Genomic DNA, 144,179 nt, shown 5'->3' on the forward strand with positions numbered 1-144,179 from the left:
TTAAATCCCACAAATACTAAAACCTGCTTACCGTTTGGTATAATTAATTACTTAGTGTATATTTAATAAAAACCATATATATTATTACTGTAATAAGATTTGAAAAGTTTTAAAATAAATTTTAGGTAAAAATTTAAAAAAAGTTATTAAATATTAAAATAACAGTTACACTTTGAACACTGAATGCTCATTCCATTTATTTTCAGAGAGACGAAAATTTTTAATCTGTCCATTTAAAAAAGCTGAGAAAATTCTTAATTAAGAAATTAAATAAAAAACAACTAAGTATAAGGGAATAACTATCAACTACTACTTTTGGTTTTGTGATTATAAAATGTAACAGGTTGTTATATTATATTTTCCCACATATTTTAATCGAATATAATAAAATATATCAAATGCATCCCCTCAACAATTTATATAGCTGACGTTACCTTACAGTAGGTTTTTCAAATTGGCCTCATTTTGTTGGTTACGTCAAAGGAAGCCGAAAGGGCGAGAGGAGAGTCGGCCATGTTTCCTCGAGTGGCCTTATTAGGTCCAGCCTCTTGCCTTTGTTGAGTTACTGAGGTTCTGACGTGTCTTTGAGATAAGAATTGGGTCGACATTTCGTTAAAACATCAAAGTTTACTACGAAAATACATAAACGGAAATTTATATCACAAAAGCTATTGTTAAGCATTGCTTATTTAGAATAAGCATAATTTTTATTTTTGTTCAAAATAAAATAATTGGTACCCTTACGTCACGGCCATTTACTTTCAGGATTTCTTTTCATCTCTAGATTTAAAAATACTGATTTTTCACATGGTTGCACTCGCATCGAAATATTTCTATGCTTTTCTAAAAATAATACATACATACAAAACGAGTAGTATAATTATGTTACTAAATCTTTAATCTATGTATATTAATATTATAAAGTTAAAGTAGCTCTGTCTGTCTGTCTGTCGCCTTTCACGGGCAAACCTCCGAAAATATTATATAAATATTAATAAAATATTATATTAAATACACCTATAATATTTTTAAAAGTTTTTTTTTATTAATGACACACGAGAAATCATTGTATAAAATCAAATATTTTTATTGATCTATAAGATGTAATTAAGAAGTCTAATGACGATTATATCGAAAATTCCATTGCTTTCTTATATTTAATATTTAATTACCCATCTTAAATTATAGTATATTGTTCCGTAGAAATATTCTTCTGGCTTTGACAACATTGTGAAAAAAAAGTTTCAAATAAGAATTTAACTACACATCTTTTTATATCTTTTTATTAAGATTTTATTTATATTAAGATTGATTGCTATAAGTTATCAGGCGTGTTTTTAATCTGGGTCCTGATTTGTACCCCGTCGGCATGCGTTTTCTAAGAAGCCTTAAAAAGGATTACAACAAATAGATACCTATTTTGGTTTTAATTGGGCATAGTAATGTTATTTGATTATTTATATATTTTATTCTGTATGCACATAAAATATAGATGTATGAAAAATTATTTGTCATACAAATATATTTTATATAATTTATGGATGTTTTAATTATATTTTCAAGTTTTACTTAAAGTTTACGCGTTAATGACAAATATTCATGTGAATTCTTAAGAAGTTGCATTATTTTATAATTGAACCTCGTGCACCCGATATTAAACACATATTATATGTTAAAGCTTGTGGAGGCATGCATAAAGAAAATTAATTAGATCTGACGTCGTTTTCAGTGTACTTCGAATGACCTGGATACGGGTGGAGGCTGCATCGGGCAGGGGTGCGGCGAATCGATGTGTTGCCATGGCAACCGCGACGTCTGCCGAGGAGCCTGCGCTCTACTGTCCCTTTCTGTCTCGCCTCGATATCATATCATACGACGCTGAAAAGAAAACAGACTTAACGTCATCTACAAGCATTCGACAATCCACTCTCTACCTTAGAGAATTAAGATCATTTTACAACATTATATCTATTTGCATTCGTCTTTATGGGTGCAAATATAAATCTTACGCTGTAATGTAAGGAAGAAACTGTTTCTACAGTCGATAAAGACAAAAGGGCGACTGTTGATATTTGAAATCGAATCTTAAAATCATAATATTTAAGTTTAGATTTCCTTGATAGTGGTTGTATGTGTTAGCCTCACCTGTGCATGTGGTGTGGTCGGACGGTACTCGGTGGGTGGTTTACAAGATATTTGGGGTTTGTTCGGAGTCTGTTAACATCTGGCCCCTTAAATAGGAAGGGCAAAGTCTGCGCTTCAGGTCCCTGTAATTAATAATTTATTTTTGTTTCGGTATGTTTGCGGTCTAATTAGAAAGGGGTAAGATTCGGAGATTGAATTTATTATATGTTGGTATAGCTGAATGGAGATAATTTTGTGGTATAACTGTTTATATTCTGAAACGTAAAGGAATTGATTATATAATTTACATTAAACAGAGACAGGAAATTCAGAGAGCATGTTTTAAGAACTCTACAAAGTAATTTGTTTCATGTATTCGAATTGAATATTTTGTCCTACCATGCTTTCATTCTTTAAGGTCTTATTGGATTGGGTTAATTTGTTGTTTTTTTAAATAGTATAAGTACACAAATATTTCTTATTGGATAAATTTTGTGTTCAGAAATGTATGAATTTTATACTTGTGAAGCCGCAAGGGAAGTAATAGTAAATTTGAGTAAAGTAAAATTATTTATCTTAACTAGATATATTTGCAGATATATATCTCGTATCTTTTTTTAAAGATGGTTCGTGATCTATGGTTAGATATCCGTCTTCTGTTATATTTAGTATAAAATATATAATAATTATATTAAGTACCTTTGTAATAGGTAAATGCCTATCACGATAAGGTTTTCTAAGAAGATAAAGATCTCGATTAACTTTTACGATAAAAGCCCGAGTTTCTTCTTTTGTTTATGATTGAATAAAAAACATACTTCCTTTTAAGATATGATTATTCTCGTTTTATATAACGAAGGTGCTATATATCTAACTGCTATTTACAAAGGTGCAAACTTCAGACGTAATGAAATTGCAATTATAATTGAAAGCTTGCTTTCTTTACGAATGATTCGCATTCAATTATCGTTTCTTCATTTGTAAAGAGTTACTTAAGTTTTAGAAAATTAAATAAATACTTTTTAGTGCAGTGCGGTGAAATGCGCTTTAAGGCGTCTTCACAAAAACCTTTGCCCACCAATGGACAAAAATATTGTCTGTTTATCCGCATTGAATGAAATGAAATGAAATATTTAAGAAACAAACATTTAACGAAAAAGGCTTTTGAATATGCATACAACAAACATTAATCACTCATAAAAAAGACAAAGCGACTTCTGTTTTCATATCTACATCGGGGTTCATTAAAAAATGGCCAAGGCACCTTAATGACCGTCCGTGTCACGTGACACGGTAATATTTATGTAAATTGCAGAGAATATGATTAGTTGTGTCGCCTCCCCTGCTGATAATCATATTTACGGCTTCCACCCTCGGGGGGGAGTCGAGCTTCCTCGCCTTTCCTTACCACTTCTGAGAACAATTTGTACGTATAAATCTGATCGGTGACATTGTTTTGAATGGACATTATTCATTAGTTTTATTTATAATATATTTCTTTAACGTTAATTTATTTATTAATTGTAAAGTTTATCATTGAATGATGCTTCCAATATAGATTTCATTCAACGTTAATAGGACACTAGCTTATAGTCATATTCGTTACTTTTTTTTTGTTTAAAAATTCGAAATATCTGTAATACTAAGTTATTGCCAAGTATTGAGGTAGAATTAGTGCTATAATATGGTATTTAATGTAAATAAATACATATTCCTATCTAGCACCTTCCCTCAAGAGCTACCTGCATTGGTAGCATATTTAAGTATATATCAAGTAAAACATACCTCTGTTCATAAGTAGAAGATATGGACTCTATATATGTAGTTGAGTAATATATTTTTTCATTGTATTCATATAAGTATCAGGAGAAGCAAGCCTCGCCAGGTTCTAATAAGAAATAGTAGTAAGTAATTTTATTCTTAGTGGAAAATTGTATTTAATTCTTTCGTAATTTCACTTACACCTAAATTAGCGTTCAAAAGTATATCTAAAATTTAATTATGTTGTATCATTTCTATAAGCTTTTAGTTTAATACAAAGTTGTCTATATTACAAGACAGGATCCAAGGAAGCGTGTTTTTTATAAGATTAATGGACATTTAAGTACACATTAGTCAGAAAAAAGAAATAATTAAGGTAGTGTATTTTTATCTTAAACCCATTCGAGTGTGCGATAAGCTGTTTTATTAAATATACAATTTAATAATATTAAATATTCCTACTAATACGTATAATTATTAATAGGAATATACAGTACTCATTTCTTCAGTTCACAGAGTAACAGTAAGAATAAAGAAAACCGGTGGCTCTAAGCTGAACAAAACTTGTGGGCCAGAGAGAAATATTTTTATCTCGGAAAAATGCATAGAAGAGTATAGTAGAATATAATATGAAAGACTCAACATAAAAAGTAAAGTGATTTTATTATTTCTTTTTTCTAATACAACTATTATGCCTAACTGTATTTTTTGCAGGTGAACTTTTATCTATATCTAGTCAAACCATTTTTAATAGTCAGTCATGACACAGGCTTTTGGTAATTTTGGCTGAAATTACAGTCGATTATAGTCGTAGTGAGTTTTGTTCAAATGAGCTGGTTAAAAGTAATTTTTACTGTTTTTTACAGCTAGTCTTAAAAATACTTTTCAATGGAAACCTTCAGAAAAGATTCCTATGGGTGAACAGTGTCATGTCGGTCTGGTGGTTTTACTTATTGTTTGTATTGACTGTTATACCAAAAGTTTGTACATACAATGTTGATTAAGCGTGTAACTAAATAAAAAAAGGTATATTCTATTAATATTCTACGGAGTTACAAGTGATTTGACCGTCGTTCTATCGTTCATGGGAGATTGACTTAAAAAATGTACCCGTTAATTTGCATCCAAAAGCACAGATTAAAAGTTTTGACTGCAACATATACTATAAATACCTACATTTTTAGGTGGGTATTTATATTGTGATTTTATATTTAGAAACGGAGATGAATCAGTGGTTAGAATAGATGCGTGAATCTTAAATGAAGATTCCGAATGCAAGCTAAGGTAAACAGCGCAAAAATTTCACGTGCTTTATTTGTGTTTACAGTTCGTTTTGTGCTCGGCGGCGAAATAAAACACCATGATAACTCTGCAGGAGTCCGATGAAAATTTTTACATGTTTATCTTTCCCGCATTGGAGCAATCGTGAAATAAGCATCAAGCGTTCTCCAAATGAAAAATGCTACTTTTGTACTTTTATTAAAAAGTTAGAGAAAGTGAGATATTATTTTTGAACAATGGCATTGTTAGTAATTATTATTACACGTTTGGAATCTTCAATGTTTCAAGTAAACTAGGGCACAAGACCTCTACCCCTATACAAACATATCTACGCCCCTATCAACCAAAAACCTTCAAAGGTTTAACCTTCTTAGGAGTCGATCGCTTTCTCAACTCCACATCGCCAGTTTAGGTTATGAGTATACATTACTTTGTTACAATTATATTACAAAATAAAAAAAAAATTGCTTTTGATAGATATAAAGTAATTTTTATACGCACAATAAAGAGTATTTAAATTGGTTTTGCGTGGCACTTATTTATTGGTTTTGTCATTCATTATTGCTTTGTAAGATTTACATATTATTTTAAATATTTAATTTAAAATATATGTTTTTACTATTATTCCGTGGAAAATGTTTTAAGTGTTTTATCTACCTAAAGATAGAGAAAGTACGTGTTGGTAGTTGACAACGGCTATGTCTCGAAGCTCATTGGCTGTAATTATTTCAATAAAACGTGTCACGCAATGTAAAAGAAATGTTGGTGGCTACTGAAGGTAGTAGTAACGAGTTGCGAAGCGTGTGGGTGGTAGAGGCGGCCTGAAACGTTCAAGTCTTTACTGACAGTTGTCGAGCGGCCGCGGGTCGAGACAGCGCGGTCACTATCGCGTTTCCCGCGTGAAAATCGCTTTCCCCGCGATCGCCGTGCGGCGGAGCACGTGAACGCAGTGTCCCGTCGACCGCTCGCGTGACACGCCGCGCTCCTCGCGCCGCATACTCCTGCACCCATCCTGCAGGACTAGCTAGCGTTCGACCCCGACGCCCGCCCGACCTACACTGCGCCCGCTTCACCAAATCTCGCGCGCGCACTGAAAAGTTCCAAATTTGAAAACCGCGAAAACTTTTTAATAACTAATTGAGCCGGGTCATCGATTTCTAATTACGGCCAGTATCTTGTTTACCGAAGAGGTGGAGGCGATGCGGTCCAAAGCAGTTGCGAGACGATTACAGGCCCAAGGTGAGTTACTTAACAATTGTTTTTCAGTAAAAGGCAGCAACTACTTTACTATTTGGAAAAGTTAAAAATGGAACTGAACTTCAGTATACGGGAAAATGTTGTTTATGAGGATGCGCAGTAGGTATAAAAGATAAAGACAGTGTGATGCGCTCTGTGCGCTCTGCTATTGGTTGACGCCTCCCCCGCCTGACAAGATAGCAAGGGCCATCCTCCGTTTACCGTTGCGCTATAATATACCGCATGTATAAGCAAATAGAGTTTCTTTTGTGTTGACTTGCTGTTCGGAGGGACGCGCCCTCCATTGTCACTTGTCATTGGATGAGCACGGAGGAATTTCATTATTTATTTACATTATGTGCCATTCCGAAATGCTTTTGTTTTGTATATATGAGAGAGTTACATTATATTTTTTTATTTTCGGAATCAAATTATATATTTATTATAGAATTTTGTTTTGTTTATTTAAATGAATTATTGAGTTAAATTTTCAAAACAATATATTAGGAAAATTGATAAAATATTTTTTAGTCATTGAACACGCTTCTTTAAGTGTCTGTTAAAAGGTGTACATATTTATGTTTACTAAAAATTAAAATTATTATATCTCTAAGTTTAAGCATTTAGATAGTTTTAAATAGTAAGTATCTCCTCGCTTTTTATGACATGACAAAATAGAATAGGTAACTTTACCTGTTTAACATTGTCTTCGCTACCATTGTCTACGATTTAACCTCATTAAATATTAATTAGTGCGTCGACTTTTGACCGCATTTACTACTGCGGTGAGATCGTAACTCTATCGTACATGTAAAACTTTCCACGTTGATACTAAATGAAAATATTTCACTGATTATGTTGATATTCACAATATCTGACCGGTTTTATCGTTTGTCATTAAACTGGAACAAGAATAGCTGTTACGAAACGCGATAGCCGAGTATGTTTATGTATTATAAACGTGAAAGAATACTGTACGTAATCGGAGGAATATTTATTTGTCTTTTCAATACACGAAAACATACATTTATTAACAATCCCAGACGTTATTGTCTATGACGTCTAGTAGTTTTTTTTGTTTTGACAAAGGTCCTAAGTCCAGATTCCAAAATTGTCATATCATAAATAATAGGTATTTAATTAGTAAATTTAATTCGTTTGTTGTATTTGTCTATTCCTTTATTGTTTATTTCTAGTGATGTCATTAAGTGTCAGATCACGTTCGCACGACTTTCGTAAATGTCTTTGAATCCAATCTCATCTCCCAGTGTCGTGAAATTCAATTCGAGATTCCTTTGTGTAATTCGATCGACGCCTTTCTTGTTTTGTTATACCCAAAAAATTTTTAAAACATTTTTTTTTGTTTTGATTCTGTTAAGTGACTTAAGAAAAGGTCAAAATGCATAAACAAAGCTTTGATTTCAACTGAAGTTTGTACAAGTTTTCTGGAGAATATCGCTGTCTTCCATAAATAAGCTAAACAATATTCAATAAGCCTGAGGTTTATTCCTCCAGGAATAGCGGTCGTAAAGTTCCCAGACATACCTATGGACGGATCCTCGAATCATAATAACGCTGGAACTCAGCAGAATCCATAATCTTATTTTTGTACCGCACCACGAAGCGTGAATTTCGCAATTACGAGAGCAGAGACAGCTGTAAGCGAATAGGGCCTTAAAACCGATCACCTTAGATGCGACTATTCCGTGTGGAGACTTTCTCAAAATAAACATTTCTTGTCTGTACACGTGCGAATGTGGACTTTATCTCGGAGACGGAGAGTTACGTGGTAGGAGCGGCCAGGTGGCGCATGAAAGCGGACTCTTTGCAGTGGGAGGAGGGCAGGTTATGCGTCGCAGATGTCGCACGGCGACATCCATTGTGTTCCCTCCTATAATTTTATCGAAGCTGATTTACGATCGATTGTTCGGCCGGTGGACAGTCGGCGAGGCGTGGTGTGCGTGCGCGGGCGCATGTGTGCGTGGTGCGTGCTTCCACGGCCGTCGTAACTTACCTGCAGATGGCGCTCGGATACGACGAGCACTCACGCCACACAACGCCCTCGTAAATTAAGAAACGTCGTCTCAACTCGTTCTTTTCAGCTTTATATTATGCATTGAAGAAATTACCGGCTCATACCTCGGACTTCCTTTGTTGCGATTTGCAGCGAAAGCTCTCAATCAACAAATGTTTGTATAAGCGTAGCGCATAGCACCATGATAAAACGTTTTATATGAAGGTACTAGGTATTGTAGTGGGAAATTGTTTTCCGGTACAATTAAGATTGAGTTTCAGCATTCAATGGGCACTTGTGGGCTAACTATTTGTTCAATCGATAGCACGTGAAATAAGAAATTACAGGTGAAAGCATTATGTTCGCGCCGTTAACAATTTGACAGACGATTGTGAACAATAACATGGTATTTTCATTCCGTTGAGTAAAATTTTGTAAACATCGCTTTATTGCGTAATTCAAGCAAGTCCACTTGTTTTAGCTTTGATTCAAATCCTTATGTTGCGATGGACAGTAAAACATGACTTACGCGAGAAAACCTCTCACGTAATCAGTAATTTTATAAAGTTTACTTTCTCTTATTGAACTCTTATAGAATCAATTAATTAACAGTCGCTGGAAAATTTATTTTAATATTCAGAAACCTGTAGAGGAGTTACTGATATAACATTACATAATTGGTTTGAGTTTTACCTCTTAACAATCGCTAGTTTTACTAGTCGGAACTTTAATATAAGGTTCTAGTTTTATATGGAAGAAAATGTAGCCTTTCTTATCTATGCGTGTGTCACAGTAATGGAGAGTTCAGACCATGATCCCGCTTCTTTAGTTTTCGCAAAGTTTTTAGTGGCGTGGATTCAGAAGTGTATGGGAGAACTTGCCCCGCTGAGGATAGGTTTAAACGCGAAAAAACACCTATTGTTTTGCTTTTGATAGTGTAATTGCTAAAAAGTTTAATTTGAATAATAATAGCCACGGTTTGTCACGGAAGAACTCGAGTATTTTGGTTGAAGCATTGGGGCCCTTAGACTGAAAATACTCAAATTAAAATACTCTTTATTGTACAAACTTTAGTAATGTTCGAGAAAGATGTACTAGATGCGGCCCTATCGCTAAAACAGCGATATCTTCCAGGCAACCTTAAAGTAGAGAAAAGAAACAGAGATAGTCAAAGGTAAAATGCTCATTTATCTCTAAGGATTTCTTAATTGTTTTATTGATTTAATACATATATTAGAATACTCATTATAATGAATATGTTTTAAAATATATACAATGTTCTAAATTATTTATGGATATTAAAATGAAACTACAATTAAAAAACACTTAGTGTAAGATACAACAGGACATAATGAGCCATATTTATTTTAAATATATGGTTTTATATGCTAAGGATATACGCTGAGGAACTTTTGCAAACCGACGCGTAGTATTATTTTTTGTTCAATAGAAATGACTATTTTCAAATATTGCGATATTTACAAACATACAACACAATAATAAGCGGATAACTCATCATCAATAGAACAGACGATCATAAAACAGGTAACCTAATGAAACTAGATTTATTTATCATAACCATAAAAAAGCGATGTACATTATACAAGACACAAATAGATATCAAATATATATTATAATAATGACACACTGATAAAGTAAAACAATCACTATACACTATACATTCATGAAGAAAATTTCGGTGAACGAGAACTAAAATTAATACGAAGTCAAGAGAACGGGGACACTTCACCGGCTTCCACGTTGTGTTACATAACTCAGAAGAAATGGTTCAAGGGCGAAATATATATCCGCTGTATCTTTAGTGAATAATAATATTATAATAAATATGAGACAACATCACATACATTACCCTGATCTCAATGTAAGTAGCTAAAGCACTTGTGTTATGGAAAATCAGAAGTAACGACGGTATCACAAACACCCAGACCCAAGACAACGTAGAAAATTATTGATAATCTACATCGACTCGGCCGGGAATCGAACATGGGATCTCAGGGGGCGTACCCATGAAAACCGGTGTACTCACCACTCGACCACGAGGTCGTCTTATAAAGCATATCTCGATTTTCGGGGACCTTACCTATAGCTTGGCCGTTATCGGATTTGACGAGAATATTTTAGGTGCATCCCTAAATTTGATAAGTAGCAGTGCGTAGATTCTTGTGCTTCGAAAAACAAGTACTCCCGTTGCTCTTACATCTGAACTCGTTATGGCGGGTCTGGTTGAGTAGGATTTTCCACGTCATAATAATGAAGTTTACTTATTTTTATGTAAAATCTTATGCATTAAAATATATCCAGCACAGATGGCTGGTCTTCCAGGAGGAAAACCACCATAATATCGGTTTTGTGTGTACTGTAAAAACAATGTTAGTAATACCTTCTAATTATATTTTTTATTTGCTTTTCAAAAGATTTAATTTAATTATAAAAATATTTGATTAAATACATATTCTGGGTTTTCATAACAAAGAAATATGCATAGATGCAAAGACAAAGGCAATGTAATATTTTATAGCCGTTGATTGGCGTAACGAGGTGATCTCACTAAGATAACCTTATCTCTGACTCACACGCTGTTTCATACATTTCTAACATACATAACATTATATACACCTACTCTTTTATAGCCATCTGTAAATATATTTTCATGATATTAAATGAATGTATATATAAACTAAACTAATAAAATTTAAATCAAAATGGAAATCTTATTAAGCTTTTCATTATATATATATATAATAGAATATAATATAATATAAATATAATAGAATATTAGGATATGTGAATGATAAATGTCCCATCGCTGGGCAAAAGCGACTAGTGAAATTTAACGTATATTTTTTGTTAAGATTAATGTTGTTTACTCACCAGACTATTAAACTTACACATTTAAGCATAATATAATTGTTTATTCATTTTTTCTTAGTGTACACAATTAAACCACTGGTTCGGTTTATGCTGAGTCACATAAGAATATCTAGAATCTTATCTATCTTTTTAGTACTAAGACCGCCTTTCTACGTCTTCCCTAGCTTTATTTATATTTTAATTGATTGTTTCGGTTCATTGAGTACTCATGTAGATTGTTTAATATAAACGATAAACTATTGATTATATATATTATAGCATAATCAAATGATTTCCGTAATGGCATTGGAGGCCTTGACATTAAGTGAACTGCCGATATCCATTCTTTAAGTAAGGTCGTGACGGCCCCCGCAGCGTGATGGTCCATTCTACTCATTGGTAACGTTTATTTTGCTTTGGGCATGAAATTTTCTTCGGTAACTGCTGTTTAATTACATCAGTGTGAGTGAAGAAAAAATGTTATTTATCTAAGCGGTTCCATTGTTATGTTAATCTTTCCACTTAGGTACATAACATTAACATTATATAACAGTATATAACTTATATAATATTTTGTTTATTTTTCCATATGTGTACTTAACCATAATTATTTATTAAATTATAAACAAATGCTAATTGAAAAAAAATTTTTTTGGGCTTAAAATATATATCTATTTGTTTTCTCTGTGTAATAACTTACTAGGTATATATGTAGTAGTAGTAAGTACATCTAAGCGCTAAACTCATATATATTTATAGTATATCTTACGTAACTGGTGGCCAAGCCCATGGATTGCTGATAAATAATAACATGAGTAGGTAACTCAAAAATAAATTGTATATCGATAAGAATATGAATAAGTTTGATTTAATCTATTAGGTGAATTGATTACTACAGATGACGAGGAGGAAAGAGAAAAGAGCAGTTAGATATTTGTAAGACAAACAAAATTAAAATTTGAACTTGTTTACAATTCTTAACCCAAATTGTTTTGATTAAACTATAATCTACGATGACTGCGAATAAATCGTAGTCCTCGTCATCGTTCGCAAACCGTTCTTTAATGCTGGACAAACATGCGTAATTGCTTCCCGTTCTCTTCTGCATCCAGTTAGGAGTAACCTTCTTAAGTTAGTTGGTTTAGATGGCTGGAGAATTGAGTTTACTCCATCTGCTACCTATATTTCACTCCACGGAATCTGCTCCAACAGCCATGGGTACTTCTATATACGTGACCAGCCCCCTGTCATTTCCGTCAGTGAATTTTGTAAGCTTTGCCAGCAACTCATTCTATCTCATTTTTTTCAAAGTTTAATGTTTCTCGGATCGTAACCACGACCATAGACTTTGTGGACAACTCTCGCAGTCTTATAGTAGTTACAGTCCATAAAAATATACTAACAATAACTATAATAATCAAACGCTATCTTTACTTGCACATATAGTGCCAGCGTCTATGATGAACGTGACCGCTTACTATCAGGTGGCGCGTTTCCTCGGCTTCTGTCTTAAAATAACATGTGGTTTATTTAGAAGAAGGCAGTACAATCTATGATTTATTTAGGTACATCAAATAAAATTCTTATGATAGCCACTTCGTAGAGCTGTTAGCTAATGTACAATATTTTAGTCATATAACCAATGGAGTAATGAAAAGGACACGTGAAACAAGAAGTTTTAGAAGTTTCGTAGAGTATTACATAGATTTGATTGGGGTGATGAAAGGCCCATTGGTTAGAGTGCGTACATTTTACCGATAATTGCGGGTTCAAACCCAGGTAAGCAAAATTGAATTTTCGCGTGTTTAATTTGGGTTTATAATTCGTCTCGAACTCGGCAGTGAAACCTGCATGTCTAATTTCAACAAAATTCTGCCACATGTAAATCCACCAACCCGAATTGAAATAAATAATATAATTGAAGGGTAAGTTATCAAGTGTAACCACATCTTATCTTATCTACCATGATTGGTGGCACATAAGGCGGTGATGATCACTTACTATCAGGTGGTCAATTTGCCCGTACAAAAAAATGAATGAAAAAATTAAAACAAAATAATCAGAATATCTTATTCTATCTTGATTAGTGTCTAAAAATACAGCGATAACTCACTAGTATTTTGTACGAATACAATACGTACAAAGAGTGATATAATACTATGTATTAATTTGTGTAAAAAGTGACGAATACATATTCAACGCCCTTTTATTAACTGTGAATATGTTTTTGCAAGAAATATTTATATTTAAAGGGTGATACAAAAACCAAAAATTGACATTAATTTGATTCTTTGTATTGATATGGTATGGTGGTTTTTTTTAGATATCATTTGCTAGAATACAATACACGTACAAACTTACATGCGAGTGTATTTATGTTATGTCAAGCTAATATAAGGTTATAACTTGGTGTTTATGAAATTACTTAAGATTACGTTAAGTTGGTGACGTCATTATAGTTTTCAGAGAATCTTATCCTCTGTTCATCAAAAACCAAATATATTTAAAAACTTGTGACATCACGTGCTGGCCTTACTTTTCAGGCCGCATAACGACTCTACGTATAGCAAAAACCATTATTAAATTTACCTAATCACTATAAATCAGACACTTTGAGGTCAAAGGCTGCTCATTAGCCGCAGAAAAATATCAAAAATCATATCAGCGTTGTGTTTTATGCTAATTATTATAAATGAACACAGTAAGGGTTATTGTCCAGCGTGCGCGATCTGATGCTATCTAGTTTCCGAGCGTCGCGCCGCTGTTATTATGATAATAGCTTTAAGACACGAACTTTATTATTAAAGCCACTATTTTGTGATCAATCAGTTTTACCCCGCTATGTCATATTAATTCCTAAATCGATGTTTTATGCGTTCCTGTAGCGGTTTACAATGAAACCGTTTCACGCTATTCTACTAGGTAACCTAACTAACTAACGAATGCACTCTTTTTGTATCATGGTTCATCTTCGTAAATATTATTTTGTTGTGATTATGATTATATTATTTATAAATACATTATTAATTCTTATGTAGGATGTTTCAATCGTTGCATAAAATAATGCGAAACTTACATAATATATTTTAAAAGAACGTTATGAAAACAAAAGATTAATTGCAGATAAGCTTTAAGAAATAATCTTATCATTGAATTCTTTAAATTCTACTCGACTTTATTGTAATTAAGGTAATTAATAAATTGCATTGAAAAATATCCTTCTTTACCTAGCGATCGGACGGAAGGTGGCATCTTTGGCTTAAGTGGCATCACGGTAAATTACTCATAGGGTAATAGACATTAATGAATCCAAGCAATTAATCTTGGAGCCTATTTTAAATTCTAGTGCAACAGGACATATCTCGATTTACAACCCAGTCTTATCGGTGTATTGTGCGTTGTATATTCGAGGCAGTAACGATTGTACTAGATTTTCAAGAACAGCTAAAGTAAAAGTAGTATAAGTAACAGTCTGTACATTTCCCACTGCTGAGGAGGCCTTCCATTTAGGAGAGGGTTTGGAACATATTCCACCAAGCTGTACCAATGCGGGTTGGTGGAATGCAGATGTGGCAGAATTTCGATGAAATTCGACACATACAGGTTTCCCGACAGAATGTTTTCCTTTTTTTTCATCTCAGCTCGAAGACAGCTATTGTTGGTAAACAAGATAAACAAGATTATATGCATTTTTTACTGATCTGTAGAGGATTTGACCCAAATATAACGTTTATTTCAACACAAAGTGTTGAAATGTATATGTAATGTATATGTATATATGTATGTGTACTTAGTCTTATTGTCTACCTGTTGTAAGGGTAAGTGTTCTACTGTATCTACAGCCACAAAGGACATAACATCTTGGTTCTAAGGTTTATGTCGCACTGCTGATGTAAGTTGTAGTTATAATTTCTTATCGCAAAAATGTGTATATGTATTGGTGACCAATTACCAATACCCATGCACCAATAAGGTCCGTTTGTCCAACCGCTTGCAATGCTATAAAAAGGTTTCAAGTATATTATTTCACTTAGGTGAGTTGAGTGTTTATCCAACATCTAACAAATGTGTGGAGTATTAAATTTATTCTTTACTTGATATTTCTAACTTTAGTTACTAAACGATTTTTATACTGAATTTTAATACTGGTTGACTGAGATATAGTTTTAACTGACAGAAAGTTTACGTGATTTGATTAATAAGTAGTTATATTCATTGGTGTTAATTTTTCTGTCAAGGTTTTGATGGATGAAAAATTAAATTGGGTGCATTATCAACTTTTTTATATGGTTTATTTTTGTCTCATTATTTTATTGTTGTCATGGTCTTTACTTGCATGAAGTATAGCGAAGCGGACCTTCTTGTAACTCAGACTTATGTGGATACAGCTTTAGAGATATGTGAAATTATTCGAACATAGGTCCAAACTTAAGCATACATGGACACTGGACATCCTTTTAAAATGATAGGATAGATTTTTGGGGATGAAACGTTTAAAATTTGACTCAATTTTGACTATAAGCTTGGACAATTCAATTGTAATATAAAGTAAAAACTATAAAAAGTTTGGTATTCATCGTTTCCAATATAAGTATATGTATACGTAAGCAGCAAGAACTATCTGAGAGCTAATAAGATTTCCACCAAACACTATCAAGCAAAGATTAATCGCTTTTGAAGGTCGGATGGCTGGCGACGTCGATCCCTCACCAAGTCCGAACAAAGACACCGTCCCCCATCTATCACTGTGATAGCGTTATTGATAGCGTAACTATTGTTAGCCAGATGAAATATCCTTTCTATTAAACGATCTAAGATCGGAACGGCGTGATATTTCTTGCACTGAAGAGTCTTCAATCTTGTAGTTAGATTTAATAACATTTGAATAGTAATTTTTATAGTAGTTCAGAATGTGTGCGACATGCATATAATTTATGGTACAAATTAGAAATAATTTATGTTACTCTGATTTATATTAACACCTTCATTCATTTATTTTTGGTTAGTGCTGTACGCAATAATTCACAACAACAACAGCCTGTAAATTTCCCACTGTTAGGCTAAAGCCTCCTTTCCCTTTGATGAGAAGGTTTGGAATATATTACAATAATTCAATAAGACAAAAGATTTGATATTTTTCTACAGCGATGTTTCGAGTCATGCCTCATTAAGAAATATTTTTTTCGATTTTGGTTTCGGATTTTACGAAACCCACGGATTGAGAAGCTCTAATCTATTTTGCCACAATAGTAATTGTGTAAAAATCACGTTTATTCTTTTAGTTTATCTAGCTTGTACAGATTATAGATTTTATAAGTTACTATCAAGCAATTTACAAATTGAATTTGAGGAGTTGATTTTCTTCTGAGTTATCTCTCCATGTGCTCATTTAATTGTTAATAGTCAACGGCAATGGAATTTAATAACCTCAAAGATTACACCTGTTTCATATTACATTTTTAATTAATGTCCACTTTTACATATAAGATTCCACGCAGCTTAGCAGTTAATATTCAAATAATCATATACGTATATGTAGTTGAATCTTTTGTTACTGTTATGGTAATAAATAAAATAACGATTACTCTTTTTTATTTTTATTGTAGGCTCTTAATTTTTAAAGACTTTACAGACTAGTGTTCTTAAGATATTCTACTGAAGCCGAATGAAAATCAGGAGTTACTTTTTCTGAGACCAGAATTGTTATCTATCCTATGCTTATGATATGTTTGTTAATTCAAGTTTAAATTACTTAAGCTTAATATATTTTTTACTTTCAATCATGAAGTGAGTTAAATGAAATTTAAGTCTAAGAGTATTTATATTAATGAAGATTCCATGTGTAAAGACATCACATAGATAGAATTGTTATAACATTTTCAACTGCTATTTATCCCAATTGCATTTTAAACAAAGTATGTTGTATTTTTATCCAGGAAATAATAATTATTAAAATTTAGCAGTCATAATAAGTTCATTTTGACACCTAAAGACAAAACATAAATGTTTATGTAATGAGCACGAACGCTCTGAAGGAGGCACTTGGTAGGACTTCTTGAGAGGGTCTTATATTACAAGGCGATTTGATAAGGAATTATTTATTAAAGATAGATAAACTAGCTACCCGTTTTAGCTTCGCACGTGTAAAATAGATATTTTATTCCTTGCTGTTTTTTATTACTATAGTTATTCCTAGCTATGTATCAGTATATCCATGCATATTATTTTATTGTATGTATGTATGCGTCATAATTATATGCCAGTTTTTCAGTTCGGAGCTGATTTAATAGGACCTACGCACGGTACGTAGACCTTGAATAATAAATAAAGATATAAAATAATATAACAAACAAAAAATACTACGATTAATATTCACATGTCTGAAATGTAGGATTTTTTAAAATATTTTTGGTTATAAATTAATTCATAAAAAGCATAATAATTATTAGTATTAATTCTAAATTATTTAAAAATCGCTGGCTACCATATAAAACATTGAAAAGTCACAAATTTAGGTCAAGAACTTCCCAATGGTATTAAATTGAACAAAAGAAAGACAAATAAACTTATTATCCTAATAATATAGTTACGAAATTCTATAGGAGTTCATATTACATAAACAAACATTCAAATAAAACTGTCTATTAATTATATTTTCGTTGTTGGTTTAGAGTGCTCGCTTATTTCCATTTATTATTCGAAAACGACAATACGTAGATGATCTGTTTGTTTCATTTGTACAAAACATTAACACTACATAATATAATGTAACGCAAATATCAGACATTATATGATTCAGTACTCTTGTTAGTTTTTATTAACTTTTACATCAAAGTCACTCACAACCACTGCATCTCTCCTTATATTTGTTTAATACGCAATGTATTTTTCGATGAGTATGTATGTTCTTGAATATTTTTTTTAATAAAAATTAATGTTTATGAATATGCATAGGCTTTTGTGCAAATATATACATGTATTTCATCATTTTATTGGTAATATGTGTAAGAACTATGCTTAATCACAATTTAGGCGTCGAGATTTTTTTTTATTTTCTGTAAATGGATATATCGCACTGTTAAGGATTTTCCCCTTGTTATGAAGAAGGATTTAAGGTTATTTAAAGAACGGAAAAGCAGATATACATATATGTGACAGTTGTAGAGATGATCGAAAGGCGTGGAGATAATACTGGCTGAGTTACATAGATAGATGTATTTGACTATTACTACTACTACTATGACTGTATTTTAACTATCTATCTGTAATTGAAATAGTGTAACTACTGAGTTTCTACCCCTTGCCTTAGGCTACAAACTTATTTTTAGTACAAAAAGTACTGTCTATCTGTAATTCATATTAAAATTTCATGAGTTATCATTTTACTTATAATTAAGATTGATATAACACTAAGATTGTTATTGGATATGATTTCCAAAATACTTATATTGATGTATTTAATAAGCGCCTACTAACCTAATGTTAAAGTACTCAAAATCCTTGACGGTTTTGTGTCAACGGAGCGTGAGCGCGTTTACAAGATGCTAAATAATATTTTGTAAGTCGTACACGCCAGAAGTTATTTAACACCTAGATGCTTTCGTTTAAATATAAGCCTGCAATCAAAAAAAAAAATGAAAAGATATTTAAATAATTAGTGCATCTTTCTTATTCTAATAGCAATATATGAATAGGTATACTGTATTATATATAAGCAAATTTTCCATAGTGCGAGGCATGCAATTTAATTTATATACTTCCTGTATTAGAATAATTCCCGGATCGTAAGTTATGGCAGAGCATCGTAAAGAACTAATTGGTGATAAAGGTGCTAATTGGACGGCTATCGGCGCAGGCGCACTAATAAAACAGAAGTTCTGTATCGCCTCTCTTAACGATCTATATACGATAACCTTATTTGACTTTACCTATGTATGTTTGTATTATGAGAAAGCAAGCTAGATAACAAAAATGTCGATTTATTAAATCTGTGACGTCATAATGTCCTCGTTAATATAGAAAAAGTATGCTATAACTAGATTGATTTTGATATAGAACCTTCTTTCAGATATGGCATAACGCATTCGATTTTCGAATATTTTGACATAACTGGATATGGATTTATGTTGTATTGACATTTTGTGTACAGTATTATTAATGACATTTGAATGTACAGTACAGAAAAAGGTGTAAATAATTTTGGGACTAGACCTACTACGCGTGGAGTCACTTCATTAGATAATTGCACTTTTAAGATAAAGTTACAATATGAAAATCGATGCCTTTACTTAAACATACTCGCCCTGGAAAAAACCCGTGCCAAAAGTACGCAGTCAATCTACTTCCTACTAGTAAGAACAAAAATGATTTTTTTATTATACTAAACTTTTAATACATGAGCCATATTTCGAGTTCAAAAAAGTGTGTCATATATAACCTGTTAACATCTATTTGACGAGAAAGTTGGATTACATCACGATAGGTCAATGCGGGTAGATGCTTGTACATGCGGCAGATTACCCTCATATCAGATAAGTTACTACGTACGTATTTAGCCACTGTGCCTGTTTTGTTTTTTTATTAAGGTGTCTGCTATCTGTTTATAAATTGTGCCAGTTTTTATTTAAAAAAGCGCGGAACTAATGAAAAATATAATAAAAATGGTCTAAATAGGTATAAAACAGTCTTAGACTATAATAAAGCAGGTTAAATATTTTTGATAAGTAATATCGTTAAAAATGCTTATTAAGGCTTGTTGGGCGGACCTCGATTAGCCTTCGTGACTTTTGACTTATGGCTGACCGATCTTTGATGCGTGGCCATACTGACCATTCTTACGATATGGATCAACACTCGCGGTATGAACACCAAACGATAAATATGACTATTATAATCATGTTAGTGGCCTTTTTCATAAATACTTAGTTAAAAAATATTTATTATCCAACCTAAATGTGGTTACTGTAAAATTAATATGTTATTATATTATATTAGGCAACCGGCCATATTTTCTAAGTTTCTCGCTTTGTTAGTGAATATAAACCAGAATATTGCGTATACTTACAATTATCTATTCATTTTTTTTTCAGTTCAGTTTTTTATTTTTTTATAAATGGTAACATTTAAATCTGGAGAAGTGTCAACTTCTGATCTCAAGTTTTGCTAAGTCGATTACAAATGCTTTCTGTAATAAAATATTCGAATTTTAAATAACATCCTAATTTAAAGTTAACGTTGAATCATTCATTATCATTGATATTCGTGCAAGATATTATACTATCAGGTAGGAACTAAAATTACAGATAGTTAGCATGTACTTTGATTCATGATTTAGTACTACTAATTTATTTAGGTTAGTAAGTTTCTTGGGTGGTGGCTTTAATTTCATTTAGCCTCGTTATAAGCCTGATGATTGAATTACACATTTGATTCTAGATATGTAACAGGCCATAGACATTGGTAGTGTAAAAAATATTAATCATTCCTTCTGTCAACATTGCGCTAACCTAGTTTTGGACTTATGATCTCCTTTGTGCCTGAAGTTATACTAATTTACTCACTTTTTAAACCGGAACATATTAAGACTAAGTATTACTGTTTGGCGGTAGTAACTAAGATGGGATCTATCTAGGCAGGCTTACGAGCACTACGACAAATTAAAGATTAAGTTAAACATAAATAAATTTGAATATTGAAATACTCATGTTATTTATATGTATATACTATAGAGTTTCTATTCCCTTTTCTCCTCTGTATAATCTACATTCAAAACCGGTGTTAGCTTTATTGTAAAGCTCAAAAGTGTATGTTCTGACGTATTTCAATAACGTATACTTTTATTTGATTCGAATTAATGTCAGTCATGAGAACGAAGCCGATTCTTACTCGCATTAATGATGTTGGCAATTAAATCGTTTCAATTATTAATTATTCCACAGAAATGATTTATAAGCCGCGGATAAGACAAACGAAAGACGGCGTTTAGTATGCATTACTGCGGGTTACGTGTGTAAGGGTAGTTATGGGACTAAGAATTGCCGAGGTTTTAATAGCTGTAGCTAAACGCCAAGTATTTGCTGAGTGAGGTGAGCCGCAATTAAAATTCAATTTGCACAAATCAACCGCTTAAACAAAGGAAAACACTAATGACTGTTTTCTTTGTTTATCTTAATAAATATTCTTATTTAAATTATTCTTTTGATGGGATTCAATCTGTGTATACACGCATATAAACTTGTAATTAGGTAGAAAGTTATATTCACGAATTCTTCGTTAAGTAGTTTTACTTCTTATTTAATTAGACTAAGCTTCACTTATCTATTTTAATCAATTTGATTCTAGATCAAGAAAAAAGAAACGTTAGTGTAGTTTAATAACTCTCTCGCTAGTATTTAAGCTGGTTGATACGTTAACATTTTGTGTTTGCAAAACAACCCCTCATAAGTCACTTTAACATCCTATTCGAATTGAATATTTTGGCACCGCAGTTGTTACGAGACACTGGTTATTCACTGGTTACTTGGGCTTATCTGGTGACTCATTCGTGCCACTTACCAGCTTTCGTGACGGAATTCGTAGGATTTTCATGTAGACCACTCGAAGTGATTGTGTATTGAGCGAGTTACACGAACGGAAAAGCTTCTTTTGGTCATTGCGATCGATAAGCACTTCTTTTAGCGCATATGTAGAGACATTTCATAATTCATTTAACTTTAAGTGAAATAATCAAGATGAAATTAATATATTCTTGAAAACTGATACCTATGTAATGTATTATGTAAAGTGTTTTTTTAAGATTACTTTTTCGTCAAAATAACAAGTAACCGCGCAGTATAACATAGGTAAGTAGCTTTCCTGTGTCTCTATTATACTATTCAGTCCTACTTTATCATAATGCATGACCCTTTTCAAATCCCAAACATAACGCCTATCTTACTAGCCTAATACAAGAATGATTATAAGAAAAATACTCTTCAGGTGTAGAGAGCTTGTTACGACGCTGAGGTGATTTAAACAAAGAAAAGAACGGACATTACCATCTAAGGAATAGTGCAGAGGTCAAACGATTGCAGGTCGTTAAAAATAATCAACTCATATTAACATACTATAAGGATCAAGGACACGTACACAATTTAGCCATTAAATTTTATATTTGAGATATTATCAGCCTTAACGAAATCCGAACGTCAAACAATAATTTAATTTTTATGATATCTTATCTCGATCTAAGGCATATTTATCATCGAATCAAAGCCAGGCCGGCGTAAGGCGGTTAATTAGGCGGCGCTGGTCACGCGTGTCGCGGCTGCTATCTCACCGAACATATTTTCTTCATTAACTTGTCCGCCTCCTACGTTCTTTTTACGTCGTTGTAAAAAGCTTAAGGTCTTTTCATATTAGAATATTCGCGTGTGTGGTAGCGTAAATCAGTGGATTGTCACTGTGGTCGACTTATAATTTTATTGTCGGAGGAAGGCGACACGACAGAGTGTCACGCGAACGCCTCACACGACATCATGCGGATTCAACTTTTATTGTCCGACCTCTAATTACGAGTTATTTCTAACTAGATCTTGCCTAAGATTGGAGTCTAGACCGACTATTGAGTGGACCTTTCGTGAGAGATTAATTGTACTGTTATGTTGGGTGGATGATTGCGTTTTTGATGATTAGCTTTGGAGTACGTCTAGCTGTTTTATTCTGTAAGAAGTCACTTCGTATCTTATCCAAATTATTAAACTTACTGTAACATACTATTTTGATGTAGGTATGTAATGTCAATATCACACACACACACACAATGGCGGTGAGTTTCGATTTTGACTCTAAAGAATGGCTCTACTGATAAGCAAAGATCCATTGAAGCTATGTGATGACATAGATGAAAAACTGATTGTATATAATTGTTAATAAAATAATGAAATAAATATTTTGCTTACTAAAATTTCTACGTTAATGCCGTAATTACTTAGGCATGTTATAAACGAAAGAATAATATGTTTTCATTAATACGGTAATTTTTTTGCCATGAAAAAAAAAGTTATAAACTTGCCATGTTTTTAAGTCCCTGTAGCAATAGCTAAACTAAATCTATCTGCAATGTACTAATAAACCCCTAAAACCATTATCCCAGTGACCTGACATATTTACCAGTGGGTAAATTTACCATTGACTATAGTTCTCATGCTAAAGTCAATGTTAAAAATTTTAATATTACGTCATATTCCTTCTTATCTAAATAACTTTTCTTCCATGAAAAGACTGAAGTATATAAAAGTAGGTTGTCCACGCCCCGCGGCCATTATGCGACAGGATGTCGAGCGGTCTAGCTAATAGGTGTCATTACTGTGTCGTTCAGAAATTGCTTCACTATCGGACGAGTTATCACGATTTTATAGGCTTAGATTACATGCTGCCTTTTATATCGTCCGCTTAGTCTATATAGCGTCGGCCACGCCTACTTTTTACTTTCATACTTTTTTTAAATGACGCATGTACTCATTATTTATAATATTGTCTTTTAAGAAATATCAATTGACAAATTTTTCATATACCTATGTGTATGAAAAATTGTATATATATTGTTTGCATGTAACGAACTCGTTTTGTTTTATTAACTAATTTATTTTTCCATATAAAAATGCGAACGAGAAAATGTTTGTATAGAAAATGACTTCTCATTTATAACACTTGTTTTAAATTTAGCCATAGAGGCTAGAGGTAGGAACTGAGTTGATTTTCGCTATTTTATAAAAATATAGTTCAGTTGCAAATTGAACGTGACATCTGTCCCATAACATGATACAGGATAATGTTGACAGGATACAAATACTGGTACTGGAGACTGCATTTTATATGGTACCCGGCCCGTGTTAGTTAAAGATGCAGGGGGTGCGAAAAACACGGGTGCAGTGCGTTGGATTCTCTTTGCCGAAAATGGTCAAATCTTCGACCAAGGGCCTCAAGAAAGTTCTGTTAGAGACATCTGTAGAAAAAAAATGTTGGATCCCTTAAATACTTGTGTTTAAGACGGGCTATAATTGCTTATTTGGGCCACAGGTTTGTTGGATGCGATCTTTCCCTCACTGATGTATCATTTACTGTTCAGTTACGTCTGCGTCAACGTTTTATGCTCAAGCTTACTCCTACCATTTGACGACCTCTATGGTCGAGTGGTGCGTACACCGGTTTTCATGGGTACATCACTTTGAGGTCCCGGGTTCGATTCCCGGTCGAGTCGATGTAGATTACCATTAGTTTTCTATGTTGTCTTGGGTCTGGGTGTTTGTGGTACCGTCGTTACTTCTGATTTCCATAACACAAGTGCTTCAGCTACTTACATTGGGATCAGAGTAATGTATGTGATGTTGTCTCATATTTATTTATTTATTTATTATTTATTTACCATTTGATCCGTATATTCAATATTTTGATCTTTTTTTTTCCATTTTATATTATTTATCAATTATTTTATATGTATTTATTTAAATAATTTAATAACTGTACTTCTATTTAATAAATAATTCACGTTTGTGTCAATGTTATAATGCCGCGTTTTTATAAATTTAAAGATGCTTCTGACTGATTAAAGTTTAAAAGAGTTGAATTTATTATAAAAATGAGTTACTTAAAAATATTCATATTACCGATACGTATAATCAAGTACACCATCGTAGATACATAATAATAAAATGTTTCGTGGCAGTTAATTTATGCGGGACATTAATATTCTAAACGATAATGAGCGTTATGATAGCTGCCTTGATAGATACAGGAATATTCCAACCCTCACGGGTTATGGTAATATTAAAACTTAATACTATGTTTTGTATTTCACTAAAATATATATATCTCTATGTGCCAAAGATTCTGACCGCGATTCGGTTACTCAGAAGTAAATTGTATAGTTTAAAGTATACTGGTAACTCATTTTATTTGTTTAATATGTACACAGATTTTCAAATCTAACTAGTAATATTTCCAATTAGTAAATATTCTATTCTACTAATCTTTGCAAGCTACATTTCAATACTTAAAAACAGAAATAAAAAAAAATATTAGTATACATTTTAATGTTTTTCGGGCGCTACTGTTGATTTTTCCATTGTTATCACTCTATTTAAATCTTATTGCTGTCTTATTTCAAATGGACTATGTTCTATTAACTTCACTATACCAGTTATAAAACACACACGCAAACATGCTTAAGAATGTCGACAATTGAAAACTGACAATTGCATTGGAATAAACGCTATTATTGTGTAAATAAATTATTTAATTTCTTAGAGCTAGTATGACCATTGAATCTTCAAAATAGCCAAAAGTCTAATAAAGTGTATTGTGTTTAAAAGTGACGTAATTTAACAAGCGGTAGTTGGAACACACACACACATCTGTAATTTCAAACTATCGGCTAATAAAATGCTTTGATAAAAATAGTACTGTATTTGGGAATTAAATATATACTGATTTTGTTGAGATCACGTGTTACCGATAAAACAAAAACAAGTTTTAGTTATTTTATGACGTACTATAACCCATAGCAAGGGGTGACTTTGTGCAAGTAAAATTGTATTGTAAAATATATATATTTGTGATTTTGTGATAGCTATGTAATGTTAGCATTATTTGTATTTAATAAAATATCAATATTGTAACTGAGGCTGATCATTTATTACGATTGAATGTTAATCGCAAATCATACTCATATTGTTGTGCAAACTGTTGAAATACATTGATATAAATTCTCTAGAAACGATTATTTTTTTAAAGGCTAAATATTTTCAATTGACAGCATACGTTAATGTAAATATACGTACAAACTTTAATTTAAAAAAATGGTTTAACTATTTATATAATATTTTATAATACATCGCTGAATTGTAAGATATAAAAATAACAGATTTCGGATCTGTGACAGGATTGCATATCTCAAAAGAAAATCAAACTAACCCATAAAGGTAGAAAAGAAGATGAAAAACCCAAATATCCTACGGCACCCTATTTTTTTACAAAATTAAATTTAGCCTGTGTTACTCGTGAATAATGTAGATTCAAATAGTAAAAGATTTTTTTAAATCGTCCAGTTGTTTTTGAGCCTGTTCATTACAAACAAACAAACAAAGTATTTCTCATTATAATATGAGTAAGGACAACTAAATAGCATAGGATTCTTTAAGGGATTTCTTCCAGCATACCTGTGGAAAGGAACAATTATCAACATTATGCACGTTAACGTAAAAATTATTTTTTCTATCAGAATCTAAATTATGATAGAAAAAATAATTTTTACGTTAACGTGCATTGATGTGTAAAGATCTATCTCTTTGGAAAAGGATTGGATCTCTACCACGTTTCTCAAATGAGGGTTAGAGGATACACACTGCAAACTCTCATCTAAAATTACAATGTACGTACGTAATTAATATGTATTTATTATTATGACATCCATTTAAACCATATTTTGTGTTTGTATTATCTTGGGTTTTCCAATTCGATTTTTTATTGAGCAATTATAAATTACTCTTCCAGATTATTAATATAAACTTTATATCCATGTTTTGCCCATTAGTTCACTTTAGGGGTAGATGATGTATCAGATAGGGAGGTCAAGTGTCCCCCCGGGGGGTGAAATGTCCATAAAAGGGGGAAGTTCTGACCGCGCAGTCAGATCGAATATGTTGATAACAGCTAAGGAAAACAAGACAGCAATTTTATGTACAATTCTGAACTCCTTAATTTCCCGGCTGATAGTTATCACGCAACTTTTACGTATCGAGTTTTAATTATCACGCTGGGGGATTGCGGTTAAGTGATTCTTTATTTACTTTACGTAACTACCTTTGCCTGCTAAGTTAAAAACGAGTAAATCGTTCCATTTATAAAATAAGAACAGATATATTAATAGTCTGTTTGAACATTCCAAATTTAAAAAATCCAACTGTTCGATTCTAGTAAGAAATATTTCACGTTTCAATTGATATTGGAACATGACTCAACGTGTAGATAAGCTGTCATATTTCAGACCCTTACAAGTTACTATCAGAGCTGGCACGCTCATACACTTGCTCAATGGCAAAGAGGGTAGTTTTTATGAGTGGCACCAGATGGCGTGTGTCATTTAGTGCACCCACATCTCGATAACTTTCTTTGACCCTTGACTTTCTTGTTGGTCAAAAGGAAACGCGTTTGTATCATTGTACAGAACAAACTTAAGATTATATTTACAGATAAGTTTCACGTTTAATTGTTTTAAAGATATAAAAATAAAATAATATACAATATTACATACATATGCAAAGTTTCTATCTCTAAATTATTCAATTGAGGGTAAAATCTTATTCAATATTATAAAATTTGGATTTGTTACTTAATAATCTAATTGGACAGAGATTACAGTCATAGGAAACATATACCTAATACTAACTCTTTTTAACGTAAAAGAGCGCAGCTTACTGAATAAACAAGCATACCTTTATGAACTTATCAGTTATTCTACCGCCAAATAACAGTACTCAGTATTGTTGTATTCCGGTTTGAAGGGTGAGTGAGCCAGTGTAACTACAGGCACAAGGGACATAACATCTTAGTTCCCAAGGTTGGTGGCACATTGACGATGTAAGGAATAGTTAATATTTCTTACAGCTTCATTGTCTATGAGTGATGGTGACCACTTACCATCAGGTGGCCCATATGCTAGTCCGCCAACCTAAACCATAAAAAAAGGACTTATATATAAACAGATAAATACGTACACGCATATGTATGTTATATAACAAAGATATTCTATACGAATTGTACCAATATAGTTAATGGTATCAGGAAGGAATTTAAAATCAGTGATATATTTCGTAACTAACAAGGTAATTTTCATAGACGTGGCGTGGTATGCGGCGCGCCATCCGAACAATTTCGCCTAATGACACCCGTGCTTCCTTACTGCTCGGAACGCCACATTTGTTAGAGCTCCTGTAATTTAGACCGTTGTTCCTGATGCCTTTTTGTTTTATGTGTTATGTTAAACAGAACCTTAGCGAATGTTTTTTGTGATATTTTAATGAATCTCCCGTTAATTTAAATGTATTTTTCTATTTAAATCTAATTTTTCTGTTGAAAGATCTTATAAAAATGTAAATAATTTATGCAAAATTATATGTCCAAAAATATGTGAAAATAATCTTCTATTAGGTTTTTGAACTCTTATAAGATACTTTTACAAGAAACCTAACTAACAGTTTAATACGTTCTAAATGAATAAAAATCAACTCAAATATATTTTTATTTTTATATCTCTATAATATATCAATCATAAGGTTTTTCAATTTTGAAAGGAAACAAAAAATTTGAATCAAATTTGATACCTTAAGAAAATGTTTTCAAGTTTTTCAATTTTTCCGTCTTGAAATTGTGTAAACAATGGCTAAGGCGTTGTGCTAACGGCCGGCGGGGTTAATTAAACAATAAATAGCCGGCTAACGATTATTATATTCAAAAGCGGCAGCTTTGAATTCGCATCACTCTCCGGTAATGTGTCAACTCAAAGCGTGGGCGTCTATTCGCACGTTGCCGTGCGATATTTAAGTATGCGATAATTTTTGTGATATATTTTTTCACTTCCCGTCTTATCTTAAATGTTTTTAATCATTCTTGTTTGAAAAAAAAAAAACGAATTGGGTATCATTAGTAGAAATATTCTTATCAGAAAATAACGGATACGCAGGTTTTAGTACGTAATATCAGAGGTAGCCTTCTGATATAACTCAGTGTGTAACGATTACTCTAAACGCTGCTTAGTATTGATTCGACGTTTAAAATCTATGACTATAGTACTGACCATCTAATGTAAACGGTAAGTGTCTTTGAGACTAATTTTATTAATTCTAAAGATTTTATTATGTAAACGCGTCATAATATAACGAAATGCGATAGTCAACTTTGTAACAATGATTATATTTTAAGCTTATTGAAATTCTACGAGTACTTTGCCTTTTCGAAGTGTATCCAGATGACGTTGCTGTACGTGGGCTTTGAGAGTAGGTCCCCGTCATTACGGCCAGCTCGTTAACGCTCTCTAATTGCATCGGGTTAATATAGACTTTGTTAAATAAAATCTCTCATCTCGCCTCCCCGCGCCCCCTCCCTCCCCCGTGGAGTTTTTTCGTTATTTACCGCGCTGCAGATGCCCTTAATGACGCGTTCTGAAACTTACGATGACACTTGGCGTTGCCTCGCCTCAAGCCTGGCTGTTAATTGCGCAAGGAATTAAAGAATTTTCGTTCTTAATGGGACGGCCTGATGTACGGTGGGGGAAGCGAGGTTATGATTCAGAATAATACTGTGTACAATACACCGAGCTCGGCCGGAGTATTCTCTGAGGTGAGCGTGTTAAGTTTAATGTCGTTAGTGCTAGTTGTTTTGTTATATTTCAAGCTATGGAAATGTGACACTTCAACAACACATTTTATTTAAATACAAAATATAAGTTTCGAGTATTTTACGTAACATTTTAATTATAAAAATCGATAGAGATTTTCTTTTCTTCGGATTCTTCGTTGTGTTTGCGACACATCGATTTTGCCATAACACAATATACGCTTATGTTTTGATATAGCGATAACATTGTCAAGGAAGGAAGTAAGGGAAGGTCTACGTCACTATTAGCTAAGTTCGTACATTAAATTGAGCGTAAAATTTTCTTAGGACATTTGATTGAGCCAAAGTAACGGATAAGCGTTCAGAGGCGCCACGTGGCTGAGACATTACGCCCGGCAATTCGCGCATGATTAAAATTATACCACTTCATTATCGCTGAGGGAGTGATGGAGGATAGACTATGTAAAATAGACATGGCAGAGGATTATTTGAATTAAAAGTAGTAATTTCTTAAAATTACGTCAACTTTTTAAAGTTATTTAGTGCATATTTTATGTGTCTATGCAAAAAATAATTAGTGAGATAATTTCTGACATTTTGAGAATGTATTGTTGATGTATTACATAATTAATGTTATTTAAATGGAAGATGATTTGTTTAAATTATTATTTTGTACCGTTTGACCGTATGTTAATATGCCTCTATTTAAAATTTTTATCAAACGGACATTTTTTATCAAAGGAAATATTTTTTTTTTATCAAATACAATTAAGTTTTTATATAAAATTTGTCTAAATCTTATTAAGTCTATGACCGAGATGTTAACAAAGACGTTCGGCAAGACTGGTGTGAATCGGGACGGATGACGATCGGCGCCCTACTTAATTAATCCAAGGGCTCTAATTAATAACAATAATTCCAGTGTGAATTGTCGCCGAGATCCGCCAGATGTCGCTAGACGATAAACGCTCTTCATGGAAATGAACTTCTATTATTTCGAATGTAATTATTGAAGAGAAACTGGATCCTTGCTAACAATTAAATCTCGAGAACGTAGGAGGTCGTGAAATTGAAACTTAAAAACACATTTAGCCATTATGTCATAAATAAGTTTTAATATTTTTTACATCATATAAAATGAGAAGTTTACTTCTTTATGCGACGTGTATTAATTTGTTTCACTCTTATTGAAATTAATTAGAAGCGATTAAATGAATTAGCTTTTCATTTAAATATGGCAATAAAGAATAAAAATATACGATGATGGTTTGTGGTTAAGACGAACGCCAGTAGCCTCTTCGTTGAATTTTATTTGAAGAATCCTTTTGTTTTATATTAGACGATAATATTTTTTCTTGATACCTTAATCTGGTTGAAAATAATATATTATTAATAAGCAAAAGAAATCTTAAGATTATTGGGTATTTTTCTTATAACGTTTATTTTACATCTACGATTAACTTATCGATTGTTTAAAATAATGTTTGAATGTATTGTTGTTAGAGTTTAAATAGATGCAAGAACTTTTGTTTGTGCGAACGAAGCACCCTCGAAACTTGGTAACAAGCTAGCTAACGTAATTACAGTCTGTAGCTCCTAACACAAAGACATGGAAGCCCTTACATTGTTACGTAATAATTATTTCGACAAAAGCAACTTGTCTCAAGCAATCTCAAGCAAATAGAGCATGGATGCCTTACAAATTTAGAGGGCGACAGATCAAACGCGCTTTTGTTTTATCTGTAAGGTACTAAGATGGCTTCTCCGTTTGTTGCGGCGTTTGAAGAGTGACATTTGTATAAATTGGAAATTATTTCGTTATGTGACAAATTTGTCTGAGAAAAATGCTACACTTTAACATTAAACAATTTAAAAAAGTAATAAGTGTTTCATTTCTTATAGTTGTATGTGTCGGTTTTACGTTTAGCTAGTACTCAACTATTTCAATAATAACCTATGAGGGCCCTTTCTTTGATCTTCACTGAGTGTCATAAAGACCGAAGTTTACGAGCTAATGGACGGCTAAAACGAAAACACTTCAATGATGACTGATCGTGTGTCTCCGCCTTGATGGCCAAAAGCTACACTTTCATATATTTATTATACATCGGTTATAACCGATAGCCGATGACCGATACTACTGCAAGGTAGCGCAACACCTTCGTAAAAAAATATATTTTAGATGGAAATTAAATAATCATGAAACCTGGAGCTATTTTGAGTATGTATATAATTTCGTCTACGAGAAGTGGAACCTGAAAATAGGAAAACGGACATAATTATAGAAAAATATTTTAGAAAAACTATGTCGATTTAATAGGCGGAAAAACTAAGATGAGAAGTATATCCAAGAAAGAACTGCCTGTTAGAAAAGAAAGGTTTTAACATATGACATAAAAATAGAAGAAAATAGAAGATTACATTTTTTCAAACTAGAAATACTAGAAAGCACATCAAACCTAATATTTTTAGATTTTATCATTTTATGTTCGCAGATAAAACATTTTCTATTATTACATATTTTTTTGAAAAGATTACAATAAAAGTTAACACCTCCACCGCTAATAGGGTCATTACAGATAATAGCAAAATGCCATTTATTTCATATCTATATTTGCGCAACTGGAGGTCGAGCGGGGGACATGTGTAACTCAATAATTTTATTGTGCTGGGGATTTAGCTTTCAATTGTGTGAAATATTATCTGTGGGTGAGGTCTATCACATATGCTGCGGAACCCCACGCTTTGAAGCGACGTTAGTCACAGTGCTTGATAAACTAAATGTGAATTCATTTATTTTTCTTAAATTCATAACAATAATTCCTATAAAAACTTACACTATTTTTTTATAATTAATTAAGGGTAAATAAAAACAGACTTATTTATTATTACAATTCTTTATTGTTTTTTTTATTTTTAAAACAATAATTAAGTATAACAACGAATCTGATTGTTTAATATAATGATAACATGTTTATTATCTAAATTTTTAATTTAAGAAAATAAATATATTTATTATTTTTACAAAATGTTCTATATCAGACATTTCTATTCTATTCTGTGCGGACTACATTTAAATTCGGTAATGTTCCGCTAATTTAGTGCACGCAGGGGTGAGACAAACAAAGCCTCATAGCATGACGGGCGACGGCCAAACAAAAAATATGACATCTCTATAAAAGCGCGCGGCGTTCGCGGATAAATGTCCCTTAATGATTAATACTTTAAAAATATTTTGTGGGCAGCCCACTAATAATGTATGTATGATTCAAAGTTGTAACGCATTATTTTTAAATACAAATATATTTGTGAAAATAATCAGTGATATAACTAACTAGGTAGTTTACTAATAAATAGATAATATTTATATATTATTTAACGTTTTATTTTTTAATTAAGAGTCGAGATGGCCCAGTGTTTAGAACGCGCGCATCTTAACCGATGATTGCGGATTCAAACCCAGGCAAGCACCGCTGATTCATGTGCTTAATTTGTCTTTATAATTCAACTCGTGCTCGGCGGTGAAGGAAAACATCGTGAGAAAACCTGCATGTGACAAATTTCATAGAGATTTCGAGAGAGGCCTTTAGCCCAGCAGTGGGAAGTTACAGGCTGTTGTTTGTAACGTTTTTACCTTATTTTATATAAATATTCAAAATTCATGGTCGTATGTGTAGGTGTTCCCTCACAATGGTATCTTAAGATGGAAATTAAAACAATTGCTAAGCCGTACTTATAAATTGAGTTCAAAAGAATGTAACATATATAGATCCCTGTTTCACACATTTGATTCGATTTATTTAGATTGAATGATATTGCAAAATTAATTATTGTAAATGGATCTAGAACTTCTCAAATCCGGTACAATTACGCCGGGCATCATTACTTTGTCGGATCGTCGCTAAATCGACAATATCTGTACCGTCGCGTGGCAAGTAATCCCTTAAGCGTAACCCACTGCGTGAGAAGCGAATAAACCGCTGGGGTCCGAACTACTTACTCGATCGTGTATGAATCTTAGACTGACGATCCAGGGAATTTATTAAATTACATTACTTGAATGATTCCATACACTTTGAAAACACATTCAATATTATTCAAATATGTAAGGTATTGTCAGCTGATTTATTAGTCGGTAGAGTTATAGCAGTTGGTATGAGGTTATAATATATATTACTGGGACAATGTTTCTGGGAACTGAAAAACTTTCGAAAACAGAAAAGTGAGTGATTGAAAATTTAATAATATTAAAAATGAAATGTACACTACCTGTTACAAAAATATACATAATATAAACTTCATTCAATTTCAGAAATTACATTAAATTAATCTTAATTTTTTTTTATCTGTATCCGCTGTAGTACGTGCATGCGATATCATCGATATAGTCTTCCGTTATATAGGAAAATTAGATTAGATTAAATTAAGGTTTAAATGAAATTATAAGTTTAGTAAAACAACAAATTGTTAGAGATAATAACTTCGTATGTATTTGGTGGACGACCAGCCTTAAGATTGATAGTGAGGGAGGGCTGTCGTTGAAAGTTAATTCGTGTTTGTTGTCAGTGCAGTCGCTTTATTATGTCGGAGAAAATGCACTTTTCTTATGAACTTTCTTAGTTCAGAGGGAATGTGAAACTTTATATGTATTTATAGAAGTATATATTATACAAATACTACTTAAAGTATACATGTAATTGTAAGTGTTATAAAATCTTATAAATAAAAAAATAAAAAGTTTTGACGTTTCTTGAGTTAAATTCTCGCAAACTTCGATTTAAGATTATAATAATTTACTTTGTATTTTACTCCATAAACTAATTCCATTTGATGTTGTCTTAAATTTTCGCGATTACACATTGAAATAAAACTAGCTATAACGGATTTGAATCGCGTCTATTAATTATCTACCAGTGACCACGAACGCTGTAAAGTGCTCGAAACGTCGGGATGTTAAAAATAATGAATATACGCTAGTTTTATTTCAATTCCATTTGATATTAAAATTTCTTAAAACTTAATATGTAAAATAATTTGTACTAAATACTGAATTTCATAGTGAAGATGTGTATACATATCAAATTATGTAGTACAATTTTTGCTTATTCATAATATTGATTAAAAAATAGGAATAATTAACTTAATACAATTTAAAGCAATTTTGAAAAAAGAATATGAATTAATTTTGACAATTCGTAAAGACAAATAATTGATAATATTTTGAAATTAGCGGCGATTTATCCCTTCAGTTTACGAAGACGACCCTCTAGCTGTATTAACCCTTAAACATCCGGGGGCCGCGACACGCGGACTGTCACATTCACAATATAGTTTTATAGTTTATTATAATATTTTCGTTCCATTTTGCCCCCATTTCCCCTCGCTCTACACTTTACACTACGTGATTTTATACTTCAAATTTTTATAACGAATACTTTTGATTTAAATTAGTCACGAAGTCTATTGGGCGTGAAACTTTAAACAGTAATCATGCAGGTTATGTGCATATTCCATGAATATAATTAAATAAGTAGGAAGTATCATAAATTATAAATGAAAGTTTTTTTTTAATTACTTCACATCTTTTAGTTTTTTTTGTATATTAAAAATAAACGAGAACAAGGTGAGTACATTATAATGCATAAATAAGTAGCGTTTTCTGTCTGTCTGAAAGATATAGTTTTTCATATTGGTTTAAGTTTGTGTGGATACTTTTAAATATGTTAGAGTTTATCGTATATGTATTATTACATTTGAAACGAACTAGTCAACGTAAAACAAATATTTGTATTAAATGATTTATCAATCTTACTAATATTAATTTAATTTTTTTAATAATATGTTTAAATTCTATAATCAGAGACTCTCGTTTCGAAACAATATTGAAACCCCTCGTGTGGGCCAGGCTTGTTCTGTTATTGCCGCTTGATCCAAACGATGACAATAAATCATCTAATTTGGCGACGGATCGCGAATTCCGGGCGCAGCCATATCTGTGGGTGGATTTACAATGTTCGAATGACAGCTACACGTGGTTATTACAAGAATTACTCCAATATGACGATTTATATTTCAGAGTATATTAAAATCTTGCAGGGGTTACAAGCTAAGCTTCCTAAAATTATGTATTCTGTTGAAATATTGCTTTTGGAAGGAATGTATGAAATGTTATGAAAACGCCTTATATATAAGCTGTACTAATTTTAATTCTATGCTGATTATTTTTATTATTTACCGCTTTGAATGATATTATTATTATCACCTAAAATATAGAGCCGGTAATCTTATCAGGTTTCCTCGTCAAAATAAGCTTATAATAATGTCTGACATTTTATATGTTAATTTTCTGTTCCATCTAGTACTCAACGGTAAAAGAAAACTCCTAAATAAACCCTGTTTCTGTCGAACAATTTAAATTTGACTCTGAACTCTGTACCGCATATTTCAGATCTCACTTCTCATCCAGATAGTAAGAGGGTTGATAACCGCCGGCAGTAAATAGTGTATGTATGTAAGTGGATCGATGAGGCTGAGCGCTATGTACGGAAACAATGGGCCAAGGCGTCGACACAATGGACAATGCCCGTGCCTCCGATACGATAAATACACTCATCTAACCTGCGTCCGTGTGTGCTATATGCTTTCATATTGTGTAACAATTGTTATCGTTGACGATGTAAACTATGAGACTTCGTTCCATTGCGTCTGTAAATACGACATTCACTTGTAATTACTGCTGATATCACTTTAAAAATACCACTGCCTTTGAATAATACGACAGTACAGGTTACAGCAGGAGAAATAGCACATAAAAATTAAAACGGATAAATCGTAAGCTGTATCAAGCTAATTTAGTTCACAGATGTTAAGTTGACCAAACGAAATTGTTATGGAAGGCGTGGTTCTAGTAGATAAGTAGATTTGTGACAGTATGGTAACGACGCACATAAATTGTGAGCACAAACACCGTTACAGCGGCTTAGCTTCCGTACAAACAAGGGACTGTCGAATGACACCAGCGCGCGTTTGAGGGTTAAAATCATTTATTAGCAATACGCTGTTAATATTAAATAAACTACGCGTTGTGTTACTCGTTTTTGAATGTAGCGTGTTTTGGCGACATTTTGTGGAACAATTAAGTTTCTAGGCTAAATTAAATCGGAACAAAGATTTTCCTTATCACATTATAAGTTCTGTGACCTGGTATGGAGGTACGCGGATTGACCTCATAAAACCGAGGTTACCCTAAAGAACATCAGCATAGAATTGCAATGTCGGCGCGTGCGCAAGGCGGGTGTGCTATCACAATGCAGCGGAAGACGTCGCACACCGCCCTCGGCAGATGGTACCCTCTTCGACCATCTTGAAACTGGTTTCTAATAAACGCAATTTTTTGACCTCAGCTTTAATGTTTTTTTTAAATATTATGAATACGTTTTTATAGACCTCACATTGATAAAGGACTTAAAAAATAAGCCTGATATACTCTGATATATATGTTCGTGAGGAATGTATTTTTATGAATTATGATAAAAACGTACGTTATATTTTTTGAATTATCAATCAATGAAAAACATTTTATGATTGATAGGAGGTATTGAGAAATTCTAGAGATAAGTATCGTGATTACGTTTGATTGATAGGTTTGGTATTTAAGGCAAATAAATAATTATCATACAATTACAAAAATGTTAAAAACATAGTATGAATAAAAATGGTGCATTCTCACTATTTGTGTTATACTCGAACTTTTCAATATGGTTCAATATTTTATCATATAATTGGCTGTTCAATAATATAAAAATAGAGCCATCATTTATTTTTAAAATTAAAAGTCTATTTCCCCTACTATATAATTTCCATAAAGTTTCCGGTTATCATAGAATAGACCGCGTCACGGCACGCGTCTGTTCGCCTCCACACACACTAACATGACATATATGTACTTTACGAACACACTAGCAGATAAGAACACGCGCCAAATTGAGTGCCGTAATGAATGAGCCCTAAAATAAACCGCCATACAAAGCGAACATCTTGTATTACAGAGTTTTGTATGGAGAGGAAGTAGGAAGGCAGCTGGCTGTGACTTCTTTTTCTTCGATTTGGTAATGATGGTTTGTAGTGCATTGCGCCTTTGTTCCGGTGTCCTGTCGCGTGCCTCGACCTATTATTGAGACTGTAAGTAGGTGGCAAGGTGTTCGGGTGTAACTGTACCGTTGCTAGTCAAGATGTTTTGATAGACTAGAACCTGGGGTGGCTGATACCCCATCTAGTACAAGATGCTATCAACTAACAAATTATAGCACTGCAAAAATAAATTATTATTATAAAAAATAATTCCTTATTTTAGTGTATTAGATAGTGAAGTTCATTTAAAATTTTTGAGCACTAGCAACACGGTTTCACTAGTGTGGCATTCAGTTAGAACTAAATAAAAATCATCGTTCCATTTTCAAATTTGTTGTTAATTACAAATTGCCTTTTTTTATTGATTCAATGAGCGTTTTGTTTTATCTAGCCCTAAATTCCAATACCACATCGAGGTAACCTTCAGTTATGAAAAGAAATCCTGTCACTTTTTGGTCCTCCAAACTGCATCAGAGCAGCGTGGTGAAATGAATTCCTAACTGTTAGACATTTACAATTACTTGTTTTTAGATAAAAATTATCGAGTAATACATCCGTTTTATTCGTCTGAAACGAAACGTTTGATGTTTGAAATGTGAACGATTATGTTGGAAGTACTTGGAGATTTAGAAGGTATTAGGAAAACATAAAATACTAGATAAGGACTGTTACGTAATATGACGTATTAGCGTTGAGTACAAGCGGCGAGATTGGCGCGCCGATTGCCTAATTGTTTATATATCTTTATTAAAACAATATCTAAATGTAAAACTTAATATAAAGATAAAATTTTATAATTACTTTTGTAATCAATTTTTGAAACCGAGACCAGTAAATATGGTAATCCTTTTATATATTGCCGATTGTAAGTAATACATCATGATAACGGTGGTCCCCTGAGCGATTTTGGGCACGTAGACGTTTATTTGAAAGACATTTAATGGTAATCGGAAACCACTGATTGGACAGACGATGAGCCAACGGCTTTAAGTATTGGTAACTTAACAACCGGGCAGATTTATTTATGGTCAAAACACTTTATAGCTTTTCCTAAACCAAATGAATCCCAGTTCAGTTCTGGTACCTCATGATTTGCAACTGTAAAAGTTAGCCAATAGACCAACGTGGCTTGGAACCATGCTAAAATGTAATTACGGGTATATCGTAAGCTCTGCATAATAAACACTTAACTAGGCACTTAGGCCACCCGTTGTCTTAGGGGATGCGTGCACGCAAATAGTAATTAGATCAATTTTCAACGCATTACGAACCCTTCTAGTGCTTGTCGGTACCAGCGCTTCAGACAATCGCTCGGCCAATTATTTGTTTTTAAGTTTGCGTAACTTGTAAGGGTGCAGATAATTATTTTTAAGAAGCAAAATAGAGGATAATGTGTTACTTTTAAAACAGACCTATTTCCCTTATACAATTTTTATTTGTTTTTATTATGAAGAAAAGATGCATAATATGATCATTTTTTTGCAGGAAAACAAGACGACGGCGAACCTCCGGCCAGCAAAGATGACAACGGCGGTAATACATACATTTTATTACATTAAGTTTGACAATTAGCAGCAGGTTAGTATTCACACCCCACTGGTAATTGAATTATGTTGCTCTTCGAATAAGTTATAATATAATAATATAATACTCATTTACTTTGAACAATGACTTGAATTTCTCATCTTAATTTCATTCGAAATTCTAATATAAGATATTAAAGAACGTCATCCACCTAAGGTTTCTGGAAGGGTTTTCCGACCGACGTAGGTATCTTTAGGCAGGTAATTCTTTTATTTTTCGTCTCTTTTGGTGTAGAGTTAATGTTTATTTTAATGATCCATTGCTATATACAGGTAAACATGCTGAAGTTTTTTTACTTATTGTATTTTTCTGTCGTCATAAAACATGTTTATGATAACGTGGTTTATTTCGCGACTCCTAGTATACAAACATTTTCATTTAAACTTAAATAAGTATACTCAGTCTAGTACAATGTCAGTATCACGTCGTCTTATATAATATTTTAAACGATACGTTCTTAAATTTACATTAAATACGTGTGAAAATAATTGAGCTAAGTTTAGGAATGTTTGATTTATCAATTTATAATCGACAATTTAAATAAAAATGTAGGTATCATTTAGGTACATCGGCAAGATAATTGACAATTATAAGAAAATATTATTAATGTGGTCATTAATTGGTGTCTTAAGATAATTCAACGTAATTACTTACGATTAAATATTATTTTAAAAACTGTAACGTCAGTATTAATTTCAGGTTTAACCCAAGTAAATTGTTGATTAAGTTTAGATTTATTACGATGATCGATTTCTTATCTAAATTGATGGAAGATTTAATTATCATTAAATTTATCCTATATCCAAGTACCTTCCTAATCAGTTGAATCGTCATCTTAAAAGATAATTTGTTATATAACATGAGAAGCGACGTGCTCCGAATTGCGTCCGTGCAAAATTATTATTATCTATACGTATTTTATAATCATTATCATTAATGGTTTTCATTTTTATAATATTTCGCACTGGCGATTCGCTTGAGCTTCGAACGTGTGCAATTTATTAATAAAGAAAATGAGAAGTATTCTTACTAAGAAAGCGATGCGAATATTAGCGATGATTAATAATATTATTGTGAAACAAAGATCAAAATGCGTCAAATTTATTGTTACAGCTGCAGAAATCACATCAGTTTTTTTTCGTTGTACATAATTTGGTAATGGTGTTATCTTCTTAAGTATCAATTTTAATGTATAGTATACTCAAGCCAATACATATAGCATTCATACATCTCATTTATGATATGATATATCAACCAAAAAATAATTAAATGTTTTAAATTTTGTTTATTGATAAATTAAACCGTGCATAACTGGGTCGGATCGCTAGTGTGATATTGAATTTAAAAACATATTTTTATTATTGATAACGATTTAAATACGTATAACAATTGTAACAGATTTCATTCAACACGAACGCACTATCTCAAGATTTTATCTTTATATACCTGCTTAATAATAATACATTCGAGATAATTCTAATATGCCTACATTAAAAAAAAAATAAGTAGCATTCTGCATAAGTCCCACTGCTGGCCTAATGTTCGGAGCTTATACAACCACGCTGGTCGTACATATATACTACTCTTGGTCCGTTATAAATTAACTTTACAATGTATTTTGTCTTGACCCTGATTGTATAAAATTTCACGTGTAATCGTGTTATCGCATTTTCTATAGAACATCTTTATCTACAAATCGAATAGTTTATTTATAAAAATTGATACAGTTATCGAAGATTATTGTTCTTGTCATATCTCCTTGATAGGAGGATGATTTTTTTTTGTCATTACAAAGCATTCAAATGGAAATAGCCGTGCGAATCGGTTTTCAATTCTGTGAAGGTGGTGTTGACTTGTTTTGGCTACCGGACTTGATTTATGATTTCCAAGTTTTGAAAATAGGGGGTTGTGGGGTAAGTTCAATAAATTATTTTTTTTTAAATAAAATTTCTATCATTTTAATCAAGGTAACTTTAATGTAGAAATGCAATTGTTTGGCTAATGAATGTATCTGAATATTTCAAGGTCTATTTTGTTTTTTATAAAATTTCTATACATAGGTACAAAATGTGTATAATTACTACGATAAGTAGGTCGTATTTTTATTGCATTATATCTGATATATGTATACATCGTATTACTATGAACCTCTAACTTTTTACTGGCAGAGTATAGCCTACACATCTTGCGCGAAATATCTGAAGTTGAGGCGTTTCTCAATCTATGGGATACCCACTGGTTAATACTTTGGCTAATTCGTATAAACCGGATTTAGGTTATTAAGATTTGGAATATGTTATCGTAACTATCGTCTACATGGCAGATAAGTGACGTAGTGATGCTATAATTATTTATTATTGAACTCTACGTAGCGATAATATTTATCTTGTCATAGGTCCGTATCAGTTAAGCAGTCTTATCATAAATTATTACAGGATTTTTACTTATGGTATTTTAATTTATCCGAGGTATTAATCGCAATACATGCACTATTTAATTATAAAGATTGTAAATTTTTTAAACGGCTTATAGGATTTAATACTTTTTGTAAATATTTCTGTGTTCTTTAATCAACGTACATAAATGACGAATAGCAGGTAATAAGAGAATGAAATATAGTATTGATATCTGAATCGGATTTCAGTCGATAGTAAAGCGGGTCGAGAATCGATTCTCTTCCCGGTCGTTACGTTTGTCATTAATGGTGTCGTAAAGCGTGGTCGCGGGTCGGCGGTGTCGGAATGCGCCGCGCGGCACGCCCGGAGCCGATAAACTGTCTAAGGGTGATGGTAAACCCAACGTCCTTAGCGTTGAAGGAATCGTGTGAATTCTCTGAATATGTTAAGCTAAATACGTGGCAAGAAAAACACTTAATTCGGAAAGAGCCTCAAAAGTTCCTGTGCTAGGTTACTTTAGTGACTGCGTACATAAGTACTTGATTTTATCTGTTTTGTGTAAGTCGATAGTTAATAAATATATCCATAATATAATCGATATTGAATAATTGATTTGATAAATATTATAAGATATTGAAATGATACACCATATATTTAAAAAGTAGACTATTTTTCTTAAGTAAGTTCGCTCAGTGTGTTGACGCCCTATTTTTATTAACGCTCACAAGCGCCTCTTGTCTTTATTTTTCGTTTTACCTTAACATTCTAAACTTCTCGAGACGCCCTTCGTCACGGTACCTAATTAAGTTAGCCACAATCAGTTTTGTTAGTCTACCTGCAGTTTCCAATGCTACATCAGTTTTCGGAAGGCTATTATTAAATTCAAATAACGACTTGTATAAATACAAATATATATGCGTGTATATTTATATAAGTTTTTGCATCTACGTATGGTAATGTAAAAATAAAATCCACTTTATATTAGTACATAGGGGTGGCGCGTGCAACAGTTTTGCATGAGGACTACCACCAATTAGAAGCAATACCAAAACCATCGGCTCAAGTACCATCATTATCTCGGCTCTACTACGCGAAGGTAGCTCTTCAGCCCCTGTCATTGGACATAGAATCCAATGAAATATTCACGGGTTTTTGGAGACAAGTGGAGTGAGCAATCCTCAAGTATGGGGTTGGGACATAGTTAAAGCGTTTAGGTTGAGAGTCGTCGAGGGCGCAGCCTTTTGTAGATTTTTATATCGTTTTGGCGGGTATTCGTGGGCGAGCTATTTTATCAATTCGTGGGGGAACAGGATTCGTTTTGACAACTCTCGGAGGCGGAAAATTGGCGGTTGTAGTATCATGTACGAGTGCGAGATCCGTTTACCTTGTATACTCAAGAAATATAATTAAAACAAATTAAACAATTATATTGAAAATAATAATAAAAAATTTATTCAAATTTTAAATGATTTACCCAATGTGGTCAGTTTTGATTAGCATAGTTTTGATAAATAAACAAATTCACCTTATAACACTTGTAATATTCTTTTTACAATATATATTGTGATATCAATGATTTAAAGCTATAAATATCGTGACGGACCCCGTTTGTACCGAGTCTGTACATACCGTCGCCATAACAACTACATAAAAGCACTGAAGCATGCGTCCTCTGATTGGATGGATATTTCTGATTTAATAGGATTCGCATATTTAGATATTCTCGATATGCATTTGATGTAGCAATGGAAGCAATAGTGTAGCTGCACGTCCAGTCTGACGAATCGCATTCATTTTTATAATATTCAACCGTGAAATTTTGCAATTGACGCTGTTTATTCCTACGTGTGTATGTGAGATAAGGTAGCAGATAAAGTGTTATAGGCTATTTTAATTTTAACGATGTTGGAAAACTTTTATTAGCATTTTAAATCTATTTCAAATTATGTTTCGTTCGAAACTGCCGCGGATATTAATGTTAATAATCGAATAGTTTTCAATTATTACTATGTATATAGCGTGCTTGTTTTCATGCATCGTATATTATAAAGCCACTCAACAATGAATGATTATGAAATATTAATGAGTGCACAATAAAATAAAATCGCTTCACTTTAAATGATTTCATCTGCACAAGAGTCTTCCCATGTCGAGACAATGGTGAGCTCTCACACTAAACTGTGACCTTTGTTTTGATCTTTTGTTCTTTTTGTTTTAAACCCCCCTCGGTCGTTTCAGAGTGCGAGCCACGTAGAATGATAATATTCTGTTTTCTATAATGTACTATTATTAGAATAACGACGTTTTGTTTGAACCAATGGAAATAAAACAAACGCATTGCATTCGGTTTCGTTCAGTTTAGCGAACAATACATATTGCTAGAAACTTTATGTTTCATACTAAACAGAACACAAGAAGAAAAATATCATAAAAAATATACACTTTAAATCAATCATTCGATAAAAATAATTTTATTGAGACTTCTAAAAATAAAATTCAAAATATACCTATTCCATTCAAACAAAGTGCTACATTATTTTTGTCGTTACACATGAAAGTATAACTATTCTCTTTGTACATTCGAAAACATATTTAATTGTTTGATTTGAGATTATTGTTAGGAATCATATATTGGTTTTTATGAAATGTCGTCATCGAGTCGTCTAATAAGTTGTAATGTTTTTCTAATGCTATGTATAATGCATTACAAGGTTAAAAATTTACTTCGTCCTATTTGGTACTTCTCTGTGCTACTCGTTTGTGTACCACCCACCTATCATAATATGTTCTACCGCGGAACAGCATTACTTTGTATTGATGTGTTCCGTTTTGAAGGATGAATGGAGTCAACGTAACTACGGGTACAAGGCATCTTAGTTTTCAACGTTGACATTACATCTTAGTTTCCAACGTTGGCCACCAACATTGGAAACTAAGATGGTGATGTGATGAATTGTGACAATGTCTTACAGCGGTAATGTTTAAGAGCGATGGTGAACATTTACTACCAGGTGGCTTATTTATCTTTTATGAAATAATAACAACAATACACTATGTTAATAAAAAATACAGATGTGATTTGTTCATATATATCTGTCTAATAATCTATGTAAATAACATAAGCTAGGAAGATGGGAAAAAGGTTTGTGCACTTATACCTACTACCGCCCGTGGTAAGTTATTTTTCGGTGTAATTAAAAATAGTTTTGAATTACTTGTTCTTCTGTTTCTATTTCGACCAAATTGACACTCAATTATACACCTAAACAAGTATGACTTCTATCTATCATATTCTACGTTTGCTTAAACCTTAATTTTTTAATATTACGTACATTACGAGTATACGATTCTTTACATGTACGTGTAAGCGTCTGCGGGTAATCGCATTAATATATTTTATCTGAGGAAATTGTGATATAATATATGATTGACTAGTATATACGAAACAATTTAGTAATTCTGAATATTAATTATTCTTTGTCAGATTGTCGTAAGTCGTAATTAAATTATTATAAATGGGTAAAACCTATTTGTTATAAGCAATTAATCAAGATTGACCCTGATATGATATTTTATCATAAAATTTAGTGATTATTATACCAATTGAATATACTAGATAATATTAAGATTGTATTTTATTTCAGAAAACAAATAACTAATGTTAACCCTCGGTTTTTCTCGGTAGAATTCATACTGGCATTGATACTTATAAAACTTTGTCCTACTCTGCTATGATGAAGTATTTTCTATAACCTATGTATACTTTTCTAAAGTATATTTTAATTTTTTTTATAACAATCAAAAATCCTCAATGGAAATTTACGATAGAATATTGATAAAATTAGTTCGATAACATCGCTTCTCGTCACGTATATTGATAAATTTTTGCACACAGACAAATAAAAGATAAATTTCAAATCCATATTTACTAAATGTGATCAATTGCCTGTAATATACGTTGATAACATATTGAGTACATTGATTAATAGGTAATTTTTATTTATTGCTTAAATATGATTGTAAGTATGTAAATTATATTATGGTCTTATTTCTGTTGAAAATAACATTGAATCAAGCAAATAAAACACCAAATAAAATGCGACATTTTTCTTTTTCTTGTATTAAAATATTTAATTATTAGAAAAGTCTGTATATCTCTCTTACTATTACTTTAATCGTTTAAAGTAATTAAGTTGAAATTGTGATTACAGGCTTATCTTTATATATGAGATATATATTATCTCTACATAATCTTGAGTAGAATCTTAGTACAAAATTACAGAAAAATAAATTATTTGTTACATTATTTGAATCTACTTATGAAATTTAGCTAAACTCGGACGAGAAGTAATGTAAAATAGAATGTAAAATATGTTCAATATCTGTTATTTAAATATATACACTCACCAACAAACAAAAACATTTTATTTTTTTTTAAAATAACACAGACACTGGTGTTCGTTTTTTTTTTCGATATCTAATGAGGCAAGATAACAAAAAATAATTCGTGTGTCGTAATGACCACACCTACATGAATTTCAAAAAAAGAAATTAATAATTTGATTGTAATTAAGTAGGTGCACGAGTAATGCTTCAATCTTACCGCTGTCTGTTACTATGTATGTATAGATCTGTCGAATAGGCTATTTGACTGGTATTTAAAATCTATTTTATATTATTTAGTAGAGGTTAAGGAACCCAGTAAAGCTGTTTTTTTATTCCTAGTACATATTTGCCGAAAAATATCATATTAAAAATTCCATATTTAAATAAAGCGCGAAAACGCTACTTGGACAATATGGCGCTGCAATGGGATCGGTGACGTCACTTTGTTGCATTTTAATCTGTGGTACATATAGTAGAAAAGCAAGGTATACAAGAAAGTGACTTCATCATAAACCCGGCCAATCAGGAGCGTTTTGTGTCACGTCACAAACGTTTGAAAAAATGCATTTTTATTTATTGTATTTTGAATAAATTAAGTATTATTTTCAAGTTTCGTTAGTAAATAACCATTTTTAAACTCATAATATACACTGATTACAATAATTCACAATTTATTTTTCGCATTGTCAAATGGCCTATTACGCAAAGGATTTTTTTGTGGTTTGTCTTTTAATAAATAGAGTGATTCGAGAGGCAGGTTTTTGTATATAATACATGGACAATACAGTAAAGAATTAAGATAAAATAGTATCACATGATTATTAACGGGCATGCGCCAGTGAAATGTAGGTAATGAGCTTATTTTGTATCCAGTTCATAATACGTCTCCATCTTGGTAAGGAACTTCTTGAATTTTCTACTGCATATTTTTCCTCTCAGCCTTTTGCAGGTGTAATAACCATCGTCGGGATAAGACGGTTTTTGTTCAGTATTGGGAGACCTTTTTTTTATAACATCCGGTTAGGCTTACGACTCCACTCCACTTGATGGTAAGAGGATATAGAATCCAAACGCGAAGAAGACTAGTACGCACAGTAAGAATGAGATGCACTAGTCACTTCGCCATACCGGCCCGCAAGATGCCTGTTCATGCCTCGGTTAAAGGCACCCAGGTTATTTTTATAGTTACCTTCACTGGCTGTATTTATACTTATACAAATAGTATCTTTACACAAGTTAACTTATTCAATTGCAATCTAATCGCAATTCGCTCGGGGCAGTCGAGCTACTAAAACATGATTATCCATGCACGTGTCTGTCCGTCCGTGGTCGGGAAGTGCGGATGTTTCCCGCCCACCGCACGCCCGCGGGCTTGTGAAATTAATTTCAAGTACGCCGCGAATTGTGTACATAGCTCGACATAGGCGAGAATTGTATAAGGTGGTATATGACTTTTGTACCGCTTAAATCTTAATGAAAAAATATGAGTTGAATTCAGATGTCACTTACAAAAGTATTATGTCGGATTAGGTACGATATTTAAATTCAAATAGTGTTATTATCCTTAATAACACAAACTAAATCTTTTCTACTATTAGGTATTATATTTTTCTTTAAAATATATTTCTGAAGTTAAATAATGTAAATACGTGTTTTCTTATTTTTTTTTTTCATAAATTTAAACTAGTTACGCGGTTATACAATACAAGCGACGATGCTGGTTGAAAACATGCCTCCCGGATATTTGCGTTGCCTCCGACTCTCCATGTATTATCCGCAGATACACTTTATCTACTCTTGTTGACATTTGTATGGTAAATATATTCTTTTATTGTTTACACAAAAGAGGCAATTCAATTATAAATAATACGATTTAATTTGGGCACTAGACACAATTATTAAGATGGTATAAGTTCCTCTAGTTAATTATTAGGTGCTAGTTAATTATGTATGGTCCAATATAGCTCAACAGATGAAGCTGAATGTTACTAAATCGATAATTGTGTTAAATTTATGTATATGATTTGTCATTCGGTGTGAATTGTAAGGAAATCTACATTTGCAGGATAAAATTATCCTAGAAAACGTCCTAAGTATCTTTATGACGATAGGATACCTTCATCCAGCAATGAAACACAGTTAAGTTTAAAACTGTTATAAGTAGTTCGAATGAGATAAAATATGAGATGTTGTACATCAATAAACTGTTTGTACATACATTGATAAGAAACTGTGTTTACGTCGCATCTAAAAATAATAAATAAATATGCACTAGTGTATATATCTACAGTAACCCCCCCAAAGTACTCAGGCATACAACAAGAAGTCAAAGCGTATGTACCCTTAGCTTTACAGACACTTACCTACTCATATAAGCGCATATCAGAAACGTCCCTTAGAAACTGCTTTTAAGAGGCCGAGTGGAGAGCGCTGTTGCGATCGGCTCCACTGCTCACCCTGGCGACAGTAAAAAATATGAGCATCCCCCTAATACACCCCCTGCGCCATCTTGAAAAACTTTGTCACTTGTAGCCGCAAATCGATCTGTGTCTACGCTACGTAGCGCGTAGGTGGGGTGTTAAGATTTTTATAATCTCAATGACTATTGTAGGTTTCATTTGTTCATTTTTTAAACCCAAATTTTAATCAAAACAAACACTTATGTAAATACTCTTAAAACAAAGTTATATTCCTCCATCATTGTGTAATTACAATAAGTTTGAATGATTATTAAAATGTCGTTCGTTGAATGCACAACATCTCTAAGATCAGGACTCCATTATTTTTCGTCAATAGTTATTTTAATGTAGACAATAGTTTGATCATGTATGTATGTAATGTTAGATTATTATATTCCCCTTTGTAAATTCCCGAGGTCTTGACTTTTATTGTCATTTAAATGATAATCACTAAAAGGATTTGTAAGGAATTATTCACATGACTACCTTGACAAAACAGATACGCCCTGTGGCTACACAGTTTATTGTTTTGATATTTATGAATATACACTTTATGTATTTAGTAATAAGGGTCATTATGGAATTTTGAGTTTCAATTTAAAATATAAAATAAGGACTCCTATGGATCTCAGTGGGTGTGCTTACAATTTGTACCTTTAATATCTGTGTTATTTGGGCAGTCAGTTCAGCTAAAGATTAATTCAGGTTTCTTATAAAGGTCATAAACATATATAAGTATGTATATTTAATATTAAGAATGAATATTCCTACAAGCGACAAAGGCAAATGTAAATGAGATCCTTTTTTAATACATTAAAAGTTTCATTTAATCTTTTATATAGTGTTTTGGTGGTTCTATATAATGTTATATATGATACAAATATAATCTTTCAACCATCTTTTTTTTATATGGGTTCCTTAGATCTGGAGATTACCCATTATAAACAAACTAACAAATTTTATCTCTTCATATTTTTGTATAGATGGGGTAACGTATCATCATTATTAGAATTAAAAAAAAAAAATTATAGCTGTAATTTTAATGTTGATTGATACCTTTGAAATTCCTGGATTTTTCTATATTATTTATAGTGCAGTAGTACAAGCCATTGTTACGATAGCTTTCTACTTTATATCAAAGTGTACTACCGACTTCTTAATAAGAAGATCACTATAAATCTTTAAATAATTTGAGGAGTGAGCGAACAATTGTCCTTGATTGGATATATCTTATAGATTCGCGTATTTTACAGAAAAAAAATAACCTTCGCGTCAAGGGTCAAGGAAAGGGATCAACCCTTTTGACATCTCTATAAAGACAGGTAGGAGATAGGGCATTTTTTAGAGATAGCTGCATTGTTATTGTGATACCAAAGGGTATAGAAACCGAAATTAGGACCGCATTCAAATAAACTCTGACACCCCGATTGTCATAACGAACCGTGCGAAATTATTTACAAAGGAAAGCGAAAAATTGGAAACACCAAAAAAACGATCTTTTTTTTGCAAGTTACCGAAAGGGTAAAGAGAACCGCGTTTCACCGATTCTGTGTGTATCTTGCGTGAAATTGTAGACTAACGGTTTTTTGTTAATAAATATTTAAATAAAATGTGATCATTTTTTTCGATACTTTTTTTGTATACGTCGTGTGTAATAATAAAATTTTGTACGAGTAACATAATTGTAATTAAATTTACTTCCCAAATAAGCCTAATATATCACTGGGTTCTCTATAAAATTTTCATATAAAGCCATTATTATTTTATTTTATATTAAATGGAATTTATTGGCCACATGCCTTAAATACTAATATTTCGTCTCCGTGGATAGCGTGATATTATATGAGCGGCTTATCTAACGAACTGATAGACATTGAGATAAATTCATATAAACAAACTCTTCGTTTCTCTTCATATTTATAAATTGGAATAGGCGTCAGTATACAATACATCAATCCACATACATAACCTAGATATCGCTCTAAAACAATCATATTTACCCTTGAGATATCAAAAAACCAATCAATCAATTATATAATTCCATTCAATAATAACATGTTATAATTTTTACATAATTATGTGACGTAAGTATTATTTATTATTAATAATTATATCACAATTTAAAATTATGAAATAATTTTTCAAGTAGTTTCCCGTGTAAAAGGAACCTTTAACAAATGAACTGTTATCGAATATTTTATCAGAGCATCTTTTGTCCTAATCATGGGGTAAGAACAATCGATGTGAAAGTGGATTCGATTCTCAGCCTCGACTTAACACAAATGTCTGCTTGCCTTTATTATTTCAAGGACTTTATCAAGTTTTCTATTGTTTGGAAATGTAAACGGTGTTCCAAGTTTGAAGGATACGATTTCGTTTTTCTAAATTTTTATTGATTAATTAACTTTTGCGACTTCCGTGGTGTAAACGATACATATATAAGCATTTACTATCCTCTATTCAAATTTTCTATTACTAATAAATAGCATTATTTCACTTATATCAGACAGACAGTCGCCGTAAACAAAATAATGGATAATTCGTATCGCTTGTTTTTGTTTATTTAAAATCCGTAAAAACTTACTACAAACTTATAAAGACGTTTCATAAAAATCAGATTATTAGTTATTGCGTGAAACAAGAAAAACAAAGAAATGAAACTTACGTCTTTATAATAATATGCATTATCTGTATATCGAGAACAAAGTTCTCGGTGAATTTTTATATATGTACCTATAATTTTTTTTTTTATAAAATATTAACCAAATTTCGTAGTATTTTTTAAACCATACATTATAGTTTAAAGAAGGAAGTATATATATCTGAACACGCTGTTAATGCGGACAGAGGACTAAATAGCAGAGCATTAATTTAACTATACCTTTGTTTATTGACGATTTTCTTTGCAAGACACTCGACTTTCAATAATGTTGTTCTATATATTACAATTAAATAGAGTCTTAGTGCTTTGATATAAGACTGATTTTTGCTTAATATCTCCGATCTTAAGGTAGGGGTAGAAAAGAATAGATATGGGGCCCGACTCCAAGGATTGAATTCTTTTGATTACAAGAATCGTAACGGACCCTAACGTATATTTGGACAGCAACCTGAGAGGTTTGAAGTACGCCCGTGGTTTATAATTACGATAATTTGAAGGCAGATGACGAAAACTGTAATAAAGCAATGCAGTTGCGATGTAATATAAGTGAAGTAAATACTTAAGATTAAATCAAAACTCTTAGAAACGGCCGATGTGTTTACTCCCTTAAAACATTTACCAATTTTATTATAATGTGTACACTTAATTATACTATATTAGCTTGAAGTAATGTACATAATATGTTGCTTTTGGGAAGCAAAACAATATGCTTTTAAATAATTATCTAAAGTATCAAATGTTTTTGATACAATAAATTAATCTTGTGGCATATAAATACTTCTTGATTGTATTGTTGTTTTTTATCGTTCTTATAGAATTAGCAATATTTCGTGTAATTAAATCGTGATCGTGAAAATTAATCTAATAGACATTATTATCTTATCGTATAAATACGTGGACGGTTTTTTTAATCAGTTGTTTATAAGATTTTATTAGATCGAATACGTTGACACATGAGGCATATACTTACTGTAGTCAATGATTGAGTTACGCCGTTTATGATGTATATTATATTGTAGATTAATTATTCTATAAAATACCATCAACATTGCATAGTATAAAAAAAACCGCTGTTGGTCCCTATGTATAATTAGGTCTTTAAAATTACGAGACGGATTTTGATGATTTTTTTTAATAGATAGAGTGTTTCGAGAGGAAGGTTTTGTATATAATGGTAGGTCAGTATAGTACTGATACACTGATCATTTTAGAAGTTTCTAATGTGAGGTCCCGATGATTTCGGGTTCAAACCCAGGCAAGCACCACAATATATATGTGCTTATTTGTGTTTATAATTCGTCTCGTGGTCGGCGGTGAAGGAAAACATCGTGAGGAACCGGAATCGGAACAGTGAGCGTGAGCAATCGAATCGAATAAGGAATCGTGTGAAACCTGCATATGTCTAATTTCATCGAAATTCTGCCACATGTGCATTCCACCCGCATTGGAACACCGTGGTGGGATATGTTCCAAACTCTCTCCTCAATCAGTGGCGTAGCTAGGTGAGAAAGAGCCCCGGTGCATAGAAAAAGAATCGGGCGATCATCTTTCCCATCCTTTTTAAACTAATAATTACTCTTTAAAATTATATAAACCAAATAAAAAATCACGTTATTTTCTAGCTTCTGAAGCTTAAGGTTTAGTTTAGAGGGCCCCCTGAACTCCGGGGCCCTGGTGCACTGCACCACCTGGCCCTACGATAGCTACGCCACTGTCCTCAATAGGCTTTAGCCCAGCAGTGGGAAATTAACGGGCTGTTACTTTACTTTACTATGCTTTAATTTACCCTTTTGTATAAGTAATTATGATGATCATTGAATACATAAGATAACATAAGAAAAAATAAGACAGAATATTTATTTTAATGTAAATTAAATAATAATCATCATTATTGTAGAGATTTGATACTGATCACATTCACACCCTATGGGGTGAGGATGCAAAAATGCTTTTTTAAAATAAGCTATTTTTCACGGATCACGCGCCGCCATGAATCGCCAAGTCGAATTTAAATTTGATTTACTGGGGCCAAATGTGCACGCAATATCTGCTTGACTTATTGCCTTTCCGATACACAGATATGTAATATGTGTATGGATAGATAGATCGATAGATAATAACCAAATACCTTCTATAATCTGCAATAATAATGGATGGATGAAAACCCTAAAATATGTTCGCCTTTATATTTGTAAATCGGTTTTAGCTTCCTATACTTTTGTATTCAATTCAATGAAAATATAATTGATTGGACTTCCATTTTATAATATAATTAATGATTTAACGTATAACTATGAATTAAATCAAGACCAACAAACTGGATTCTCGTAATTTGTATTTTAAATATTTTGTTTTAATTTCTTAAAATTAAAAATATCAAACTAAAATATATATTAGATGAAAGTAGTTACTTTTAAAAATCGAACTATCAAGGTTTTTTTTAATTCATTTGTTACTTACAGGCTTAGAGCTAAAATTGGAATAGATATAGATGTAGTTAGAATAACAAAACCGTCTCATGTTTAATTGAAACAACAGAATTATAGTCCCGTTGTGAAATGTGTCGGTCAGTGCGTGTAACTGACATTCTTTGATACTGCTCAATCGACATGTCACTTTGACGGACTAGTTTAATTGAATTATTGACATGGTTTTGTTTACACTACAGTTATACCTATGTCGGCTTCAACGGCCTCTTTGGTTTAGTGGCTAGTAAATATGGCCTCAGATTCAAGCTCCTGGATTCAAATCCTACGTTGCATAAAAAAAAGCTTGCTTACAAAATGTAAAAACGTTGTCTTATCCCTAAACTCTTTGCAGTCTTTGGGGATTTGTCGTCCGAATGTATCATGAGAATGAGTGTTGTGGGCTAGTTTCTTTTGAGATTCTACAGTAAGTAAGCCTCACTTGGTACTAAGGTTTTTTTCAAATATCAAGCTGTGACAGTTCTATATGATTTGATAGTTATTACTTTTTTTCTATAATCTGCAATAATGATAAGAAATTGTCTGATGTGGTAAGGATCTTGAAACAATATAAAGGTGTTATTTTAATATGTTAATCGTATTGTTAATGATCGCTTTATTGTCTAGAAGAAAGGGACAGCTGCTCGACACCAACCCTCTTTCTTTTAAAATATTCGTCGCCTTAGTATCGTCTATAAAATTTGAAATTGAAAATATAGCCACAAAGAGTAACTTATTGAAAAGTGTCGGGGATAACACTCCCGACAGAAAGAAAATTAGGATGTGAGCCGTCAAAACTTCAAAACCAGCCCATCAAAGTGACGTTTTAGAGGGATGCCGCCCCCGCATTACACCTCTCTCATTATTTATCACATTGTCGCCAAAATTAATGGCAAACCCTCGTCAAATAAATTTTTATTTTATAAATGAAGCCGGTCTCTGGCAGTTTAATCATATCTTTGTGTTTTGAAACTGAACGGAACGACGCGATTTTACTGTCTGATGTTTTTTTTTTTTGTAAACTTAGGTTTTAATTATATGTATAGCCTCTAACTCTTTTAATGTATTTATATAAAATCATAAGCAAATAAGAGGTTATTTTAAAATGTAATAAAGTAACAGTTAATATGCGTCCCACAACTGGACAAGGCATATCCTCTTCTTTTCCGAAATACTTTTGTAGCTCATTCCGCTTAACTGCTTAAATGGAGGTTACTAAAGTCCGTCTGTAGTAGGGAATTATTAGTCTGGATCAGATAGAACTAACCAACAAGATGCAGTGATTAGATAAGTAATAAATTCTGTACAATCATCAGGTTTTGGTGGGTATCGCGCCTCCAGAACTCTCACATATGAAACGCGGTAGCATAGCATTTTACGCCGATTTTAAGTGAGAGAGTGGTACTTCCCCGGGCGTCCCGGACCTACCACTTACAATATTTAATTTTAAAAACAAATGAGTTAGGTTAGGATGGGTTTCAAATGTCACAGCGGCCCATTAAGTATTCTTTCAGCAGCAGCTAAGAGTTAGCTTAGTTAGAGAAGGTCATTGTTAGGAAGTATATCAATCCCGCGACTCATACGGCCTCTCGATGGCTTCTGTCTGGCCTGGATGGCCGATCCTTAGATTTATGAGAGTACGGGAGTAAAGATTAATTAGCCATAAATCATTGAGTAAAATATCAACATCATCTTAAATATTGTCAACAATAGCTTCAATGTGCAAGTTCACTTAATTATCCAGTTTGAAAAATAAACATCAATGTCGCTTAGTAATTTAAAAAAAAAATTGTTTACTGATAACAATAGCCAGTTAAATTTAATTAACGGGAATACACTAGTATCTCGTGTCAGAGTTCACTTACAAGGAAATAGTTTAAAGTTACTTGTTATGAAAACGACGCTAAAAACACATAGTTAACTTTGTTTTAATTATCAATTTTATCTTTACGTTCTAACAAACCGTTTTAATTACGGGAAACTGAATACTGATCGCCATTAAACGCGATATCGTAACGCTGCGGAACAAATAAATATTTTTAACGTAATGGCCTATCGATAATATGTTGTAAAACAATTGAATGTTACTCTGTTAAAAGATTTAAAAAATATATATGTATATTTTTTCTAATTCAGCTCGCGTTCGGTGGTATGCGTTCGAAAGATGAAATTCTGTTACCACACTGAAGTACCTAATGCTTCAGTAAGCTTGCTTCTTAATAATATAAAGTACAGTTATTTTTTTTTTACTTTTAAGATTTAGATATTTTTGTGGTAAATCGATTCGATTTTTCTTTCGTCTTCAAAGTTGGATTGTTTATTCTGTTCCCTCGACACAAAGCGTACGAATCATCAAAATTGATTTACCCTTAACGTTTAGAGAATAAAGTTCAATTTCCTCGATTTTTATTACCGTAAGATGTGAAATTTATAATTGAAGGTCGTAAATTAAGGTGACATCGACAGTTGTGGCTCTCGGGAGTGAGACAGGTCGGGAGGGAAGGTTCGTGCTACTCGTACCAATATTTTATCGAGAGGGTAATTATTTGATCATATTCCGGTAACAGACTTGGTCCCTTAATTTGTTTCACGTTAAATTTACGATTGATTGATGTAAATCTTTGTTTAACACAAAGTGCTTATTGCGTGAACTTTGTTTTACAGTTGAGGCTTAATAAAAGGAATAGGAATACAGTCTTGGGTAATAATAATAATAACTTTTTATGCATAATTTTTATTACATTCGAACACCAGAAGCAGATATCAAAGGATGCTAAGATCGAAACAGGCTATAGGTTTATTAATTTTTGAAATATAAACATAAAATTTTCAAAATAAATAAAATATTCTTCTGTATTTGTAAAGTAAAAAAGTAAAGTTTACTTTTAAGATCTGGATCGATTACCAAAATTTTTGGAAATATGAAAATGTACTTTGGTTATATTAGAAAAAAAAAAAGCGTAGAGTTTCATCAGCTGATTCATATTAGTTATCAGACATAACATTTTCACGTATGTACTTACATAGGTACACACAATGCTCTCTCTGTGTTTTTGATTACCTACATTTTTGATCTAGAAGAATAAAACCGGATAAAACCAGTTCCCGATCAATTGCGCGACACCTCTGAAACCTCCCGCTGGCCGATTTAATTCGCGCCTTGACAAAAACCCTTTGACGCTTTCGCCCGTGACAGATCGCAGTCGGGCGCCTCTCGCGCTGTTGACGTCCCCATTATCACTCGGAATTGCGACTGGGAACTCACTTCACAACTTCATGCGTACTGATCTTGTATGAGAGTCAATATGTTTTATTTTTAGATCGTTGGAATCAATTAGTTTAATTTTTATGGGAATTTGGAAGACTGAAACTAATTTGACGAGAGATATTCAAATTTGATCAGATATTCTGACACGACCGGACATACATCAGGTGCTTTTATAAACGCGTGAGAAATCATAAACGCTATTAACTTTTAGATTTTGGGATTTTACTAGAAATATTTCGATTAGAATTCGAAAAAAGATCTTGAGGTTTTAATTCAGAACCACAGGATCAGCGACGTTATCAGTTATCTAACGGACCAAAATTGCTACTATCAGAACATACATAATATTACGTAGTCAATGATAAGTGTCATAGATATTTGTGATGGAAGACGTAACGAACATACTCAATGGTTATGAAGCTTCATGTTGATGAATTGTGAGCATAAGTTAAAGCGGAAAATCTGTTTTCGGCAAACGTTTATTTTTACCAGCTTCTGTGTTACCGTCTTCGTTTTTTCGTTATTTTTTTATCAATAATTTCTTATATAGATATAAAATTATTTTTCAAGTCAGTATTGATTTTATGCTTTATTCCATAGAATTGCTTTGAAAATAGATAAAAGATTGCATATATTAAAATATATTTTCGATAAAAAAATCACCTATAACCTGGAAATGGCGATATTTTACGATAACATAAAAATGAGACATAAAAGTGTAAACAGTAGATTAATTAACATAGAAGTGATTACGAATCGTTCTTATTCCATGAAGCGGTAGGAAGCGAGGTGACGAGGTCGGGCGGACGCTTAACTATCAGTTCTAAGAGAGACCGGACGGAAGGTCAGTCTACTACACTGTTGACAGATAATAACTGTATCTATTCAATGTTGATGCTGTTGCAGGATAGGGATTCAGACATTGTTTAAAAAAAGAACAAAAACGTACATACCTTGTACACATTTATTAGTTTATAGCCTAAATTTACTTGTTTTACTGGCATTGCGAAAATGGCCAGGAAATATCTTAAAACTGAGCCTCTACTTATGTAAGGAAACAGCTTTAAATTATATTAAATTAACAACGTATATGACATTAAATGTATATTCCCTTACGTTTATACTTCCAAGAAGTTTTACTTCAACTGCTGATTTTTTATATCGATAATTATAACTTATCGAAATATAACTTAACAGAAATTGCAATGAGCGTTATAAACAAAATACGTAAATTCTCACACTGCCGCGTACGTTTCTGTATCGTATTTCGTATAAAAACTCGATCATTGTCATACAAATGTATCTGTTGTTATGCCGCGTAATTGCTGTCCTAGTGTGTAATTTGCGAAGGGCCATTGTGCAAGAGTCAATGCGAGCCCAGCTTTGTTTGTTATCAAGTCGATTTTAGTTAGGGGCAGCGATTTTGTTGAAGAAAACGATCAAAAGGACCGTGTAGTTTTAACGGTTCTATTTATATAACAAGTGGAAAACCAACGCATAGATTGTTGTTGTTATATTTCGACGTGAATTATCCACAGTATGTTGAAGGAAGCCTTTATATTTTCCACTGCAGGAATATAATATAATATCAGACCTCGTCGTTAATCTCGAAGATAAATTTTGGTACTGCTAAGTACGAAAGAACTGAATTGTATAAATTATTAATTTTGTATATTGTCAATGGAAAATATCTGGCGTTTTCTGTGCTCTGGTTGTGCGAAGCTGTCACTCTATGACGATAAGACTACTGTTTTAATTTCTGCAATTTTTCGCTTGTTTGACGAAACTGTTTCTTTTGGCATGCTGTGTAAATTATTATATTTATTAAAAGAATTTTTCGTTTTCAAAAAGAAAATATCATATTTTTGTTAAGACATCCATGTCTATCGTGAAATTTTCTAAGTTTCAAGCTTTTTGTTGATCGATAAACTGAAATGGTATTTAAGGAAATTCTTATATATATCTAGTACTTCAAACCCTACTTAATACTATAAATATACTTTTATTATTATTCTAAATGACATCATATTCATTTAATACCTAATTGTTTAAATTACAAAATCAATGCTTATAGCTCACATTTCTAAACAGCAACTTAAGCATACGTTCGCATGTCTATATCCCCTCCTTCCTCACAACAATAAACATATTCTCAATAGCATCTAACCTTAAAACACATTAGTGGGATTTCCTCTAATGACTACTAAAACAGAGGCGAGGATAACTCTGTAAGTGGCTTTAAGTCAGAGATGTGGTACAAGACATCATCTTAAAGCGTTTAAGCGTAAGCCCTTAGAACGCAAATCGTATTTGTATGAAAAATAAATGGCCAAGTCAGAAAAAACTCCTCCTAATAATATGTTGGTTCGTTATAGTTGTCGGTTAGTATTCTTTATTTGAATTGAAACGCTTCCGCTTATGACTTAATGAGTGAATACGCAATAGTGGGGTAGCTTGATTGATGAGCCGCCCTTGTTCTGATCGCCGGCTCAATTACACTACGATTACTTAATTTGACATGATACTTTGGGAGTTTTGACGCTCCCGCTTAAGGGCTCCTAATTTCGATGTTAACTTGCTTCCTTCGTGATGTCAAATTGATTTCTTAAATAAATTGAAATGGTGTTTATAGTCAATCATTATTAAGGTTTCAAGTTTTAGGAGCGATGAAAACAGTGAATGTGATTTGAATAGAAGATAAAGGAATTTCTAAAGTAGAGTTTAAGTACATCTCTTTTTACTTTTAAGATTCGAATGATCAAAGTGCTTTTATTTTTGCTATGAATGAAGCTAATTTGCGAAATAACGAAAATGCATTTATAACGACTTTTATTATTTGTAAATGTTCAATTTTTTCACTTCAATTGAAATTAATGACTTGATAATTGAAGGTTGATATTTTGATGCAATTGTCTATTCAGATTACTATACAAGTGTAATTAAAAATAAACAGTGCTGTTCTATAGATTAATATTGAACGCGTTTCGGAGAACTTTATTAATCTCTACAAAAAAATCTGCGCTCGATTACTTGACGAGTAACTGCTAGCGTTACTTTCTAATGCTATTTTATTACCTCTATAAATTCGATGGATCGCCCCAGGAGGCGCTTACCGACTGGCTATCGCGCCTTTCGATTTAGACTTCTCTCCGATCAAAATTGAAATGGCCGACCCCTTTATCGGAACAATTTAAATTGGACGTTTTAAACACGATTCTTTTGGTGGTCGAATTGGAAGGGTTCGTCTGTTAAATGGCTACATCTCACTACACGGCTCACGGATCTCTTCGTAGATCAGTCGAGATTCGATCAAATGAATTTAAATTGTTTCATTTCAACTTATCTCCAGTTTAAAGTTAAATCGAAAGTTGAGACATTTAACAGGTTATTTATTTTGATGTAAACTTTGGACAATGTAACAGAAAGAAAAATTAGTAATCATTTACTAAAGACCTCGTTTCTTATTTTGTTGTCTCTTTTTTTGTGGAAGATTTGCAGTTAAATCGTTTTTGACTTACAAAAAACACATGACAACAAAAAGAACATGAATGGTTTAAATTATCTATAGCAAAATTACTTATGCAATTCGTAGCAGCAGAAAGCAGAAGGTTTTAGTAGTAAGTATATTAAAATTTCCGCAATAAAATACTTGGTAATGCGTACTCGTAAATTTCGAATACCAAAAAGGCATTTATCCGAAAATACCCTTGTTATCTATTAAACAATAGTTACAAATAGAAGTCATTTCGTTAGCATGCGAAACACTAAGTTAAAACGTGAATTACAGTGTAATAGGCAACATAAACAGCCACGTCGGAGCCAACTTGGCGGAACTTTTTTGCTCTGGCATTCCACCTTCGTAGAACAAAACCTCAGCGCTGAGAGTTTACTGAAAGTGGGAAAGACCACTAACTGAAAATACATTACAACAATATGCCACAAGTATTATTCTACTTTATTACTAAGAAGATGTTTAGTTAAGTAGTATAGAATAGTAATGCAAGAAGGTTTAACTATAAGATTTTTTTTTTTTTAAATATTTTCAACTACTTTTTGTTTATTTTATAGTCAACAAGAAAACACAAACCCTTACTAAAGATCAGTTAGTTAATTTTATTTTTTCCTTTTTTTTATACCTACATGAAGACTTTCTTTATCGCTGATTAAAGTTATATATGTTATAGTTTGTATAATATATAAATAATAATAATAACTGTGCATTAATTCATATCCATTCATATGATCTTGATGGCATTTCCAATATCCATTATTCTAAAAGGGAGACTATCACGAATTCTCAACAAAGGGAGGTGCCAAATGGGGGGCAGTCCGCAAATAAAATTGTCGCCACAGAAGTTACGTCTCACGTACTCGGTCATTGTGAATTCAGTACAGGATCCCGGTTTACGCCACCTTCAAGTTTGTTTCGATAGAGGATTTATTTAGCAGAATGTGTTGCTTGGTACCGTGTTGCTATTTGTGTTGGCTTATTTAGCTATGTTGTTTAATGCGGAGTTCCTTATATATTTCGTGATTAATAATAATGCATAAGTATATGTATACTAGCGACCCGCCCCGGCTTCGTATGGGTGCAATACTGATACTAATTATACTATAGAATTTGTTCAGTGTTTCTTTACTATATTGTCCATGTATTATATATAAAAACCTTCCACTCGAAACATACTGTCTATTAAAAAAGACCTCATCCAAATCCGTTGCATTACTTTAAAGATCTAAGCATACATAGGCGGAGGCAGTAAGCCACTTTTTTATACTATGTAATGATAATGATTATGATGATAATGATAACAAAAAGCCGAATCAAATAACAGAAGCTGAATTTATTTAAACGTGAGAGACTACTTCAGAAAATGTTTGCAAATATAATATTCGCGGTTCATTTTTACACTTTAAATATGTTGCGTGGTCCAGTTTTCTTCTTTTATTATCTAGGTTGGTGAACTGGAAAATTTGTTACCTGACTGTGAGTGGTAACCACTTTGGCACTGTATGAAATATGAAACATTCCTTATTTCACCAAAGCGTTACCATCCTTGGAAAGCTATTATGTCCCCTGTGCTTGTAGTTACACTCGCTTAGTCATCCTGTATATTGTATAAACTACTGTAATAAATAATTTGTCTTGTAATTTTGTCGATAGAATATATAAACATGAGGGGGTAACCTACCCAGGTAAAACAGGTGCCCAAACAGAGCAGATCGATAAAGAAGGACATATCTAGCTAAGCCCACCCCTTAATTTACTGTTAGAAATTCATAAGTAGAAGTTAATATTTTTACTACTTTACCTACCTTGAAAAGTAATGCCTAGAAAATAGCTTTTATTGGATTTACCTAATGGCCGTAGGTATTGTTTGGCCATGTTGGAAGATATTCTCTTTAAAATGCTATTTTGTAGTATAACTTTTGGCTTATATAGTTTTATTTAGAAAAATATTCATTGTAGTCGATAACGAAATGAAGCTATGCAACCGTTCAGGGTGTATTCTATTGACGTTCAATATACACATAAAATGTATATGAGCGTCTGGTTATTTCTTTATTGGGATCGCCTCACCGATGCTGGCATCCTTTGTCCGGCTAAGATGGCGGAATACACGCCGACCAACCCCTGCTGAGTAAATTCGCTTAACGCGCCATCGTAACGTTTTTGTGTGAAAGAAAAGCAGCGCCGTATTGGACAGGTTAAGTAAAATTTCTCATTAGGCATCGTAGAACCTGAGAATTTGATATTTTAGTCCCCGAAATACGTAACATACGAGTATATTCCTGAAGTATTAGTACCCAATATTGTATTGTATACTTTTCTTCTAAATTGAATCAAAACACTCGTAGAGAAGGAAGTGAGAAACATATTGTTACGATTCATAAACGCGTAAACATTACATATCCATACATATTTTTCTTTTTAAACTTATACCTATCCGTGCATTAAACGATGATCACGAGTTCAAACCCAGTCTGGCAACACAGAATTTTCATTTGCTTAATTTGTATTTATCTTATCGAATACGGCGGTGAAGAAATACATCGTAAGGAAAATTGCATTTGGCTAATTTCAATTAAATTCTGCTACATGCGCCCACCAACTAAAGGAGTAGTGTGGTGGAATAAGCTCTTGGAGCCCTTAGCCCAGCTGTGGGATCTTTACTGTTACTTTTATACGTATAAGTAGAGAGACGATATGGGGCTATATAGCAGAAAATACGCGTCATGCTAATAAAGTTCAAACATAATACAATCTTACAAATGATGATATACGAGGAAAACAGCACCTATTTTAAATAATTTAGTTGCAGCTTTGTGTCACAGCCTAATAAATTTCTGTGGCCGAGGCGTTATTACATCATATAAATTCTCATACATGTAGACATGAACTGCATATAAATGTTCCAAAGACTGGAAATAGAATACGTTTCATTTTGTCGGGTAATATTTCTGTTTTCGTTGCTAGTCATTATTACGTACTCGTAGGTAGTTATTGGTTTCATTTAAGATTACAATGGCGGTTGCTTATGCAAACTTCGGCTTAAGAACTTCCTGAATGAAAATCTGATACTATCTGGTAGATTGTATCTGATTGATTGTATCTGGTAGGTTTATCTTACATAGGCCAAACAAAGAGAAGTATCGGTACCAGGGTCAAGGAACATATAGGAGATGTCAAAAATAGGCGTTCTTCAAAGTCTGCAGTTTGTGAACACGCTCTGGATAAACCTAACCATTTTATTCGATTGGATAAACCACAGATCCTCGCTAGAGAACACAGATTCATTCCTAGGATGATACGCGAGGTTATTGAAATTCAAAAACATCCGAACTTCAATAGAGAAGATGGTTGGAGACTTTCTAACACCTGGGATCCACTTATTAAAAATTTAAAATCCCAAATCCAACAGACTACAAGACCTAAAGATACAGTCAGTGCCTTCTGCGTGCAACCGGAACGTTACTCAAGATACCAATTGAGAAATCGTTGGTGGTAGTTGTAAATAATATTTCTTTTGTTCTTCAAATAGATAAATGTCACCTTAGTCTACCCGTGACCACGAACGCTGTAAAGTGCTCGAAACGTCGGGATGTCAAAAATAATTAATATACGCAATTCAAATCCGTTACAACTAGTTTTATTCCAATGGTTAATATTTTTTCAACGCAAATACCTACTTATCTATTTTATGTACATTTGTATTATGATGGACTAATAATTCCAATAAATTGATAATAATAGTTCTTAAGGGATTTCTTTTATTTAACTAATCAATCAAATTGTTATTTATTTACCATATGCCAGTTAATACTTCTATATAAACTATACTAAGATAAATAATTATATTTCATTTTATTATTAAGGATTAAGAGACATACAGATAATGGTTATACTGTCACAATCAAGCACTTACACATTATTACTGTGAGATTATTTTAATTGCAATGATAACATTTCTATGAAATATTCAATTTTTATTATAAATCATAAAAACTTTTTTGCTAGTTTTTTTATTTACTTTTTAAATGGCATTAGTAATTCTTACCTACCAGCTTCATAATAAATCGAAATTTTGATAGGTAATATAAGTACCTAGACATATAATAGATAACAAGGTTTCTATTTTACTTAGCTCACCTTTAAACTTACATTAACAAGGATATGTTATAGTTTATCACGTTAATATACAGAATGTGTAGGGTTACGAAATATATAGAAGCGTATAAGTAAGTGCCAATCTTATCTATCTTTGAAGATAAGCCACTGTTGACGGATTTAAGCTTAGAAAATCAATAAAAAATACCAGAATTATGATACCTTTCAATCCATCATTTTTTAACCCCGTACTTGATAGATACATTTATGTTGAAATACTTAGTTGCCATTGTCCCGTTTTAATAGAAGATTTAAAAAAAAAACAGAGCACGAACTAAGCAATGATTCTTATGTTTTATATATCATTAAAACGTTACGTAGGTATATAAAGTTGTCAATGAATTTCAATTCAAAAAACCAGGCCTGTTAATTTAGGGCATTGAGTATTCCAGCTGCGGACAGAGATATCGTGTATCACTAATATCACTTAGGTACCTATTGGGTAACAAAATTATAACACAGGTAATTTTATATTTCGAAGTCAAAGCGGATAGCTTGTATTAAAAACACGGCGTGTGTAATCAATTATCGTATCTGTTTGAATCGATTAGCAGACGACGTGTCTGTGCAAATCAATTTCGATTGTCACCTTCACGACTGATACTGCGAAGTGGATTTTAATTTAATTTTCTTATATTACCTAAATCTTTATGACTTTTGCATTCATACCTAACTATATTGTAAATTAAAGTATGCAGTGATTTAATTAAAATTGTAATAAATAAAATTGATTACGAAATTAAATGTGGTGGTGTGGTTATAACAAACTAAACCGTGAAATATGAAGAGTAGATCGAACTAAAAAGGTAAAAAATAAATTATTCTTTCTGTAAGCAATAGCATTTTTTTTAATTCAGCATCAGATAACATTCGCATAGACAACAATATACTTGAATAGTACATTTATTATAGCGAATATAGGTCGATAAGTAACAACGCTCCAAAAGAACACACTAATGATCAAATTGACTACGAAAATGGAAACACTTTAATCAATAATCTACTTCATGAATGATAGTCTCGAACATCGCCTGAAATGCATTTTTTATTTTCATTAGCGATCGTACACGATATATATACGACATCTAACTAGGTAGGTAGAGTCAATCGGTTACTTGATGCGCGCAGCACCTGTGCCTTCACAGACTCCGTTGACAGACAAAGACGCAGATAATAAGGAACATCCCATTGGTGCATCCGTCGCGCGGCCCCGCCCATCGCCGCAACCGACCAATCACGACCTCGCATACAGATCTCAAGCGTTATCTAGTTATCTGCCGTCTCACTTGCCACACTAGCTATTTTCAGACATGAAAATGTAATGCAGCGCTGAAATACAAATGCAACGTCGAATACTTTTAGCGAATCGAAAACGTAATAGATTTTCGAGCTGCTCTTGTCTAATGGATTAAAAAAACTGTATAAATTTACATTGGCGTAAGTGATCTTTGAACCTTTTTGTAGTTAAATTTTAATGTCTCAATGAGGTAATCAATTCTGTTCATTGGTTGAGAAATTAATGTAAATAAGTAGCCATTGCCTTCTATTTAGCGATTGAATGCGACACGATAAGATACAAATTGCTAGGTCGCATTGAATACCTACGCTTTGTTTTTTAATCAACGTTGTGTTTTATTAAGTACCATTTTATTTTAAACTCTTATATATATTGCATTTACCTCTAACGCTAACACAAAAGGTTGATCACATTTAATCAGAGAGGTCAATCGTTACTGGAGGTGTAGCGTGACTGATTTCTTATAAACCCTGTCGATAACTGAAGGGCCTTTGTTTAAACGTCACTGTTGTAAAATACAGTTAGTGTAATGACGGTCGTCGAATTAAAAACAAACACGCGATCAATAGTGTAATAGGATGCCGTTGATGATAATTGGAGAAGAGAAAATAAGACCCAACATTGTCCTCAAGTAATAACCGCTTGGAATAATTTAGAGAAAATATTTTTACCATCATAACATAATGATGTTTTCAGATGGTAACCTTGTATAAACGTCCCCGAAACTCGTATGAAAGAGAAGGGTGCGGTACAAAGACAAGGTGCGGTGTGAGGGGTATGGGGCGGCCCGGGCGAGGGTATGATTCGGGATTATAGGGATGAGCTTTCGCCTCCTCTCGTTACTCTGGGAGCGTTCGTCGCGGCCGTCGCACATATCTTGCGATCCCCGTCACCGCACTATCGGGATTGTGCGTAGCGCTCCGATGTATTCAAATCTTTAAAGACGATTCGAAATTTAAATATTTATCTCTATTATCTTATCAGTATATTCGTGTTGTGTTTGTATATCAGTGCTCATCAATTTAATTTTTTTTTAAATTAACCAGTGACTGTAATTAATTGAAATTGTTGCTGTTTTATAAGAAAGTGTTAATGGACTGAAAAAAAAGAATGCTTGAATGCTTTCGTTTTAATGCCTAGGTGATTTAGAATGAAGATGTCCGGTAAGTGTTATGAAATATTCAATAGATATGATAATTTTTACATTTTGAGAAGTTTATTTCAGAAGTAGATAATTCGGGCAATAAATGTCCAAAAAAGAAAGAAGTATAGTTCAAATAAAAATAATAATACATACTTACATTGTTTATATTTTTAAAAATATACGAATGTAGGTAAATATATTATATTTCCTCATCGCCGAATTTAATGTCATAATAATTAAAAAATAAATTAATAAAAAAATAAGCTTTATTAATTATTTGAATTATTCTACTAATTAACGGAAAGTCTACAATTATTTAAATTTCAGGTAAACAAAATACAGAATGCTTATAATGGATAGGTATTGGTAGTCATACGTTGTTGCTTTCTAAATATTTAATTCCTTATATTACAATAAAAAGATAAAAAATTATGGGTAAACTTCACTTCAAATATATGAGGTACCATTTCATTAGTAGGGAACTTAGTTACAAAGAGTATATAAAGTACTTAGTTACTATAACAATAGAATAAAACACATTTGTATTCGAATTTGTTCTATATATAGGTACGTAGATTATAATAACATGAATATTAATAGTAGTAAGTTATATAAGGATAAATATTTCATTTCTTTTAAAAAAATTATCTAATTATTTACTAATCTTCTTTCAAATATAATTCATTTAAATAGAAATATTAGTATTATTGAAACGAAAGACTAAGCTGAATGATGTCAGATCTTTGACTGTTATAAACAGGCTAATTGAAAAACTTTTTTAGTTTTTTTTTCCTGTCATTTAATCGTTTTTAGTAGGTAAAGGTCCTCACAAAATATACATTTTTAATTAACTACGTATAGTGTCTAATATTTATTCAAAAAATAATAGCAATCTTATAAAAAAAACTAACAAACAAAAAACGACAAGATGTGTATTTATACATCGAATCAAGTGTTATCTAAAAATGTTAAGGGCGTGCGAAAGAACCCAAAAATTATGACGGATTATTTATCTGTGGTAATATGGCAGTGTAATCTTTTGGCGGGCGCCGCCGGCCAGAAAGTTTGTTTACATATATTGTTTGAAACAACTTATAGTTGTTAAGGGTTTAGTTTACAATATTGACATGTGAAATGTTTTTTATTTGTCCTTAATAATATTGTTGTCCTCGACGTTTTTAAAAGTATAGTTTTTGACTAGCTGATGTCGTTGAAAATTAGATCGTTTTTCAGTTAATATTTAAATTCGATAAATAAATGATACAGTTGACTACAAATACATGCATAATAAATGATTGATAACGTATAGAGGATAGAAATGAATCCAGGTTACTGGACTTAGTTTTGTTTTGTACTTCTCGTTTCTAATTAAATAGGATTTTTTAATAATTTATTGTTGCAACATAAAGTAAGGTAAACTACAAACTCAGTACATATTTTAACTTGAGAAAGTTTAGCTTTCCAAGAAACGCTCGACGGTCGTCAAACGAATACCTATTTTGCAAATATAATATCTGATGAGGCATGCAGTTTGCATGCCTGCTTAATTTTTCACTACTCTGATAAGTTTGAACAATATTCATCCTTATCCCAACGTGTTAAGAATTATATTTATAGTATAATGAGTGTCTTTGTCGTGTTAAGAGTATTTTATGATGGCATAAGACGAGCCGTGAACTCTCGGTGACACAGCGTCATAAGCCACGGTTATTGTCAGTCGCCGGAACTAACTCGTGAAATCGGCTTGCCTTGAGGTCTCGGAATACAGATAACATAAACTGCAGTCATAAAATGTTTTCATTTAATGCTAATATTACAAATATATTAGGGAGAAAGTAAATGTTGAAATGATGATTTTTGTCTTTACCGACACGTTTGACTTCGGCAAAATCGGTCCCTGGTTAATGTCTCTACCTCTCGTTTTACAATAAATTGAGATGTATTGACCACCAGATCTATTTACAGAGTTATCATTAGCATAAGATTTAATATCCATATAGGTATCCAAATAAATATCGCGTACTAATTCATCTGTTCGTTGCTATTTTAAAATTGAACGTTAGAAACTAAAGATCGAACTTTTCGTTTAAAATTTTCATATTATCTTAGGGAATTTTAATGCAAATGAAACGAAATTAAATATCAATGAGATTTGTATAAATTGATTGCGACAGGTGAACTGGCATAGCAACCGATTTAAAGGAACGCAGTGCTTACCGAACTGGATTTACAAAAGGGAACCTTTAGACACGTTCACGCACATCCTGCGTTTTGTTAGACGGAACTGCACTTTTATAATGCTAAGCAGTTATCATTCCTCTCTTGTGATTGTATTGTATTAGAGGTCTATCAAGCGTCTAATTTTAAAGAGTTTTTTTTATTGCCACGTGCTGTGGAAGACGTATGGACAAGATAGGGGTTGTTTTAACAAGTATATTAGTAGTAATGGGGCGGTTATGATTTATGGAGTGTCTCTTTCAGCTGTATTTGCCTGGGGTTGCAGTTTATTGATGACACGCGTACGTTGCGTCGCTTGTAATGAATTTGTTTCCTTCTCTAAACACTATTGTTAGCTATTTGTCTTTCTGCTTTAATGTGATAGTCGGTGGTGATAAATGACGCTATAAAAAACTTCTTTGTGTAAAACGATCGATATGTTTTTGATTACTTAAAGAGTATGTGATATTTGCCTTTCTTAAATTTACCTTTTACATGGATCAATGCTAAGCAAATATATTTGCCTTCATTGATTTTGTTACTTATTAGTTTTGTTTTTGCTAATTCTTCTACACTCGTTATCACATGGAGGTACTAAAAATAAAAGAAACAAAGGCATATCTTCATGTTGATTTGCATTTCGGAGGGATGCTCTGAGAGACAAGAGACAAGCGGAAATCCTTTGTGGCGAGCGGAAACCAGGCATAATGCGATCACCATCTTGCATTCCATCATTTTTTTTATGTCTGAAATAAGACAGGTTCGAGTTGTCAAGGCACAGGAACGATTGCGGTTCTGATTTATTAAATTATTCGTAACACTAACGAGTAACGATTTAGTTAAACATTTGTATTTTAATTAATCAGAAGACCATTGCACTCTACAATAAATAATTAATATTTATATCTTTTGCAGCGGCAGACAGCCAGGAATCTGGCAGCCCTCCTCCCAGCCCTAGTGATTCTACAGCATCAGAATCAGCGCCCACCTTAGTGCATATCAAGCAGGAAACTATGGCCCCAGACATGAAAGAATACCACAGTGCATTAGACTTTGGTCTCCCAGACGCGTACTTACCCCCAAGCTACGATTACTCCAGAAATTATTTATCCAGGCCGCTGGATTTACCAAATCAAAGATACTTAGAATCGGCTAAGAGTCCTGAAAGGAATGATGAAGACTACAAGGACGAATTAGACAAATTCGACTGCAATATGCCAAGTGAACTAGTTGTAAAATCTGGGGGTATATTTGCTAGAGTTAATATTCCTTGTGGTACGAAATATGGACCATTTAATGGTAAATGGGACACGCAGCCTTTGGAAAGAAGATATGCATGGGAGGTAAGTTGTATTTGTATTTTTTTTTAAATATGGAATGAAAAATTGCTTGTAATTGTAATATTTGTTTACACGTATAAGAAAATTGAGCAATAATTTGATGTTAATATAAAACGTTACACGAACAATAAGGAATTCAAACTCTAAGTGACATTGAATAGTGTCAACGCTCACATTTACTAATTGATTGAAGCATCTTATTTTGTAACATGCGCTTTTTAAAAGAACCACTTGTACTGTCGGGTCAAGTGAGGATTAAGTGTCAAAAATCAATGGAGGGTCTTGTTAATAAATAATCTCCTAAAACTGAAGCTTTGAAACAAATGTCACCGTTGGCAGTAAACTGTTTATTTTATTGGTGTCCTTAAGTAGCACTGATTTTTTTTTCACGTGTAGTTATTGAAGTGACTTCTTTAACCTTCGTGTCACACTTCGTTGCATTTTAACAAGTTCATATTATGTATGATGCATTAATTTAGTTAATGTTTGAACTGTTGACTACTTTAAGTATTCAATGTGATTGTTTTTAACTGATGAGGGCAAGATGAAGAACCTAAATAACCTTGGATTTGTATTTTAATATATATTTTTTAATTGATACCTATATTAGATTAGGTTAAATAAAAAAAGTGGATAACTTTTATAATTATCTCATTAATCGAATACACATATAAAACATTTATATAATATTATTATATATAAGATTTCAATATAATTCAGAATAAAATTATTTAGGTAATTTTAAGAGTCATTTTTCAAGGAAATATAGAGCAATCTCTACATTTTGATAACAATAAAAGAATAAATTATTTCGCTCACTTAAGATTTTTTGCCAAATCTTGCGAAGTGTGTTCAAGTATGAAGATTGCCGAAGATATATGAATGAGGACATCAAACGATTGAATGCATTTCAAGTCTCGGATCTCAGAGGGTGTGGCGTTATCTGCCCATAGGAAGCGGAAATCAATTGTCTGTTTCGATTCCTGGATTACGCCAAAATTTATCGGAAAAAGTACGAAAATATCGAATTTCTATCCGTATTAAGAGAAACATAAATGAATTGCGCGTCAATATTAAATCATTGTCCGTGTTTATATCAGTACTCATTTTGAGAACGATCAAAAATCTCTACGTATTGTTAGTTAGTTTCTATGTTACCTTAGTTTCTATGTTATCTATAATAATATGTATTATAAATGCGAAAGTAACTCTCTCTGTTGTTCTTCACGGCCAAACCAGTGAATCGAAATTGATGAAATATGCTATGAAGTCAGCTTAAATTCCAAGAAAAGATAAACTCTAAAACACGAGCCAAACCGCGGGACAACAAGCAGTCCATAAGTTATTCGGGGATATAACGACGTAATATTTTATAAATTTATTTTAAAAATAGAACAGTAATATTTTTTAAATTTCAAACTTTCCCAACATTCTATTTTTTATACTAATTTAATAGTTTTAATGATAAAAATTCTCCATAATATATTTTCCTCGCACTTGTACCTATTCTTGGCGAACAATAGAAGTGGTATAACAGATAGTTCGCAATATTGTGGGTGTCATGTTACAGTCAAACCACGGCATTGTAAGTCGACGAGGCTCGTACTTAGTTCCGGTTCTTGAATAGACGGTAGTTTGAATTGAAATGTATAAATATTTAAGTTGGACAGATAAAAATCAGCGATATACATCCTATTGATCAACTATTTAATACATCATTATTGTTTCTATTTAAATAATGACAATTAATGAAATTATTTAATATATTTTCTTTTAAAATGAAATGTAATAATCAATATATTCTTTATTCAAGTAAACGTTAAGATTTAAAAATAATTATTATTTGTGCATTGAAGGTGTAATCCTATCTTCTACTTCTAGCATTAGTACTGAATGGTTAATCCAGCACGAAACAAGGAACAGCGTCTTGACATTATTTGTTCTATAAAGATTGCGGAATCTGCGTATAATCAGCTCAAACACAGATTTGATTATTAAGAAATATTATTTACTTTAAAAATTATGTGGATTACAATTTTATAGTGCTAGTTTTAGTTTACAATTTATTTCATATTTTATTTTTTGTGTATAATAGTAGTGAACGTGATGTCAGGGTAAAGGTGCCAATTGTGGGCACGTCATTAGAAGTAAATCCTAATCGCTGACCGCGCCGTTTCCGCGCTATCGACTATAAAGATTCTTTGATGCACTGCTCCCTATTGAATTATAAGATTTTCTGTAACTTTGTGATATATGGATTTAGGTACTGCCATTGATGCTAAACATATGAGTTTTCAAAATTATGCATTTACAAAAATAATACCAATATCTACTTACATATATGCTATAATGTACAATCAAACTATATCAAATGACACTATATACAACTTTATTCTTTGATATTAAATAGTTAGTTATTTTTTTTTTACAAAAGTTTCGTCACCAAAGAGTTTTATTTCAAAAACGAGTACTATCTCACATAGCAGTAAAATATAAAAGGAATGGATTAAAATCAATGTTCACATGTCTACAAACTAAAGGGGTAACATTTATTGTTAGTTCGGAGACATGGTAGCGTTATCTAACCACCGTTTCACAAATTTTGATATCTCAATAAAGATTTTGCTAAAAAAACTGATCCGGGTAATCAATGAAGTCTTTGCTATCATCCCGTGTCAAAGTGCAATAAAGGTGGCGTACGAATAAACCTTAATTTTGGTTAAGGCGTGACCCCCGTCAACAATTTTTTACATCAAAACTTTATATTTTAAAGAAAAAACGAAAGTAACGGTGAATTCAACAATGAGAGACGTCACCGAATTCGTACTTAAAAATTAAAACTTGATTGGCGAGTTTTTTTCTTTAAATAATTTTGTCAAAAATCTCTTGAATCGCATCTTTTCTTTACAATTTCTGTTATTGGCATTTGTTAAATAAGATTCCCTTTTTAAGTTAGATTCGATAAGATGGGACTTTGGTTCTCACAAGGTTTCTGATCAATATTATTAATTGATTACTAACTGAGCAACGTACCTTATCTTATTATGTAAATATATTTATGCTTGTTAGAAAACGTTCATAGATGCTAATTATTTTATTTTTAATATAAACTTACTTTGAGTAATGAATTATAATGAGTTCTCTGGGAACTGCTCATCCGTCGTGTAAATATTCAATGATAGAAACAAGTTTATTACAAAAGGATCGGCATCGGCAAATGTCAATCAAAATATGAATTTATGAATTTGGAAGAGCTTTATAATTCGGGGTGGGACAGACATTGATTCGAAATTGGCACGTAATGGATACCGCTAATTTTTATTGCAATTTTTATTTGATTGTAAATGAAAAAAAAATCGATTTCGTAACGGTTGTGTTTGCTTTGGATCTGACAAAGGGAAATGGTTATGAATTTTTAATAGGCCTCTGTTTATTTTTCGATGCGAAGCGTCGGTGCTTGTATAATTTGTTTGTGATGTTTGTGATATATATTATTTAACAGAATGTATTTGTTTTAAACTTACATTTTTAGTATATTTAGGTGATGCTATTTTATAACCGATTGATATCCGTCACCTTCCTCACCTTTGACTGTATCAAATAAATAACGATTGATTTTATTAAAAACTATTCTATGTAAATACATTACACGACACAGGCATAGTGATATAGCGGTCAAGTCTCTGTGACTCCGTTGATTGGCGTATAACGTGTTATTTGCAACTAATTTAACGATTTGTTACGAAAAGAAACAACTCTTGTTACAATTATACACATACTTATATGTATGTATATTTTTTAAAAAGAATATAAATAAAAATAAATCCGTGAGCACCATTTTAATATATTTGAAATTTTAATTTTAATTCGTAGCGTTAATTGTGTTTAGATTTGCCAAAGCTGGGCCGAATCCGTTGCATTACTGTCAAAATATCTGTCATAATCGTGTGACATCTTTTCAACTGGCCACCCCCTTAGCAAAGGATTAATGTGGCCCTATTACATCTTCATTACGGTAGGCGGCTGACACGCTATTGTGAATGAAATAATAACATTTTTTTTTATTGTTATTACATTTATTGCCATGATATACGCTTCTCCGTTTACAGAGTACAGATGTGACTCATCAAATATGAGAATAAAATATCATTGAACTAAATGTAATTTTCGAGTCGATTTCGAGTTTGAAAGAGTCGAGATGGCCCAGTGGTTAGAACGCGTGCATCTTAACCGATGATTGCGGGTTCAAACCCAGGCAAGCACCACTGATTCATGTGCTTACTTTGTCTTTATAATTCATCTCGTACTCAGCCGTAAAGGAAAAAATCGTGAGGAAACCTGCATGTGACAAATTTCATAGAAATTCTGCTACATGTGTATTCCACCAAGCCGCATTGGAGCAGCGTGGTAGAATATGTTCCAAACCTTCTCCTCAAAGGGAGAGGAGGCCTTTAGCCCAGCAGTGGGAATTTACAGGCTGTTGTTGTAAATGTAATTTTAGTATCAAAATGAAATGTTACTTTGTTAAATTTATGCTTTTTGTTTATATATATCGGATATCGTTCAATGTCAACGATAAATTAATTATTCATTATCGATTAACGTACCCAATTTGCTTGCGTTATTTTTGGATTGTGCTTTTAAAATATTAATTTTATAAATTACATTATATTTTTTCGTGTTCAGAAATAATGATAAACCATTCAAGATTATTCTATATTGTTTTAATTAATTATTTTTATACTATTATTAAACCAAATTGTATTTAATAGATAAGCATTTAGCTTATCCGACGTATGTCTAACGTTTCCTGATTTAATTAAAAAAATCTAAAATTAATTTTATTAATTACTATGTAATGATTTAAATAAGTATCTTTTTATCGAATAAATAAATATGTTCATTTATATATGACACCAGTGATTTTAGAAAGCTAGACATTAAGACCTCTTAAAAAAATCTGAGGATGACTAAAATTAAGATGAATTCATACAACCATACAAAAAGTAAAGTAGCTGCCATATAAATGAGCAAATACCGACGTCATTTAATTAATATTAATATATTTAATATTTAAATTAAATGTAAAAAGGTAGTTAGTGATAATAGTAATACAAAGCATAAATTAACTAGTAGTAATTTGTAACTTTTTATTGGTTAAAAAACACAAATAAATCGAAATCAATTTTTTTCAACAATCAACTGTACACAGTTGTGAATATAAATGGGTACAAAACTGATTACGTATAAAAATATATTAAATAAATTTTGTACTTTACTACTTAGCTTATTTTACTTGCGATTTTTAACGTAAAGTTAGAGGTAGAAGAATAATTATAAATGCACCTTATTCGTATTTGTTTGATTATAACTTGGGAATATGTTTTTTTATTTTTAATTTAACAGGTGTTAAAACGAAATATTTAATAAAAATAAAATGACATAAAAGGGTCACGAAAATTAAGTTAAATAGGTAGTAAAAGAAAAATGCAACATTATATATACATAGGTACTTTTAAAAGATGCTAAATATCATGCAACTTCTTTTTATAAGCGCTAAAGAGGTTATCTTCAAAGAGTTTTAAGCTTCAAAATCTTTAAAAACTTAATACTAATTAAATCGAAACGAGTATAACTTGAGGCTATGCAGTGATTATTATCAATCAATTCCTACGGCAATGATACGTGTATCAATTTGATGAAGTAGTCGTATACTCGTAAATAATATTATCCGAGGGGAACTTCACCCCAGATGGATGCAATCCAAACATTTTTATTATTAACAATCAGACACTTATCAGTTAATCTTACACCGGAGCACAATGCCGGCTAATCTCCAGGCGTGATAGAAATTTATCTTCGGTTTCAGCGGATCATTGTCACCTCGCGTCGGCTTCCCCTAGATCCTACGTTCAAGGAATATTTGCAATGATTTAGTCGCAGTTTCATATAGCTCTTTATAAAATCAACGTCGTTGGGTGGATGCGGAAGTATTATTATTTATTAGTACTTTTCAATTAATTAAAATTTTAAATGTTTCATGGTTTAAATAAATTTCCCGCAATATAAAATTTGTATCGTATTTTAAAAACGAAGTTTACACACAACTCGTGTCTTTGCGGCGTCTTATTACCGCCAATATTTTCACCGACAAATTCGTGTTCGTAAAAACAGTGCGGGCATGCACAGTGGGGCAATATTTCATCTGAGCTGGCCAGAACAATAATAGCTTGTGGAGTCGAAGCCACGGCACGTTCGCGCCACAATGTTAGCTGCAACCATTTTATTTTGACCTTTCTTTCGTGTTGCAAATCTTTGAAAAATTAGTTGGAACATTTAAAGTGTTAAAGCTCAACGTTGGTTGGACGATGGATATACCATCGCCAGCATCCGTGTAGACAAAATAATGAATTACCCCGAAAGCAACGCGATATATGCACCGGTTATTGGGTTAGGTTAAGACTTGTTTACTCAGAGAACTCAGCAGAGGCGAATGTTGATGCGTCGGATGCCAAGAGGCTAACTTTGACGCCGTATTATTACGCGTATTGTTTTTAAATAACCATCTCGAGGTGTTCCTATTAAATGTCAAAATGTTTTGTATCGGTACGTGTATTTAGCTTTAAACATACTCAACATATTTAGCGGTAGAATCAATATGTAAATTGATAGGTATTTGTTTATAACATAACAATACCGATCGAACAATTTAATATTACTAATATGATTTTATTCAGATACTAATTTCTATATCCAATGCTTATTCATAGACATATAACACCTTTAACGAAAACAAAAAAAAACAACAGTCACCCCACTGCTCTACATTGAATAAAAAATAGCAATGATCACCAAAAAAAACATCAGTAACTAACCGAATAATTTCGTATCCCAGCAATTGTCACGGTGACAGCCGCCGGTGTCTTTGTTGAGATTTTTTGCTTGTAATCTTCGAGCTAATCCGTTTTAACGCAACCAGATGTGAGACTGCATTTCGACGCAGAATTTAATTGTACAGAAAGAGGTGGAATTGATATTTCAATCACTAGAATAGTATGTCTGTATCTATATCTTAATACCTAAGCATTTATAACAATATTTATAAAATTAAAATTTTTAAAGTCCTTTTACATCAGTTATTTATTTTACACTGTGTATTGTATACCGCGTTAATCTGTGAAACGAATATAAAAAATTTGGGAGTAATTCTGTCTGTCTGTTTGTAAACCACTGAACCTTGTTATTACTAGTCTAAAATATATACGGTGTGTCAAATGAATTTGCCGCAGACGAATATAAGTTTTTTGACTTCTTTATTAATTCATTGATATAAATGTATACGTGAGCACATTTTATCATTAACAAATATTGCATCCATTCTTTTATAAAAAAGGGCAGTTTACGTCTATAAAAAGTATATACACGTCTATAATTGACAGCGGCTCTTTGTCCACCGATCACAAAACAAACGATAGCCTTTCTTTGTGCCAATCAATGGGGTTCCGTTAATACTAGATCAATGGGACATCGTGTAACACCCACTGATGTGACCAGCGCTACTATCAAAAAAATGCATTTTACATTTCCTTACAGGTATTAAATTAAGGTTCATATTCGCATAGCTCCGTTTTAATTGATGTAAGTTATGCACGTTTTTTGCGCAATGATAGCGCTTCGTGAATATTTTGTCGTGTCAGGAATTAAACCGTTTTGTCTCCGTTTAATGGTCAAAACGTGACCATAGAACGATATCCTAATTTCTTAATAATTTGTTCGGGATACGGTGACAATGAAATGTCGAATTCTATTCAAAAGTTACGGTAATTTATGGGAACGTGAGAATTAACCGAATTAGATTCCGAAATATAAGTGACGAGTTGCCAGCATTTGATTATCTTGTATTCGTATTAGTAAAAGGATTTATTTGTATACAAATTGAATGCGTCACACTAACAAACGATGTTAAATTACCATCCTATTAGCTGTGTTTATGATATATGTTCCTGAACTTTAAGGCACGTGGAAATTCAAATTCTTTGGGTTGCTTATCAGTCTTCACGAAACTTTTTTTTTCAAACCACTGGGTCATCTCAATTTGGTATGCATCATGCATTGCATTAAATTGGTATTAATTTAAAGTCGATGACATTAAGTAATGTTTGGAAAGTTGTGTCTTATTGTCATGTTTCAGTTTAAAGCCTGTATAAGTACACAGTGTACTTACATAAGAGTTATAAGATTGGTGAATAATTTATAGTAAAGAGTCACTACTTTCAGTATCTTTTATCTATCTGCAACTTGTCGTCCAATCGCTGAATACAACAAAATAAACATCATCCGATAACATTTGTGTTACTATAAATATTGAATATGTATGTTTGTTAAATCTCGGTTGCGTGCTGTATAAATGTAAAAAGAAAACAATTTGTTGATTGAAGCAACAGCTATCATATACAAGGGTAATAAAACAAAGGAGTTTCCTTATAAAAGTGCGATTTAGTATCTGTTGACATCAGCGGAAGTAATTCTTTTTCCTGCTGATAGCGAGGACAGCGTAAGGAAGCGTGGTGCCTCAGTCGGTTTGAAATATAAGAATAATGGGAAAAATTCTTAGAAGGGTGTTTTTTTCCAGAATTTCATTAGGGATGGCAAAGACTTTTAGAAGTGGACATTTTACCTTGACCTTTATTCAGGTAATCATATAAGAAAATACGGTACGTAGCAATGGTTGAAATTAGTAGGTTTTTTAAATGCTTATTTTAAATTGTCATTCATGTCATTAAATAAAGGAACATAAAAAAATATTTGATAAAGTTTGTATATACATATATTCCGCAATAATACAAACAGTATGGTTGGAATCCTCATAAATTTTCCTTTCATTTATTAATATGGCCTTTATTAATAATAAAAAATATAAATAAAAAAAGCTTAAAACGGCCACCGAATATATTAAACATTAGATCCACTCCACTAAATTCGAATGCTTTTATTTAAAACTAATAATTTGGTTTTAAATTCTATTCATACATATATATCTAGGCTATGTAAACATACGGTCCAATTTGGCGCAGGCATACGTATGGGTAAATAACCGCACAAATTGTTATCTTGTGAAACGAGTCGTGTGATTCGAGCAACGACGCGTGATCGCCGCAACTGCGGTACGGTACGCTCTTCAGTCTATAGTGGTGGGACGCCTCGTATCGATATTATCAAAACGTTTTTGGCAAGAACTTTTTGTTACACCACAGTTAATCTTACTATTTAATCCAGCATTAGAAAAATTAGGAAAAGTAATATTATTATTTCGTCATTATCTAAAAAAGCTTAATGTAATTAATATTTAATAAAAAATAAAACTTAACAAAAATAATGAATTAAAATTAAATTACAAATCTATTATATAAACAATGAAAAATTGTATCACAAACTTTGATATATAGTTATCGAAAATTTCTATATTTTGTTATTCTTCTAACAATAAATAAAGATTCAATTTATAAGTTTTAGGTGAAATTTAATTGTATGCAGAATATGCTTTACTTGCATCAAAATGTTCTCAAATAAAATTATATTTTATTTTACATCGATAGAAAATAAGTCCATCACTAAATTTTATGAAATGTAATTTTCCGACGCTAGCTCTCGCGAGCTAGCGTCGGAAGAGCATTTGTAGCTTTTCCGAGTATTCTGGGAAATTGCGATCTCCGCGCAAAGCGCAAAATATGAGATCAGCCGCAGTTCGCTTAAATTACAAACACATTTTTATAATAATCTGCACTGCGGTCGTTTTGCTTTTACTCTTCTAAAATTCCGAAGTATAAATATCTAAGAGAAGGTTGGGATTTCGACTTTTATATTCGGAGGTACGCGCGATATTTTTTTCTTTTATTTCGCATACATTTTATTTTCTCCTCGTTTTATATATAAAATATCTCCTATTACAATTTTATGGGTATAACTTTTCAATGAAAAATAAAATGCATTCAAGTAGTTGACTTTACTAGACTATTGAGTTAAATAAGGTCAGTGGAATAATCCTGTCTCATTACAGACCTCTGTAAATCAATAATAAGTTTTTTATATATACAAATAGTTATCTATTTGAAATGAGTACACTGTGTTACCCTTTTGTATATAATATAAGCGTATACTAGGCATTACATATTTATATTTAAAGTCGGAATGGCTAAGCGGGTATAAAACATATTTTAATCTAATGAATGCTTTTTAATTTCGAGTCAATTGACCTTTATTACAAATTTAATTTGCAACTATAATTTATTTATTTTTATTATTTTTCACTGTGCTACGATAAAGCTGACGTGATGAGATACATGTGACTTGCTAAATTTATATGTAGATGGTAAAAAGAATCAATTGAGTATAATTTGAAAATAGAGTTTGAAGATTTATCTTCTTACCGATATTTTAAATTATAACATTTATAAAACAGAATTAAACTTATAAATATATAGGTGACATCCCTATATACTTATAAGTTGTCTACGGGAATATTTTGTTTTTAATGTAAAATCAAAAATAAATTTAGTATGTTTTTGTTTAAGTGATTTAAAAAAATTAAATAATAATCTGTCATTAACAAACTGGACACATATTTCACGTTGTCTCACCCCATATTGTGCAGTCCGCATCCTCCACTGGGCACCGATGACTGATGGCTTACTTGCTCTGCTCATCATACCCTTGGCTAGGGCTGTCAGTGCCTACAATTTTAACTAAGACTAGTATTTTTAGAAGTTACTTTATTTAATTTTTTTTTCAATAGCGATACACCCTTATCTTAATTTTTATAGAGATACATTTTTAGATTCATAATTTAATCAAAACAAAATTGATTGCGACATTTATTTGTAGAGTAAACTTTTAAGTTCATCGAAAAGTTTTTAAGTCAACGATTTCATAACGACAGGATTATGTAAAAATTTGTATCTTAACCTTCAATAAATTTATTTTTAAGAGCATCAAAGAACATACTAATTTAATGAATTCAAATTTCGGAAATTCGTTTCGGAACAATATCTTATTTACATAATAAAAAATGGGAAAGGTATTCGCATTGGTTTTAAATAATACACTAACTATAACACAGCTTTTGAGCCGTGTTTCTCTCAAGTGTTAAATCACGAGAGCAAATTGAGCACGCAACCCTGTGTAAGACGGGGGTTGCTAAGATAATTATCTTTTTTACCGAACGCACCCGACGCTGTTTTAATAACGTGATAAATGCTTCGGAAAGGCTTGTCGCTGACGCGGAAGGAGGGTTTCCCGACTTAGATTTGATTAATACCTTACTTGTTACTTTACTTTTATTGTGCAACAGATGCTTTTTATATATTTTTTTCATATAATTTTCTTCGCATTTCTCGGGGATCGCCTTTTTTAATTTTACGCCCGATTAGACGCACCTTCTTTTGGTGACTGTTCAATTTACTATTAGATAAACGTGTTCGCATTCTCGGTACATTTAATAGATAATTTATGGCACATCGTAAGTAGCAATCGACTTTTAATAACAGTAATTAACTTGAACTAAGTGATATAAAATCTATTAGGTAGTATATGTTTTGAAAAAAGAAAGTGAACTTTATGATCAAGTATTTATTTAGTACTACCTAATCATGTTATAATAGTGCGTATGTTTTAACTAAATCACTGAACTATTATTTCAAAAGAAAGTTAAACATATTTCATGTTAAGGTTATTATACGCTATTTACTAAAGCAGTAGATCAATTTTAAAAACCCTAATTTAATATCGAAGCACAAACACGAAGCCCTCTATCATGGAAGTACACATCTTTGTAAAATATTGCCTTTTCTATTATGACTCAATAGAACTACCGATTGGCTTGTCAAGTCATGTAATATGCAAAATATATTCATTCAAAATTAACTCTAATTTCGTTGGCTTTGAGTGCTATGTTTGCCTAAATATTTTAAGCTCTTATGACGCAGGGTATTACTTTATACGCAAAAGGGAATTTGAAGAGTCCGATAAAAATTGTAGGTTACGAACCCCTCGTTTTCATAACGGTTAGACTAACTCCCTTGTTTTCTTATTATCAGGTTAAATTATGCCTTTTGAATGCTACTTTAAAATTATGATTAATTTTGTTAATGAATATTTTAAATTTATTTGTATTTTCATTTGGCGATGATTAAGAATAGAATATTCAAGTAAGTATTTTTACTTGACTTTACGACCCTGTGCAAGTTTTTCTGATTTGGTCTACTCACTTAATTAATTTTATCACCTATCAGTAATAGATATAATTTATTAGTCTGCCTTTTTATTCTAACATTATAATAGTAAATTACTTTTTATTAAGAAAGGTAGATCAGCAGACAATTTACTTTTTAAATATTTTGTTTAATAACAATGTAATGTAATAAATGACCTATTACTAGACAAGAGCGTTCTCTCCTGTAACGAATATGTAGGTAGGTATTGCTTATAAAAATTTAGGTTTTAATAGGAACCCCAATAACACTAAAAATATTAACCTGAAAAAAAGTTTGGTTGTTTTATACTTTCATCTCACACATGACTCATTTTAATTTAACAATATTTTTAAAACGCATATTTTCATTTCGCTGACATGATAAATATCCAGAGAGCGATATGAAAATTAAATTATCGGGGGTGGTCAATGATAAATGTCCAAGCTGTGACGATCCCGCACTGACACGTACTAATAGCGCCATCTATCGTGAAGCCGCTGTGTCCGACTAAGTGTCAGTGCCCACAGGTGCGAGGAGATGACGCTGCCTGGCGAATAAATAATTGACCTCAATCTTAACTTTAAAATAAATCATATATTACCTAAATATTATTTAAAGTCAAATATGATGTATTTGTTATCTTGATAACGATTATCATCATATTATATGTATATTTTAAATTCAATCATGATCTATTTTGTGAGGTTACAACTCTAATTATCATTAATGCAATATATTATAAATAGGTAAGACACATAACATAAAAAAATACTTACCTATAAATTCGCTATTCACATTGGAAGTACAGCGCCATCTTTTATAAGCCTACCAATACGTACGCTTTTTCTTGCGGTCCAAGAAGTTCTTACTTAGAACACAAGATGGCGCTTTGTAAAAAAATAAAAATGGTTTCTATCATATTAAATTTATGTAATATATTATATTTTTCAATATTATTGCTCAATTATCAGCTTTGTTTACATATAATCAATGTGAATGTGTAAATTCATTAGTATAAAAATGCTTGATTATAATATGTCTATATTTTTTCTATCAGGTTCTTGGAAAAAATGGAGTTCGCGGATGGCTGGATGGTACCACAGAGAAAACAAACTGGCTCAAGTTTGTGCGATCTACCACTTACACCCACGACATTAATGTTCAGCATTTCCTCTTAGCTGGTCAAGTATGATCATATTTTATGTATTTACCAAATTATGATTGATTTATTGATTCCATTGCTTTAATATAGGTAGGTACCTACAGCATATTTAAGACCATAATTAAAAAAAAAAAAACATAAGACGTAATACTTAATTTTTTATAAGGGCTGTTTTTTTATATAGAAAGTATATTTCTTTTTCTAAATAGAGACTTTATTTAATGAATTGAATTACAAAAAAAATTGTGTTCGCTTATAAAAATATTTCTCCATTAAAATCGCAACGATATAGAGTTAAAACTGACGAATCACAACCCTCATTACCGTCTTTGTTACCACCCCAATAAAATTTGAATGTGGAACGTTTGCAAGTTTCCGGTGACAGAAAATCGTTCTGAACAACTGTGTCCTACTTCCGGTCAGGGGAGCGAACAGATGCGGTGATTAGATTCACTCAATTCCCCTCAGGTTAAGCGGTATTTGATATTTTGACCCCGTATGTATGATTATATGAAAAATCTGTATAAAGTTGTTTACGAGTAATTTAAACAATATAGCTTTTGTGTTTTTTTTTTTTAATTAAAACTGACAGCTGAGTTCATTATTATATATCAACTCCGGTTTACATTTTGAATAAAAATTCTTACGAATTTAAATTCTATTCTTACTATAGGTTTTCGACACTTATTAATGTGACAAGGTTTCTTCGAGTTGCTTTTTAAGACAAATTTACCTCTGTTTAAAACTTAAGAAGGTACGCGTATGTTATCGAAGTACATATTATTTGTATTTTGTATGAGTTTGAAATGGATTTAAGGCATTATATCGATGTGAAAATATAAATCGAGACATTAGGTACATATTTAATCTTCGCATTATGCCTATTTTTAATTATATATTATTAAAATCTTCATCGAATTATCTTATACATATTGCTAAAAATAATGTTACTAGTAGGCTCTATTGATGAATACAAATTATATACTTTAACTTTATTATTGCCCGTTAATTATAATAGTATTGTAATCATAAAAGTAACTTCTATCTGTGTGTTGTCTTGTTAATGTGAGGTTGTAGGGATTTGGATAAGTATTATAGAGCATATTTTGATGAAGACAATTTCGGAGATAACTATTAGTTATATCATCTGTGTGAAATATGATGAAGTAGGACTTTACAAATGATAATTAATAATGTAAAGGCAACCTCTTCCATAGATTAAAATAATCAATTTCTATTATTAGCGCCTGATGGATAAAAGTTAACAAATAGTTATTCCAATAAATATTTATTAAATAAAATGTATCAATACAAACGATGATTTAAAATATAAACATAATTATTTTACAACTATTACCGATACATGTCGATTTGCGCCCACATACCGAAACTTCTAATCTTAATATGCTAGACATATTTTAATGGAACATTAAAATGTTACAGATTTGGTACAAAGTGACGCGGGATATCGCGTCTGGGCAGGAGCTGCTGCTTGGACCACGAACGTCTCTGCAGCTACAAGATGTAGTCTCTGGCATCGGTGAGTGGAATGTTTTATTTATTATTCATAAAGAAAACTTTATTTACTATTTTTGCTAGTGTTCAAAGATATATACGTTTTCATTAATAAGTTTAACATATGGAATAAAGTTGGAAAAAATTTGTAGGTATGTATATATTACAACAAAAAAGAAATCGAGTTTCGCGCTTATTTAGGTATTTTAATGGAATAAGGCTTACCCCTATTTTGTTCAGCAGAATATAAAGTCTTTTATAGAATTATATAAGATCACCATTCCAAGATTATACATACTAACATGCCTCAAATACAAGTGTTTCGATATCGATATGTAATCGAATTATCCATTTGAATTAATTTGTACATAAAAATTAAGGCTGTCGTAACTAAAACTAACTGAAAGGGTTTTGAAGATGATATGTCTTCGTTCAAGACTCGAAGACTATTCGTTGTAATTAGGGCTGGTACCTAAACAGTGTTTATTTACTAGGTTCTTTTAATGGTTGTTGCTATTAACAACAGTAAATCTAGTGCAAATGAAACACATGTAAAGTATCACATATGTGATGTAAGCTCTAGTTTAACAGCTAAGTTCCGTGAGAGTTGAATCACTGGCGCGTCACGCTCCGCTAGGTCCAGGCAGTTAATTGGAGTCACCTGCCCGCCAGCGACACGTGTGACTTTTGCCCGCATATTATGTATACATCATGTTCTGTTTTATATCATATTTACACTAAACAAGTATTATTTATAGATATATAGCTTGTATTTAATTTGACTTAAACAATTAAGTTCCAGTAAATCGAGGATTGAATCATAAAACTTATTCATTAATTCTTTTGCTATTTGGTTCGGTTTAAGTATCTAATAGTTTACGTAATTGTAATTCCGAAAAGAAAGTTGCTTTCTTTAACATTCTTTCAAAAACAAAGTTCAATGTTTGTTTTTTAACGTATATGTTATTTTCATTACTATTGTCTGTTAAACTAGCTAGTTTTATAATCTATTTTTTTCGTGTAATAATATTGTTATGTAGGTACTCAATTGCGTTACAGTTGTGTCGCGTTATGTATAGTTTTAATTTTATCGATCAAAGCATTTATTGTAAGGACACCGTTAACCCGCTATATGTAAAAAGTCATAGGGCGCGAACACACGGCGGCACGCGCGCATGCGATATTTAATTTAGATAAATCGCGACGTGCGACGGCCGATGTGAAAAATCACGCATATGTTATATTAACATAGGGGAGTGAGGCTAGATCATAATTTACTAGATATGATGTGTTAAAAAACACTATCGCCTTGAATTAAATGAAAAAAAAAACTTCTTGTAAGATTACTGAAAAAATTGCAAATATGAAATTGATATTTGTATTACGATCATTTATTTATCGAAATTGAAATAAAGACAATAAGTTCATTTTCAATATATAAGTTCGATTACAAAATAATAATTTGTTGTTAAGTATTTTCATTGTTTCGGAACATAGTAAAAAATTAAGCTAAAACGTATAAGTTATTCGTGTTAATATATTAACGTGGCTACGTTAGTTTATTCGTCTGTCATATCTAGTGTGATACGTTCGTGAAATAGGGCTCTTCAAAGCTTCCTGCTTAGGCTTCCGGTAGACGGCGGCGTTGCACCCGGCAATGTTCAGTGATTTATGCGATTTGAATTGTCCATAATTACCGACTTCAAATAAAATTATCCGCTTTGACTTTGATAATTTTGTGTTCTAAAATGACGTCATTAGAGAACACGACAGTGAAGATAAGTAATTGCAGTATAAATATTACATGACATAAAAATAATGAAGAATTTTCCAATTTTTCATAAATAGTTATATAAAGTACATAACTTTCAAGTAACGATAGCTGAACAAATAGCGAATATGTTACAACAATTCAACACAATTCCACAATGACTCTTAAATATTATCCCTAATTAGAATCGATTTGCAGTGGCTCCATTCAAGCATTTGTCATAATGCTCCGGGCGCTCTTGCACAAGACATGATTGATGAGGCTCAAACTAAGAGAGGCCACCTATAGCTCCATTCATTCAATAATTCGATAACACAAACTTTTGCTAAAGGATTAATAAATTCAACGTCATCTGTTGAAGATAAATGCCTACGATATTCGGAAAGTAAAAGCTTGAGTGACAGATTTTTGATAGCCCGATGATTGATCTTTGTTGTTATGAGCAATTTGCTAGCGGTATCAATTTAGTTAGGTATTTGAAAATCGAAACATAAACACACACATATAAATACAATAAAATATATAAACAGAGACATGTTTTTTAGAATAATTATTATGCAAAATATTATAATAATCCAGTTGACGTCAATCGCAATAATAATAATGTAATATTAACCCTTTATTAGTCGTTCTTTTTTTAAATTGGCCGCGTGCATTCGTGCGAGTAATGAATGAGTGTCGCGCGCTGACATTTGTCATCGCGCAATTGTCGCACAGATTAAAATTGATGACGTTGCTTTGTCCGACGCGGCGCATGCGCTATTGTTGTGTGTAGAAGCCGTATTATCATGCCGTTGATGTTAAATCTATTTTTTCAAAATCTGATAAGAAATAATGAAAACGTTTTATTAAGATTGATTATTTTTATGTTTTGGTATTTTCGATAAAGGGAAGAATTGCATGAAATCAACGATCTATTTATTTTATTTAAATATTTCGGCTCCAAATGTGGTATACAAGTATATTACATGGTACGCGACTAGACTCTTTCTTAATTGATGTTTTCATTAATTTTACTTAAAGTTACAGTTACACATTCTCGATTTATTCGAGAAAGCATCATTTGCGCAAAACCAAAATTTATCACAATTGCAACGATTCCCCCACAAATTGAATGATTAATCAAAAAATTAACCAACTACAATGCTCTCACCCTCCATTAAACCGACTACAATCGCTCAGCGTCCCACATCGTGTATTTATTTAACAATCAAATAAATATTAGGGACAATAAAATAGAAATATTTCAATTTAATATTCCCCCCCCGGTGAAGGGTTAAATCTGGTACGGGAGCGTTTGTCATCGTATTTTTGTTTGGAGATTAGCTAGAAATGATATCTTGATGGAACGCAAAATTAAGCAACACAATTCTATTACAGATAAAAATATAATCTGGTCTGTTCAATTCAATTTTGATTCAAATGTTATTAAGTAACAATATGGAATATATATACAATACGACAATTCGTTTAAAGCTAGTTATTATAGATTCAAAACGGCGATGCACCAGCATCCTGTGCAACGGTCAGTACCGGTAAAGGTCCGTTCGCACCGCGGGGCGTAACGGCGAGCTTGGGACGCACCTGACGCGTTCAGAATCTGCGCCGTGAGCGATAAGGGCTAACTGCTGCAGGGCTGCATTGCTTTAACGTACCTGTAATTTGATTGTGAATCTGACGCTTGAATGTATAAATGTCATAAAGGGAATGTTTTGTTGTGAATTACAATTTATATACCAAATCAAAACTTAATAATTCTAGTAGGTAAACTTTTAGAAGCGTGTTTGTGTGGTCATTTTAAAATTTTAAATTAAATTTTGAGGCATCACTATTTCTGACTGAATGGGACCAGCAAGAAATTAAAATTATTTACATTATTAACGAACCAAACAATTTATACAATTTTTATTTTTATTGACTATTAAATAAGTATTTATAGGAATGTAACAGAATACTTTGCACTTAATAAGTTAAGATTTCTGTTAATTTTGAATATGTAAAGATTACTATCTCTCTATTATTTAACTTTAAACTTTTTTTAATTCTATTTTAATTGAAGCAATATTTCTTAAATGTAAAGTTTATATTATATACGTTAGTAAAGAAGTGATGACGATAAGGATACAAGTATACAATAAAAGTAAGTTTTTGAAGGTCATAAGTTTTCCCACAGTGAAAGTACGCTTAAGTATAGATGTGTGCGATATAAATTACATTCCGAATATAAAGACCGAGACAACAGGTGAGGTAGCTGTAGTTAAATTAATTCAAAACATCAGTAAGTCACCGTCACGGTCCGCTAACGCCATCTACGCCATTTGGTAACGCCGTGGGAAAACTTAACGTACTCGCGAATGGTGAACGGTAACACTGGACGAGTAAGTTTAGAAAAGTATATGTCTCTATCAGTACATAATTATTAAAAGCTTACAGGATACATTTTGTAATACCATTATATTTTTTTAATGATGAAGAAACTATTCTTTATTGTCTTTTACGCGACATCTTATACGGTTATTGGTTTTTAATTCACGTTTTCGATTTTTATTTTAATAATGAGTTTTTAGCTCTATATGTAAAAAAATATAAAAATACTACCCGATTAGATTACCTATATTATGAAGTGCTGGTATGCTATACTTACATAAAATATTTAAAATTATTTCAAAACCGTTCTACATAGTTGTTACCTCTGGATAAAATAGCGATTATCGGTAATTAATTTACTTAGGAATTCAATACATTTTTTCCATACAAAAAGTATTTATCGATTTGCGCGCTGCAAAACCGCGGTGCGTATGAAAAACAACTTTTCCTGATTCCATCGTCAATTGATCGCTGGTATGGTTGGTATTCTTGATGTGTAAATTCTGTAAACTAAAGGTATGCGTTATGATTAATTATCGATTTTATTGCCTGAGATAAGGTTTATGCATTGCTTCCCTGTGTGTTTGATTACGGGACAAGTTTGTAAATATATACGCAGTAGTTTGTTTTCTGGTTTTGTTCAAAACAGAGTTTACATAGCTGCTAGCGAGCAATATAGCCCGTGATAATATTCCGAATGTACACAATAATCTTCAAACAAACAGACATAAGTACATTTTACAGAATTTATATTGTTTTTTACAGCGTCTTTGGTTAATTATAAAATAGTAGGCATTAATTCGTAACAAATAAACGGTTATGCATACACCAGCACGCAATTATGATAAAATATTTATGTTAATTACTAAACGAGATAAAAATAGACAAATAACGAACGATTATTATAAAGCCTGAGTTTTCTATAGTTACGTATGTTTACTCTTAAGAGTAGGTATTAATAGAGAAGTAATAATATCTTAGGATTGTTCATTTTAAGAAAATCGATATGACGTTCTTTATTTCGTCGTAAAAAATCGTTATCGGCTTATTTTAACTTTGTGATCTCTCTTTGTCATAAATCCAAATATATAAAAAATAATTTGAATTTCGAAACAAGACGATGGTGTATTTGGTGCAGGGAATTTACTTGATGGGTACACCAGTTCAGATGGTTCTGGACGGATGGAAATATATGATTATTTTTTAATTGTATATTTTTATAATATCTGTCTTGGCTTAATCTTTATTAGCATTTATATATTGTACAATCATTGATTGTACTCTTGAAAAAAGTTTTTTCATAACTTAGGAGCGAAATAAGTTCTACTATTGCACAGATTTCATACTCTCTTGGTGTAGGTAGTTAATGAATTACTAATAACAGGAGTAACACATTAAAATACCACAAAACGTGGACGTGTCACGCATAGATGATTTCCAATGCGAATGTCGGGTCAAGTGAACATATTTACCCTCGCCATCAGGTGGGGTGGGGGTGGGTGGCCCTTGATAATTTGTACTAGCACCTCAGTGTCGTATTGACATCATATACAGTTCGGTTGACCTCTCACCTTCTTTGGTACCATCAGCTTAGCGCGGTTCGATTAACTCGTAGAAATTAGTGCTCTTCAATTGTTTTTACGAGAAATCGACTCTGAGGTGAGTTACGTTGCGATTAAATTTAATTCATAAAAAATATTTTACTAATTATATCATATTTTTTATTTATTTCATATTTCGAATTTTTTTTTTTCGTAGCGCCTTGTCAAAAATGTCAAGTAAATACATTGAAATCGATTAATATAAACAGTATAAGCTGAAAACAGGTACTAGTAGGCTCAGACTTGATCTATATTTTATGATTTATTATTTCTATTTCGTTCCTTCATATTACTCCGATGATATCACCATCCTTGCGGGCTTATCACGGATGCGGGCTCGTTAGACAATGCTCGAGGCGTGGTTTCACTTGTCGTGACTCGAATTAATTCTGCACGTGTCAATGTAAAATATATCATAGGTCCGACGCCCGGTCGTGATCTTCAAATCATGTTCTATTTGACGTTTTTAAGATGATGACTTTGTTTCCTTAGCGTTTTGTTACGTTTTTATTATACGTTACTAATAATTCTCCTTAAAAAATATTACTTTCATTGGAATTTTTATTATTCCATTCATTCATATTTAGACAAATGCAAATCAACAATAGCTATTTGTCTTATTGTAAATGAAACTTTATTATAAATGTAAATAGATATATTTATTTTTGCTTACTCTATTTCCAACTAGACTTTCATAACAGTTGTATAAAAACGGATTATCATTAACGGAGATGTAACATTAAAATAAATATTAGTTGTTGGAAAAAACATCGTTTCCGTGTAATTTAATGCTCTCTATAAACTATCGATATTGACTTCTAAGCAGTTACAGCGCTTTCTAAATGGAACACCCAATAAAACAAATTAATTCATGTCAGGATGCTGCAGCGGCTGTCAGCGGAGGTTTATGCGTCCTGTTATGAAAGTCTTCTATTAATTGCTACCGTCTTGCTCCAAGTCTGATTTACATGACGCGTAATATATACGTATTGGCTATCATTGATCAATTGATAAAATCAAGATTCAAGTAGATTGTACTATCGTGTTTTCTGTACTATTATTTACATTACAACTCAATGTAATACAAAGTTGGTTAACTGTTAGTATTACATATAATTAACTTTAATATGTGAATCTAACAGATGTAGTTTTCATTTGTTATCATAATAATTTGTTTTGCTATTCCCAAATCTATTTTTAGAAAAGTCACGCATCTGTAATGATTTAATAAATTATTTAAGTAATCTAAATCTTGTTGCAAATTTGTTATTCGAATTATTTCGTGTGTATGATTGAAAAGCGATTTTTTAATAGCAAAACATGTTTCTGAGTGTAGGTTATTGAATGTTACAGGACGTGAAGGATCAAGTGTCAACTCTTCGAGCTCTCAGCCCGAGGACGAGGAACGAGAGGATACAGAGCCTCGCTGTTCTTTTTGCGACGGACCTTTTCCCAACATCGACGCGTAAGTTGATTTTTTAATTTAAAATAGCTTATAACTTTTACTTGTGTAAATTCTTCTTTATCTGTTTTGACTTCACTTGAGGTTGCGGTCAGTCTTTAATAATAATAATGACCTCTAATTTAATTTATAATAGAAAAAACCATCGCCTTAATACCTATTCAAAAGCAATAAATAAAATAAACAAGCCGTATTGATTTGGAATAATTCATTCTTATCGTTATCTAAACCAATCAGTCAAGCTGCCGTAAGGAGCAGAAGTCAATCAATTTCAAACGTCTTCAAAACCATTAACCCACCGTACTCTTTGGTCATCTCAAGTCTATTTTAGATTTATTTCCAACTAAAGATGTGCTCCTTCGATAAGACGCGTGCGTCGATAACTTGTTGCTGGCACGCGACGTTGCAACATTCATTCGCTTTTTAAATCTCGTAATTTACTTGAAACGATGATTCCTATCTGGGATTTTAACTGCCGTTTAAGTTTATTTTCTACAAAGTAACACATTATATTAAATAAAAGTCGGGATAATAATTCACGATGTCCATATAACCAATCAAAGCAAAAGGAATATATATATGCGTTTAATAAAATGTTACCAAATACGTATAAGGAACGATTGCAGTCGGTAACAAACGATTTATGGAGTATATAATGGCGTGTTTTATCATATTCTATTGAAGCGGCGTCGAGACTCGTCAATAATGCAAAAGATTTTGATTATCGACATGCACCAGTTTTAACGTATCCTCTTATCGCGACATCACTATTCAATGAATTGTTGGAAAAAGTTATAGAACATCGAGTAATCGATGGTCAGTTATGACACTTCTTTAAAATGCACTTCAGACATTTTGTTATCCGACAAATCGTGTTTTAATATAATGTTTATATATAATTATAAGTAAATTAGATTTTGCTATTATAATAAATGTTACAATCCGTAAACAAATAAAACAACCTAACTATCCTTTTTTTATAGAAAGATTAAATGACAATGAATAAGTAAAGTTCTAAAGTATAAAACTCGAATTCTACATTTGAAATATGTATTTCAAATATAGAATTCTATAACGTTATAGCATAGACGCGTACAAAAAAAATCTTTTTAACACGAACTCAGTGTAAAAAAGAATGGCACAGATTGCTTTAAATAATTACTGTATTCTCATGTAATTTAGTATTTCAGTCGTATAAATAAATACGTTAAGTTATGACATTTAATTTTGCACAAAAACTTTTGTCTCGACAGATTCGATTAGAGTACTAAATACTAATACTATATTTTTAATTGATGGATCAACATTCTTGCATGTTTTTTATACGATCAAAAATTTGTTAATTTATCATCGTTTGATATTATAAATTGTCATAATTAGTTGTCAATTCTCAAGTTAGCAAGGTCGATTTAAATTGTTTGCTTTATGAAATCTGAATCAATTGTTATTGCCCGCGTTAATATTCAGTCTACAATAGATTATTAAAATGTAAACTCGGCCATCGGTAGTACGTGATTAGACTGTGGACAACTAAAATGCAACTATTCTATATAATACGATACGGAATTTACTGCAATTTTATATATGTAATGAATATAATCTATTCTAAAATTACTCAAAATAAATTTATGTTTATTTTTTTAATGTAGATTTCGTAAATATAATCACAAACTATACTACAAAATTTGTCTTTTTAATTTACTTTAAATGGATTGAGTATTATTATATAAGAACAAAATATTAAATTGTATTTAAGTATTATGTTATATTAAAATTTCAAGGTTTCTTTGGTATCGATAAGATAAATTAGCAACATATTAATACCACATCTTGTCTCAGTGGCGTATGTGGGTGGAGTTAAATGGATCGGCTCCGAATGAAAGTTGTTCATTGGATGTTATCAATCCGAGAACATGCAGATCGATTCTACGATCAGCATCTTATAATGACTATTCTCTTGTATGTTCTAGCCCTAATTTACATCGAAACATGGCTAGTTGATATATTCACGGAGAAAACTTGTTTTATTAAAATTAAGTTATAATAGATTTTTAAAATATGAATATTTTAATACTGGCTGTAAATGCCTTAAATTTTGCAAACTGTATTTAAAAAAAATGCGTATTTTTTTTTAATTTAATCGCTTGTTGTAAATAATGGAGATACATGTTAAATTACATCTTTTATTATAAAATCTTTATTGCAATATACCTTTAAAAACGCAATTGATATATCTTCAAAATCTTATTTGAATGTTCGTGAATTGTAAGCCGTAATAAAGTATTCGCTGAAGATTGCCGATTCCGATACAAGAGCCTTGAGGCTGTAGCGATACATTTTATATTTGTTAAGACACTGATAACCGATTGACTAAGATGTAAAGCGAGTTTAATGATATATTTTTATATTATTATTAACTTTAGGCTTGTATTCCTCTTACTAAATCTTTAAATTAACTAAGTTGAAAACTATTAATTCATCACAGTCTGATCTAAAATAGCCTATGCTTAAAATTAGTAAAACCTTAAAGGAAAAATTAATATCGTTATCAAACAAACTTGTCCGACTATTTGCTCTTTCGATAACTCAGTACAGGCCTTAACTGCGCAATCGACGAGTTACATGTAAGCGATAGAACCATTACTGACGTTAGATTTTATTTATAAGATTAATTAAAAGATACGGCGGGCGGTCGGTTGCGGAGAGTGAAAACGTTCTGTCTTATCACATTGACAAGTACGAGACAAATCAACATGCGACTTCGAACGGCCTTTCTCTAATGTTTAGAATAAGTCCGTAATATACAACCAGCAATGTAATTCGGTCGATTAAAATGTATCTTATGTAATACATAACAGGTGTAACGTTACAAGTAGCCAGAGGCGGCAAGGGTTGCGTGCGCTGAACCAGTTGCAATCATACTCAAATAATTCGTCCGAGTGATCCGTTACTGTCGAATGTCGGAATAGATTTCGGGGAGGCGTTTGATTTCGTTGAACATTTAAAATATTTATCATGCATTTTGCAATTTTGTTTATGATTTTATTGTACTAATTATTTTTTCATATAATAAACTTACAAAATATAATCGAGTCGTTTCACGTATACTAAGACATCTTGTACGCTCGTCAGTCACTTATACAAATTAGGTATAATATTTTAGGGTCGCGTCTTCGTGAGTGCATAGATCTATAGTTGTTAAGCTTATATCAAATATGAATTGGAACATTCGCCGTGTGGAACCAAAACACGTTTGAGTTATGTATGGGCTGGATTGCACTAAGTTGTCCGCGTAGGCGATCTCGGGTCTAGATATAGATATTATTTTGTCTTCCTGTACTTGCATCCGAGTCGTCGCTTAATGCAACTCCACTGATACTAGTTCGTTAAGCTTATCTTTTTCACTTTCTATTATGGATATTGACGGAATCTGATGTTGTTCTGCATAAGCATTGAATAATTTTACTTCATTTACAAAGATATTACAAGAAAATCGTATCTTAAATAGGAAATACGTAAATGTTGTCCGCAAATGGGGCAGTCAGATTGTCCACAAATGTATTTGCTTGGCTTAGATAATTTACATATAGTTTTGCTTTATTTTACGTCTGGATATTTGTAATGTCTATTTATTAAAGTGATATATGTTTGTTTTTAGGCTAGACCGTCATCTGATCCAAGCGCACGCTCAGCCTGCATCAGCTTTCCACTGTGAACTCTGTAACCGGGCATACAGCTCCCGTGCTCTTCTGCTGAGACACCGGGCGCTCACCCACACTGACATTAGAAAGTACCCCTGCGAAAATTGCCCGAAGGTGTGATTTCGTTTTATGATAATTTAAATATGGTGAATTTAAAATAATTTTATATCATGGTTCAATATTTAAACTTGGTTTTGTAAAGAATTTCATGATTAAGAACTTTCAATGTCTAAGCAAATAATTCAAATGATTCTCTTATTCTGAGGTAATAATTGAAGAGTATAGCGATACATGAACCAAATTTACTTATTTTTTTCAAGTTCTAAGCTAAATATTCAAATCGTTACGAGAAAAACTTACCACGTTTTTCGAAACCTGATGTTATTTCAGGTATTTACCGATCCTTCCAACCTCCAGCGCCACATCCGCGCGCAGCACGTCGGCGCGCGCAGCCACGCCTGCCCCGAGTGCGGGAAGACCTTCGCCACGTCCTCTGGCCTCAAGCAGCACACGCACATCCACTCCAGCGTCAAGCCCTTCCAGTGCAAGGTCTGCTACAAAGTGAGTATCCGGATCCGTACAATCTTAGCAGTTGTGATTAATTTTCAATTTATACTGCGTCTCACAAGTTCGGATATGAAGTAACTGTCTTAAAAAGTGAATCCTACCTCTATTTAAAACTAATTTAAAATATTTTTGTTTTCAGGCATACACTCAATTTTCGAATTTGTGTCGTCACAAACGAATGCACGTTGCGTGTAGAGCTCTCGTTGAATGTGGAAAATGTGGACAATCGTTTCCATCATACGCTGCTTTAACGAAGCATAAAAGATTCTGCGATACTGCATCAGCAGCAAACGTAAACCTGCGAGGGTCACTACCACAAGGCCTTCCTCAGATACCATCTCTATCTAACGTCATGAACACTCCAAATAACACCAATCCGTTCCCAATGTACAGAGGACCGGCATTGCCTCTGCCGTACAACACGTTCGCGCATTATCCTGCGTTGTTCTCTGCAGCTGCGGCCGCGTGTCCGCCTGAATTTCTCAGTCCTCTCCTCTTCAATGTGCAAGGTGCAAGATTAGCAATGGAACACGATATAGCGCTTAATGCTAATTTAGTAGCAAAACAACAGCAGGAAGGTAGAATGTCAGTTAAAAGTATGGATAGTTCAACATCACTAGATGAGATAAAGAAAAGTAAAGAAATCGACGTGGAAAACAATAAAAGGGATGTTAATAGGAATACACCTAAGCAACAGAATATATACGTTAAGCAATCACCACCGTCAGCTGAAGAAGCTTCTTCAAAGCAACGCCCGTCACCAGTTATGCCGATGTCGACTTCCATCGGTCCATTTAACTTTTCAAGGGAGGAAGCTAAACACAATTCTCCATTTAACTTGTCCTTGAAACAAAACAACAATGAACTGATAAGAAACAAATCAGTCTCTCCAGCACTTCCTAGAGATTTATCTAAGAATACTGCAGATGATATCGACAGTAAATCTATTAATGAAGAAGATACGAGAAAAGAACAGAATCAACCATTAGATTTATCAGTTACGCGAAAGCATAGCGATAAAGAATCAGATATGGAAAACGATGATCAATCTTTTCGCAACTCCTCGATTAAATCATATTCACCTCCCGAAAGTCCCATCGACAGAGATAATAAGACTCCCGAAAATGAGACCACGAATGTCGATGTTGAGGCAGTAGAAATAGAGGATTCACCGAAGCCTCTCGTGTCACCTTCCTTAGCTTTTCCGATGCCTGTTCACCCTCAGCATAACAGCAGTCTCATCGATGCCATGTACAGGCCACGCTTTCCACAGTTTCACCCTACTTCGGACTCTATCTTAAACTCCTCACATTCACCATACGTTCCGAGCCCGTTTAATTTTTTATCTCCAGTTCTCGGAACTGACGGGTCTGATAGACAGCCGAGTGCTTATGCGAAGTTTCGCGAACTGAGTACCGGATCGGGTAAACTGCGCGATCGTTACGCTTGTACGTTTTGCGGAAAAGTGTTCCCAAGAAGCGCCAACCTGACGCGGCATCTCCGCACGCATACCGGCGAGCAGCCTTACAAATGTAAGTACTGCGAACGTTCATTTTCGATATCGTCAAATCTACAACGGCACGTGCGGAACATACACAACAAGGAGAGGCCCTTCAGGTGTCCGTTGTGTGACAGATGCTTCGGGCAGCAGACGAACCTCGATCGGCATTTGAAGAAGCACGAGGCAGAGGGCGGTGACTCTCCAAGCTCGGCGGACACGGAGCAGGACGCGTGTTTCGACGATATTCGGTCTTTCATGGGGAAGGTGACTTGTTCTCCGGGCGCGGGCTCCCCATCCGCGACGTCCCCGCACCCCGCGCACCCCGCGCACCCCGCACACCCCGCACACCCGCACCGGCCGTCGGCGCTCGCCATCTCCACATAGCCCGCGCCGTACCCGCTGCCGCCGCTGCCGCCGCTGTGGTCTCAGCCCTTCGAGTGATTGACGAGGACGTTTGGCCGACTCCTGGCTGGCCGACGTTTGGCTGCCGTTGATGGCTATCGATTTTGTACGTAAGTGACGTCTCACGTAGCAATAGTGGTTACTTAAGTAGATGTACTTTTCTTCGTATTACAATAATGTTAATGACAAATCTTAAATGTAATCCAGTGCATACTTTGTTGGACACGTCAGAAGTCGAAATTGATGTAAAATTACTAGTGCTGTAAAAACTTAGGTTTACGATTTTATGCGTTCCTAGATTTAATTGTTAAAGAGGATCTTCGCTTTAGCGATTTTCTGCACGTAGCTAGGGAAATTGTAAAAAATAATTAGTTTTAATGATGTATTTGTGAAAGATTAAAATATCTCTAAGATGCATGTAAATTATTGTTACATAATTGGAAGCGATGAAAATTTAATTAAAAGATGATCCTTATATGATCTATCGTTAGTCAAAAATCTACCAAAGCAATCGTTCTAAGATATTCGGCAATTGGATTGATTATATCGGTATAGAAATTAATATAAAATTGGCGTTTTCAAAGTGAAATTATAACTTCAAATCAAATACGATTATAATATTAATTATATATTGAATTTGTTATTGTAAATATCATTAAATAACAACACTTCGAGCATATCATGTGTTTAGATTAAATCGGAGCTGACATTTTTAGCTATTGTAATAAATAATTCATATAAGATTATATTACTATTAAATTCCTATATAAGAATAAGCTTAAGATGATATAATATCATGTTCTTTTATTGACTTTTCAAACATATCTTTCTTGATAATAAAAACAACTACAATTATTTCATTGTTTCAACTCACAGATTATTAAGAAATCTACACACGTCATAATACTGCCTGTCAAATAGATTTTCGATTAAAATATTATGTTTGGAAGTTTAATATTAAAAATAGACCAGTAATTTAATTGAAATCAATGCAATACATTAAAATAGATATTTTTACTGTTATCATATCACTTGTGGCACTAGTAATAATAAGAATATTGTCACACAATCAATAAACGCGTCTATTGTTGAATTTGTTTTTTATTTATAATTATTTTCTGCATTAACTTTATTTACATATGAATTAACAACATTAAATGCTTAAATATATATACAAATACGAACTAAAACTAGTTGCTGTATATATTATTTACTTGATCTATATAATTTATACAAAATAACATGTCAAGTTCAGGGCGTCACGGTTACGGGATCACTTACGCATGCTGCGTAAGCGATCCCGTGGCGTCCGCCGAAAGAAGGAAAGGGTACCGCTGGTTTTTTAGTGGGTAAACCCGGTGGACCTGGGCGCACTGGGCGTTCAGGAAACCGGGGAGTCCCACACCCCCCCATTTTCCATCACGTGGGGGAATCGCGTAAAGCGTTTTTCCAGCGAAAAAAAGGGCCATGAATTTTGGTAAGTAGAATCGTTTCATTGATTAAACACCCACCAAAGAAGGATTTTACCTCTCAAGGGGTGAAATAGGGGTTGAAAGTTTGTATGGAAATCCGTCAATTTTCAAGCTAGAAACATGAAATGTTTTTTTTGGGATACTAATAGAAAATAAGTAGATATGTATTGAAGATATGTTTCTGAATATTCTACCCTAAAGGGTAGACAAACTTAACGTAATATTTAAGATAATTTGTAACTCCATTGAGAGCAAAGTCATGGGGAATAGCTAGTCTAAATATAAAACGACTTAATTATTTATCACACATCCTATGTTACATTTCCTGTTGACACTACTCTACTGACAACTCGATTTCTTTTTCTATAATCAATTTATAGCCATAGTAACTTATTTTAAGTTGGTTCAGTATTATAAATATAATAGTAGTTTGCTCTCAAAAACGAGCAGTCCTTTCATGATTGCGATCTTTGTAGCTGGATTTCATACAAATTATTTCTTGTGTGGAAGCTGAAACATTGTTTGTATAAGGAAACGCTGATAATTTTTCTAATAAAATATGGTAGTTTGTGGACAGTTACTGTTTCGAAACAGATTGACTTACACGATTCGGGTAGAGCTTTAAGCCATGTTGATTCTACCATTATCTCTAACTATGTATGTGCTCTTTTAAGAGTGCAAAATATAACCTTTTTTATTATTGATTTCATGTAAATTCTTTTTAAGTGTTATGAGAATAAATTTAAGGCTCAAACTGACCTGAAATCTGTCTTATCTGTGTAACGCTAACCAAGATATGAAACCTTCTTTATTCATATCATTATTTTTATTTTTCCACGGTAAAATAACTTAATAGACAGACTTCAAAACATATATCCTCGTAACGATTGAAAAGATGGTTTAGAAAATAACAATAATATATTGATTGGAGTATAAAATAAATAATACAATGATTTGTCATAATATCATTGAAAGCAAGGTAACGATAGCGCTGACGAAGCGTGCTGAATGCTGATATATCATTTTGTATTCAAAGCTTAGAGATATTCCAAGTAATTGTAATACAGGTCAAACTCTACTTATCTTAATATGGTGCAGAATACTCATATATATTTTGATATAAATGGTAAACAAAAGGCAATCACCGCTGGAATATAACAACGATACAATTTCAGCTTTTATTATCATTCGCTCTTATGGTTAAGGAGAGAAAACTGTATTCAATAAATAACCTAATTTTGCTGTTATTTCCTATAATTTATAATGGATCATGTTCTATTTGAATTTGAACTATAATTGGCACTGCATGCTTCCTTGTTCGAAGAGTATCGTTTGAATTATGGAAGTACTCATATGATTGCAACATCCTTAATATTGTACACTTACCTACTTGTTTCAGTTTATTCTCAAGTTGATTTTTAGTAATAATAGTAATTATTCGCATATTTGAATTGTTCTTATCTTACTGTTGGGACTTTCCATCTGTTAAGAATTTTGGGCCTATTCCACCAACTGCGAGTTAGTGATTCCTGCTGATGTCGAGCATGAGTTGAATTATAAATACAAATTTAATAAGTATAAATTCAGGTAGGGGAGCGAGGGGCTTGTTGTAACAGTTGTCATTAAAACATATCTTGATTCTTTGTTTATTTTTAACAAAATTGAAATCTTTCTAAAGTAGGTATTGTATAATTCTTATCAAAAATCAACTCAAATACACTTTTTTAGTAATCAATACATAATAATTAAGTAATTAACAGTTTTATTTTGTTATATACTACTTATAATTATCACAATATGTAATTAAATTGTTTATATCTAAGGTATGCTTCGTAAATATCTCTTCCTAATAGCTATCTAATAATAATAATAAAATATTACTTATGTAAGAATCAACATTTGGTGGGTTTAATTATAATTAAATTCAGTCTTCATCTGAGCTACAATTAATACATATAAAATATATAATGTCTCCTGTAAGATATCCTACATGTGCCCACATCTTACAAATGATACACTCTAATCTTCTTTATGTGTATCTGTGTAAGCTTCACCACAGACCAGACAATACCACTCTTCTGATTCAGATTCAGAATCTGAACATAAATTTTTTTTTTCGCTCTGTCCACTCCGGTTTTATTATTTGTCGATTTACCTTTGGCTTTTCCCTCCCCCTTTTTAATTTTGTCATCTTTTTTCTATGTTTTCTTCATCTTTTCCTCATATTTCTTTTGTAAAGCTTCCTTTTCTCGAGTGTATGTGTGTGTTACAACAAGCCCCGGGATTTTGTTACAACTAACCCTATGGTATGATTTTTAATATTTATCAAGATAACTATTTAAATAATTTAGTAATTATAAAAACTGTCGCACATTATCAGGGATAGATAAATTTGAATGGAAGTAAGATACAGAAGATTTGAAATAAGTCGATATTAAAAACGCAAACCGAAATTATACAATTACTTAAATAGTACTATTTTATATTACCTGGCCGAAATGAAGCGCATACACACTTCCGCTCACTGCGCCGGCCGGTGGGACACCGGCTATGGCTACATGATGCAGCGCGGTTTATAGGTTAAAACGAGTCAAAGAAATACGTTAATTAAATAGCGTTAAAGACCCTAGTGAAAAAAGCCTGTTACTACTTACCCCTGCTACAACAAGCCCCACGCCCCACGCCCCACTTTCACAGAGTTGTAACTACAATCTTTTGCTCAAGTACCAAGTATTTTATCCGCTAAACCATATTAAGCTTTATAATGTATTTTCAGTTAAAATAGGTGTTTGTTTTTTATAAGTACTAATTGAGCAATTACAAGAGCTTTGTTCGTATTTTCAAATTTTCAGCTGTAAGAGAAATCGTGTCAATGAATGCATTTCGAAAAGCAAAAAGCCACTGTATTATGTAGCAATAAATACGCAAATACTGCAATCTCTATTATTGATAGAATCATTTTAATTGTATGATTTCATCTGAAATAATGTGTTCCTGACAAGTTCGTGACCAATGAGTAATGGACGGTGTTAACTGTGAAGTGTCGAAGAATATACGATCGCAATATTATTTCAAATAATAATATTATTATTTTGCCCTAAACTTAATTGTTATTAATCAACGAACATGGTCGAGAAGTGAGTACACTGGTTTTCATGGGTACGTTACGCTGAGGTCCCAGGTTCGATTTCCAGTCGAGTCGATGTAAAAAAAGTTCATTACCTACTTTACTGTCTACTACTATTACTTTACTACTATACTTTCCTACTATATTGTCTTGGGTCTGTCTGTATGTGGTACCGTAGTTACTCATGATTTTCCATAACACGAGTATTTTAGCTCCACATTTGGATCAGAGTAATGTATGTGATGTTGTCGAATATTTATTTAATAAAAAATATAGTTATTTTAAAATGCTAGTAATTTATGAATGAACTGTTTTTTAGTACATCACTAGTTATGATTGACTGTTAATCGTCATTAACAAATCCCTCCGTAGCCGGACTTTGACCAATTCAAATAGTAAGGTAGTACAATGTGAAAACGGATGCCATACCCTACCCTATAATAGCGTACCAGTGGGCGATTGAGCTCCGTGACAGAACGTGGCTAATGGCTAACCTCTAGGTACGTAGGTCTAACATAATTTATGTGTCCGTTTGTGACATCTTTATGTAGTGGGTTCTGTTGCAAATCTCAAATTAATTCGGTATTGTGAAATTCTAGCCTTGAGCTGCAGCAGTGATTGTCTGTCAAGTAATTACGTACAGTTTAAGAATTAGTTTATCATTTTATTTATCTTTGAAACTGTTCAAATTTTTTACTTATTCGTAAACCCCCCAATGTCATTCCATAATCTTTATTTCAAATATTTACTTATTAGTATATTTATAGTGTTTTAATTTAAAAGTCTGCTACGAATATCTTGTACAGAAAATAATGCTTATATACAGATGAATAATAAATGAAGTATGTAATTACGATTATAAAAAATTAAAGCAATGCACCTTTAATATAAAATAAATGTATATAGTACTAATGAATATTGTTGTCTTCATTTTATGTCAAACGAAATTCAGTTAAAATATACACACTACAGGCGAGCTAGAACATTTGAAAGAACCAAATAAAGCTTCGTTGCGGGATTTCGCTACACTGTCGTGTCGTGCGGCACTACCCACTCGCGCTAAAGGCGCGTGCGCATGCTCTACGCTATATGACATATACAATATATATATTTTTTATCGATATTTGATGTAGCTACAACTGTTTTGATATAAGAAACAAATTAAACCACATATTGTGTCGTTACTGGGAAAATGTTTTTCTTTCCTACCAATGACATAGTTTTAAGCTAACTTCATGATATTTTCTGAATTCGTACTGGTGTAATCCGAAATTATCATTCAAAATGTTTATTCCTTGTTAAATCAATACTTGATAAAACGGGCTTATATTTGTAAATGGAATAAATAAAATATCACTAAATAGTCATATAATGAACAGGAAACATAGATGTGAGATTTTCAAATATCAATCTTAACACTGATTCCCACTGTACTGGAGTAATAATACATCTACTACTAGAATAAAAGATCTTCTTCTTCTTCTTCCTAGTCATTTCCTCCAGTTACTGAAGGTCGTGAACACCATATGTGTGGTTCGGTTCTCCTGTACACTTCGCACCACCTTTCACGAATAGCAAACCATGCTCTTTTAATTTTTTCTAGGGCGATGACTTTGGAATAAAAGACAGACCAAGTATATGTGCATATACAATATCACAATAAATTTGTGTTTACTGCGCATACAATCTATAGCAATTTAAAATTCCTAGACGTTAGATAATATTGAAACAGTTTTATGAGTATAAAATTTATAACTGACTGACAATATTTATGAAGAAGCGATTGTTATTTTTGAATGATTTTATTAAGTGGTTTTTTATATTTTTCATATTTATATAATTATTTATTTAATTATATAAATACTTAAATTTTCTTAAGATATTTTGCTATTGGTATTGAATATATGTATTTTATAACATCTTTAATCTAGTTACATGTGCCCTCACCCTTAGTTCGTTTCGATCCAAAGCTTATTGTGCGTTCCTTGGAAGGCGCCGCAGTTGTGCACAATCGTATCCCTCGAGGAATGTGTCCTATTAGACGCCCCTTACAAGTGTCATATACTCAGACGTATTAAAAACATTGTACGAGGGAATGCAATCTTTTGTAAGGTAGTTTATATTTAGAACAGTTTCAATATAATGGAATTGAGATATTAAGCTTGCATTTTATTAAAAAATCAGTGTCAGATAACATGCACCGCTATATCGTTGAATTGCAGATGTACAACATATGCTAATGTTTCAAGCTCTATATTTATAAATATAGCAACTATATTTAATGAATACACATATTCATCGTGAACGAGTATTGAGCTCGCAACCGTTAGCGGACTCTAGTACTAGGATGCTCCAGCTTGCGGTTATAAGTTATATTAATTAATTATCATTGTTAAATTTTTAAGTCGAGATGGCCCAGTGGTTAGAACGCGTGCATCTTAACCGATGATTGCGGGTTCATATCCAGGCAAGCACCTGCTTAATTTGTCTTTATAATTCATCTCGAGCATCGTGAGGAAACCTGCATGTAACATAGAAATTATGCCACATGTATATTCTACCAATTTATAAAAACATGACCACTTTTCTTGATAAAATATTCACAGATACTGTTGCGATGAAGAAAAACAAACACTCAGTATTATTTTTTCGAACAAGAATTTTTAATAAAACTGCGATCACAAATATCTGAATAATATGAACTATCAATAATGTTTTATTTTTACTGTCAAAGAATAACACAATTCGGTAATTTTGTTGTAAGCATATTCCATATGAAAGAAACATTCCTATCAAGAAACTGAGTTTGTCGATTGTATAAATTTACTTTGATTTTAACATCAATGTCAATTTACGGGCTACAAAATCAATTATGACCTGTGCTTTACGTGACTTCCTTTTCAAACCGTCGTAAATTGTGTACATTGCCCTTTCTGCTCTCAAAAACTGTCGAAACAAAATATGATCCGTACGAAAACTTACAAGAAACATTCGATTCTGGATTGTTATTAGCAGTTGATATGAATTGCCCTCGCTCCAATTCGCTTCTTATGCCATACGTGCCATGTTCGAAACCCGCTCGGGTAATTAAAATCCGACTTCGTCGTATATTTTGTGTATTTTTTCCGTTTAACCAGCTGTCATTACTGGAGCGATAAATCTTTCGTTTGTAACTTCGTCGTCATTAAGGACTTCATTAAGTTAACTTTTTCAATTGTAATCATGAGAAAGAGAACTCGAAGAATTTTAATATCGACATCGTCGTATGACAAAATGCCAGGAAGTTGATTCAATTGCGGTGCTAATTTGCTTAATACATTGCGAGAATTAAAAAAAAAAAAACATTTTTTTTAAACTGTGTCATATTCGTACGCTTTTAGAGATTCTATTTGGATAACTAGCAATTTAATTTAAATATATTTGGTAACCTTGCATTGGACATATTTAAATCTAATACTTACATCAACACATAACTACACGTATGATTTATTAAATGATTTTTTCATTTTGACATATTCTATAAAATATATTATACAAGTTTTAATGGAATAGGCAGGACTGATTCGATTGGCAATTTATTTTATTGGTACACTAAGCCTCCACCCACTGTCGGCTTATAATAAAATAAATCAGAAATAATAGAGCCACATCCGTTTTAATTAGAGGCATGCTTTGAGCAATGACGTACTGATATGACATTGCGGATATGATCAAGGGATATTACACGAGATCGTGCACACACATTGACACCGTAGTTTATCAATGTTATGATCACCTTTATTTAATTTCATACTGATAAAAAAATAATTAGTTACTAATATTATTTGTCTCAAACAATACTTGACACATTCTGAATTTAAACGTTGAAGGTTATTATGAAATTATTATTACTCGTCATATCTCGTGTGTACAAGGCTTTATTCTAAAACAATCTTTATAAATAATTTATTAAATATAATATTATTCAATAGATCGACCATTAAGCCCGCGTACGTTTTAAAAAGCAAGTTATTATTTGTAGTTCACGGTATTGGCTAATAAGAATGGATTCTATATATGTATTTCTTGATACTAATAACAGATTTTTAACTTATGAGACCATAAATCTAATAGGATAAGGGTTTTGTAATGATGCTGGCGTTTATAATTGTAATTGTGATATTAATTATTTGGTGGTGGGTTTTGGGCAAGCCCTTCTGGTTAGGTACCCACTCATCAGATAATTATAAGAATAATAATAATTAACGTCAAAGAATAATAAATAGTATTGTTATGTTTTTCGGTTTAAAAGGTAACTGAGCTAGTGTTGACTACACTAGCACACAAGGGATGTGACATCTTAGTTCCCGAGATTAGTAGCGCATTAGTGTGACGTAGGGTATGGTTAATATTTCTTAGAGCGCCAATATCAATGTCAGGTAGTGATCACTGCGCTCATATTACCTTCTACCTATATTCTATGTCAAAAATATAAAATACGTTTCTTATTATAAAATTAAAAGCACAACATAAATGATATGAAGTTGTAATTTTTTAATACAATGTTTTAATTTATTATACATTTTGTGGTATTTGCGGTTAAAAAAGTTAGACATCATATCGATTTTGATTGACATCATATTGATGTTATCTCACTTTGTAAATTTCGGTTACTAACACCGGATAATATATTACGTCTCAATACACATATCAATAATTTTTTTAAAGATAATATTGTAACTCGTAGCTTGTTCCGGTGATACCAACCACTTATTAGCTATTCTACCACCAAGAAGTAAATCTAAAAGTCGGACTACGATTTCAAAGTTGCTCTGATTAGTTTTATTACAGTAACAAGGAACGAACACTGAGATTCCATTTTCATTCAATTCTTTCATGCATCATGATAACTTTCAATAAATTACACCCTTACGAACATATAAATAAAAAATATATTAATACAATATTTTCTTAGCAATTAATCTCTCCAGTACATAAGTGCATAATATATCTTAAAAACACGTCAAGAATAAGACAAAAATAAAATATACAAACATAATTACACGACGGCGCTTGTGAATAATGAAGATGCTTAATAAATATCTTCGCGTTCATTAAAGTGCAGTTTTCATTCGTGAATCATTCGTATTCTTAAATTAAACAACGTATTAACCGGAAAAAATACGAACGCGTAGAACGGAATATACATTTCTCATACGATCACTGGGGTGTCCCCATACCGGATGCCAATGACTAATTAGTTTAAACAGGTATTGATTTACAAGTAAAAACTATTCAATCTCACGTCTCAGTCGAGTTGCTGTTAAAAATATTGACAGTTGATAAATCGCCTTCTTTTATTTTTTTATAATAATTTTTGTTGTTTATTCCTGCGATTGTTTACACACTATAGATAATAGTATAATAGTAATTCTAGATCATTTTATTATCTAGAAATAAATAAGCTTAACCACGTATAGTGTTATTTTTTAAATGAAACTTCGTGAGCTCGATGGGTATATAATTTCAGTGTCAAAGGGTGCAACGTTTTACATGATGATTAATGATTTCTGTATGAGTACGATCAGAAGTCAGGTCCATCGTGTGTCATCCTTTAAGCGCTGTTTGTAATTTCTGTTATAATTTAATTTTAGCAGATAACAGTATGAACATTTATTCAGCAACGTTTTTATTATTCTAAACAAACACCAACTATTATTTACAATGAATCAATATCAACTGATCTTTATAATCCTTAGTGGGCGAACCAGAAACGCTTAGGAAACTCTATTTTTGCTTTTTTTTTAAATACAATTTAAAATATATATCAGAATTTAATAAAAATAAAATTACTTAATTTAAAATTTGAATATTCTATTTTTACGTGAAAGGATTGGTCAATTAATAGTACAGGAACTTAAATTAGACTTATTCATTAAAAATAATGGTTAATAAATATAGTGTAATTACTAAATGCATGCCCTAGTATAAATATGTTCCTATCCTTTGTGTAGTTATACGCTAAGTTGTACCGGCGCGTGCGCTGCCTTAGCTTTGGAATACAAACATCTAATTGTGCTATCGCTGGGCTATTAGTGATGTAACATCATTTTGAGGGCAAACTTTATAGTACGGAATTATGTTAATAGGCATCAAATTTAATTAACATCTTAATGTTCAATTCTAGTTCATTGATTACGTAATTATTGTTAAATAAAAAAAGTAGCGCATACTTATAAATGGTTTTAGTTGTAAAGTTTATTAGTATATTTCAGATAAAAGATTTGTATCGAGTACAAGATATAGAATAATATATATTTATTAAACTTGGTAGCAGTTAACAATTGCCTATTAACGAAACCGATTCATTGTTTGGAAATAATATAATCTATATTGCAATAATCGTTATCAAGGTACGGGGTACGTAAAAATCTATTTTGACACAGTAACATTTTGTATTGTATTATTATTACTTTGTTACTCGACAACAATATGTTTATACTTTTGACAAAAACAAGTCCGATCAATCATTATCTCTGATACACGTGTAAGGCAGTAGGCCAGTAGGTGAATTAAAGGAAATATAGATCAATGTTATTTTTAAAAGGATTATACAATCGCTTTTGATGCTGCTTTGGAATAGTAAATATTTTATTGAAATAGCGGAGATAGTTTTACTATTGTATTAATAAAAAATTTAATTTATGAGGTAAATTGATCACTTTTTAATTCAGGACGAAATTACTTGACAAGAATGATCACATTAAATTTTGTCTCGATGAAAAATTTATTTAACTTTCTATTTTGACAACATTGCTGTTATACAACTGTATTTAAAATCATTTCTATTAACTTGTTAGTTATTGTTATCATGAATCATTCGTTTCTCATACGGTTTTCTTTCTTTGATTTAAGTCTATTAATTACAAAAAAACTCAAACATATCTGTCTAGTCTCATAAAATTGAAATTACATCACTTTCAATTTCTGATTTACTGGTGAAATTCGTAACCTACCCCAATTATTGCAGTGAATCGTTAATCCGTTACGGCCACGCGGAAGTTTATGGAGTTAATCGATAATCGATACTCGATATTGTCGGTTCGCACGTCACTAGCTGGGCGCGGTCGATGTCGCAACCCGGGCACGCGAACTCGTGTGCAGCCGAGCTTGTTTCGATCTTGTCATTGTACTCGAATTGTTTCCACCATTTTTGCTCCCATTTTACTTTTCCGTGTTGTAATTCTGCTTCTATTTATCTATGTCATTCATAGCGGGTCAATTTTTGTTACATTTTTGTTAATTGCGTGCATAATAGGTTAAAAAAAAATCGAACGTTTTAGAAGTGCGTTTTGTTTTGTGTCAAATAATATTGATAATACTCACAATAGCTTAAACAAAATTTATTTATTTGCACAGACTTTAAATAAAAGTTACATAATAGCCGAAGGCATTCACTTCGAGCCAACCCTATGTTACACCGATAACGTGGTGGTAGATGTAATGTGGTACGATTGTAATTCCTCTCCAAACGCCAGTATTTCCGAATGGAAAGGCTGTTTCTCGAATATATTATGGATCGATTAAGTATTTTTAATTGCACATAAATAAGTCATTAAACATTTGAAATATATTGGGATTTTATTGCGTGATAATTAACACTTGATACGTTTAGATTTATATTCACTATACGAACGAATTACATTCAATACAAGATGATTTAACATCTATAGTATCATCAAATCAATTTGAAATTGGTTTGAGCACCATTGTCGAATTAATTCCAATGCGAACTTTAATTACTTTAGCGAGTAGGAATCCTAATTGTTTTATAAAGGATATTATATAACGATTGAAATAAAGTAACTCTATTATTAATAATTAATTATAGCAGTTGATGTATACCAACTTGTCTTTATAGATACGGACTATGAAATAAAATACCTAATTGAATACTATAAAAAAATTAAAATAGTATTATTAGCTTGTTAGAAGATAAATAAGCCTTACAGATATTTTTGCTCAATATTTAAGAATTGTGCCTCATGAACTCACTGAAAGAAACCTAATGAACCGTGATTTTGTTTGTGATTCTTTATTACGACGTAATGAAACCGAACCATTTTTGAAGAAGCTGATAACTGGCGATGAAAAGTGGATCACATACGACAAGAACGTGCGAAAAAGATCGTGGTCAAAGGCCGGTCAAGCTTCACAGACTGTGGCAAAACCCGGATTAACTCGCAACAAGGTAATGCTGTGTGTATGGTGGGATTGGAAGGGCATCATTCATTATGAGCTGTTACCGCCCGGCAGGACCATCGATTCAGAACTGTATTGCGAACAATTGATGAGATTGAAGCAAGAAATTGAGAGAAAGCGGCCAGAATTGATCAACAGAAGGGGTGTGGTTTTTCACCATGACAACGCTAGACCTTACACATCTTTAGCCACTCAACAAAAATTACGAGAGTTTGGCTGGGAGGTATTAATGCATCCGCCGTATAGTCCTGACCTTGCACCTTCAGATTTTCATCTGTTTCGGTCTCTGCAGAATTCCTTAGGCAGTGTCAGGTTAACATCACGAGAGGACTGCCAAAACCACTTGTCGCAGTTTTTCGATCAGAAGCCCCAAAATTTTTACAGCAATGGGATCATGTCACTACCAACAAGATGGCAAAAAGTTATGGTACAAAATGGCACCTACATACTTTAGTCAAATGTAAATAAAAAATAAAAAAAACTTTTTGAATTTTCATATAAAATACGAAGAAACTTTTTCCCCAACCTATTATTTGCATAGATTGAGGTTCATAAAATGTTTCATTCTGAATAGGTATTATGTATCTTACAATCTGCCGTTAATTGTCATTTTAATATAATTGGATTCCTAGTCTATTTTCACCCAATAAAATGTATAGAAAGAGTATATTCCTATGTATATTCCTATTTCAATATCAACAGAATCTATCCGAAAAAAAAATACGATTGTTTACTAATTCTGTTTTATTCACGAATATCAATTATTATAATATAATATATTAGAAAGATTGGAACAAAGTTCATCCTGAGCTGAGATGGCCCAGTGGTTAGAACGCGTGCATCTTAACCGATGATTGCGGGTTCAAAACCAGGCAAGCACCACTATAAATATGTGCTTAATTTCTGCTTATAATTCAACTCGTGCTCAGCGGCGAAGGAAAACATAGTGAGGAATGTGTCTAAATTCATCGAAATTCTGCCACATGTGCATTCCACCAAGACGCATTAGAACAAAGTGGTGGAATATGTTCCAAACCCTCTCCTTAATGGAAGAGGAGGCCTTATCCCAGCAGTGGGAAATTTACAGGCTGTTACTTTGGTACTTACATTCTTTCATAAAAATGCATGTTCTTTTGATTAGTCAGATTTATCTTAAAGCAATTTAGTGTCTTTTTTAAACGATGACGTTTTACTTGAAATATAAGGAAATATTTTATATGACCAATTTTACATAACTATAAATTGAAGGCAATAATTTGTCATAACAGTAAGATATTTAATTACGTTGTTAATTTTGCAATGTAAATATTTTTTAATTACTGAACCGACCAACTTTAATACGTTTAAATTACAAGGATTGAATATATTTCACAATTTAGTGTTGAAAAAATGTCTTGAGCGTTCAACTTCCACTTTCCTAGTTACCTTTCCCTACATTTCGGGAATCTTAGCACATTGAATTCAAACATTTTTTTTTATAATTTTGTCTACATTTCTTAGAAGATTTTCTAATTGGTAGTAGTTACTGCTAATATTCCTTTAAATATAATGGACCCAGATATAGAAAAAAAAATAGAAATAATTATATCATTCGGGAAGAAGTTTTACCTACGCATGATCTATATTGGGTCGTGAGAGTTTGGCATTGGATAATGAGAGTAAGGGTGCACCTGTGCTCTTGTGCAATACGACTTCTTGCAGTTAAGCAATCTCAAAGTTTGGATGTCATGGTTGAGCTGGACTTTATTTATTAATATAGTTCTACCATTTAAAACGAGGCTCAATTATTTACACAAACACATATGTTTCAGTGTTATAGAGAGCTGATGTTCTTGACTATTCTGACCTATTTCAACCACGACGATTAATGGAGTCTAGTTAACAAAGAGTATATTATACTACACCAGTATATACGTAAACACAGGTCATCATCCTCCTGCCCTTATCCCAATTTTACTTGGGGTCGGCGCAGCTTTTCGTATTCTTCCATAATTCTATATCTGACTTCATCTCATAAGTAACAGTTTTGCCATTCATCGTTTCTTTGGTCGTCCCCTTCCTCTATATGGGTTAAAAGTTTAAGCACTTATAACAAATCCGTCAATATGACAAATAATTCATGCACAGGACATATAACTCTATTCGAGGTACGGGTGAACTGTGATTCCAACTTCCGGACTCCAAGCCTCAAAAAATATTTGTAGCAGAGAATTCTTCGACAGAAAAACCCAAGAAGATTATATCGGCCTGACTTGGTGTTTGAACCTAGGTGCTCGGATTTGTGACCTTTTTTCTACACATTAGACCATCAAGGCAGCTATACGCATAATATAATTATACCTTAAGGTCTAAAGTAAATAAAACACACGAATACACATATATCTTTCTAAAGTAACTGAAAAATTAAGCATTAATATATTAATTCTTTGAAATAAAAGGGAGGTATAAATTATTGCGGTACTTATTAATTAGAAACACTTAATTGACCTATTAAGCGCTATTGAACCATTAAGCTATCTGGATTATGCGAGTTCACATATCATCTATATACCAATCACAAACGAGTCCTTTATGACAATAGAAAACAAAGAAAAATTGCCTTGTTGAGAAACTTACGCTCGCTCACTAATCGGATAGACATTTTTATAGGCAATTATTATCTCCTTAATGAGTTTAATGAGATTGGATCACCCGCACTCAAAGGACATCAGATTTTATTGCGTTAATGATAAATAACTTAATTAGACACTACGATACCGTATCTTTGCACAATAATCTTAGCTTATAAACTGATCACTATAATAATTTAAAAAAAGTTAGCTCGTAAACTGAGATATGAAAACTACAAAGTTTTTAGAAATATTGAGAAGCGTTGCGTTTTGGTTTTGACGTGAAGATGATCTTTATTATACATTAGATATTAAATACAATATTAATAGTTTCTTTAAGTGAAATTAAATACGTATAAGCTTTTTTATGATTTTCACATCATATTATTTCTCTTATTTTCGACTACAGTAACATATAATAATAATAACTGTTTTCGGGATAAAATAATAATTGAAATAACGAATTTCCCATTTAGAACCTAAGATCTTCTAAACGAAGTTGCGGTTTCTAATCTGTTAAAATATACTTACCGGCTGGGAATTCGTTTTCCACAACCTTGAAACAAACAAAGGTTTATGATTTATGATGCCAACTTGCCATATATATGTGAGCGAGGTACGTTACACTCGATATTATGGTCATAACTGTTTCATTACGGTTAATATATCGATCGTTATTTAATAGTTTTATTACAAAATAACATTTGTAGTTTTATATCATATATAATCTTTGATTATCATTCAATATCATTCTAAGTTATAAAAAAGAAGATTTCTTATTAATATGACATATTGAGGTATTATTTCTATAATTTTTTTTTTTATATAAAAATACATTTATAATACTTTATTCAATCATAATTTTCATCATCGTAAAATTATGATATAATTGTATCTGTTAATCGAATTAAAATCGCTTTTGCTTTTGGAGACCACCACGAGCTAAAATTGGAGAATTTGGTGTTTGAATAAAGAAAAATAGAAAGAAAATTAATAAACTAAAAAGACATATTATATTAAAGATTTATTAATTCAAATAAACCTGAATTATATACCAATTTTTATTTCATAATATGTAAATGTCTAAGTATATTTATTCGAGAATACATGTATTTAGTGACAGAAACCGGTGATTTCCTAGTTGAGTCACAAACTTCCCAGGACCTCGACGGTTTTGTGAAGGTGACAGCCCGCGTGTTACGAGTGTGAGCCTCGTAAAAGTGGATCATAAAACATATAATTAAATGTATTATATTATTTCATGTCTTTATACGAAATCATTTAGAGAAATTTAAAACATTAACCTTTTTTAATGTAAGATTTAACTTTAATAAAACTTTGTATTTGTTTTAAATTTTTTGTTGTATTATGTAATGTAGCGTCACGATTTAAATTTATAGTCTGAAAGTCAAGAGTCTTGGAATCCAATGTTATTCTTTATAGCATAGGTAAGAGGGCGCCAAATCTGTCTGGTGATGATAAGTGATGACTCATTCAAGAGTCATTGCCGCTGTAAGAATTTTGAAACATTCCTTACGTTGCTAATGCGACAACCTTGTGAAACAGAGATGTTATGTCCTTTGTGCCTGTAGTTGCACTGGCTTATTCACCCTTCAAACCGGAACACACCGATTCTATATATTGCTGCTTAGCGGTAGTATATGGATGGTGGTAGCTATGGTTAGATATTGTTGGTAGTGAATTTGCAATGAAAGGAATAGTTAATAATTCTTATTATGCCATTGTTAATCGATAGTCTAGATCACGTCAAGCCAAATTCAAACAACTTCTTTAATATAGAAGTACCTATCTTACTTGCTCATTAGTAGTTAAAAATCTACCACCGTTTCGGAAATTAACAACTCGGACCTGAGAAGAATTGCTGGAAGAAATTCAGTGGGATTTTTTTTTCATTTAATTTGCACAAGTATAGATATCAAGTTATTGTCACCTGGCTGGTTTGGATGATTATTGTTGAATTCTTAGTTGCGAAGGTTGGAGGCGCATAGGCAATGTAAGGAATGGTTAATATTTTCTACATTGCCTATTGGAGGTGGTAACCGCTTAATATCAGGTGTCGCATATGCACGTCCGCCTTCATATGTTATTTAAAAAACGACCATAAATAAAAAAAATGCATAAAAACTTGCTAAGTCAAGACCAAAGATTGTTTAAAAAAAATCACGGAGGTTTTTTTTGTATCATTCTATATTTGGATGAATGCTAATAACATAAATTAAATATTATATTCTGAACAGTTGCTACCCGAGTTTGGGTCACACAACTTTCACTTTTAATGAATGAAGTATCATTGTCATTGACATGCCAGAATTACTTAAAGTAATTTCATGTGTCGCAATGTTTAAAGTAAAAGTAAAAAGTAGTAGTCTGAGAACTCCTCCTCTATTTGAGGAGAAGTTTTGGAAGTTAAGATACTTCAATGTGGCCAAACACACCTTTGGCAGATTTTCATACAAAAGTAGGGGTTGTTTTCCTTCACCATCAAGTTCATGATAGTAAAAATTTAAACATATTAAAATGGTTGCCAGGGTTTTGAACCCGTTATTACGACCCAATGGTTAGAACAACTTTGCTTTAAAATTAAAAAAAGATTTGGAATCACTTATTAATACAAAGACAAATATCTTTTCGCCCTTAAATTCTTATTTAACATCGAATAATATAACTCTAATAGCATAAGATTGATTGCTTCAATCTCTATTAAAAATGTAAGTAAAAAAACTTTTTAGTACGGAAATACAAAAACTAATCGAGTTAGAGATTAAAATAAATTGATTGCCAAAATATGCGAGTGATTCCGCTTTAAGAGGATAGCGTGATGAAATTACACGTAGCGGTTAATCAACATTACGATAAGGAAGGACCTATCACTACTCGTTGGGCTATTACAAATACTTTAACTTTTTAGTTTGAAACACGCATAAAAAAAATGTTGGATAAAATATTTGACATATTCACGATATTGAAATCTCAACCTGTATGATATATGAGCTAAGATGGCTCAGTGGTTAAAAACACGTGGATTTTTATTGATATTTTTTGATACTGCATATTCATGTGCTTTATTTCTATTCACTACACAGCACGGTGGAATGATTCCACAAAGCATCTTCTCCCGGAGAAAATTCCCTTTTCTCCGGGAGAAGATGCTTTGTGACCGATAAAATAATCCTGATAATCTCCAAACCTCTTGTAAGGAAGAGGTCTTAGTCCCGCGGTGAGAAATTTACAATCTTACTGATATAAAAATAAGTAAACAATAATGTATGTAATGTCAATGTTTCATTGCCGGGATGGCTGGTTGCTACTGAAATTTTATTAAATATCAGAAAATAGTGATTGAACTCGTCTACAAAAATTTACAAATAATGAATAAATAAAGACGGAAATAATATATTATGTATATTGAAGATTAATTAAATAGATATAAAATATATTAAGAGAAAAAAAGTTGTAGCCCACTCGAGAGAACAACATTAATTAGTTCAACTGACGATTTAATTATATTGTAATTAGAATCTACATTCCGATTCGATCAAAACATCTCGATATGATCGGAATGTCGTAGTTGGAAATGTAAAAAACTAACTCTATCAAACAGATGGCACTAGTTTTTTTTCACGAGACTAGCTATGGTACGTTTCTGCAATGTCGGTTTTGTAACAGCCGATTGATACACACTTGAGAACTTTATTTAAGGGTAAATGTAGATACTATTGACGCGAAAGTGACTTGGTTTATTTGTGTAATATACGTCTGAAAACACCTAAACTACACAATCCATCATCATAGGATATACATGTGACATCTTTCAGGTGTCAACCTGTAAGATGTAAAATGACATATTTACTTTAAAACGCAATATATAAAACAAATGAAATTAGGCATAAAATCGAAAGTTATTAGCCTTGATGAGTGATCTAATAGTGCTCTATTACTTTCTTTTCTCTATCACCTGATCAGATTGATGTAGCAAATTATTGTATTGCTATTCGAATTTTTAATTTGTTATTCGATCTATTTATTATCTATTTGTTTTCCGTTTAAAAACAATTTTCCTGGAACCTCTATCTATAGTAAAGTTAATTATAGAGCGAAAATTGTAATGCCTTTTATTTGGGTTGGTAATAACCCATTAAGTATTTTTATTCGGTTAGAAATATGCTGCGAATATTTTGGTACATTGGTAGAGCTACCAAAATGCACATTTCAAATCTACGCCTGCAATACCATATTGTAAAGTTCTCCGTCAGTTTTTGTCAATATTTTTTTTATTGTGAAAATTCAGCGGTGCGTTGATAACGGTCAGGACCATTTCACAAAACTTTTTAGATATATTAACAAGTTAAAATATTTTTAGAAAACTAATCTGTTCCTCTTTAATGACTGTATGTAACAAGTTTGTTTCTGCATCATAAGCCTTAGTAAGCGTGTCTCTGACATTATCGCTCTGGGCATCTCGAGCACTTATTCGTCATCGAAAGTCTATTACGGGTTTAAGAGCGTCGCGTTATAAGTACCGGAGTTACATTAATACTATGACACATGTTGTTTTATTCATGTTTTATTGACTTTTTCTGTCTACTTTGCGGTTAATAAAATTACAGGGAAAACCGTTGGAATGTTTGTAAGCCGATGATATTATTTACTACCTTTATACTACGACTATACTTTATGATACCGTAACCGTTAGATTTTAAGATAAGCAATCAATCTGAATATCTAAAGTGAGAAGTATTTAGTTCTAAAATTGAACCACCAATTGGAAGAAGGGAATAAATCCAAAAAATAGGAACGGAGATACTAAAAAAAACTTCATAACTTTTTGCTTTCAACTTATAAACTTATAGGATCATCATCATCAAAGATTATTATGAAAATATCAATCCTGATTTATTCACCGACAGACCTGCCTTAAATGTGTAATATTTAGCCCTACGTCTAAAGGATGTAAGAGTTAGTTTCAGCAGTTATACGACTTTTAGACAACAAGAGTACTAGAAAGCGTCTCCATAGAAAACATATATAGCGATTTCAACCATATCAGTCCGAATAAGTAATAATAATAAATAAATATGAGACAAAATCACATACATTACTCTGATCCCAATGTAAGTAGCTAAAGCACTTGTGTTATGGAAAATCAGAAGTAACGAAGGTACCACAAACACCCAGACCCAAGACAACATAGAAAACTTATGGTAATCTACATCGATTCGGCCGGGAATCAAACCCGGGACCTCAGAGTGGCGTACCCATGAAAACCGGTGTACACACCACTCGACCACGGAGGTCGTCGAGGAGTAAAAAAAGCTTGTTTTATCTTAATATAAAATGTGTACAAATCGTGTACTTTACTTAATGTTGTAAAAGACAAAACAGCAATTTTCAATTATCAATCGCAGCCAATCGCTATCCATTGACAAACCCTACCCTGTCCAATATGCGGTTCCTGCTCTTTCCAGTTGGGTTCCGACATCTTAAAAAGAAGTTACATATAAAAACATATTTAATAAAAATATGTTCTGGTTAATATTCATAAATGAAAAAAATGTTTTGTCAATTTTAACGCTTATTTAATGAAGATACAAATTTTCTTTTTAGTTCATCAATAATAATAAATTTTGATTCGATTAAACACATTGTACCAAATATAATATTTTATCAATGTGAAACTCGTTTTAAAATCATAAAAACAAGTGAACTACGGAAGATGGTAAGATAGCATAGCAAATTATGGATAACTCCAAATATGAATTGAATTACAGATAATTACAAATATATAATATGAGTATTTGAAATATATGTTATAACCAGCTGGTTCGCAGCGACCTATTGAGACGACATTTTCTAGATCTTGATCTTTAGTATTATATAAAACAGAATAGTTTGTTCGTTTAAATGCGCTAATCAATTTTTTAAAGAAACGTTTAAATAATTTTGTCAAGAAACGTTTTAAGGTTTTTAGTCAGGTGTTATTGACATTACCCAAGCCATAAAAAAAATCAAAACCTTTTTTGTAGTTCAAGCCTACCTAATAGGGTACTTTCGGTGGTGAAAAATAAATTATGAAAGTTGATAAAACTTAAAGATTATATAGAAATATACTTAAAAATTCTGATTTTGAGTCATAAAAGCACATTATTACTTTATTATACTAAATTAAGAAGTCGTAATTTTTAATCTGCATGTCACGTGATCTAAAACACGAGCCGTCATGGTGTGACGTAAGAACGGCAAATACGGTCAGTTCAGTGTTGTTATTAACAGCTAAACTATATCTATCAATTTTAACTTCAAGGATTAACTTTAACATTAAATTTCAAAAAATCAATGTGAATTTTATTGGCACGTATTTATTTATTAAAATGCAAACCGGATTTGTAAAAGCAGAATACTGGTCGTATTTATGAATATGAAATGTTATTTATATAGGTGTAACGTCACCAAAATGACTGACAGCGTTTTTTGCGGGAATAAATAGGTTTAAATTTTAATTTCATTTTCGGGCAAGGAAAGGTGTTTGAAAAATTTGCCCAGAATATATTTTTTGTGGCTTTTTATGAGGATGTACAACATATTGAAGTACTGTTTTGAACACCGTAGAATAACTTATTACATTAAATTTAATTTTAGTTATTTGGCCTTCAAAGAGTAAAGGACACTGAGAGTAACAAACAGATGGACAGAGTGAATGGGTTTCGCAATTATAATATTTATATAGATAAAATATCACGCTTTGGACTGAAGATGATGGCGCGGACCAGCATGTAGGTAGGTTATATATCCTACCTCTATTGATTATTACCGAAACAAATGATTTATATATATATATATATATATATATATATATATATATATATATATATATATATATATATATATATTATTTTCAAATTATATAAATATTATTATTACTATTTATTTTCATGGGTACGCTACTCCGAGGTCCCGGGTTCGATTCCCGGCCGAGTCGATGTAGATTACCAAAAGTTTTCTATGTTGTTTTGATTCTGGGTATTTGTGGTACCGTTGTTACTTCTTATTTCCCATAACACAAGTGCTTTAGCTACTTACATTGGGATCAGAGTAATATATGTGATATTGTCTCATATTTATTTACTTATTTATTTCGCTGCGATAAGATAAATAAATATAATTGCATATTTATGATCAGATTTATCGGTACCATCTACGCAATCAAGTTACATAGCTGATTGTTTCCTTACATCTTCCTCGTTAAAAAGACAAATTCTTGTAAACGAGGAAGATGTCACAATCTATGTAAATATATGTATGTATGTAATCTTATAATTAATTGTAATTGGCATCATTTGCGTAAAGTGAGGATGTTGATAATTTATGTTTTTTCCTCTAATTAACGATTGAAGTCAAAGAATTCGAAATTCCTCCGAACTAGTTGTAATTGGAAAAAATGTTAAAGCAAATCTTCCAATCTAAACTAATACTATAAAAGCAAAAGTTGCAACATCCAAGTCGGGTGTTTGTCTGTATGTTGCAAATGTTTTTTTACTACAAAATCACTGAATCGAATATTATAAAATATAGTATGAAGCAAACTTGAAGGAAGGAACTACAAGGAAGCATATTATATACTATTTTTGTGCTCAAAATCTAAACCTCCAAGCCACGAGCGAATCCGCAAATGAATAGTATATTAAAATTTATTTCGCAAATTATTCTGAATTCGCGCCGGACGTCTTCAATTTCTATTACCGAAAATAGATAAGCCGCTTTTTATAATTTGCTACGGTTTTATTATTAGCTGCCTTGATTTGATATCCGAGATACAAACGAGTAGAAACATAACAAATGTAAAGTAATACGTTTATATAGTAATATATAATAATAGTTTATGTAGAATATTCTTGTGCTTAGAAATGTTATATTGTACGAGCTATAATTATACTAAACGGTGATAATTAATAGTAGTAAGTTTTATTGTATTAATTAATACTCTAGTAATAACGTTATATTATAATCTTACCGCCTTATGCATTAATACCCATGCAGCGTTATAAATTAAAAAAAAAAAAGAGAATGCACTTGAGTTTACTTTTTCGCGCGAAATTTGGATGCTTCGGACATACTGTTCAGTGGTAATTATTAATTTTATTTTATTGGTTAATACAATGTCAGATAGTTCATAATGTATTATTTTTAATTAATTTTAATTTCAGGTAAGAATGATAAATTTTAAAAAGCCTTTAAATTTTATAAGTTCCATGTAAATATCAATTAACTCGTCGCATACATTACATACATATATTTATTTTTAAAAATATATTAATATCTCTCGAGAGGTTGTTCATTTTGAATAAACCTAATTATTTTATTAAAATTACTTGAAAAGAGGTTATTTCACATGATCCCGATATTGCTATACTTTACTAATTAGCTTGTTAAGAACATTTATGTGATTAAAAAATTGTTGTCGGATTGAAGTTCCATAACACTTAAGGCAGAACGGGTGCGTTGCAAAACCGTATTCCTAAATATGGATGCATTAATATTTCATTAATACAAGCGATGTTATATGAGTATAAACTCGTCATAGCTGCGATCTGTCAAATTGATATGGACCTGAATTTCTGATTAGATTTTGATAGCAAAAGGATTGGAAATAGTATGGTTATACGTGCTTAAATTTACTTTATTAAATTTAGCCAACCAGCTCTTAAGACTAAACTTTTTGGTCTCTAGGTTGTTTTTTTGATTATTGGTGTATTTCCTTTGAGCACATAACTTTGCTATTAATTAGAGGGTAAAATTAATAATATTTACATTACAACGAGTAGGTTCCTTAAATTTTAAAAAAATGTATCAAATTCGTTATAAATAAAGAAACTATTAATTATTATTACACCCAAAAGTCTCTGCAAATTAAAAAATACATTATGTTATAAAGCAGATTCAGCGCAAGTATTAAATAGATTAATTGATTTGAGACGACGTTATGTGATAAGTGAGGTGTGTAGCATTAATTGAACTTGTACCTTAGGCAACTGTTGACAAGTATTGACCACATAAATATCTTCATAGAGCATGGGTAAGTTGATCTTAATTAAATTAGGCAAAATTATTAAGTGTGAAGGATGTTGAAATTTAAGAAAACAAATGAATAAATAAATCATTGATGTCAAAATAAATAATCTTAGAAGAGATGTAAGTAACGACTCAAAGGCCGCAAATGGATTGTGTCTAATCCCCTCAAAGTTAGTATGCATAGATGCGTAGATGATCTCGAAGCCATCCTTAGAGGACAAAACACAGAAAGACAGGGACTGTAACAATAAATTCTACTTATCTAACTAAGTGCTCCATTCAATTGAAACATTGCGAAAATGCCCCTTGTTGCGATACAAATTGTACGGGTTGGCGAAACATAAGAAAGGGGGAAATCTAAACACAGCGTGTGCTTCTAATTTAGAGAATCGCTGCTCCAACCAGTCCTGTAGGTATTGTATTCCAGTGCAGACTCGCCGCTATAAACTTGAATACCCGCGCGTTAAACTTTAGAAAGTATGTGAAAATTGGTCTTTTATGTAATGACTATTTTAATTTTAAAATATTATCCTCTTTAAATGCATATCTCACTTGTGGAGCAAACTATGATAGCACCAGTCCAATAAGATTGTTTTATACGTGTAAGTCTATAATTGATGTTTAAAGCATTTAAGAATATTTACTATTTTACCTCCTCATATATATATATATTTTTTTTATGACATAGGTGGCAAACGTGATGGAAACTGACTACCACCGCCCATGGACATCTGCAACAGGGGTTTGCAGGTGCGTTGCCGGCCTTTAAGAAAGGAAAATATATAAAAGAAATTATTTATTAGAAAAATTTTATTAATATATTAAATAATTAATTTTATTAAAAAAAGTATAAATTCTTGCTATAATTTCTAGCATTTGCTAATATTCAAACCAAGAAACCATAATTTCAGGTGTTATTTAATAATAAGTGTTGTAGCAAGTGTTTTATGATCAGTATTTATAATTAACTACCAGCGCGATCTTAATTAGCGACATCCGTTACATAAAAAGTCGCAGAGCTCGTAGAATTTTGCATCTCAATGGTTTATTAGCTTTAAAAGTAAGCCTTAGATTCTAAAAAGGTTTGTAGCAGCAGTTTTGTTCAACACAAATCTTGTCGAGGCTCTCACTCTAGGAAAATGTTGCTACACTGTTATAAATACGCTCAATTAAAAACGAAACATTTTAAAGTTATATACACACGCATTTCATATTAAATAATGAGAATGCAATTACAATATACTTAATACTTCAAGATGATCCAATGTATCCAAATGCAAATACGTGTTTAAACTAAAGATTGCGGGGTTAGTTCTGGCAATCAGAACTAAATAAAATTTCGTGTGCAGAATGTTTTGTAACTTATTCGCGTTCCATATTGATGGAATCCTTATACACGATAAAAAAGCGCGGAACTAATATATCTTTATAACTGTGTTTTACTAGCGTAACTTTGTGTTTTTTATGTTGTAGTTACACGCTACTGAGATTTTTGCCAGTAATAATAAACTAATAACCAGTGTTAGCTTTACTTAATATAGTTTGTAAAATGACGATTCAAAAGCTTTTAAAATTCTACTAGAATAAAGTATATTTTGCTTTTGATTTTGTGCACTGAAGAAGCTTGATGGAATAAGTTCGTGGAAAAAGAAAGTAGTGTGGTTTACATTTAATATAATTTTAATATTTCACGAAGCATTACGGTATAATACGAACAAGTATGGAGACACATTATATTCGATGTAATTACATTTCGTTGGTTTCATCATATCCTAAAATATTTTCTCACGGTTATTATAAAATGTATTGAGCAATAAACTTTAAACGCAAACAGTTTGTTTTAAGTAATAAAAAAAATCATATCCGAATATCAATTAAATTATTTTATAGTACGTCCTAATTTGTTAGTCATTATCGACATCCTTTTTTAAATATTCTACATAAAAAAAATGTTACTATAATTTAAAAAATCCGTATCGTACGTAATATTAACATAATATATATACCTGTTATACGAGTTGGTTTATGCATATGCATTAGAATTTCACGAAATCAAATTTAATTTTTGAATTATAAATACATACTACACTTGGAATTTCAGTGTTGATCATCCTGGTTTCAAGTCTAACCCTTTGGTTAGGATTCACGCATACTAACCAGCACTATCGGCTACCTATTCATAGATATCTAATTAAAATATTTAATTACATTTTGCTGAAAAAAGTCTTAGTCTCAGATTACTTTTTATTATAAACGAAATTCCTGAAACCATAAGGCTACAAATAAAAATAGCCTTATATCGATAATCTTAATAACATCTCTCCTATATTATATTTATTAGAAACCTTTTCTGGATCTTATTCAGAAGTTAATATCAGTGTAAAAATAAGATTGTCGTCAGATAAGCATACCTTTAATGATAGGTACAATAACGCGCTATCATAAAATTAGAATCCCGGTGATCAAATTAACTGTTCATTATGAGCTTTTGTTTCCTAATTACTTGCAGCATAATATGGGTTATTGTTATATTCGAGATAGTATTGTTTCAATAATCCTATAAATAAAGATACGATCGTGACGTTATTAGTACTGTTTTTGATGTGAAAACGCGAGCCTTTAGGCGCGTTGAGCTAGTTTCATGTATATGAGTTCGACTTACTAGCATGTTAATGTTGACAGAATATGTTTAACTATGAGTGATTGCATTGAGAGAAGCATTGCTTCACACGAACCACCATACAGTACGAAGCAATGTGGTCGAAAGTCTTACTTCTTATTTAGCATAAGAAAGCTTATTCTGATCATAAACATTGAAATGGCTGATTAATATTAAATATTCATCGAGAATTAGTAATTTCAGAAAAAAACATCTAGACAAACTTATGTGGCTCACGTCGAATAGTTGAGAATATATAATTTTAGTTACTTTCTTATACTACTTATATAGTAAACACAGAGTCATAAAAACAGAGTCGCTTACCGCTGTCTGTCCCTATGTATGCTTAGATCTTTAAAAATACGCAAGGTATAATTGATGCGATTGTTTTAATAGATACAGTAGTTCGAGAGGCAGTTTTTTGTATACAATACATGGACAATATAGTTAAGAAACACTGTTAATGTTAGATGTTTCTAATGTGGTGTCGTAAATAAACAATTTTTGTATAATATTTAGTATCAGTATTGCACCCGTGCGAAGCCGGCGCGGGTGGCTATTTATACTATACATCGAATATTGTTTCTACGATAATGTTTAAAAGATATTATTCAAAAGATGGTATTTATCCTTACCGGTGTTTCAAGTGCCGCATTGTCGCCTACCGAGTACAATCGCTCCAGCTGCGCCCGCGCCGTATCGACACAACAGCGATATTTCAGTGGCGCTGCTATCACCTGTCAAATCGAACAAGTGTTTTGCTCGCCACAACCTATTTTAATATCTGCCTTTTAGACGCAAATACGCCCTGTCTGTTATCTCGTGTTCAGAAGTCTTGGAAACGACAACTCTTGCGAAGCTGAGCAGGTTGGTCGGCAATGTATCATGTCTCCCTTTAAACAGATGATATGAATAAACAAAACGTATTGTCTCGCAACTTGTAGTGTTATTGTAATTTTTCATCTGTATGACATAAACCCTTTGATATGAATATCGGATGAACATTGACTATACTCTGATGAAGCTAGACTGGACTTCATATATTGTTCGTGTTTAACGTGCCTTGAGACAAATGAACGTTGATTTAAATTTTGAGAATGTATACATCAGCGAAACAATCTTATACGTGAATAACATAAATATAATTAATCTAAACACATATTACTGATCGTGCTAACATACACAAAAACAAAATGGTTCTTCAGATGTATAAAAATCAAAACGCAAAGGTAAATGGCAAAAATTAAATACGATTACATCGTAACTTATTCGTCGATGCCGTATCTTTGGAAACTTGTACAACTTAAATTTAAAAGTAGTTCTTGCGGTGGATCAAATAAAGTCAATAAGAAATGTCCCACGCGTTCAAGGTTGAAATATAATTAATTAAAATATATATTTTAAAAATATTATTAGATCTATTTGATAAAAATGCAATATTTATGTTTGTTGGATAATGTATTTCTAACCAGTATTTATTGAATGGTGCTACTGTATACCGTTCTTGAATAGAAATTCATTGTACTCGAATTTAAAACACATATTTCATAACGAGACGACTTTGTTTTACATACATTTACATACGCTTTGACTCATAAAATATCTTGAATGTATCAACGCGTGTCATCCGCCCGAGCTTTCAAAACTCATAGTTCCACTCGTAGGTAATATTTATAACTCTTTGTATGCAAAATGCCTAAAGCATCCCAGGCTGTCTCTTTAGACGCTATAGAGATGCGATTGTCAACTTTAGCGCCGAGCGATGTCAATGTTATTTTAGAGGAATCAAAAAGATAATAGAGATGACAATTGTTTGTGCGTGATATTATGTGACATCGCGTGGGAGAGTTCATTAGAAGAATTGAAATCTGCATATGACCGCTGTTACAATAACTTTATATGACTTACTGTGATGTAATTATGATGTTAAGAAGAGCGTCTGATTTAAGCGTTATGACATGAATATATTTAAAATTAATCACAAGTAAAAGTTTACTGTTATATTTATAAACTGATTATTTTTCTATACACTGATCTTACGAACCTAAATTCAAGCGACATATATTTAAAGAGTTTCATGTTAAATATAAGTTATGAGAATAACCACTAAGTTTTGAATTCGATATTTTTTATTGTGAATGATAATTGTTGCTTTTATTAATTTAAAGATAATTTACAACTTAGGAAGTTAAAACTTAAAGCAATTATTATATTGTAATGGTCGTATTAACTGCATCCAAGCCGATATGACACAGAAGTACAGAAACATTAAACAGCCTTTAAACCGCTTCCAATTATGTCAAATGAGGTTTTGTTACATTTTACAAACTATTCTGGTCTGGAATATTAAGCGTCAGAATATATCATTGTTCGAACCGTTTTTTTTAAATTAATATATCAATAATTATATGATTATTCCTACTTAGTCTAACTTTTTCTTTATTGGAATTCATTTGTTTCTGAATCAGACAACGAAGACACGAGACTCATCTCCTGTCTGTATATATACATGAAGGTATTAAGATACAAATGTTCAGATTTAGTAGTGCAAATAAATTGACAATATCTATGTGGTATTAAACAGCTACGCATTCCTGAACGAAGGATTTCTCTGCTATTCTAATCTCAGTCGGATGTGTCATCGGTGTGAAAGGTGACGTTATGGAAATTAGCATCGAGTTTATATCTGACATGAGTTTCGGATTGTCTTGGCATTTCAAGGCCTCGGTTTCACTATTGACACGTTTAATACCTTATTGTTTGGTGTTAAATTTCATGTCAATAAAATTAGTTTGTTTGATATTTGCGCTCAGTCACGCTTAATGTAATTCGAACTGAGACTTGTACAATTATAAAGGCAATTGTGAAACTACAATAATAGCTAAATGACTTACATTTTCTGAAGGTTTGTCAGATATATTATTATATTCAGAATAAGGATGTCTATAATATTCTAAATTTAAAATATTTCAATATTATTTAATAATAGAATAATTTTTGATTTAAGTTATTATTTTATGTAGTTAATAACTAGCAGGTATATTTTTATATTTTATACCCCTTAGTGATAAGTGATCACCTTTGACAAAACGTACAACTTCGATTGTCAAGTGTTCCAGAAATGTGCATTGTGGTTATTTATTTTACAATATGTGTTATAAATGCGAAAGTTTGGATGAATGGGTATTTATTACTCAATCGCAAAAGAACGGATCAAAATGAATTAGGAACAGAAGTAAAAAGGAAAATCTAAGACGTTCATCCCTCCTACGGGAAGCCAATGGCGGAAACTAGCTATTAATAGAATAACAATAATATCATGTTATAAGACTAAATTGCTTGATTAAAAAAGCTAATCAAACCGAAAAGGTTGATTCCTATTTATATCGATGAAACCAATATCGTAGATGTGCTGCAATTTATGCTATTTAATCAATATCATTTAGATCTTGTTCTTTAAGAATGGACTCCAAAAGTAATATATATAAAATACTTAAAAAGTGTTTATTAGACAATTTTTAAAAGAAGTTAAATTACTTCCAATTCGCTTCGAAAACTTCGAAAACATTACTTAAAATAAATAATCAAAATTATGAATATAGAGAATAATATTAGTAAAAAAGTAAATATATTTAGATTAATGTTTTAAAAATCTTTTGATGATTTATTTGGAACATTTAATCTATAATACATAATAAAGTATACAATACGCGTGATCCAAGTTTGCCAGGCAGCAACGAGAAAGGGTAGTTTGTGACTGTAGGTTTTTGGAATAAGAGGATTTTGCGGGCGGTATCTTAGACATGATTTAATACTTCGATTACAATTACGTATATTATAAATAACTATTTTACTCGAGTATCAAATAGCCCCATATAATAAATCTACGCCATGGGCTATAAATCACGCGTATTGCAAATATTGGGCTTAAGTTATCAATTAACAATGGAAGTTAGGTGCATTAAATAGCCCCTTTCAATATATTTAAGAGACATATGTGTATGTAATCAGTATTGTTAATAAGAATTAGCAAGTGGCAGATAATATTTGTCATTAACTAACATGTTTGTTGCCGGTACTTTTCAGTAGAACCTACTTTCCGAAACGGTGGTAGCTTCATAAAATAGTTGTTAAATACCGATAAATGAGTGTTTTTAAAAGCTCACTTGAATAAATTATATTTTGATTATGATTACATCGACATCCGATGTGATTTTGAGTTGACTCTGAATAGACATCCTCCATTAGGACCAGTGACGACATACGCAAAACGGGTGGTAGTTGGAAAATATGATCAGATATCGAATCCAGTGCCGTGCGTTGTCTGCCCCGTAGTCGACGAATACGGCTAGCCTGGAATGATAATAACTTTGATGATGATGATTGTAATCACATAAATCTTACTCAGCATTGAATACGTCACAAACAACAATAAAGATAAATTCACAGCCATTGAGTCAGTGCTCAGTATTTGCACACGCGTACTAACTTACCTTTATATTTCTTTTCGAATTAAAACTGTCACTTTGTTATGATTCACAATTATATGATACTTTATGAATAGGGCTTAGTCATTAAAATCAGCTTATAATACTTTAACAAGACTACTTATATGGAAACGTTATTAAATCCAATAACTTAACTCGATATAATCCTCTGATTGTTATGACAATATAGTCACAACATTATCGATTCATAGTAAAGTTAATATAAATGAAATCATTAGGAACATAAATAAAATGAGACGTGAGAAAAATCTGACATATTATCACACTTGCGGGTAAATATCTAAATAAAGTTTTTAATTTTTATTTTATCGATCGCCGACTGGACGTGTTGTGGGAAAAAATAATGCGCAATATATCATAGAGTTGACGTGATATAAATATTTATACGAAATTATAATAAAGGTATCTTAAGAAAGAAAACCGTAGCGGAATGTATGAACAGCTTTGTTTTACAAGCCCGGTATCAATAACTACATCCCCGATCGAATAATATATCGTCTCTGTACGAACCATTGTGTGCTATGAATCATAGACTTCTATTTAAGCTGTATCTTGCTAATGTATTATTAATTGGAACAGTTAGGAAAACGTATACCAAATACACACTTGTATTTGCTTCGTAGTTGAGTTTCATTCCCTTCGTATATATTTCTATATGACAACTTTCTTCATCTTGAAAAACTCTTTTTATAGATTTCCGTGTTTTTATCACTAAAAGCATTTTAATTTCATTTCATAGGCCTCGATACATGATATATATTTTTTATTATATTAAAAACTGTATTATTTCTAAGAATGTGAAATTGATAACCTTAATACAACAAAATGCCTGAAGTGCGAATGAAACTTTTATTTCCTAAAGTATCAAAATACATTGATTAACAAAAATCTCTTCCACTACAGATTCAACATATCAAAATAGCACGAAAACTTTAAGTATGCTCAACATTCGTATTCCATTCTCACTTAAAATTCTTAGCCGCGTACCAGAGGCTGTAATATATCAAAGTGCCGTCCCAACGTCTGTGGCCAGGCTTTGTTTCATCTGGAGAACATCACTAACATTCTATTGAATGTGTAGCTACATACTTCAAGCTGCAAAAGGTGTGTTCATAGACTATACGCATGTCAGCCGGGCCCTCGCGTAACATCTCAATAGCCGGCAGAGGTCCCCTTATTCGCTTTCAAACCTCAGTCTCTCTGAGGACGTATCTTGCGTGTTCAGAACTCCTTGCTAACATAACAGACTATTACGCAGTTTATATTAACTGCGCTCTGTTTTCTTTATGTATCATTTAATTAAGTAATTGTTTTAATATCGCACGTGGTTAATGTCTAACGTTAAATTATAAAAAAAAAAATGTCGTATTCGTATATAGCTATAAAGTTATACTAGTTTTAAAAAAAATGTTGATTTTTAATATAACATATTAGGAATATTTGTTATGCATAAAATATTTTTTGACCGAGTTTCTTGTCGGCTCAGTCAAATTTATGTTGCACGATTCCTTAAATGTTGTATTTTTTTAATAAATATTTTAAATTAAATGTTCGTGTGATAGAGTGAAAAATAAAACAAAATATTACGTAAAAAAAATATGACATCAATTTCATAATTATGTAGTTAATAAAATTAAATTGATTTTTTGTCTTAATTAAGATAATAATAAATTCCGCGATAGCGCCGGGGCAATGTACTTGTATTATTATAATACGGTACAGATAAACTAGTTAAGTACCACTCGTATGTTGTTTATGGTATTGTTTGTTAGGTACTTCCTAGTTTGGTCGGGACAGATGCGCGGGACAGCGCGGGACAAAGGTGCGGGGCTAAGGTAATTGCTTATTCTTGAGGTTATCACTTGTTACGCTATGTAACGAGCAAAATATATTCGTTACGTGTGAGAACTGTTTGCTTGGAAATGTATTGGGAGTCCCAAAGGTATCAATGGTGGCGATTTATGGGGATTTGATATCGGATGAATTGGAAAGGATTTATGTTTAAGGTTTAAAGTAAAAATTGCATGTGTTTAAGTATATTATGGGAAAATACACTAATTCACAAGAAATATAGGATTGGACGAGTAGTTTGAGACCACCGATACAATATTTATTACAAACTCAGCCTAATAGCCTAATTCCATGGCGTTTTGAATTCCTTTGCGTTTCGGAGTGAAGGATTTAAAATCCCTTTGCAACATTCGATTATCTGTATATGATAAACAAAATTAACCGGAGATGCGATTTATGTTATTTTCTAATCAGTTGTAAAAGTATAATAACAACACTATTAATTATACGATACTATTAATTTTATCTTCAAAAAACAAAACAAAACATTAAATTAATATTGTCTTCAAAAAATTGCCCTGCTTCACGATAACATTCATTTTTATTTTTTATACCATTAACACTTATTGTTTGAGTGCTTATCTAACACACATAGACTTCGCATTTATAATATCAGTAAAATATAATCTATTTAATCAATAATTGAAGAAATATTTTAATCACACAAGAAATCCGAAAGCCGTGAACTAAATCAAATTCTCCGCAGTGTTGTCGGCGCGTGGGCATTCAGCGGTGTCCCGCTGCGCACATCTGTGTGCTGTGTCCCGCATAAATAACTCTCAAACACTTCTCGGCTCCCGGCTTTGATAAATCCTTACCTTTTATACTCTGTGTAGTGCTGACGTAAATGTATTACACTTGGATGATGCACTTAATACCGCTCTGTTAAGATATCTACTTATATATGTGGACACGCTAAAACGTTCAAATGTTATTCGTATTCTAAAATTGGGTAAACAATTTTGAATTTTATTAACAGACACTAAAGTTAAAATATTGCATAAATACAATTTTAAGATTGCTTGCAAACTTTGGATCAAATTAAATTTGAGTTTTTTTAATTGATTCAAAAGCAGATAAGTGATTTTAATTGACATTGTACTCACATAGTCTTAAACAAGATCAAGATTATTATGTAATGATATTTATTATTCATTGGAAATCTGAAGTATTAAATTATGTAATTCAAAGTAACAGTGATGGCGACGCGTGGGCATTCAGAGCAGTCCTGTGGTGCACATTCAAGTGCCTCGTCCAGCATAAATAGCTCGGGATTACTTCCAGCTACCGTCTTTAGTAAATTCATTACGTTATACTCTTTATATATTGTATTTACAAGATTGATAGCATAAAGATGTTATGATGTTTTGATCTGCCAACTTACACACTGTCAATTGTACGGTACGGTACTGAATGTTCTCAGCATCGGCATCATACGAATGGTGTATATTATACAATGTCCATACTGTAGCGGTATATTCATGAAAGTGTGCAATCAAAACAAAAAGCATGAAGGCGTAGTCTTCTATAAATACCAATTTATACTCGACAATTTGCTAATGTAAGTGCTATTATAATTCGAAAATTTTGGTGACGATGAGCCCACATTTATAATCTATTTTATTAAATGAACTTTATTTACATACAGAATATTTAATATTTGTAATCATTTCGTAATATCACAATATTTTTTTACACATTTGAAGTGAGCGATATCAATTTTGACCGGACAATTAATTTAATTTAACAATAATATTATTTTATCTTCGTAGACTAAATGGATTTCTTATTAGTCATTTTAATTGTGTGTTTATCATATAAACAATCGTATAAATGCTCAAAGGTCACGATAAAAACTGCGGCAACATCAATGAACTTAGATGTTATCGAACAACGACTTACCGTAAGGCTTGTTAGAATAATGGATATTTATGTAACTGACGTATCGAAGCTTTCCGACGTTTGCCCGACAGATTTATAACAACGGCTGGTCCTCTTAAGTAAAATGGAAACGAATTGATCAACTTCAATTGTGAATTACGTGTTTCGTACTTGAAGTCAATTTATATAATTCCACTAATTTATTCTTTACTTTTTTATTGTATATTTCGTTATATTGTGTATTTTAATAGTACAAATGGACATATATAAGGAAAAATGGGTCAGTAAATTGGAAAGCTATACAGTTAGAGAGCAGGTTGTGCGACGATTTTATACAATAAAGAACCAAGATACAGATAATGGACGCGATAGCGCTTTGCAAGTGTTCGATCTACGGCTATCAGATGGCTCGCTCCGTATCTGATGCTACCACATCCTTACCACTTATGGCAGCCTAGACGACAGACACTTTGATATTTATTCGCTGACAAAAACTGTTTCATGTTATACTATTTTTAAATTCAATGCTAAACATAATAATATAAAAATAATATAATTTATATTTATTTTTAATAAATATAAAATAATGTTATTTATAAACTAATAAAGTACATGCCCATAACTGCAACGAGTAATGTGAATTAAATAATAAATTTTATATACAATGTTTGTGTTTTCTAATTATATTATTTGCAGGAAATTTAGCTAATTCAGAAATATAACCACAACGTAATAATATATATGTATTTTTTAATATTATTGTCTCTTTACAGTTTATGTTTATTGTATACTTTAGTTTGAGATAAAATTAAATAAATTGTATATGTTATTATTCTGTCATTTTCATCTGAATCTATATCTAAGTGTAAATAATGACTCAGAAATAACCGACAAGTTAATAATAACTGTATCTGAATAACATTCGATAGGGAAATACTATGCAGTTATATTGTAAATAGTATAGTATAGATTTCCCGAGTTTTATGAGTCCCCCAGTGGTCAATAGATAGCCTACTGTTTATAAAGTTGTCGTAAAATACCGTTAATACTATTCAAAGAATGGACATTTTATTCCTAATATCATAATCCTATTACGGAGTATTCAGACGATCAAAATGTACTATTTGGATGTTTCAAGTAAGTTAACATACCAGGAGGAAGGATTGATTGTAAGTATTTTAGAAGCTTTCATGCAGTACTCATATAGTATATGTATACTAGATTAACGCGTTTATGGTCAAACACTGCATAAGTTTTTACTCAATAAAGAAGCGTTACATTTGCTTATTAGATACTTTGGTGAGATTTTTCATTTGTCAAAGATAATAATTACATATGCGTTATTTGCAAAAAGAGTTAGTAACATTTTCTAAGAGGCTCGTTGATGGTTATATTTCTTTAATTCCCATAGTCCTATAATATAAAATCATTTAAACACATTTTTTTTCGTTTTCCTCTTATATATCTTCCATAGAAAAAGAGAAAATTTTACAATGCTCTAGCAATGCTTAAGCAAAAAACTATTTAAATAAACAATCCATAATAATGATTGTAATACCGTATGTATTACTGATTAATCAAATTACAACCACAAAACTAAAATTGAAAAGCTTTGACGCGAACCATTTTAGACGTTTTAATTGAAATCTTTATGAGTATTCGCCCTTACTATCTTACAATGTTGTGTATTATGTGTGCTGTAAGCATTTTCCATAAAAGCGATATCTTTGTTCGGGCCACATTGTTTATCTGCCTCGGCGTGGGGTCTTCGAATAAGGTAGCAGGTTTGATTCCATTCGCGCCTTACCGTTATATCGCCTTCGGGATTGAGATCGTTCAAGTAATATTGCACACGAAATAAGGAGATGAAATTAATAATATTGTGGATGCGAGATTTTAAATGTATTAATTTATAAATGTATTGGTAAGCACTCACCTTATAACATCTCGTATAATCATTTTAATATCTACTATGAAATATGCGGTTGTAACAAATAATTTAGATTTACGATAAAAACTATTTTTATTAGCATTCCGTTATTATTCAATCGTGGTCTATTTATAGTGTTTTTTTTTTTCAGAAATACCGTTACGTTTAGGTTAAGTTCTATCCATCTTGTCAATATAATTTTTAACGCTTACGACGACTGATTAACATACAACATACAGCCCTATTAGTGCCTCTACAAGTAAGCAAATTTGTACAAGAGGTTTATAAAGCGGTTATATAACATTTTACATATACTATAACACTCAGTCAGCTACAGTGAAAGCATTTTCACAATTTCATCCCCTATTGTGGTTGATAGAGGATGAAAGTGTCAGGTACTTACCGGGCACGGATGCTTCGGTAAGTACCTGCACGGAATAGCGCGGCGGGAGGTGTCACCCACCTGCCACGAGTGTGGTGCGCCAGTCGACACAGCGCACACACCCTGAGTGAGTGTGCCGCGTGGGGGCCCCAGAGGCACTTCTTGGCGGCGTCTATGGGCGGAGACCTCTCGCTGTCGAGCATTGTCAATGAAATGCTCCGCAGCGAGACGTGTTGGTCGGAGATGCGCTCCTTCTGCGAAAACGTGATGTCGCAGAAGGAAGCCGCGGAGCGGGAGCGGGAAGAGGATGCCGCTGCAGACCCGCTCTGCCGTAGACGACCGGGGAGGAGGAAAAGGCTGTACGCGCACCTTCTCCCCCCGCCTCAATAGGCGCCGCAGGGTCCAGGGGGGGTCTCAGTACCCTGGGACTACCCCCTAGGTGGTGGAGGCCCGCATAGGCGGGCCGACCGTCAGGGCGTCACGGTAGTATGCGTAAGCGATCCCGTGGCGCCCGCCGAAAGACGGAGAGGGTACCGCTGGTTTTTTAGTGGGTAAACCCGGTGGACCTGGGCGCACTCGGCGTCCAGGAAACCGGGGAGTCCCACACACCCCCCCACATACCATCACGTGGGGGAAGCGAGTAACGCGTTTTTCCAGCGATAAAAAAAAAAAGGATGAAAGTGTGGAGTTTGTTGTTTTTGAACTTAAAAAAATTGAAAATTGAATTTAGGCTATTTTTTACAAGGAAATTATTTAAAACTAAGTCTAGAGAGTGAAATCAGCGATGATATTTTGTTTTTACGATTATTACTATAAACATAATTATTCCTCGCAATAATAACGATTTAAAAAAAATCTTATCACAATCTTGTTCTTCCGTCATGTCAGACGTATGTTCTAAATTAAATTAGAAAGCCGGACATATCGATTTTGTGCCTATTCTGCGTAATTAATGCGCGTAGGCTAATTGTCGGTGGCCGGTCATCTCTATTATACTACAACTATGATAAAAAAACACTAGATACGACAGCAACAATGTTTTATTCATATAAAGCTATACTAATTAATTACCAATTTGATTGATACTCTAATTGAGTCACGTTGATTAATTTAGGTAACGGATTTAATCATGTTTAAACGGCGATGACTATGACGAAATGGTTTTTAATGATAAATTATCTGAAGTACAAACATACATAATGTATTGTGTCTATATATTGTATTTTTTAAATCGTGCAAGGAAATAATATTTGTGATTACATTTTAAGATAAATTTAATGATATGAATGTATATTTTTGTGTACGTAATTGATCACGATAAAAATTGACTTAGTTACTCTAAGTTCTTAATGTACAATTGATTTATATTTTTCTTTTATTTTTTTTGTCGTCTGTCGCTTCTAGTAACTTTATGTGCAATTTAAGGTATCTTAAGGCCCACACATTTCGTTGATAAATCTATAGGCAGATTCGCTTAGAGGTAATAAATTTCACAAGATTACCGTCCGAATGATTAATAAATGTGGTGGGTACAAAAATGAAGAGAGCCGATCGATCAACGTGGGTGTTTAATTTGTAGCCTCGGTCATTTATCTTTGACGTTTAGCGTACCCTATGTTACGGTAATGATACAGGGTAATAGGGGGGTACCGCCTCTTCAGTAGAGTGTTTCGAGATTTCGTGCCATTCCTATGTTACAACGCTTAACGGCGAGACCTACAAACTTGAATCTGACCAGTATGTAGAAATATTATAGGGAATACAATTTGTTTGACGGAGATTAAATCTAAAAAGAAAAAAGTGGTTAGAACATTCTGATATTTCGTAGTAGGGAACTATTGATTCAGACATATAGTCCAGGGTTGTCAGCACATTGGCAATCTCTGACTAATAGATAGATATCTAAAGTTTGATTTTCTTGTACGTGGCAAAAAACCTTATTGTTAATTTAAAATTATTAATCAATATACCCTTGTTCTATTTACTAAATAATAACATTGAGACGTCGATTTTGCATTACATCGTGTTATCGATACTAATAATTAATATCAGATTGACTATCGCATTAAAAGAATAATAGCGGTAACTAGCTATTATATTTTAATGTGCGGTAATATTCAAAGGAGGTTTCAATATGATCTTGTGAATATAACTTAAAGATTGGTAAGAAAACTGACAAAGCTTTAAAAGAATTCGTGTTTTTTTAAATAAAACTATTAAAATGTGTTACATACTGATTATCATGAAAATCGGCTGAACTTTATAGAAGTGTCCTTTATTGTAACTAAACGTCAGCAGTTTGCACTAATTACCACAAAGGGAATAGCATAAAAACCTTTTCCATTGAATAATTAATATATATGAGCTAACTTTCATACTATCGAAGTTTAATTATATCTTACAGATACTAAAAGAAGTACGAAAATATATTTTTATATTTAATTATTAGTTTAGAATCTTTCAATAATGACAAATAACTTTAATATCTCGATCTAGATTCGGATCAAACAATTTAATCCGTAAATATATCATACCTGGAAAGTTTAAAAGCCGTGCATGTCAATACAAAACCTTGAAAGTCTCAATTCTCAAAGCGTGCCACAAATTGACCGATTTCATTTTACGAAGCTATAGGTCAAGCTATGGTGACTGAATCGTACCATTATAGCTGTTGTTAGGCTGGGTTGGTCAGAAATAGCTCTTTAGCTATATATTTTCGTGATAGTAGATTTTAAGGATTGTGTTTGGAGTATTCTCATTGAAATCACGTCAAATAAACAATAATATAAATACTTAATCAAGGTAAATGTCATTTGTCTAAAAGTTGTTAATTAAAAGTATGTTCGCTTTGTATTCTACTTCATTATTATGGCATAACTACCATAAATTAACTAAAATGAAAAAAAAAGTGGGTAAGAATCATCGTAATAAACTATAATTTAAACACTTTTAGATACTTCTAAGCTTTGAATTACGAAGTGAATTTAATTTACATATAACCTTTTTTAATATGAATAAAATAGTGGATTTAGAGTTTTGTGTTCATAAGTGCTGTTTCAATATTATTCCTCTTTTGGGGCTGGTTGCTTGTGACGGTACTTAAATCACTCGACTAAAATCAAATGTGAAAGGTCTGATCCGAATGACCTCAATTCTTTATCTTCTGTAATATGAAATAATGAATATCGAGTAATCTTTAATTACATTAATATAATCAACGATCAATGTAAACTAATTACCATTGTACGTAATATCGGATTGTTTAAAGAATATTACGTAGAAATAATTTATGCCCAGATGATGTGGTCTTTAAGGATTTTATTAAACTATATTTTTTACCTTTAATTACTATCAAGTAAATTGCATACGATTACAACAGAGCCTTTTTTGTTATTCCCGATAAGGCTTTTTATATAAATATTAATTTTATATGTGTACTTGTACCAATACAGCTCAAAGCTTTGTTAGTTGAATTATGACGTGAATGAAACTTAAAATAAAAATTTAATATTAATATTATAAGATTTATTTTGAGCAAGTGCCCGTGACTTTAAAAGGCTATCATTATAATATAAAAACAATATATAATAACTCATTGTCCTAACGACACGTTAACCTAAATTATTAGAGTTCTTCTAGATCAAAGCGATCGAGCCTGTTGATTGATAGGTTAATATAATAAATTATCTTTTAACAGTCCACTGTAAGTATATTTGATAAATTGCTTCAGAACGGCTTGGGTCGAGCATCATTTTATTCTGAAGTCGTTATCGGATTTATTAGCAGCTTACGACGTACGCACCGCGGCACGCGCAGCTCGGTGCGCGCGCGCAGCCGCTCTAATTTCGCAACCGAGTAGACGCCGCGCCGCGTCGCGCACTATATCACTGCCGATATTTAGTGCCCAGCCACCGCCCCGTCGGTGACAGCCTTATCTGTTATCAATATATGGATATATACCTCGTTCGAAACCTGCGGTATCTATAGTACGGCCGCCGACCTTGAGAAGCGTACATTCGGAACGGATTCGATTTACAGTGAACAGTGACTCGGTATTCTAGAATTAGAATTTTTATTACTTCCTAATTAGATACTTTATACTTGTCATCTATGACTTGGAAACGAGTAGTTCGAGCTTTGCAGGAATGCGAAACATCCAGGCTGAAATAACTTTTATGTTCCGTAGTTTCAAGACCATTTGAGTGGAGCTTTTAACTTAACAATATTAACTTATTTATTTGCAGGATTTTGTTAATTTAATATTTTTTGTCTTCGAGCCGCTGTCGCAGCTATAGCTGCGGCACTGTTACGCTAGTGAAAGGGAGGGTAGCCATCTATTTTACTTGAGGGACCACTACACCTACATATTTTATCAGCGCGCGTGTGTGCGTGGTGCTCTGGGTGCATAATAGGGTATTGCGACAAGGGTTAGTGCCCTGGGCGTGCCCAAGGCAACGAGGGAACTGATAGCGGCATGTTGGACTATATCATGTCCATTCCCGAGTCTTGTACAAAGTCTGTAAACGTTCTATATAGGGCTCGCTCACGGAAGCTTCGGACGGAGAATTAACTAACCGCTTGCTTCCACGAGTATAATACTAATGTTGTAATTCCTTTCGATCCTCGCGTACCTTTCAGAGCGCAACATGAAGATAACTTGTATTATCTTCCTGTAATGACAAGTGATAGTCTTAACCGTGTTTTAGTTTAAATATTGCACAGAAGGCAGCGATGAATAATGCATCGATGACTCATCGGATTGGAAGCAGATGGTATGATTTCGATAATGTTAGTTCACGCTCTTCACAATATCGACATCAATTAAAGTTGAAGATTTTGCGACGGACATAATGCATGTCGAAACATCGGACAATTATCTCGTCAACGTTACAATGTCAGAAGCGCACAAACCCGGTCCAACCCTGAAGCCCAAGGTTGTCCCTAATTATACCTTTCGAATAAGACGTCATTTCCTCGCGCTTACGAAATATTAAATGTAAAAAGGAGACTTTTTCGCGTTTCAAAGGTGTGAATTTAAATAATTGCAATAATCTCACTGATGGACGGACATGCGAACTTAATGAACGGGTAAGCTGCACTCGGTGTGAAGATGACAGCGGAAAGAAACTTCGAAAAACATGCGCATGTTTCGCGTTTTATTACAATCCTCTCACGAACTTTGTCATAATGAAAATAACCACAACAAAAAAATATCTCAACCAGAACTAAACATATAATGAAAATATTTGTTTTAATTAAATAAATGATATACGTAAATAATAAAATACGTATTAAATGTACTCTACTACTGCAAATTGTTTTAAGGTTGGTTGAAGATTGGTAGCGATCATAATATACTATCAACTGAAATGCTTTAATCCAAACAATTATTTATTTTTGATAAGAAACAATAATGTAATGCAGTAGTTTATAAAGTGTTTGTTTATTTATTAATTTGTTTGGTTCCCTTGTCATAATTATTTAGTCGCTTATCTCTCGAACGCTAAACGGAAACTTAACAAACCATTAATATAACTATACCTTGGAGGTGGTTAATAATTCAAATTCAGTTTCAAGGACTTTTGTTGATAAATAATGATAAGTAAATACAAATAGAAAAATACAGTAGATCCGGCTTCTAATCAATGTACAGACACTGCCGTAACTTGAATCATTTGTATAATTGACTGTAACAGTTATCAACCTCTTTTGTATCCGGTATTTATTTGGTGATTTCGCACAGACCACCCATCCTGAAAGTATAAAACGATAAAGTACTGGTATCCGAGATATTAGTGGTTATCGGTATTTTGAAACCGGGACGCTTGCTGGTGGTCACTTGGACACGAAATTCCTCATTTAGACATTCGCATCAAGAACCGTACTTTTGCAATTGTAAAATTTTATAACCCGAAATTTACATCAATTGTAACCAAATGTTGTTTTATTGATCCACGTGTTATGTCCCTCAAGGCTTTTTAACCTTTCAATATATACATTTTTTGATTTTGTGACATTCTATCATAATTATTGCCTGTATCATTAATAAGTTGACTTGCATATATTCAATATTTGTATGCAACAAGTATTTCTCTGACTGTACAATATCTTTCTTTGTAAATATGGTTTATGTCTTGTGGGTATTTACTCCGGCCTTTCTGATTAATTTTATCATATGTAATTTAAAGTCCAACTGCATTAATATTTCATATACATCATTCATCTCAACAGGACCGTCCAAACTTGTCTACACACGATGGCCGCAGCCCGGATTTTGAATGATGAATGCACTAGTCTAACTAACTTGACAACTCATTTTCTCGTTACAAATTCCATTACCAAACGTTCAAATTACATAGTAGTAGATATTACCTTCGCAATACCGGGGTATAATAGTAGCCTTATTCATACAACCATCATTATTTTCTGTCTCGCAACAAGGCAAAAACAATCAATAAAAATAAATCATTTAAATAACCATAAACACGTATTACAATGCGCCGACATTACATCTCCTAATGATTTCGCTAACGAATCATTGAAAGTGGTCGGATCGCGTGCGCGGACTCATGTCCGCTGCGATCTAATCGTATCCGTGTTAGTGTGCGTGAGGTGGCGTCGGTGTGCGTGCAATGCGGCCGTAATAATATGAAAGTGTTGTCCGGACCCCGCCCTAGCCTCGGGCCGAGCTCGGTGTTCCATTTACATCTGCTCGGATACTTTATTAAGCCTTCTGTAGAGAAGTGCGCCAAACTAGAGCACCTTATTATTATCAAATTATCTCAAATAGTTAACAATCATTTTAAAAATATTCGTCACAAAACACAACAATGAAAATAATGAAGTCATTACTCATAAACTTTCTGACAGAAATACTTTAGAGTTAAGAGGATCGAATATTGCAGGTAGGCCATTACTTTAGTAAGGGCTCTTTAGCTTTGGAACCAAAACGTACTACGTGAAAAATCTTAACACAAAAACAGTCAATATATTTGCTTCTTAATCTTAATTTTAATTTAAACTATCATTACAATTGCACAACTCTTGCCGTACTTGTTTAAGTTCAGATTTATTTTGTTAACTCGTCTGTTTATACGACTTTTATATTCTTACATTGTAAACTTAAAATATAGTGATTTCATCGTGTATTTAAATTCATAAGTAAAATAATGTTCGCGTATTCACCATAATATTTTTTGAGTTACGATGGTCGTGAGGTGCAGACATTCTACATCGATGTTCTGTTAAAATTTATACCGCCATTATAATAAGCTTAAATGCGCCACGGACATTGAAATGACTAACGAAATAGCAATTATTTTAATTATTTAGTAAAAACGTTACCGTTATGTACTTACCGGGAAATCGTTAGGATTAAGTACTTTTTATTACTTTCAATTAACACGATGTTAATCTAAATTATTTTGATGTGACTTTCAATCTATCACGCTCATGTCAT

General features: G+C 32.2%; 1 protein-coding gene across 3 annotated transcripts; it reads left to right on the forward strand.

Annotated features, from left to right (window-relative positions):
• Positions 1-6,126: 6,126 nt before the first annotated feature.
• LOC124536984 (histone-lysine N-methyltransferase MECOM-like) lies at positions 6,127-100,066 on the forward strand. 3 transcript variants are annotated; one of them, XM_047113680.1, is made up of 9 exons: positions 6,127-6,405; positions 39,275-39,322; positions 70,252-70,679; positions 83,982-84,110; positions 85,530-85,626; positions 92,694-92,805; positions 96,461-96,617; positions 96,894-97,064; positions 97,210-100,066. In XM_047113680.1, exons 1-9 carry the CDS (start codon positions 6,366-6,368, stop codon positions 98,953-98,955), a joined length of 2,928 nt encoding a protein of 975 aa, XP_046969636.1. In that variant the 5' UTR covers positions 6,127-6,365; the 3' UTR covers positions 98,956-100,066. The 3 variants fall into 3 exon arrangements, with proteins under 3 accessions (XP_046969636.1, XP_046969637.1, XP_046969638.1); XM_047113681.1 differs by having other exon boundaries at positions 96,921-97,064; XM_047113682.1 differs by lacking the exons at positions 6,127-6,405; positions 39,275-39,322 and adding an exon at positions 41,184-41,286.
• Positions 100,067-144,179: the final 44,113 nt, after the last annotated feature.

This window comes from Vanessa cardui, chromosome 17, assembly GCF_905220365.1.
Source record: "Vanessa cardui chromosome 17, ilVanCard2.1, whole genome shotgun sequence".
In the NCBI taxonomy this organism is placed as follows: Eukaryota; Metazoa; Arthropoda; class Insecta; order Lepidoptera; family Nymphalidae; genus Vanessa; species Vanessa cardui.

Bases quoted from the DNA above. Each gene is read 5' to 3' on its own strand.
- LOC124536984 (XM_047113680.1), top strand. From the start codon at position 6,366: ATGCGGTCCAAAGCAGTTGCGAGACGATTACAGGCCCAAG. The intron at 84,111-85,529 runs GTATGATCATAT...AAAATGTTACAG, and splicing joins ATTTCCTCTTAGCTGGTCAA to ATTTGGTACAAAGTGACGCG. The intron at 96,618-96,893 runs GTGTGATTTCGT...ATGTTATTTCAG, and splicing joins CCTGCGAAAATTGCCCGAAG to GTATTTACCGATCCTTCCAA.